Source organism: Spodoptera frugiperda, unplaced genomic scaffold (assembly GCF_023101765.2).
Source record: "Spodoptera frugiperda isolate SF20-4 unplaced genomic scaffold, AGI-APGP_CSIRO_Sfru_2.0 tig00001192_1, whole genome shotgun sequence".
Lineage (NCBI taxonomy): Eukaryota > Metazoa > Arthropoda > Insecta > Lepidoptera > Noctuidae > Spodoptera > Spodoptera frugiperda.
In genome coordinates, this window is record NW_026095725.1 from 1 (window position 1) to 143,005 (window position 143,005).

Genomic DNA, 143,005 nt, shown 5'->3' on the forward strand with positions numbered 1-143,005 from the left:
TGGCTCTTGATCTTTTTGTTGTAGAAAGATTTGACTGCATTGACAAGTAGGCCTAGTAACATACCTAGACAGGCTATCAATGCTACTGCTAGGATGCTGTATAAGATGTGTTTTGGTTTAAGGTTAGACAAACTGAATCCCCTGGTGTTCTTAGGTTCTGAGTTCAAAGTAGGGCAGTAGGGAAGGGTGATGTTTGTTATGTATGCTCCACTGAGCCTCATAGGGGCAGCACAGCTGTAATAAGAAAACATATGTTATAAATAAAATAGTTTGCTATCACAAATTTTAATAGCATAAATTAATCCATATCAAACCACATGTGCATTCAAAATTAACTGTTCCTTAGGTAGATGGTTTTAGTTGTAATTAAAATGTAAGACAAAATTGATTACTATATTTACCATCTTTGATTAGATCATAAAATATGAAATACTGTGATGAACTCATGACTTAATAATTTTATGAGCTGACATTCTGGCATAAACCAGTCTTGGGAATGAAACATTAGTTATAATGTAGCTTTAGATACTTGAGAAGTTTCTGTATACATAGTTTAAAATTTTGGACAATTCCAGATGTATTAAAGATATCCTAATCTACATGTGCATAAAACCTCATTGCAGCAAAAAAGAAAATTATCTATGGGACCATCTCTCCTACATTAAAAAAGCAAGCCACATTATGTATAGACATTATAATCTAAAATATTGATATTTATAATTTGAATATACTTACAAAGGGATCTCTCCAATCTGGAATTTAGCACCAGCTCCCTGATCGGTAACAATGTTGGCCAGTTCACAGTTACAAAGCCAATTGTTGCCAGTCATCCCTAATATCTCCAATTTATTCCATGGCATCAAGTCTGGAGACAACTCACTGAGGTAGTTGTTATCCAGGTACACCTGTATGAATAAAACATTTTTTAAATTAATATTTATAGTTTAACTATAAGTGGAAATGTTGAGACATCTTAGAACATTAAAACACATTTTCTATGCATATGTAGATGTTTATTATTTTTTTATGCAAAAACTAATGAATGGATATAGATGAAATTTGGCATATTGATAGACCATGACCTGCATTAACATATTTTATCTTGGCAGCTCAGGAGAATGTGCTTGTGTTTCATAATAAATTTTAGGATTTTTACTGTCGCATAATATAGCGCTCGCGTCAATGCTTTTTTTATTAAACATTTCGCGATTTCACTCCTAGGTAAATCACATACGTAGGTATGTACGATATTGACTCTAAATAAGGTAGGACAAACGGATTTATCGGCTTACATAATACTACGGGAATTCCTTATACTATGTTTTTAAAAAGCTATGCTTTATCATTCATTTATTTGTATAACGTATCTATTTAGGAAACAATAATGGTTGTTTTTCCCCGAAACTGTAGGCAGTGGTTTACAGTTGACCCACTTTTCGCTAGCGCAAAGCAACACAACAATTATTTCCAAATCGAAGAATCGTAAGAATACTCAACTTGATTGAAGTTAAAAACTAGTGCTTAACAGTGGTTCTTAAGGCCGATAGAACTAAATAAGTCAGGCTATCAGCCAGTCAGTCTTAATTAGCGTAATTATGATTGTAATCATAGTCGACAATGTTCCATTTTTTAGGATAAATGTAGCAGTGATTGATTGTATATCAAAACAACACAAAATGATTAGTAAGCTGACCCCGATCCGCGACTGTCATGTAAGCACTCAAAAACTGGGGCAAATTGGATTGCATGCATTCTACAAAATGATGATTATGATACGTTTACCGAATTTATGTTAGTAATCATCACGTTTATTTAATAATTCTGATAAATCATGTTGCCATGAGCTTATAATAGAATATATCAGTCACAATAATAGACGGGTGTCGTCATCCCGAGTAGGTACTAGGCTAACATTAATCATTATGAGAAAATACATGACGCCCAAACTAGATTTGCTTCGATTAAAATATCAGAATAAATTATTTCCGCTTCGACAATAACTTTATAGCACCGAATTAGCAATGCTCATAAGATATACGGGATTTTCCGTACTGATGCTGCTATCTATATCGTAACATTGGTTGGAACAGCGTTACTCACTTCTTTCAAGGTCCATTTGTCTTTCAATCCGAGGAACGCTTTATGGCTGATATATCGCAGGTTTCGGTTGTGACAGAGGTGAAGAACCCTCAAATTTTTGAGTGGGGAGAACGTGCTGCTTTTCACTTCTTCCAAATAATCGTTTTCACCGACTTCTAATTCAATTAAGTTCGTTAAGCCTGCAAAAAAACTGATTCTATTATTATTATGTACTTCCGTATCAACGAGTAGGCATGTTACATCAACCTGTAATGTACTCTTTAATATAATAGATAAACATCTGAGGCATTTTTTGCTACGGACTGTTTATAAGTACTCAATAGTGCCTGTTGCCTGATACTTGTATTGGTAGTAGATTATTTTTTTCAATAAAGTAAACATTCCAGAAATAAACACATTGATAGTTATAAACTTCATAGTATGCTCCACATTTAATGGTTGCCAAACACCCATTCGTTGTAAATTAATAATTCGATGTTATAAAAACAAGTTGAGTGTGAGATTGAAGAGAAATTCATCGGGATTGATTTGGCACAAAGGCGGAGATAAATGGCGTCGTAAAATCCTTTAATTTTGGTATTTCCCGTAACGTGATAACAACTGGTTCCAGTATAATATTATGTATTGTAGCCACTTATGACTCAGCGTCCAGTAGGTACGTAAATGATGATGAGTCCAGTTTCTACGTACATAAATAAGATAAACATCATTTTGTTAACTTGTTATACTACGATCTAAACCCGTTCTAGAAATTGGTTACGTAGCGTCGTATTGTAACAACAAAACAGTACAACATCCTATCTTAACACCTGATTTTCACAATCAGATAGGGTCTAATTATAGACTTATAGATATACTATAATTCGTATAAAATTAATTAATGTTATATATTAGGGAACAGTACTATACGCGAAATTCAGTGTTGCTCCTGAAAGTACCGAGTTTCGCTGTTACAATCATTCTAATGTTTAGACGTCATGAATAACTATAATAAGAACTCTCATGGCTATGATAAATCTCTGTATTTACCTACGAAGCTGTCGTCATTGAGCTGGTTGATGGGATTGTTGTTGAAGGTGAGGTACTTGAGGGAGCTCCCGACGAGGCTCAGACTCTCCGGCACGGTCACGAACCCGTTGTCCGACAAATCGATTTGCTGCAGCTTCGTTAACCCTTTAAACGCGTCTAGGGGTATGCTGTTGATGTCGGTTTTAGCCAAATCCAATACCTAAAATAAAAAAGCATGTATTTTTAGGTGAACACTGCGGGAGCCTTAAACTAACAATAGAAGGTGATCTTCTCACTTAAAGGTCTTTACGAAGAAACATCTGGGTTTCCGTTCTAATGTTAACTCCATTTGTTAGATATTATAAGTAAATGAATGTTACTGGAATGCAATCTTAGCTAGAAATTGTTCATTGTGCGTAATCTCAGTTATTAATCTTTCATATATTTTAATTAATGATGGCGATATCTTGTATCGTGACTAATACTCATTGTTGTTGACTTTGCAAAGTCCCTTCTCGTAATAGACATTTTAATATTGGCCTGACGTCTGGGATAAATTGACACAATACTTGAATAACGTGTCTCATCGTAAATCAGTATTTTATAGCGCAAGTAAAAACGAAGAGTTTGATAACCTCGTTTTTATCAGGTTATTTATCAAAAGAAATTAATAGTTATCTCAGCTTGCTTGAAATGTTTTCTATCCATTAATTTTTAGTCTCCAGCTAATCTCTATACACAATATTTTTTTAGATCAACACATAAATAGACTGTTGTTGCATTCGTGAACTTTGTTGGTCGATGGTAGTGATATTGATAGTGATCCCTAAATAAATGTAGGTCACCCTATTTTGTAGGTTTCGTAAGTCTCGATTCAAGAATTTGGTTGGTTAGGTAAAAGAGACACAACACACAGAAACTAACATATAATAAAATGAAAGTAAAGGAAAAAGGTTCTTAATACAAAACACTTCCTAAATTCTTGTTTAGGCTCTGCCAAAGTTGAAATAACTAAGTCGATAGTTTCCTTACCTGTAAATTGACAGCACTGGATAATGCAAGAAGTGTAACGTGGTCGAGGATCTCAATAGGGTTATTGTTGAGGTAGAGCCGTGTTAAGTTCGGTGTGTACTGGAACAAGTACCGGTCCAGGGAGTGGATGTCGTTGTGACCTAAGTTCAGCGTCTCCAATGCGATGCTGCCGTATATGCCGTCGATGTATCTCCCTTGAAATATCTCACTCCTTAGCACTTCGCCTGAAATAAAAAAAGTCATAATATAGGTGACGGTATTCCTTCTCAATTTAGTTATAGTCGTAGTCGTAGTTTTTGCGTCAATTGTATGTACTTTCTGCTTTGTATTCATTCTGAAGTTGCAACGGCTTATCCGTCCGCCCACTTTCCTAGTGATTCATAGTTTTCACTGTGCCAGAACTGTAGTAACATTTTATTCAATATTTATTAGTTTAGATAAAGTACTTCATCTGTATGTTTGAATGAATGATGAGAGAACATTTGGTCTAAAAGACTACAGTCTTGCTTCCACGTTGTGGCAAAATCTTTAGTTAGAAATAATGACTGTATTATAAATCATATCATTATAATATCTATTTGTAAGTACTACAATATTCCTACTAATTGATTAATTTCTAGAAAATATACTTTGTTCGCGTTTATGCTAATGAAAGTCAATAGTGATATATCGTAGATACTTGTGATTTGAATAGCTTATCATGCGCCAGTAATTGTTTGTACTTTCTAATGAGCTACCAAATCGACAGAATATTTCAGAGATCACCTTCGTACAATACACACACTTTCTTCATGTTTATGTATTTATGTTGATGACTTAGATGTATTTTGCGTAGAGAAGATTGTTTGCGATATCTTACTGTACACATATGAATGTTTAGATAAGAGATAAATATTTTATCGTAATGTGTAGCCGTAGATATGTTTCCTATTATGCTTATGGTATAGTGGCATTATCAGAAACTTGTTTGTGTAGTTCTCGAGGCGTGTCCTGTATCTTAAATTCATTTGTCGGTTGAACAGAAGGAGATCTTAAATTAGAAAATTGTCTCACAAAACTATAATTACGGATCATTGAACCGGGGCCTTTGATTGAACTGTCGATGTCGCTGGAGGATTACTTCTGTTGTTTATGGTCTTGCTAATGAGTTTTTTGTTGCTCTTGTTTGCACGTTACCTACGGCTACGTGTGTGTTCCGATTACACTTTGTTGTTTAATACTTAGTGCATTTGAATGCGATATCAATACACGTATATAGATTACTATATCCATAACAATACATGAGAATTTGCTTTATTCTCTTAGTAGACTGTATTGCTTCATATTTATGGTAAATCCAATCATAGTTAAATGTCAGAATTATCTTCTCATGCAAGTAATTTATATCTTAATGATTTAAAGGCGCTATAAATGACACGATCTTTGTTAGTAATGAGTTCAATGAGACCATGCGCATTAGCATGTTATTTGCTTTAGTCGGAATTACGTCAGTTCGCCAAAAATTGTTGTTCTCCTATTCTAGTTGTTATCATGCGGAACTGACAACTTAATATGCACTTAGAAACGCGGAGAACGAGTCCCCTATACATGTTGTCTTAGTCAAGGCTATTGTTAGATGGTGTTTACGACATTTTTGTGAATCAAAGTGTTGCAACGTAGCGTTCTTCGGCGAAACCATATAAATAAATGTACCGCTGCCGGTGACTAACATTATGAAAGATGTTGAGTGTGCGCTCGACGCTCATATCTGTGGAGAATGTGAAAGATAATAAAACGTTAACTATATTAGCAATATTATTGCGTTCACTTATTTCGTATACTATAACCACGGCGCTGTATCGTTGCTGGTCGTTTGAAATATGGATGGATCAGAAAACAAAAAAAGTGATTCATGAATGGGTTTCCAATCTAGATGTATTATGTATATCACGCCATGTTTGAGGTACATTTAGCGGAATTCATTCACCTTTATAATGGAAAGTTTGAAATCATAGACGTAATGGAAACGTCTACACTTGCTAAATGTTGTTTATATATCTACTAGAGAACTTACCTATTTGTCGAGGATTTAGATCATCTTTATTCAGTGTTTGTTTTCGTATAACGAGGAGATATGGGACGCTTCTGTTTTATGTTATTAAGGCCGAAAGATAACGAATAGCCAAACAGATTCTAAACAAATATTGGCTGGAAGTGTGGGTTGACAAATTGCAAAAATATTGGCTTTAGAAGTGACTGTTAGTGCACTTGACTTGCTCCTAATGTCAAGTGATTGCAGTAATCGAATGCAACCTCACATGTAACTTAAACAGTACATTTGGTTCATGTCTGTTTTGTATAAGTTTTATAAATACTTTTGTGAACATAAATATCTGACCCAGATAAGTGTTTTCTGATCAATAATCACGTATTACGTATCTCGCCTCCATACGTGAGCGTTGATAGCTTAACGGTCAGTATTGACCAGTTAGTGGACCATCAAGGCCCAGAATAACAGTAAGTTAAAATATTTGATTTATAATGTTAGTGGGATCTATGGCAATTTGTTGATGATATTTGATAGTCTCGTGACTGCCTGCGTTGTCTATTGACCGAAGAATATGTATGTATGTATGAGTTTACTTGAATGATCATCGCCTATCGCATCTATAGTTTATCTGTTATTTAATTGAAATGTAAATAATAAACATACCAGAGATATAATTGTTGCTGAGATCGAGGTATACCAGTCTCTCGATGTTGCTGAATGCATCGTCTTCGATGTCAACGATCTCGTTCGACTTGAAGCTGATCGCGACCCTCTTGCCGGGCACCGCTGGTATTTGCGACACGTTCGAAATTGTATTGTTGAAAAACGTTATCAACACATGCCCATCTGGAATTCATGAAATTTCCATTATAATATCTATTTTCCATACAAAAAACTTCACATATTTTCTATCATGCAAATAACGGTTATAGTCCTGTTAATACTTCATCAATATTCATAAAACCAAATAGGTATTATAATAAAACCTAATCCATTCCACCCACGGTAAACTTCACTGCATCGATAAACGTACGCACGGAACGTATGCATGATTTTCAGAATGTATTATGAATAATTTATTATAACACTAAAACTTGATCAGATATGTTGATCAACCGATAGTTATTTTAGGGAGCGTTGTCTTCAATATGAAACTTGATTGATTTCCAGCTATTTGTTTTGTTTATACCATACTCTGCGATAATGTACGATGATTAATGATCTCATCACTCTCCCTCAAAGTCGCCGTCGTTACCTTTGTCTACGTTGTTCAATGTTTCTGGCCATTTTTCTGGAATCTCATCAATGTTGCGGCGCGAACAGTTTAGTGTGAGATTGGAAGAGTCTTGTATAGTAATATCACATGGAACGTTTTCCGCGTCGGCCTCTAGTGCGCGGCTCGACGAAACTAGGACGCATAATATCATTAACACCTACAACAAAGAAACACCATTACTTATGTAATCTTTAAGGTACACAAACAACGATCGTCTCTGTTTTCTATCTCGGCCACTACGGTCACTCACTTTGCATAGCGCTTGGAAGTACATTTTCACCAAAATTAGAAAGGACACTGGAGAACACCTTCGGATCACAATATATTTTATCTTATCAGTTAGGAGCCGACTGATATCACGAGTGACACGAAGTGAGCGAGCTTCTCATTGGTTGATGTTTGTTTGTGCTATCGTTCTTCTAATATGTATGAGCTTCGTTTGATGTCCAAACATTGTCTTTTATTTTAGGAAGTCCTGAACATAACGGCGGCAAAATTAGAAGAAATAATCAAGCCACTGAGCGACACCGATTACGAGGACGATTTAAAACACAAATATGCAGAGATCGGCTCTCCGGACTCGACTGAGGAGATGAAGAATTTGGAGAGCCGGCAAGCGGCGGTCACATTACTACAAATAAAAAATTACGACCCAAGTAAATATGCGGTCAAACAAGAAGAGGAGCCTCATATAATGTTCAACAGCGTACAGAGTTTACCGCCCTCTGACAGAGCGAGAGAGGTGATGCACTGCAACTCCGTCATAGATATCATAAACAAGGCTGTGGCGGTGGCTCGGGAAACCGACGAGTCTCAGAAGTACCCATCGAAGTACACGGGCGGCGCGGCCGAGTACCAGCACGAGTACCCGGACGAGCAGTACGCGTACAGCGCGTCGCAGCACGTCGCCAGCCCCACCAGCAACGACGACCATGACAACAAAGAGATGGACCTCTCCCTATACAGTTCTGTCAAAAACGAGCCCAACGAACAGACTGACCAGCAGGACAGAGAACACACGAACACTTACTTCCACGGCGCCCTGGCACACAAAACAAACTTCGTTGATGAGTACAAGCAACATATCTTCGGTCGAAACAAAATTAAAACATCTAAAGAAAATTCGTCGGTATATGAAGATTGCAGTCGGAGCAGTAGTGGGTCAGACCCAGACAGGCTTCAGATGGACATTTCTCAGATGTCGCAGGTGAGCTCCTTGCAATTAATATCTGCGGCATGTTTTACAGAGGAAGGTCAACCAGGTATTCTGCCGTCCACAATAGAAAACGAGAGATAACGAACAAGGTTGGGATGACGTCAATGCTTCCAGCGACATTGACTGATATTTTTGCAACCTCTATGGCCTCTGAATGTGACTAAGCTTTGCGAATTGCAACTATTTTGGGGTCCCACTCCCGAAAGTTTGTCAAACGTATTACATATGAATATTGAGAGGCAATATTGTCCTTATTTCTTTCATAAAATCCAACCCCTGTTCTTCACGTAAATGAAAATGTATGTTGTGTGGATTACAGGACGACCCTGAGGAGACGCAATCAGCCCGATCGACCCAGTCTTCGCCGCAACCCGCTATGGAACACGAACAAGATAAGGAATCCCTCTGGCAGGCCCTACATAGACAAAACGGTGAGATCATTGTAACAAATAGATGCTAATAATCTTTAGTAGCGATTTTCGACTTAATTGCCAAACAGTAAAGTTGATAATGTAGGATTTGTATTAATAGATTCACGGCAGACTTAACTAGTTTAGTTGGTTTGCCTATTATTTCGATAGAGAGAGAAATAAGTATGACATACTAGTTCACCACTGGATTGGTCTTTGTTGAAACTTATATGTTCAGTATGACTTGTTTAAAGTACAGGGTGGTTCATGTTATAATAAGATAAAAAGGATGGACTATATTAATGTTACCATCTTACATGTCTCAAAGGCATAGGTAGAGGACTACATATTTAAATATAATATGTACTCCCTTTTCGAGAATCAAGTGTTGATCCCTCATAACAGTTACAAAGAGAGAATATAATACTACAAATATAATGAAAATAGATCGGTCGAAATGTCACAAGTCTGTTTTTTCTGCATTATTTTTTTGTTACCATGATCAATTTGTAAGATCTATTTAATGTAGTAAGTACCCATTTAAATATTCAATGATGTTTTTCACTTTTGCACCCGACATTGATCTTTCGCACTTTTACTTAGCTATTTACATACTAATATTACTTATACTAATATTACAGTGAAGAATATGTAAATGGCTAACGAGCTGTAACACTGCAAACTTGTTCTTGAGACTGTACTCACAAGGCTCAATTTACTTTACAAAATGTTGAAAATCTTGTATAATGATTGCATTATAATAATGTTACACTTGTAATAATAACATAATGTTATTATTTCGTTTGAATTTAGAACATGCGCGCATTTGTTTTTTTTTTTTTTCGGAACGTAACCGTGATACCCAAAAAGGCTAGGTTTCAAAGATGAACCTACTTCATATTAAGTGTTTATCATTTTATTGCAAGACTAAAAAAAAGGTATCGATTCGTGTAAAATACTGGTAATTATTTAAGGTAAAGATGTTAAATTATGATTATACTCTAGTTACCTATAGCCTGGACTTAACTCAAACCACCAAAATCACTCTTATGGCTTACAAAATAAAGCTTAGTTGAAAATGACTATACGCTCAATGGATTTTTGGCTAAATAAGCACACGAAAATACTTCCATCGCGTATTGTTTACACCAGTATTAGACATATATTATATAGATAACTAGGAAACTCGGTGAACTCCGTTTCGCCACCAATGATATTCCCCTTTTTCCTGCTTTTCTCTTGTATTTTTCACAATTTTCTTTGCTATAAATTTCGCGGTGCCCGAGACCTTTCCAACGAATGCAAAACTGTGGAAATCAGTTCGTGCGTTCTGGAGTTATAGCGTCAGGAAGGAAAACCCGACTTATTTTTATATTATAGATAGTACGAGTTCCTTTCAAATACCGTGGGACAGGAGAAAATAGTGACCCCATTTACTTATTTTAAATATAGCTCCAAAATCAAATTGTTATGATGTGGTTTACAGGACGTAGCGGAGAAGCGACACAGTTACTGCGGCGGCTAATCAACAGCAAGCAGCTTGGCATGACAGTATCCCCACTGAGGACGCCGGCCTCACCACTATCCTCCACTCTACAGCAACCCATCAATGGCTCCGTCTCACCGGTCAGTACACCTTTTATTATATAGACGTATTTATTTAAGTGTGGGAGAGCCATGCTTCGGCACGAATGGGCCGGCTTGACTGGAGTGATACCATGGCCTCACAGAAAACCGACGTGAAACAACGCTTGCGTTGTGTTTCGTTGTGTGAGTGAGGTTACCGGAGGCCCAATTCCCCCCTTCCCAATCCCCGATTCCCGAACAACAACCCTTAAATTCCTAACTCCCAAAAAGCCGGCAACGCACTTGTAACGCCTCTGGTGTTTCAAGTGTCCATGGGCGGCGGCGATTGCTTACCATCAGGTAATACGTCTGCTCGATTACCGGCTTGTTTAATAAGAAAGACTACCTTCTGTCACTTTACATGATTCAGTTATCTACCCTATACAATTATCGGTTGCACGATTAGCGCGATGGCTGGGCAACTGCTTACCGTGCAACGTGCAGCGGTTTCTATTCTCGCACGGAGCAACTCTTAGTGTGATCCACAAATTGTTGTTGCGGGTCTGTGTGTAATGTGTGTGTGAAATTGTATGTTAGTAAACGCACGTACAACACAGAAGGAAACCCTAGGGTGGGGAAACGATTAAAAATAATACGAAAAGTGAACAAAATCTAGCTAGCCAGATAGATTTAGTGATAGTTTGTCAGTTAATTATTATGTTATCGTCTTACCCACTTAACTGTTTGACGAAGAACTCGATTTGTTTATCGCGTGTGTCGCGGAATGCTGCTCATGAATATGAGCTTCTAGCATGGCTTGAAACTAGTCAAGTTCCTCGTCAAACAGTTAAGTGAATAGCCTGATAACATAATCATTAATTTAGTATGTCTCACGAAAGTTATAATAAAATTATAGTTTGTCAGATTGTACCGACGATGGTCACATCACGTCGCAACTGCATTGTCTGACTTTTTTGAGAGTGTGATTGACCTGTAATAAATAATATTATGGATTTTCCTATGACCGATATGACCGTACGAACTTGCTTCTTGATAACAAAAGTATTTTTGACATAAAACGTGTAAATTGCAATAAAAATGTAAGATCGAGAAATAATGGACGATAAGATAATTATTTGAAAAGTTTAATCACAAAATTACTCACAATAGCTAAAATTCTAAGTATTCCCATCATCAATTATATTAAGCACTTATTGAAATCGTCAATATAATACTCAAGACCCATTTTTTAGGTAAATAGATAACAAAACATGTGTATCTTGTATCTACAAATGAATTCTACGATACGTTGATACGAAGTTGTACTCCGCGAAGTAATTTATCTTGTCAATAGGTGAATACTTCAGATATAAGCGATGCGGGTAAACAAACTGATAGGAATTAAATCATCTATATTATTGTTACAATACCAAGACATCTGGCCTGTTATTCCCCGAAAACGGTACATTTGTTTTCATGAAAATAATAACAATACCACACCTTTTTTATTGGATAAGCTTGCAATCGAGCAGTGTTGGTAAGCAATCGGCGCCGCTTATGGACACCCGACACATTAGCGAAATTACAAGCTAAGTGTGGTGTTTGCCTTTTGGGGATTGGGGATATTTTATTTTCATAGAGAATGAGTCTGTGACCGTGTATTGCAAGCTAGAAGTCTTTCCATAGCAAGGAAGAGACTAAAAAAAACATACCGGTCGAATTGAGAACCTCCTCCTTTTTGGGAAGTCGGTTAAAAAGAAAATACACAGCCAAACTTTCTCAAATTAATGATAATGCTTTAGAATTAACAGACACATCTTCTGTTATATTTCTAATAAGTTAAGTAATAGGTAATGTGCATTTCTCTGTAATTTCCTTAAGTTACAAGTTTACTACTTTCAGTATTTTATGTGTGAATATTCTACGCTATAAAGTTATGTTATGTTGAACGAATAAGGAAACATGCGCTATATACATGTGTTCCGTATTAAAGTTCAATTTTATTACCACTAGTCATGCACGGGGCTAAATGATATAACATATAAGTATGTATGTAACATATATCTCTTCAAAATTCTTTCGTTATCAAACTGGTCTATTCGCGGTATAAACAAAAATTACTGAACCTTTGTTTATGCGTTTTTCGTCAATTAAATGAGATTTATGAACATTTATTTAACTGACTAGTAAGCAATCGTCGCGATCTATGGACATACAACACTAGAGTAGTTACAAGAGCGTTGTCGGCGTTTTAAGGATTCGAGAGCGGAGGATTAGGCATCCGATAACCTCACTCATACGATATAATCATTTCACCTAGCTTTAATATTCGCTTTGTCTTATCTGTCCTACCTAATTTGGCCTACTGCCAACAATCGGTACGCTTGAAAGAAACTATCCGGTCATGTGCTTATGATCTGTTTCTCAAGCCATACTCTATGACTAATTTCTGGTTTTAAATAAGGACTGAATAACTATGGATTCGAATAAGACGTTAGTCTTTTTTTCATAAATAAGCTATTATTGAGATTTTGATTTTGGTACACTAGTAAACATATTACAAGGGTGGGGGCCACACTCTTTCTCACTCTATTTAGTGATCATTCTGATTGATAGCAAAATGAGAGAAGCTCAATAATGTGCCATTTGTTTACAAATATTTCACATCCATGTTAGTCTCAGAATTGTTAAAATGCACCACAAATAAGTCAAAAAAATATTGTATTAGGTACGTATTGACTTATGTCATCGCGTCACCCAAGATGCGACATGGATTTCTTATCAATGTATCAAGTCTCCATTGCTTGTTAGTTGTTACACTGATAACGTAATATTTAATTACTGCATATTGAGTGTCTATGTATTGGTAGATGATAACAGAATGGTAGCTAAACTAACTTATGACGCTACCTATTGTTAAAGACTGCTCGTCAAAAATGATGGCGCAATTAAATATTTTTCTACTAAAGTAATCGTGCAGGTGCATTAAGAGTACGGTGAACGTCTATTGTAATTAGCGTTCGTTTTATAGTTACTGATACCTACTAGTAGTTTAAAAAAAAATAGCTGACATTGAGCAAGTAATAAATCGACAGTAGTACAGCGGTATGTATAGTACTAACGGAAAGTAATTTGATTATATTATCTCTCTCCTTTTGAAATATACGTGATGAATTGGCGATCACAAACAATAAAATAAGAATCAACTTAATTTATGATCATCCGCACCATGTTGCACTGCGTCTAAAAAATAGTCTACATGTACTGATACTAAAGAGGAATAAGTATAAAGAAGAAAGGCTTAAGCCTGTATACACAAGGAAAAAAAACATATAAATATAATAAAACGCAACTAACCTGCATGGTGCGCTCTCACCAAACAGAAATCCAATCACACAGCGTGCCAAGCAGATGGGAGGTCAAAAGAGTGCATTAATTACACAAGTTATGAACATCGATGGGCGCTCCATATCTCAGTCATTATCGTTAACAAAACTGGTTTTATATTTGACAGTGAAATTTCAATTTTAACGTCTAACTGTGCAATACAAAGTTATTTTAATGAGCCTTTGTAAATATTACTAACTTTTTTCGTAAATATGAAACTTTTTAAACAGCGCATGAAGAAAATACAAGTTATACGTCTGTTGTTTACCACAAACTGAGAATAAAGAATAATATATAATGAAGTAGGGCACGTGACCACACGAATTTACTTCTTTATGTGTCCATCTTTGATGTTATGTTAATGGACATTTATGATTTACATTTTCCTTGTCTACTTTAAGTTATGTTCTTATTGTTATGTGTGTTATCTACGCTAGATGCTCATGGCAAGATATATGTGTGCCCGCTAGAAATGCACTTATCTATCTTTTGTGTACAGGACAATAGTTTCGAGAATTTGGCTGTTACTTAATCATTTTCTGTCTTTACAACTATTGTATGAAAGTAGTGCTTGAGGAAAAATCTAATTTTTTTAAAACATTTATGCAGTTCTTTGGCTGCTTCGTAAGCTATTGGAAACTGCTTAGTTTCGGGGTTGGGTAGTGTTATTGGTTATCATTAGTAGCATAGAGTATCGAATGGTGCACGGTGTCCCTTCACAAAGGGCTTATAACATAATTGGCAAAAAAATTGTGTCATTCTTTCAAATGATATGTCTACCTTTTCCTTCGCGGAAATATTATGACAAAACTCAACATATAGTAATCTATACTAATATTATAAAGCTGAAGAGTTTGTTTGTTTGTTTGAACGCGCTAATCTTTAAAACTACTGGTCCGAATTGAATAATCCTTTTTATAATACTTTTTGTGTTGGATAGTGCATTTATCGAGGAAGGCTATAAAACATCACGCTATGACCAATAGGAGCCGAGCAGAGCGGGTGACACCGCGCGGAAGTAGCTAGTTTATGTATATGTGTGTCTTTGGTTACAGAATGGCGAATGGACAAGTTCAGGTCGCGGGTCGAGTGTGGCAGGCACTGCGCGAAGAAAACAGAGTTTCCCGGCACGAGCACAACCTATTATGGCCGTGGACCCGCCCGCCACGAACGCGCAATGGCCACAAACTGCATCTGAAAACGTAAGCTATACGAGACTGCGATAAATCTTCTTCGAAGAACAAGCGATTTCACTTGCACTAGTTAGATGTATGGAACCAACTGAGCGTACGGAAGCTAAAATGTCTACCGTAATCTCTATCATGTTACTTACTGTTGTCTTTTATACCAGACGGTTTATAGGACTGTCTTTACTTCAGAATTCGATTGTACAGAGTTAGTAATTGTTGTATAGGTGTATAAATATATGTCTGACACCAGTGTTAGCACGTGACACTGTTATATTATGTAATAGATTCGATGGCGTAACTACATCTATGCTACAGTCAGGTCTTATTTAGGGAGGAAAGGTATTTTCTTTTTTAAATTGGGTACCCTCCTCTATCGAAGCGGTGAAGCCTTTTGACATAATTCTTCTTCCTTGCCTTCTCCCTTTACTTGAGGTCGGCTCTTCGTTCTTCCTTTTGACATAATAATGAAGATTATTTTATGCAGCAGGAACCACCAGAAGGGTCATCGACTCCTGGAGGAGCGGGCTCGGGTCGGTCGGGGCCGCGCGTGGAGTTGTCGTGCAGCAACTGCGGCACGCACACGACGACAATATGGCGGCGCGACGCGCGCGGCGAGATGGTGTGCAACGCGTGCGGCCTGTACTTCAAGCTGCACGGCGTGCCGCGCCCCACCGCCATGCGCCGCGACACCATCCACACGCGCCGCCGCCGCCCCCGGCACGACGGCAAGCACACCAAGAGCAGTGAGTATCGCAACATCGTAGTTTACGTGATTGTATCTTTTCGGATTTTTTAGTAACCTTACTATGATCCTCAAGTTGTCTGGACCTATTGATGAGCAGCAGTTTTCGTATTGCAGCTAATTGTGATGATAACTTCTCAACTTTATGTTCTTTTTTATTCTCAATGTTCGTTCTATATTGAGTTTGATTGCGGTTTCCTCTGAAAAAATATTTTATTGTTGAACTGGTGTTAAATGTGGCTATATTGTTCCAGAATCCCGTCGCAGCGGCGGCGGTGCGGGCGGCGCGGCGTGCGAGGCGGGCGAGGGCGCGGGCAGCGGCGGCGAGGGCGCGGAGGAGGCCGTGCTGCAGGCGCTGCGCCGCCAGCTGCAGCCGCATCTACTGGCCGCGCTGCACGCGCGCACCGCCAGGCCCTCGCACCATCACGAACAGGTACTGCTCACTACTTACATACTCCATACAAATCAGTTATCTCTCATCAGTCAGACTAAAATCGTAACTGAATAACCGCAGGTGGGTATAAGCGCCCCCGAGTACGACGAGGCGCCCCTGAACCTGGTGGCCAGCCACGTCGCCGCCGCCGAAGAGACTCACTGACTGCCCTCTGTGATACGCTCGCTACGGACGCCATAGCCCCGGCGACACGTCACACCACACATTGTTCCCTTGCAGCATCGCGTGTATATTCCGTATCGGTAGCTTCTCTACAAACTTACGATGTTCCTATGAATGTTCCACACAAGCACGGCACGCTAATAACACTTGTGTCTAACAATCACAGAAACATTCGCTCGAAAAGCAATAATAAAATTAATAGAGTATAAGTATACATGCAATAATAACATTCTTCATATTATATAGTACTAAATATCTATTTAGTGATAGTTCAGGCCAGTGTTTGATGACAATAGAGGGGAAATATATATTAAAATTTTCATCACTTTCGACTGGTCGTAATAGAATAAAATGTGAATTATTTTTATAGAAGAACATACATTTTTTGATAATAGAATCTCACGTAGCACTCAATGATGGTTTAGCTTCTTCCATATTATATCAAACGACCGGTTGAATTGTGGAATGACGTATTAGGGCGTTTAGGATGGGGCGAAAGATTGTCGACCACGTTATTTGATGTTACACATTGTTGTATGGTTGTTTCGTAGTCGACAATATTTTGTCCAACATCTAATTAATAGGAATACGATTTAAAATATACAAAAACCAGGGCATTACGCATAATTTCGTGATTTGGTCGCGGGAAACAATATACATTGATTGTATTAGTGCCTACTTAATGTATAGGGAAGATAATGGTACCACAGTGTACGGTCACGAAGTACTTTCCGTGTGTACATTATTCTTAACTTGTGATATGTATGATTGTTGGTCATGCATGTGTAAGCATCGTGCAATTTGTGATGGCAGCTCGGAGTGACGATACTTCCAGCAGTCTTATGTAATAAAGTATTCGGGTTTGTTCGGGAAACTTCGCGATCTCGGACTGACGCCGATTTCGATCTGTAATTATAAATCTCAAAAAGATAATGACACTATGATATCGGGTTTTATTATAGTAAGCCTTGCCTTAGAATGCTCTCTTTGATATTATTGAAATTATATTTACGGTTACCTATTGCAGGACGCAAGTATTCTTTTAGTTATAGGTCATATTGTAAATTTTATTGTTTACGTAGTAGTTGTAATGCTTAAATTCAGTAAATTATAAGTGTCTAATTTATTTCCCATTTCGGTCAGTATTTACAATGTAAGTATTTTTTTCTGTCGAGTATTTTTTTTTTTAGATAAGGTAACAAAATGAAAAGAAGCAATAATAACAAGCAAAATGATTCTGGAAATATTTAAAGTCCAGGACACATTAATACCGTAGGGTTGGTAAATAATAAATATATAGAATTATACATAAAATTACTTTTGGATTTATATAAAGTATTTAATAAATATTTTATTTACCACGCTTCAACATTGCCTGCTTGAATTTTAGCAAATTCCTAATGTAAAATCTTTCGATCATAAATCGTTCACTAATCTGTGGTGTACTTACAATAGTATACATTCTCATTAACATAGTGATTACGATGACGTTGCCTTTATATATTACTAATGAACAGTAAACACCTGTAACTTTGGCATTATTAAAATAGATTTATTGTACTTCATAACATAAGTAAAAGATTTATTTTAAGAATTATATTTTCAATCCATTTATGATATTGGGCATTTGTGGTCGTTAAGCGTTAGAACAAACCATTTAACAGAAACGTTGTGGCATTATATTTGAGTTAAAATCTACCGGATTCACCTCATGATGGTCAGTGTTATGTGTTTATTTATAACAGAAAGCATTTACGTTATCTGTACCTTGAACTGGGCTGTTTTGTTATTGCTTCCATTCGACTTATTTAGCTGTGAACTCTGTCACCGTCCTTTACTTGACGTCTCTACTTAATTTAGTGTTAGTTCGTTTAATTATCGAAACCCCACGGGCCAGTAAAATACAGCAGTCTATGAGACATTGTGATATACTTAGCTAGACAACCTCCGCTGTAACGTAGCCGAGGCACCTGATCGTGTGATTCTGTTGCAGCTAACCTTCAACGTTACGTCAAGCTTATCGTATTTAAAAGCTTTAAAAATTGAGATTATTTATTCATTCTTATTGGGATCACTGTATAGTTGTCGGTGTAGTGTACCGTTAGTATTGCCTACGCCTAGTTTGTGTCGGAGTAGCTGTCTACCTTGACAATAATGGTTCATTCATACTCTTGATGATACCGTAATGTACGTAAAACTAAAAGTGTTTCGCTCTCTATATAAACTTTAGCTCTCTCTCTCTACGATGATATTAAAATTGAAATTCAATTTATCCATTTTGATCTTGATGTAGGAACTAGGTCGTGTTTATTTTTCTAAGAGTATATCTATGACCGAATATTTTTTTAAATTGTCGTTAGAAGTGATGTTGTGGACAGGAATAAATATAATAAATAAGTACCTACTTATGTCGATATTTTTGAAACAGTAACCCATCTTGAGTATTGAGAAATAGAATATTATAGATATAATATTCACAGTACCTTGTTTGTGCTGGTTTGCAAAGAATAAGTGGGACATTAGTTTATTCCAAACCGATTGATAAGGAATGCATCTCAGTGTGAAGGATTGTTACTTTGAATACTAGCCTGCTAGTGCAAGTTGGGCACCATAGGACAGTTCTAAATCTCCACTAATATTGCTGATTGCAGTAGTGATACAGTATTATTTTATTGAACTCTACTCTGTACATTTGTGTTAGGTTTATTATTTTTGTATTTTTATTAGGTTTTATCTAGTTTGACTTCCGAATTTAACTCGTTTACGGTAATTGTCGGTGGAAGTGGAATGTTTGGTTAAATATTTTCGCTTGAACATCGTCGTCTACTTACACTTTTCACTCGTTTCGTGTTCTCTGTGTGTCAGTGTACACATACAGCAGAATACTACTACGATAGATCTTCCAATTTGGTTATTTATTACGTTAGGTTAATTTATGGATATATCGGTATTAAGAGTTGATGAACAATGTATATCGTCATTTAGTTACTAACAAACCGGTTGTGTTGTGTGTGCTTACGCTCTAACAAGCATGTGTTTGTGATTTTGTTTTTATTATCACGTCTGACAGAGGCGCAGACAGTACCAATACTGTTGTGTATTATTATAATTTATGCTGGAATATGGGCTTCGTATTCATATCCTAGGAATTCCATTCGACATTGTATGTAACGTCATTTTTCGAAGATTTAAGACTGACAAGAACTCTCATGAATGTCTTCTGTTTTTGTATTCACTCTCACGTTATATTTCGCTCGAGATATGTATTCGAAAAATGATAATGTAAAAGTATTTTTATTCATTGTGATATATTTTGTTGGAGAATGTAGTAGATGTGTGTATCCGAAAAGCAATAACATTGTGATAAGTGGTGATGAACATTGTATGTAAAACTGAACAGTAATATCTGAATAATATAGAATGAATATTGTCAATTATATATCGTGTGCGCTGGACGGGTGAGCTCAGTCTATTATAATAATATGTACTATCGTAGGTGTTATGATAGCAATCAAGTAACGAAAGCAATAGACCTGTTGGTCACAGAGCCTTATAATCCAAATTAAATGTTATTCTAATAGTAATTGTAATTAAGAAATGTATGTTGTATTTACCTAGGTACCGTGAGCGCAGTTGTCCAGCGACAAACTTTGAAACCGATAAGCTCTTTTAATGTCAAATTTCAACTCTAGCAGATGTGAAATTGTTCTGCTGGTAATTCTTCTTAAAGACGTATTTATAATATTATGATATTAACATAAAGCAATAATTTCCAATATAGAAAGCTTTGAAGGACCATTTGTTATTGTTGTTGTCAAATTACATAACTGTACGTATTTATAGTAAGTTTCAGCATAAATTATCCGTTTGAGATTGTTTAGTATGAACACGTGGCCGGAATACTCATTGTGAAACATTAGTTATTGTTGTATAGATGATAAATAATGTGACTTACGCAGGGATGGATACTTAAATTATTAAAGTTTTAACTGATATATTGGCTATGTAGTGAGTAGAATATTTTTTTACAAATAAATTATAGCAGCTAATGTTGTTTTTTCTTTCAACCAACCATTTATGTTATTATCAACTACAATCGAGTGAAGGAGGATTGTTCAGGATGCCAAAACGTGACGCTTGTTTTTGCGTACGACCCCTTAATGTATATAATATGTATACTTGTATCGGAAAATCTTGACTTTGATAATGGGGATGTATTTTAAACAGCAATTCGCTTAAAATTGTTAGACTGGTAAAATGCTTAGACTGGTTTCGAAATAATACAACAAATGAACTTATGTATAGATATATTGATCTTAGAACTAGGTAACAGTAACGATGGGTCTTTTGACTGCCTGTCGCGCCCGTCTCCGCTTGTCTCGCTTGCGGTTCTCAGTGAATGCCTCGCGGAACAGTTGCTCGTTGTCGGCCGCCTCGGCCTCGCGCCGCAACCACTGCAGCGCGTGCACGTTGTAGCCCACCATGTCCTGAGAAACAGAACTACTTATTAAATGCTCATAAATAATTATAACACAAAGACGGGTGATCGTTCTACCGGAAGAAGTAAGATGCAGGACCACCGAACATAGGTTTCAGAGGTATTTCTTATTAAAATGAAAAATCGATGAACTAAGGTTGCCATTTGCACTCACTAGATGGCGCCAATTTAGTGTACGGTCTGTTTCTCCAAGCAATAGTTCTCAAAAAAAAAAACTGTGCAATGGCTCGAGTCACTAATTCTATATTGGACAAATAGACCTCAAACTACATGACCGCCATCTGGAGAGCAATTTCCATACACTATTTAAAATTAGAACATTAACGGTAAAACGGGAACGGTGAATAGGGACAGAAGGGTGACTAGATACTATGAAGAATTCCCTGTACCTATTCACCTCTCGATCCCTATTCACCCCTTTTTACCGTATTGATATAAAAAAACAGGAACTCACTCGTAACTCGTTGAGCCGCATGTTGGCTTTGGCTTGTATTTGTATCATATGCTTGAGTAGCGCCTGGTTGGCCACGATGGGAGCGTGGTGGATCTTCAGCAGGAACACAGCGAGGCGACAGAACAACTCCGTGTGGTCGCCGCGGTCCAGGAGCTTCGGTAACATCTTTATTATATCGCATGATACGCTGAACGGAATTAACAGGAGAGCTTCTTCCAAATCACTGTAATCAAAAACAAAATCATTCAATCAAAATTCTTAAAAAATAAACTTAGCAGGGCCAAAGATAGTTCGGCCGGTAATGACTTAAATAAAATTTAATTATTCTGAAATATTGATCCTCTTATCGAGCCTGCATAAGTAGACTTAGCGAATGAGATATGCCAGAATCAGAATCGTGTCATTTGGCGTTCCATAACTTGTCTACCCCAATGGGAGACAGACGTGTTGATATGCTTGTTTGTTTATAAGAATCTCTTTATGTCGATCCATACCTAGACCGTATCCTCTTGAGTGTTTCGACGAAGAAGTGTTCGGGAGTGGTGCAGTTGTAGGCGGCCATGAGTAGAGGGGGCTGCACGTATTGGCCGCGCGCCTCTGCTAGCTCGCGCTTGTATTCCGCACCCACTGACAGGCACTCCATTATTGAGTCCGCCTGTAAAACAAACATAATATTCGGTCACATCTTATAATATTGCATTACAGTGCAAGAACGTGGCTGTTTTATGCAACTTAATTGGGCTGAATCGGCTGGGGAAGTACCATCTTCTTACAGCATACCAGCGTGAAGGAGGGATGTAGTTACCTACTATATATTTTAGTCCAGAAGGGAAGTCCATAGTAACTTGCCCGACCTACTGTATGATTGCGTCATAATTTTCAGTGAGCCCTTCTTTCCACAAATGATTCTCCAAGGCATTTGTAATACCTCTGGTGTTGCAAATGTACTGAGGCCATAGCTTATTGTAAGTTATCAATAAAATGTTTACTTTACTCTAGTAAAATAATTGTATTGTTTACTTACCGCTTTCTCAGCTCCAATAGTTTTCTTGGTTGGCATGTTGAGACCTGGTAGACCGGGTACTGGCGCCTGTTAATAAATTACGTAACATTATAGAGATCGAAAGAATAGATTGTGTGAGGTATGGTATGAACATTTGTTTGACGACTACAAAGTTTGATGGGGGCGTTGTTTCATCAAATGATTAGGCAAAGAAAAAGAAGATACGATGGGGAACTAATACCAGTTATTATCATTAGCACAAAGACGACATATCACATTTTCTAACATGTCTAGATTGAGTATTATTCTCAGAGTAAGATAAGAGGATATATATAGGAGGATATATATTGTACACTCTAGGTTTAAGTTATTGTTAAAATGTAGTACGTACGTGTTGTTCTCCAGTGGCGAGTCCCTCGTCCTGCTCGTCGGTGTCGCCGAGCACGAGCGGCTCGTCGGTCCTTGCGTACAGGCGCAGCGCGCGGTCGGCGCCGCACGACGCCGCGTGCAGCCCGCCCGACCCCACGCACACGCCCCAACACTCGCCCGCGTGGCCCTGCCCACATAGTAGCGCACGTAAATAGCCGATCAGACAATAAGCTAGTTTCCTACTAGTCAAATTCAATACTTTTTTCGAAACGTCGAAAACGATATTTTCTATGAACTTTGTAATAGTCTGCTATTATGACGTCATAAGTTATTGACGTCAAATAGCAGACTTATTTCTAGAAATTTAGCTAGAAAAAATCGAATATTAAATAGTTCATCAAATTTATAAATGAGAGTGTGATTATTTTTTAATATTTTATTGTATTGAAAAGTTTTAATAATTTATTTTTGACCGAGGATACTACCCAATTCACTCCTAGTCTTCCCACGGGTATCATAAGTGTCGACAATTCTGTGAAATTAATAACCGATCTCAATTCTAAATATCTGGGTCAATCAAGTTTGATAGAGACTCCATACAATTACTGTCAAAAATGAATCTTAATTCAGAGATATTAGATTGAGATTGGTTACCAATTTATTTCGATTGTAAGCGACTACATTTAACAGAGACCAACCAACAGGGTTCTCTGATAAAGGTGAACCATTTAAACTGTGATCTTAATATGACTTTACGCAACGTAAAAATGTTAAATCAAATATGTATCTTTATACTGAACACATAACAATACATATTGTATATTCATTACAAAATGTTAAGTAAATGTTAACTACGACAATGTAAAATCTCCTCTTACAATACTTTTTAAAATAGAAAAATGCCGTTGAAAGGAATCTACTCACATTTAAGGTAATAATGTTATCGTACGTATCAGCGTCCCACTGCTTTACTTTCCCATCTTTCGATGCGGTAAAGAAGTAATGTGTTGAAGGTACGAATTGTAATGAAGTCACGGAGTCGTTATGTGCAAAGATGGACTTGTGGCAGTCTCCAAAGTCCATGCCCCAAATCTTGACGTTTCTGTCGGCGGAGCCAGTTGCTATGATGTTGGAATCGTAGCTGATGTCCAGACACAAAACTGGTAGCTTGTGTCCATATAGAGATAGGTAAAACTGTGAAAGAGAACATTTTTATTAATTTTTCTTTTAAGATTTGTTTACTATACATATGTGTATATTCGTCCGAAGCAGAAGTACCCTTAGTATAAGTTTGCTTTAAGTTAGTAGGAGTAACGATTTTGTATCGAAAACAATTGCTAAGGACTGGGTTAAGTAACCATTAAATGACTGAGTGTGGCAGTAAGCTAAAGAATTTAAACGTTATTAGTTACAAAATAAGGTACACTATTAAGTGACTGACCTTAAAAGTATCTAGGAAGAAGATTTTGACGGTAGAGTCTAACAACGCTACTGCAATGAATTTGTTGTTTGGGCTTATTTTCACTGCGCACACCGACTCCTCTAGCTCCAAGGTCCTTGTGTGTAAGAGGGACAGCACCTAAAACAAATACATACGTAAGTTACAAAATGAGGATTGTCATTGTTTGGGCCTAGTTAAGTTTATGACCAGTGATCGGATATTCGGATGCATATTTGCCTAAAGTCAAAGTGTTGGTTAATATGGAATTATGGAACGCACTTTTGTATCGAAAACATCCCGGAATTTCGGATTCATTAAATTTGTTTTTTTTTTGACTATAGAATCAAATCGGGTGTTGGAATATTTACTTAGTTTAAGGTGTTGGATAATATTATAGAATGCACTTTTGTGTCGAAAAAATCCCGTTATTTCGGATTGAAGAAATTTACTGTATTTATTATAGAATTATTCAGCATATTATAGATTAGTTTCGCATTCTGAAATCCCGGGATTTACATTGCAGAAATATGTTTTAAGAAGCCGGTTCCATAACTTTCTAACAAAAAATGAACTTTAGGCAAATATGCATCCAAATATCCGATCACTGTTTATCCCATTATGATTGATACGTCTTTTTATTCCAAAAGGTTATATTTAAGCGATGCGATGAAGTTAAGGGATGGTACCTTTGCTTTTGATTCTCCCGTTGGATCGGGTATAAGTTCAAACTGCCAGAGTTTGACCGTCTTGTCGCCGCCGCCAGAATAGCAACCTCGCTGCAAAACAAACGATGGACGTTAGTTTAATGTTACAAACTATTTGTTTTTACTCACCTATCTGATAGTAATTGAATCACTCTGTAAAGGTAATTTCTTATTCTTTCATAATAATACAGTTTGTAGAAGTTTATCTAAATTATCATGCATTTACTTGATGGCCATAGGAATCAGTGACACATTGACAAGTGTGGTTTATCAAGGTTTTAGGCTATAAATCTATACTAATATTATAAAGCTGAAGAGTTTGTTTGTTTGTTTGTTTGAACGCGCTAATCTTAGGAACTACTGGTCCGATTTAAATAATTCTTTTTGTGTTAAATAGCGCATTTATCGAGGAAGGTTATAGGCTATAAATCATCACGCTACGATTAATAGGAACCGAGCAGAGCGGGTGAAACCGCGCGGAAGTAGCTAGTCATCTATAATTTTGTCTTACCATATCAGGAGTAAGTCCAACAGTTGAGCACTCAGCAGTATGCGCGGGCACTTGTTCCAGAACCTTCCCGGCGCCCACGTCGATCAGGAGCAAGGAACCATCGGCGCACCCCACCAGCGCGTGTCTGTCGCCGGGCGCGAAACATATACTGCACGGACGACCGCACGGCACTGGGATTGTACGGAGACAGGCTTGTGTTGATCTACAAAACAGAGATATACAATATAGTATTGACGTTTTACAGCATTGATCATTTGACGAGGTAGGTCAACCAGTTTCAAGCCACTTTAGGGGCTCATAAACATGATAGACGTTATAAGTCAAACCGTTATGTGAGCATTACCTCTTCAGACACGTAAGCAGTCAAATAAAATTAATTAAATACGTTACACGAAAATTAAACACTGAAGTACAATATTTAAAGGACTTGCCAAATATAACTTACCTACTCCAAAGTTTTACAGAATCTGCAGAGGCTGAGATTACCGCCAGATTATCTGAACTAATAGCCACGCACCGCGGGTCCTTCTGATGGCCAGGCTGAGTAATCTGTTTCAGACATTGTACTGTAAAAGAGAACAAACACAAAATAAATAATTAAATACTCTAGATAAAACATACAGAATATACAATATTCGAGAGATAAATAAATTAAAAATAAACATATACTGTCCCACATATTTAACAACTGTGTTATTTCCTGAAGATGCCTCCATCTCACCTCACAAGTGCATTGTGCATGGTATAGATTGCTTTATATATAGCCTTTACATACAAATAACTCACCTTGATTTCCTTCAGTAATCTTTAAGCTATGTAATTCCACAGTATTGTTGGCCAGAGTGACTCCAACTCGGAGTTCCCCGGTAGTGCCTAGTAGGAGGGTGGTAGACTTGAGTTTAGCGTCCAACTTGATGCTTGACAAACGTCTCACTTCATCAGACAATGTGAGCAGCTCCGGTACATCTGTAGATTCAGTTTCTAATTCGCCAGCTTCTTTTAATTTCCTATAACAACAATCAATTATTAATAATTAGTAATCAATCTTAATAAAAGGAGGATACTATTTGCGTAGGCGCATTATATGCAATCGACAAAATAAATATGTTGCTAGCACAATATACGTAACATTGTGTTATGTACGTACACACAATATTACTAAAAAAGGTAAAAAATCAAATGTGTTGCTTATTTACTGAGATAGCAGCTGTTTACAAAAATATTAAATATTACCGATTTAACCGGTAGTTACGGGTATTGGTATTGACGTCACTCAAAGGTAGACCGGCAGAAATAGTCTATTAAAAATAAATATACAAGATAAAAACACAATACATACGCTAATTTTTTTCTTTGCTTCTTAACTCGTTTATCCATTCTGAGCTTAGCTTCATCATCAGAGCAGAAGGAGAACAGTTCGAGCAGTGCATCAGTACCATGACACGCTAGTACACTCTGCCCAGGGTCGGTAGAGAGGCCGACCACGCGGCCTCGCCCTCCTCTCACAAGAGTGCCTACTTGGTGACACTGTAATACCTGTAATGTCAGCATATTATTGTATGTGAGTTACATAACTTAATATACTATAATTAGAAATATATATTGCAAGTTTTTAAAAAGAAAACATTCATTATTTACATAGAAATATCAAAAATATAGCACAACTAATAGTGTGTGAGATTTAGTTGATAACATGTACACATGAACATGTAGTATAGATACTGTTGTATCTATAAATGGGCAATGTAAACAAATATACAACTAATTATGTTACAGTCAACCCTCGTCAATTCCAAATTGAAGAGAATCTTAAAATATTTATTACTTTATTTCTATCTTCTCTTTTTCTGCAATTTTGTTAACGCCAATAAGTCAGAATCGTCGAGTAATTTTGTTACATAGCAATGATTTATTCATTCAAACTACCAAATGTATAATATACTAGTGCCGAAACATTATGTAAATAGAATTTTTAGGGACCTTGTGATAACTTCGAAATATCAAATGTTTTTAACTAATGTCAACTGTATTTAATAACAAATCTTACCGATGAATCTTCAATAGTGTCATTTTCTTCTAATTTTACGATTTCAAGTTGTCTTGATAGCTTTTCTTCATCTTTGACATCAGCTGTCCAGTTAAGTTTCCACACCCTCAATTCCTGATCCATACTGCCAGTCACTAAATACCTTTCTTCTTTTAAAAGTACTGCAGACCATATCTAGGGAGAAACAAAAATAAAATTTTATTATTTAGGTCAAACTTTTGTTTATTTATATTTATTATCTATTTATTTATTTTTATTTTCAGCTATGGTCGTCCCACTGCAGGGCAAAGGCCTCAAATATGTATATATTAATATATATAATTTCTGGAACTACTGGTTCAATTTGAAAATATCTTTTTGTGTTAGATATGCCATTTATCAAGAATGATCATGAGTTATAAAACATAAAATTATGATGTAAAGGAGCGGAGCAGAGTAAGTGAAATTGTGCAGGAGTAGCTAGTGTAAATATATACTTAAATTAAATTAGTATGATGTTATTTGGTAGTGTTTTTACTATATTCTTTTACACCTGTAGATCAATAAAGTAGACATGCAAAACTGGATAACTATTTAAAAAATGGTTCTAAACATAAATAATATTTTAATGAAATGAACAATACAAAATCGAAATTATTTATAATATATGTTTAAAACACCATACATACTTCCATTTGATGTCCTCCTAAAGTTTTGAAACAGTGTTTTGTTTCAATGTCCCAAAATTTTGTGAATGTATCCTTAGATGTGCTGATGACACAGTTCTTGCTATTTACAAACAGTACACTGGTAATAGCTCCCTTATGGCCACTAAAGCGAGCCTTACCAGTTTCTGCCACAACATCCCACAAGATCACCTCTGTATCCTGAAATTTGAGAAGTTAGAACTTTAAGACAGTTCACATAACTATTTAAAATTGATATCTCTCTCTGTAGTAAGCCCCTCATGACTGACGAACATGGTCATCATAGTATTTGCATTTGAAGCTAATTATTTGTCTCCATCGGTTTCTGTCCGAGCATCATGAACGAGTTGGTGGAAAAAATTATATATTGCTAGATAAATTAATTAGCTTGACACAAAAATATGATGTGTATGGTGGTGTATACACATTTTTTTTGTGTGCTTTGTGTCTATTCCTTGGTGTATACCAAGGAATGCAATACAATGCAATACCAAGGATTTCTTTGGTGGTTAAGAGTATTTAGAAAGTATTAGAAGAGTAAGTAGAAAGTGTCTACAAGAAAAATTAAAAGCAACAAGACTTTAATGATTCTTAAAATATTACAGAACTCACCTTAGCACCGGACACCAAGCGGTGTCCTTGTTCATCATACTGCAAACATGTGATAGCAGACTTGTGACCAGCAAATACACACACAATTTCATTGTTGATAAGTTCATATATATTTATATTTCCATCTACATAGCCCACTGCTACGTGGTTACCACTAGGACTAGCTGCTATTTGTGACACTACGACGTTGTCTCCGGGAAGAACTTGAGCCTGAGGAAGTAAATACCACGCATAAACAATAATGCAAAGATAGACGATGCAACAACAATTACAGATATACTTTAATAATTAAACCCACTGGAATAGAAATTACAAAGTATTAGAACAATGAATAACAAAAATATCTAATCTTACCTTCTCGCCCAGCCTCATATCCCAAATCACAACATGTTCACATGCTCCAACAGCAATGTATCGTCCACTTACACCATTTAATGACACATGCGAGCTATTACAATCAGCGCTAGCTATCACATTAAAGGTTCCACTTGGTGCGTAACGTAAATACTGCTTTGTAAGACCCATTTCTATCAATATTTCTCAATTTTGTTTAGTGATCATAACCTCAAATGACTCAAAATAAAAAAACTAAACAACAACTCGTGCCTGCGACAGTGACACACTTTGATACTAGACACTGACACTGACAAATGATACCATAGAGAAGAAGTATTCATAGACAAAAAAAGCCCATAAACATAATAGTGAGACTTGGTCTATGGTCTAACATTTTTTTTGTCCATAGACAATATAACTTTTACTTTTATCAAATCACTGTCTATAGTGTTTCCCTATACGTATTATACTCTTTGGTATTCATATTCATGTCTTGCCTGTGCCTGTGCAGTGTTGCCAATTTAGCATATTTTATGCTAAATTTAGCATAATTTTATATCGTTTAGCTTTTTCTTTTGTTATTTAGCATATAGCATATTTTTTAGCATATCAATTAATTATTTAATAAAAGTTAAACCATGAAACAAACCACTGTCTTGATACCTTGCGATGTAAATATCGTCGACATTTCATGCTCTATAGGCACCAAAGAAATATATAGTCTTGGCAATGAGGCTCCCACGTCTACATGCACAACGGCTGAGGATGAAGACCAGGATATAAATATTTTATTTGATAATTTACATCTTTTTATTATTATATATAATTTACGATTAAAACCTAACATATATTTGACTACCTACTTCCGCACGGTTTCACCGGCTCTGCTTGGCTTCTATTAATCATAGCGAGATGTTTTATAGCCTTAGATAGCCTTCTTCGATAAATCCACTATTCAACACAAAAAGAATTATTTGGACCAGTAGTTTCGAAGAATGGCGCGTTCAAACAAACAAACTCTTTAGATTTATATTATTAGTATAGAACAATGTTGATTAAATAATATTTGAAGTTAAATGACGTTTTATTCGACATCGAAAATTATTAGCATAATTTTTAGCTTAAATTATAAAGCCTTGGCATAATTTTGGCAAGTTTTCAACAGCCTATTAGCAAATTTCATGTTAGTCTTGTTGGCAACACTGTGCCTGTGCCTGTCTGACTTTTGTGCAGACAACAAATTACAAAAAAAGAAATCTTGCTTGTGCTTTAGTAGTTTACTACTTCCTTCTGTTCCTGATGTTCTTGGTGCGGTGTCGTTGTGTTTATTTTCTTAGTTATTCTGGCCTAAGAGTTCAATAAGTTTACTGGCTTCTGTCTAGTCAAGAAAGAATACGATCATAAAGGAGTTAGCGCATTCAACATTTTTGTGTAAGCGTGTGTTGAGATCCTACTCTACTCGCTCCTATCTTGGCTTTCCTTGTTTTTGGCAAGGATCCACCTCTAAAGACACACACGGATCGGAATTTTCTTTTGCAATTATGGTTCTTAATTTTTTTTGCGATGAAACTATCGAAATCGCCAACATGTGGCCTCCATTTTGGATACTGTTCAACTACAACTGGCACAAGTTACAAATTGAGATTTAGATGGCGATGATGGATAATCCATACAATATAATGACCTGATTCATATCATGGGATACCAATGTGGTCGTGCACATATGAAAGAAAGAAAGAAAAACCGTTATTGCACAATGATGCTCAAGTGAATAAATAATAAGTGTCCAATAACAAAAATAGGTTTAAAGTGCGGCGCAGCGCTAGACCAAGTGCTTAGCCCCGGTCACGAAGGCTCGAGTCCACGGCGCTGATTTTCAACATCAACCAGGATGTTATATATGATTAGGAGTACGTATGCGTATCGAGAATGTTCTAATGTTCAATCACAGCCGCAGAAACAGACAGTTTTCCTGTGCAAAGTGCTTATAAAAATATAATCAAGGATGCTGGAATTAAGATTTAGTATGCTGGGAGCGCAGATCTACACGAGACACAATGTGTTTTGTATTGTGTGTCATATAACAATAGACTAGAGGTTAAAATGACAATGTCACACCTGTAGGAGTCAGTGCTGATCAAAGTGGTGACTATATGCATATACTGGCAATACATTGAAAATCCTGATAACCTTTGATGATACCTACTGTTCAAAGATGGTTTTTATTGAAAATAAGGACAGGTGACTAGCTACAGAGAGGTTTGCATTTGGTGTGTTCGCATTTGCTCAGTATTGTGCATCACAATACTCAGATGATAGTTGACTGAAGATTACCTATTGTGTGCCAGAATATAGTTTCAAGAGAGAAAAAGCTAACCTTTTGCTTGTTAAACAGTATAAGGCAGTGAGGGAAACAGTTTCTTCAACAAAAGAAGAATCTTGTGTAGTCAGCACACATTCTGTATTGTACAATTGGCTAAAGGTCCTCAATTGAATTCCATTGTGACTTGATGTCCGTCCAAGTTGCACCAGATTTGATTTGGTTTTGATATATTCTATATTTGGTATTATATATTATGTTATGTATTTATATAGTATAATATCTGTTATATATTCATTTAAAAATGTTTTTTTAACTCGGTTGTTGTGGTCTGTCTGTTAACACAAGTAAAAAAATTGAGTTAGACTGAAAAGGCTTAAAAGTTAGAAACTTGTGTCAAAAAATATATTTGTCTGTTGGTTAGGCTGTATTTGCTTGTTTTCAAAGATTCTTAACCCTCTACTGCATGAATTAGGTATGAAGGAAACGATAAAAAAAATATTTTATGGTTATTGTGCCTTTATTTACTGACAAGATTTACTATAGAAAGGAAATTAAAAAAAAATGGTTACAGGAACTGAAAAAAAAATTTAAGACCATATGAGCTGATTAGTATCAAAATCAGTCAACTCTGTTTCAGAAAAAATTGCAATATGCTCAAGCTTCTGATTTAACTATATGGCAACATCATACCGTGTTAAAAATTCGTCAGTCTATTTGTATAAGCTTTTTAAAAATTCTAAATCAATAACATAATAGCATCTCATACAAAAAAAGTACAAAATCATGATTTAAAAATTGGATTTGACTTAGTTTGATAGTGTAGTATGGATTTAGCTTGGTTTGATTGTTAGTTGTATGGATTTGACTGTGTATGAATGTTTCATGTATGGATTTGACTTATTTTGCAGATTGTGTAAGTGAATTAGAGATGAAACGGATATCCGGTAACTATCCGGTATCCGGCCTATCCGGCCTTGTTTTAACTATCCGGCCAGATACCGGATAGTAATACAGTATCCGGCCGGATACCGGATAGTTAAATTTTTACACAAGGCAAATCATACTCCACACACATCAAAAATGTTTGTTTTATTAATTAATATGTATTAGTTTAATACTCAAAATTAACAAGTGGCAAATTGTGATGAATAAATACCAAATTTTCCGCGTTTGTTGGTAAGAGGCGACTTCGCTTGGCTTCGTATACCAGACCAGCTTCTGAAAATAGCCTTTCGCTGTAAACGCTACTGCCAGGTGCTGAAAGATAAATTCTAGCAAATCTTGACAACTGCGGGTACTGATTTTGATTAACTGACCACCAAATGTATGGGTCGTGATTGCGATCGATTCGAGATGTCTTTAAAAAAAAGTCAATCTCGTTAGCAATTGGATTTTGTTTTTCTTGATCGTGGCCTTCACTACTATTATCCTTTGCCACTTCATCGAAACAGTTCCAAAAAGTGTCATGAGCTTCACGTGTGACCTTGGATCCAGTTTCATCTTCTTTCATTCGTTTAGCAGGTGTTGAAGATGGCGATGATCTTTCACCGTCAGAAGAAGATTCCTCGCAAGAGTTTTTTATATACTCTATCATGATTTTCTGTCGGGCTTTTTCAGTTTCAAGAACTCCTAAATAATCTGACTTGAACCTTGGGTCTAAAAAGGTAGCAATTAGGTAGTTTGGATTATCTCCTAAGGATTTAAAACGACTTTCCAATTCAGCTTTCAAAGAAGCTCTCATACGAGCTAAGTCTGGTGTTCTTTGTGCAGTCTCATTTTTGTCTAAATACTTTTTTAATGCAGAAATATGCGGAATCGCCTCGGATATACAGGAAAGGCCAGAACTTGTAATTTTCGTTATTTCTTCAAATGGTTTTAAAAGATTTATGCACTGCTCCATTAGGCCCCATTGTTGTATCGTCAAATTAGTGAGTGTGTCATGTTCAGCGACATAAAGAGAGATAGCCCTTTTTTGTTCCAACAAGCGTTCTGCCATGTAGTAGGTAGAGTTCCACCTCGTGTTGATGTCCTGCACTAACTGATGCTGCGGTAAATGTAACTCCTTTTGAATTGCAAGCAATTTTTCTTGTGCTAAACTTGAATGATTGAAATGAGTTACTAGACGTCTTCCAGTAGCAATCACGTCTAATACTTCAGCTTGGACCTTCATTGCCTCAATAACAACTCGCTGAAGTGAATGTATGAAACATCTAGCAGAATCATACTCTGCAACTCGAACTCCTTTTACCATATTAGCGCCACTATCATGGATTAGTAAATGAATTTTATTTCTATCAATATCCCAGCGAGCAGCAATAGCGTTCAGTTCCTTTGCTATATTTTCTCCAGTGTGTGATCCTGAAAACGGTTTCATAGCAAGAACGCCGTGTTGCAGTTGAAATTCCGGAGACAACCAATGGGCTGTGAAACTCAAGAAGCTGGAACTATTGTGCAGGCAGGTCCAAATGTCAGAAGTAACAGAAACTGCAATAGCTTTTGAAATGTTTGTTTTAATTTTGTCGTGAATTCTATTGTAGATATCGGGCACAATTTTTTGAGAAATATAAGTGCGACTTGGTAATTCATAACGAGGTAGCGCTTGTTCTAGAAGCCTTTTAAACCCAACCTTTTCTACGATACTGAACGGCTCGTTATCTAGAGCAATCATTTCTGAAATTAAATAATGATATTTCTGGGCTTTGGCATCATTTACATTCCAAAGTAATTTTCTTTCAAACGATTCCGACAGTGTTAGTTGTTTTTCTGCTGATGATGACGATGCACTTGTGCTGGGAACGACATGTACCGGAGCCGTAACAGGCTTTGAACTTTCACCAGTTTTTTTTTATTTATCAATTTAAACTCCTCTGGATGTTTGGACTTCAAATGATTACTCATCGCTGAAGTACCTAATAAATGACAAAAAAAAACATACTTTAAAATATTGAAGGTTTCCGATTCACAATGTACATCAATAAAAAAAAAGCTAAAGTCATAAACTTGCATTCATAAAATTGGTGAATGTCGTTTTATTTAAATAATTTAAACTAATTTCAAGTAAGGCCGTAGTAGTAGGTACGTAATGAAAATAAAAATGAAACGACACATTGACCAAAATTTTGTTATACTGGTACCTACTAAGTTTGTTTATTAACAAAATCAGTTTAAGAATATAAGAATATACATATTTTTTTGTTTTCATATCTTTTCGTTCAATTGAAGCAAAAACATAACCTCTAAAACTTACGTACCTGCCTTTTTTCCTTCACCACCTCGAGAAATTTTAACGTGACACAACAAACATACCGCGTACTTGTTATCGTCACTGTTTAAATCAAAATATTGCCATATTGGCGATCGTGTTTTTGAGGATGACATTTCTTGTTAATCTATCAGAATTCAAACATAAAATCACGACGACAAGTGATAAACAACGAAATAAACAACAAACGAACTGAGAAACAAACACAAATTGACACGCGCGATAACACTCGAACGCCCCCGAGTCGACCCGATTCCGCTTACGTCCGCCGAATGCGCGTGAATATTTCCGATCTCGTTCACCGCGCGAATATTCAAATCAAACTGATCGCGTCAATGCAATAAAGGGCCGAATATCCGGCAGCCGGATATCCGGCGCTCCGGCCTAGTAGCTTGCCGAATATCCGGTATCCGGTATCCGGCCAAACTACTATCCGTTTCATCTCTAGCTTGCCCAGGGGTTGCAAATTTCTGTAAAAAATCAATATCAATATAAAAAATACTGTAAAAAAGATTTGTTTTAAAGAAATTATTTATTTGAGTTAGGATAACCAGTTAGGTAAGGTGAACGTAATTTTGGTAATCAACAATGTTTAAAAACTTATAATGCCATTATACAATCAACTTAGGCAACTCTTCCTCTGATTCACATCTTTCATTTGAATAACAATTAATAAAGCTATCACTTGACCGTTCAATTACATTTTTATAGTACTCAAGGTCCGGTAAAATATCCCACTGGTCTCCGTAGTGAGCTGTTAACAGCTTTTTGACATCGTCTAGTTTTTCTTTTTTAACCACTACATTAGTTTGTATGTTTCTTCGATTTATTAGACTAGCAGTTTTGTTTTTCTTGCAAATATTCTTGTATGAACCCAATGCATTTTGATACGATTGTTCAGCACGTACTAATATATTATGTTTCTGTTTGTTCCTCTTAATGAAAAACCTCTTACATTGCTTAATAGAAAAATGCATTGCATTTGTTCCTTTTAGTATTTCAGTACTCGCCTCTTTCCAATTCTGAACGATGACCTCTGAACCTAATTTCAGAACGGTCCCATGCTCTTCGAAGATATTGTAATAACCTTGCGGGTTAGGTATAACTTCTTCCTTTTTTATTTTTTTCTCAATTTGGGCGAATACGCGATCTGGTGACAGTAACGAGTGACCCACTACTGGAAAAAGTAATTCCAGAGTCTTTATTCTTTCTGGAGCATAATCCATAAGATACAAAGCATTCCTAAAACGGATGTATTTTTATTTTGGCCACGAAAAAGTAACTAGATATGTCACGAATATTCGGCAACTATTCGTTATTCGGCCGAATACCGAATACCAAACCATGTAAAAAAGACAAGCATATTACTCAAAATTATGTATTTATTTCCAAAATTACAACACTTTAGTAATTAAAATTAACCAATGGTAAGTTATGATGAATAAAAACAAGCTTTTCAGCATTTCTTGGTAGCAAACGATTACGCTTTTCATCGTAAATGATACCAGCCTCAGAAAATAACCTTTCACTATACACGCTACTTCCAGGAGAAGAAAGATACACTTTAGCAAATTTCGAAAGGTTTGGGTATTGTTTTTCGTTTGCAAACCACCACTTGTAAGGGTCGGCCTTCCGATCTAAGCGAACTGTTTTCATATAAAAATCCAACTCGTTTGCCACAGCATTCTTCTCCATGTCCTCTTCATCATTAACATTTCGCATATTATCTGTTGCGACTTCCTCAAAGCAGTTCCAAAAACTGTCATGTATTTCAATAGTCCTATCATTTTCATTCAAGTTTCTTTTTTTACGAAGTGGAGAAGAATCGTCATCGGTAGGGAGACCGAGGAGGGTTGTGACACTTTTTGCTTTCACTCATATATTTTGGTTAAAAATTAACCTATATCTGTGAACTTTACATCAGTCGAAAGCTTGTTCTATTCTCTATTAGAATCAAAAATAAAAATACACAAAACTAATAAGTTTCCCGAGATAATGGATTAAAACCAAAGCGACAACCCGTGTCACAACTCTCCTAATACCAAGGTAAGTTGTGACAGTGCTCGAGGTGAGTTGTGACACTTCAGTGTTTGGAATTTATCGGCACTTTTTGTAGATTAAAAATGAACAAGTAATTACGAAACAGTTTTAATCATAATCTTTGGCTAATTAAGTAACATAATTATTAAAACTTAACAAAATAAATCATCTTTCTAAATGGCACAGAGAGAATAAAAATACTTAATATTAGTTTAATCCGAAAAACAATTATGACACTCGTATTGCAGTTCTCCCCCAGTACAATCTTCATGTGACCATCCTTTGCAATTAATGCATTGCACCCATTTTTCGTTAGGCCTGCTATTGGCAAAGGGCTCGAGGCAACATAAGCAAAAACATTCATTTTCTGTGCCATCACTGCCCTCATTATCGTCCTCCTCTTCGTCACGAATATTCTTTGTCTTTGATTTATTTTTTGGTTTTTTCCCCTTTGGTTTCTTAGCATTTTTATCAGTAAAAATGCGCTTCTTCACGTTCTTCACTTTCCTATTTTCCTCTATGGCAGCAATTTCATCTTTAACTGGTGTATCTGTTAGCACGGCAGACTTGATCTTACGTCTATTCTGTTGCGTGGCTTTTCTTGGCGGAGCTTTAGGCAACGGCCTTATTGTTTCTGGCGAGAATACATTAGATTGGGTGGCAAGTGGATTACGAACTGTAGATGTAGATGCAACAGGTTCAATATTTGCAGGCTCTTTAGAGTTGTCGCCGGTCATAACAAGAGGAGTCACATTACGTTCTTCACATCCAACGTGCTCGTTGTGATCTCTTTTTTCTAGACCTTCCCCAACAACAACGTCGTTCTCAACTATATCAACTGACAAATTTTGGGTGGGGGTTCCTTCTTCCGGATTTTCTATCAATTCTTCTTCTGCAGTAATGGAAGCTTGTTCTGGCACAGGATTGGTCAAAATGCGATCTGTAACTTGGCTTGGCAAAAAATCTGCTTCTCCAAAAATATCTGTATTAACAGGCCATGTTCCTGTTGCAGCAAAACCAGCGCTGATATTTTTTGCAGTGATCGCCACATCAAAGGCAGTTTTTGTTATGGAAGGGATATCATAGATAGACATAACTTTGCCAGCATTTGACCGCATCCAATTATCACAAGCTGTGTTAATGGCCTTTTTAAGAGGACCAAAAATTGCACGATCCATTGGTTGCAGCTTGTGTGTGCAGTGTGGAGGGAACGTGAGCAAAATTATGCCGTTTTCCCTGCAAAACTCTATATTTTTCAAAGCCATGTGGGATGAATGGTTATCCAGAAGTAACAAAGCTTTTTGCTCTTTTGTTGGCCTCACGTGGTTTGTAAAATGTTCAAGAAAAAAGTGAAAGTCGTCTTCCTGCATCCACCCGGATCCATTTGCTGTTCCTACTGAACCTGTTGGGCCATCCCGAATAAAATGTTCTTGAAATCGCTTCCGAGGGAATATAAACATAGGTGGTATATAATTACCCAAGGCGTTCCCAGCCTACCCCGGAGCTGCGGACTACCTAGCGGGTTTACCGGGGCTCCGGCTCGAAAAGCAGGAGAAGGAACGGGGTGGTTTTTAGTCAGTACGAGTCTGACACTCCCTCTCGCCTCGCCCAAGGCGAGAAAAGTCATTGGATGTTTTTCCCCCATCAAAAAAAAAAAAAAAAAATTGGCCAAGACTCCTGTATAGTTTTCAAAAAAGGCAGCGACATTTGTCCTATTAAAGCTCGTGGCGCGAGCGATGCTTGTAGCTTGAGGTAGCCTAAGAGATAAATTTGAATGTCTCTTCATGAATAGCTTTAACCACACTTCTCCAGCCATTTCGTTTTTTTCCCATGATTCAGGAACTTTTTTATTGTGTTTTTTTGCTAATAAATAGGCTAAACTCCTTGTCTCTTTTGTAGTCAGTCCATAATTAGACGCGGCACAAGTCAACAAATAATCGCTCAATATCTTTTCTTCGTCCTTCGTAAAAACTGTTGGGCTGATATAGCCTACAGATGGAGCCTCGTCTGATAATTGTTGTTGATGTGCCTTTTTCTTTTTAATGTATCTTTGTAAAGACATATAATTTAGATTATATCGCACCTTCGGTGCAACAAAGTCACAACAACCCATTTTGTAATTTTACAGGAGAAGACTTTTAATATATTTTTCGCATGTAATGCCTCATTTCTGGATTACTATTTGTAGTAGGTTCAAAATATTTATAAAATAAAATGTTTATTTAGTTGGCTATAGTTTTACATAAAAATCTTATATTTCATTACCAAAAAATCCTAATAAAACACATAACAATAAAAAGTGTCCTGAATTGTGACTTTGTTGCACCAGAAGTTATTTAGTTTTATGACTTAAGCAAGGTTTTTTACATAGGGTTTTAAATGAAATAAAGTGTCATAATCAAACATAATTCTATATTTTCCTCTCTAAAAATCAACTACTAACAAAAAGGTAACGAAAAACAATTAAATTCTTATAACTACAACATTAATTGGCATCATTTTCATACTTTGAGTTACAATCAAATTGTATAAAATGCAGACTTACATAATAAACAGTCTTTTACACTAAGGAATTCACGAGCAGTCTCATAATAAGTCTTAATGGTTTCATAATACTCTTCAAAATTATAAACAATAAAATTCTTAGAAAAATAAAAACAATAGAAAGCTTTTTATCAAAAAAGGTAGGTTAAAATCAGCATTACTTTTTGTTGTCATTACAGTAGACAGCAAACGATACTTATTAAGAAATAATTAACAATAAATGAATACTATTAAGAACATTGTTCGTTCCTATTATTAAAAGTTATTTATATTTTTTATTATAATATAAATATCAAAAAGATGTTATTATTCAAATAAACTATTAAATGTGTTTTCATAATATTTTGGAACTATATTAGCAGTTATTAGTTGTTGAATATCTTGCTTTTTATTGTTCGCAATTGGTAACTTAGAGCTGTATGCCGCACACAATTGAATATCTGAGATATTTTTTTTGCCTGCACGACTAATTTTAATTTTAGCTTCTTTCCAACGTTCACTTTTATACGTGGTTTTGTACAAATAGGTATCAGTGTGCTAAGCACGAAAACTATCGAGAAAGTGTTCGTATCGCAATCGAAAGAATTTTCTATGAGATTTGAACAGCGCCCCTACCGTGCGTAAAAGGAACTAAATGTCGCAAGCACGAATGTTTTTGACAACTATCGTATAGTAATCGTATCGTATTGCTATCGAAACCTAGAACATTTTGATACAAATTGGAAGCACGAACGAGCTTTTGACGTCCGGTAACGTAAATTTCGAAGGCTGGCTATCGAAACGACTCGAAACATTTGTCACTCAGAATTTGACGGTGAGAAAGGTACAACTAACATAAAAATATTATAGTTATTGTGAGATTTAGTTATTGTGAGCTTTTATAAAATGCCAAGACCGCCGTTGTATCAGCAAAGTACAACAAGTACTTTGCTTGCTGCTATTTTACTTGGAGAAGATGATTTAAGAGAAACTACGTAAGTACCTAACTATCCAAGTTATATTTTTTTCACTCACACAGAAAATAATACGAATTAACTAATTGTTACAGCGAAATCCGACGCCGAGCTATACTCAGAAAGTCGGTAAATCCAATGGATATTACCGACACTGAGTTTAAAAACAGGTACAGGCTGACTAAAGATGCTTTCAAGTTCCTTTGTGATTCACAACGGGACAACGGCTCAAACATGACAGCAGGCAGCCTGCTGTCATGTTTGAGCCGTTGTCCGTAAGAGCTCGTTCCCACCTGTCGGCTATCGGATCCGTATATTAATCGGATGTCGGCGCCTTTGTTCACACACACGATTAATAATCGGTTGTCGGCCACGGTCGAAGCTAGTGCCAATTTCAAGCACTCTACGCGAGGCGATTGTGCACGATGGACGTCGACGAAGCTCTTGTTGTGATGTATTATTATTTGAGAAGAAAACGAAGAAAGACAGCCAAGGAAAGAAAATATTGGGTGCACCCAATCCTGAGAGAAAGATTTAGTTTGGGAACATTTCAGAATTTAATAACAGAATTGAGGAGTGACGAAATTAAGTTTTTCAATTATTTTAGAATGTCGATAACTACATTCAACCATCTATTGGCTCAAATATCAGTGAGCATAAACTACCAAAATACGAGATTTAGAGACTGCATTTGTACTGAAGAAAGGTTGGCGATATTTTTAAGGTAATATAATTATACATATTAATTTGTATAAAGGAAGAGATAAAACAGTCACTTTTAGTTCACATATATTTATTGAAAGAAATAACTTTAATTTTTTTTAATTACGAAAACAAATTAGTGGAGTTAAATATTACTAAAATCTAAGTCCGAATCTTGAGTATTACTTGAATGTAGTGACAAAGTAGGTGATGCTGGTTCAACGAGTTGGCGTGTCGAATATCCATATCCACTTGGAGGGAAGATATTATTCTGGTTTAATGGTGGGTGCACATTCTGGTTTTGTGACGAATATACAGATTGTTGCACGTGATCTCTTGATTGTGAATGCCAACCATAGTTTGATGAGTATAAACGACTTTCACGCTGCTTTTTAATATTTTGAATCAGTGACAGCACGCCTGATTGAAACTCTAAAGTTTCATTATCGTCAAAAGACGTAACGCTCGGTAGAACACCTTTAAAAAAGAGAGCATTGGATGTTCGTTACTTCTGTCTGACTGTAGCCTGCTATCTAAAAACTGGCTCATTTTGTCATCGAGACAGGAGGTTTTGGGCTTTTTGGAAGTGCTTGGTAATAGCAGCTCTGAATTTATATCTGTTGTATTGGCCGCTGATGCCTCGGGACATGTATCTGTTGGACGCTTCTTGACAGAATCATGAGTTCGATTAGGCTCAGCCACTTTTTGCAGAAAACTCATCTGTTCTTTATACAAAGGTCACTAGATAAGTTTTGCAAAACAACGTTTATTTTTACAGCCTTTCAAAATAATTTCCATCACAGTTTATACACTTAGTCATACGTAAAAACCAATCATCAAAAATGTCTTTCCATTTTTCTTCCGGGAGTTCTGAACATGCTTGGTCCCAAGCAGCCAAAAGCTCAATATCTGTAGGAAATCGTCTTCCTTTCAACTGATCCTTGATGATAGGAAAAAGAGCAAAGTCACAGGGCGCTAGGTCAGGGCTGTCCGCAGGATGTTCAAGTACTTTAACACCACTGGTGTTCAAAAATTCGACGGTATCACGTGCTCGATGCCCGGGTGCGTTATCGTGATGAAAATGCCAAGTGTCCATTCTTGAATTCAGTCGAATTTCCTAAAGCTTCTGAAAAACTTTTGGCAAACAATCGTCGATGTACCCAGAGGCGGTTACAGTACGCTGACTTTCTAGAACTACTCGTTCCAAAATACCCCGCCGAGTAAAAAATACAGCGATCATTTTCTTTTTGACTGAACGTGATTTCCTCACCTGAACTGGAGTTTGTTCATTTTCAAACAGCCAAACTTTATTTTTGTTTTTCGATGGTACGTCGAAGTAATATAGCCATGTTTCGTCACCAGTTACGATATTATTAATGTTATTAGAAGTACCATTTTCATATAACTTTAACATTTTTTTACACCAGTTCACTCTTGCCTCCTTTTGTTCAACTTTGAGGTCGTGCGGCACCCATAGTGTACAAACTTTTTTTACGCCAAGAATATCGTGAAGAATTTTGTGTACGCTTGGTGCACTTATCTGCAGGATCTCTTCTATCTGTTGATATGTTATACGTCGATCTTCTTTTAATAATTTTGACACTTTCGCAACGTTTTCTGAGCCAGTAACCTCAATGGGACGTCCTGATCTTTGAGCGTCATTAACATTAAAGTTACCACGTCCAAACTCACGATACCATCGGTAAACTGTAGTGCGGTGAGGACACTTTTCTCCCAAAACAGTATTCATTTCTTCCACACACTCATCTACCGACAGTTGACGCAGAAAGTTGTAACGCATAACAACTCGCAACTCGGTATTAGACCATTCAGACATTTTATTTGTTAAAAAAATTTTTACTACTTAACTACACGATTAATGTCGGGTTATTATGTATGAACTGTCAAGATATTAGCTGCAGTTTCAAATAAAAATATTTTTGTCTACCCTCCATTAATAGAACGAATGTATTGCAAGACTTAACTAGTGACCTTTGTATATATATGGCTTTGAAAACTTAGCCCCTGCTCCGGATTTTTTGACGTCATTTTTATTTGCTCGCATCCAGGCATCTCGTAGATTCGACCACTTTGTAGATACTAATTTACCTGCAATTACAATAGGTACATATAGAAATGTTAATTATTTTACCTACTTAATTATTTTACAGATATTGCGCATCGGGTTGTTCCTTCAAAGAATTGCACTATAGTTACAGAGTTGGTGTGTCAACTATTAGTAAAATCTGCAAAGAAATTAGTTCCACTATCTGGGATGTATTAAGAGACGAGTTCATGCAAATTCCTGATAATGAGCGTAAATGGTTGGAAATTGCAAAAAGTTTTGATATGAAAGCCAACTTTCCGCACTGTCTTGGAGCAGTTGATGGTAAGCACATAAGAGTGGTGAAACCAAACAATACTGGCTCGATGTATTTTAATTACAAAGATTATTTTTCATTTGTTTTACTAGCCGTTGTTGATTCAGAATATCGTTTTATTTTTATGAGTGTTGGCTCGTATGGAAAAGAATGCGATTCTTCAATATTCAAGGAGTCAACTATATGGAAGAAACTGAATGATGGTAGTTTAAATATACCAAAACCAAGGCCTCTACATGCAACACTTCAAAATGATATGCCTTATGTTCTCGTGGGCGATGAGGCTTTCCCTCTGTCAACAAATTTGTTAAGACCTTTTGGAGGCACTCATTTAGACCACATGAAAAAAATATTTAACTATCGTTTAAGTCGGGCAAGAAGGTACGTTGAATGCGCATTCGGTATTTTAGCCAATAAATGGAGAATATTTCATCGGCCACTGGATGTCCACCCAGACACGGCTATCGAAATTGTAAAAGCGTGTACAGTATTACACAATTTTGTAAGAGAAAAGGACGGTCTGAACTTTGAAGATATTCATTATGCGGCAGAAAATCCGATGCAAGAACAAGTACAACTGCAAAACTGTAATCCACGTGGTGGTCCTATTGCAAATGATATACGGTCTGAATTTGCAAACTACTTCGTTTCAACAATAGGCTCGGTGCCTTGGCAACCAGAAGCGCATGGTTAATATTTATGTTTTGAATTTTACGTATATTATTAAATAAATAACTTCAAACACTTACCACATGATTGTCTTTCTTTTTCGTCCAAATTGTCAAAATTAGGTATGAGTAGGCAGCAAACTTCCCGCCAAGCAGCTATTTTCAGGTTCTTATCTTTATAATCATTTAGAGTTTTGTCCCAAAGGACACCTCTTTCCTGAACTAGTGTGATCAATTGTTCGGGGTTGATATTTTTTTCCATTACTACGAATCACCAAACGTGCGTACAATAAAAACACAACAACTCTGCTTGCGCGCCGCGATGTGTGTGTGCGCGATCGCAGGTACGACGTACGCACGAACGGAATGAGGGGTAGCGGGGAGAGGGTTATCGGCTCCGACATCAGACAAATGTGAACAGCGCCGTTCTTAATCATAGGCGAGCGAGATCCGACACGATTTTTTTCCGGGCGTAGAGGGCTGGCAAAACACCCGACATTTCTTGTCGGAGCCGACACAAAATCGGTTTCCGATAAGTGTGAATAGCGTCATATATAATGCTCTGCCACTAGAACTTCCGTTTAATATACGGATCCGACACCCGACAGGTGGGAACGAGCTGTAACTACAGCAGTTATTTTTTCCAGGCTGATGTGCATACCTGCACAAATTTCTTTTAATTTGTCAGCTATGTATTCACCAGTATGCCGTTGATCCAGTGCAACAGTAGCAATGCAACGCGATACAAGTCTGTCATCATGTAAATAATGAGCAGTAACCCCTAAATAACTGGTAACAGTCATCATCTCACTCCAAATATCACAGGTTAATGCCAAGTGCGAAATATTGTCAAATATGTTTTCAATTTTCAAATGCATGGTACTGTATAAAGCATCAAATTGGGCTTTAAGAGTATCCACGCTTGGAATTTTAAACGACGGGCAAGCTTGATGCATCATTTTTTTAAATCCACGCCCTTTCACAATGTCAAACGGTCTTTTATCAACGCAAATAAAATAAAGCAAGCATTTGCATAGCTTCAAATGATCCTTTCCTCCATTGGAATAAGAATATTTACGTTCTATTGTTTGTACAATAGAAAGTTGTCTTTTTTTTGGAAGCGGTGCATATGTTTCTGTAAGCTCACTGTCATCGATAACATCGATTGGAATTTTCTTGACATCAGATGATGAAGGAATAGCTAGAAATGTATTCGATTCAGGTGCTTTTGATGTACTTGTCGATGGTTGTGGTTCATGACTCGGTGGCGGTGAATTCAGCGGGTCTAGCTTTTTATTAATCGTTGTTTGTATCTTTTCATCTCCTTTTCCACTAAAAAAAAATACCGGAATTAGTTTCGTGCTCCTAAAAAGTTCTTCAATGTAAAACGGGTATATATATATATATATATATTTTTTAGTATACAACTTCAAATTTATTTATTACTAGCTAATTCTAGCCACTTCGTTCGCGTGGACGTTAAATAAATAAATGGTTAAAAATGTATCTTTTAGATATGGTAACAACAATATAAGCCCAAGTTAGGCCCTTATTTCGAAGTCACAAACAGACAGGGTAATTTTATTTTATTTGAATATAGTAAATAACAATAAAATTTAAGAATCATTTTAGGTTAAGTATATTAAAAAAAGCAGAAAATTATATTTAAATATACCTCAACGCATTAGAGTGTTTCTTAAGATGTTTATTCATGTTTGACGTATTCCCTGACGTTTTTATGGTTTTGAAACAAATCTTGCATTTCACTTCGTTGCTGTTAAGCTTGATAAAATACTGCCAAAGTTCACTCTTAGTAGGCGGCATTCTTCTAATGACTCAAATGTCGATGTTGTTTTATATTATACACTTTAATAATAGTCAAGCACAATAATTATTGATGACAAGCATTAATGCAGCAGAAAAACAAATCGCGAAACGAGCTCGAAGAATTAACAAATAACACCAGGTGTATACTAATAAAGCGACGATAAACAATATAAAAACGGTGAACGTGTGAATGATTGATTAGTGTAGGAAATGAATGAAAGGTTAGGATTGGAACTGAACTATAAACGGAAGGAACGAATTTTAATGTTTTAGGTAAGAAGGTTCAGTCTTCAGAACGATTGGACTAGATGGCGTTGCCATAAACATGCATGGCCGTAACCGTAAAGTCGCAAGTTTTAAGTGGGTAATTTCTGATATTTATTCGATACGATACTTGTTGAAAAGTACTCATTGAGTAAAAGTATCGAATGCAAAGTATCGAGTACAAAAGTATCTGTATCGAAAGGTAAAATACTCGATACCACAAAGTATCGATACTTTTTTCGTGTCCCTATTTGTGAACAATTAAAAGCAAAATCGAATTTGAAAGCAAGTTCAAGAGTCAGTTTTGAGCTTAAGGTAAGAATCTTGCCAATAAAGTAAATAGGTAATAGTGTACTAAATGGATGGAATAAAAGTTAAAACATAACATTTGTTCAATATCACATTTCCTTTCACTGTTATGAGTAAGTAGGTATGTAAGGGGAAGTAAGTCTATTACCATATACTGAGCATGGTTTTTGATTCTGTGCTGTTACTGATTTACATCAAATTATGTAAATAATTTATTAAATTATATATAATTTATAATAATGTTACAGGTTCTTAGTGCGCTATCCTTTTATGCCACTGGATCTTACCAGCGTTTGGTTGGCAATGATAAGTATTTGGGCCAAACCACTGTAAGCAAATGTGTCAAAGAAGTGACTGAAGCACTTATATCCCCTAGGATATTAAACACTTTTATAAAATTCCCAAAGTCAAGACTTGAAAGAGATGCAGTAAAAAACAAGTTAGTATCACATGAACATTACCTATGTTAACACTGTAAATTGTTATTAATAAGAAAATAACTTGGTTTAAATAAACATTATTATATTTTAATTATAAGTTCCCATTACTGGTAGAATACTGCTTTTCATATTTTTATAGAAATATTTAAAAATGTACATAACAAGTGTAAAGGTAAATAAAGAGAATCAATTATGTATGTGTAATTGTTTTGTTGCAGATTTTTTTCCAAGTATGGCTTTCCTGGTGTGGTAGGATGTATTGATGGCTGCCACTTCCATATTTTTACACCAAACAAGGAGAGGGAACATTTGTTTTACTGCCGAAAACATTTCCATTCTCTGAATGTGCAAATGGTAAGTATGACTTAACCCTCACAACTAAGCAATAAGTAGGTACTTGTGGCAAGGTTATGAAAATGAATTGAAAGATTTGTAATGATTTTGATTTCATTTTAGATTTGTGACAGTGACTGCCGGATATTAAATGTAAATGCCAAATATGGAGGAGCCACGCATGATGCCTTTATTTGGGATAACAGTGGAGCCAATAGCTACATGCAGGAGTTACACCGGAACCATGAACAAGTATGGTTGTTAGGTAAGTAGATAGACTTTCTACATAATTTTATGATAAGATGAAATCAATGAGCCGAGCCGGGGGTGAAACCGTAAGCAGTATATATTATGTTTTTTTAATAATATATGTATTTTTTTACAGGTGATTCTGGCTATCCTCAGCGACCATGGCTAATGACGCCCATTTTGGATGCGGTAGAGGGAACTCCTGCGTCCAAATATAATGTGGTGCACGGAAAAACCAGGGTTGTGGTCGAAAACACGTTTGGACGCCTGAAAAACCGGAGGCGATGCTTATCCAAAGACCGCACACTGCATTATACCCCTGAAAAATGTGCGAAAATCATAATGGCTTGTTGTGTCTTACACAATTTGGCTATTAATTTTAATGTACCTGAGCCACAATCAGAAACAACCACAACAGTCCACCCACAAGGTTCACCTGATACCTCTACTGAGGCAAATCATGAAAATGAAAGAGGAGATGATTTGGTTAGGGGAAGGGCACTTCGCAACATTTTGGTTGCCAGAATAAATAGACTTCATACTTAATTCAAGTGTTTTATTGTTTTTCTACAAAAACCTCTTAATTAATAAAATGTATATATGTATAACTAACTTAACTACCTTAAAAACTAATTTAACCTAATCTTAACCCTTAAAATAAAATTATAAATACCTAATCTTCCTTTTTTTCTAAAAATTTTTTTAAAACATTCAGTGCCTCTTTCGTAATCTCCTGCCACTGAGCCTGTAAAGAGAGCTCTGCATCTCTCTGTCTTACCCTCTCTCGTATATCCATCTCTCTTATTCTTAACTCCTCTCGTTGCAAATCCAAACGCTCTTGTTCTATCATATCATATCTTTTCTCACGCTCTCTAGCATACTCTCTAGCATTCCTGTCATTCTCTACACACATTTTAATTAAACTAGCCTTGGACTTTTTCGCTGGTGGAGGCTTCCAGCTCTCTTCCTCGATTGGAGGATTGGTGGTTGGTGGTGTTGGTGGTGTTGGTGGAGGCACTGGCGAAGGGCAGGCTTCGTGGGGAACGGTGAAAGGTGGGAATACAGTTGGCTCGCTGCTGGTCCCAGGAATATTCCAATCTGTAAAAAGATAAACATAATACATCAAATATTAAAGGCTTAGGCAATGCTTACATGAACATATTGTCCGCTGTTGACTGTGAGTATGTTCACTGTCTGCCATATTATGGACACGGACTCTGTCTGCAGTATGCATTTTCACCAAGCTGACAATATGTTATGGTGTACAATGCGCTACATGTGCGAACAAAACAGAATATTTATTTATTTTACCCTTATCTTGTTCTTCAATTACTATGGTTGCAGTTAGAGCCTCTGTTCCATCACCATCTTCCACCTGTAATCAGATTTATATAATCATCAACTAATCAATATTAACTTAATAATTAGATAAAACTTAAATAATGTAATAAGCAAACCAAATTAAAGCCAGCTTCTTGCACTGCCATGCCAGTAGCCGCTTGCACTCCAACTATTTGCATGACCCTGTTTTCAAGGTCAGTCAAACATAATTGGAGTGCAGGCCCACCACCAGTGCCACTAGCTGCCCTGCTAATTTTCGCACACTTCTTTTTGCAGTTATTTTTGTAATCGCTCCAAACCTTAGCAAAATGGAAAAAAAAGAAAAATGAAGCAGAAGTTTCCAAGCAAAAACAGGAAATGTAACACAAACATATAGGTGCAAAGCGTGTAATAATAAAAATGTACGAGTAAACATACTTTTCTCCACTTTTCCTCAGACCTAGGTTCTCCCGAGCCTTCACAGTTTAATTTTGAGGTCAGCTCCTTCCATTTGGCCTGGATGTAACTGCGACCCCGGGGGCCGCCCGAGGGTTTAGACAAATCCCCATTCCTGACATTAGAAATTGAAACACATTAAATTATTTTCCAGCACAAACAAGGATCTAGTCAAACGAACATTTTGAATTTTTTTATTATAAATTTACTTACCTTTCCATGAATTCCACCATTATTTCATATTGGAGTTGACTTGTCCTCATTTTATACTTAAAGTTTTAAATGTAACAATCAAACAATATTTGTAAACAATGAACCGGCAAATGTCGGCGGTAATGTCAAATACAACGTTCGGAAATCATAAACAATTTTATGAAACTAAGTACTTAATTTTTTCATAGATAATGTCATGTTATATTTCTTTTAACTCGCTTTAAGAACTTTTTACACATAATTAATATTTATTTCCTAAATATTATGTCATAAAACGTGTAGACAAAGGTGGAAATATATTTAAAATTTAATTTAGTTTTCAGACGAAATTTTTATGTTCAACAAGTCATTCAAATCGTTCACTTGGCTGCTTCTCTAGTTTACATTAGCATGACGTCACTATCGAATTGGATTCGAGCTCTCGATAGTTGAAAGAATAGGCTTCGTGCTGCCACACTCCGTTAACGTCTCATGACGTATCGTCATCTCGATACGTTTACATTACGAATGCGATAGTTATTCGTGCTTGGCACTCAGAATCTTTAATGAATTTCACGACTTTGACATCAGAAATCCTGATTGTTTCGCCGTCAATATTCTTGCCCGTGTTCAAGTTAATATCGTTAGAAAGTAACTTTAAATCGTAGAAACTATCAAAACTCATTTCATTAACAGTAAAATTGTTACCGGTTTTTTTAGCATTACGAATTAGAGCCACATATTGATCTGGGGTGTAAATTGGCCCTGATTTTTTTGCTCGACGAATATTTTTCTCTATTACAGAGTGGACGCTATCAGCTTCGTTCTGCGTGTGTCCACGAATTAGAAACTTGTGTGTAATGGATTTAATTGGCAAGGTTGAAACGGCATAATAATACAAACTAAGAATAAATTTGTTTTTTTGTTGGCCACAACAGTTATCCGAGAAAAAAGTTATGTCTGAATTTGGTTTAGTCGAAGAACATTCTTTTAAAAAATTGTACAAACAAGAACCTATTTCATTGGCTCCTCGTTTACCCAGACCCTCATGCCAAAAGAAGCAGAATGTTTTATTAATCTTAATATCTGATACTGTGAAATTATAGCAATTAAGTTTACTTTTATAAAAAAATGCCGACGATTGACCTATAGGACAAGGCAATACGGCTTGAAGATCAAATATAGCCACAATGCTATTGCTATCAGGCTTTTTACACTCGTCTATATCTTGTTTTTTTTTCTATTCTACTAAGAATCTTTTCCTCTTGATGTAGTTTATAGCTGGACATCAACGGTTCTTTATCTACAGCATTCTTAAAGGCCTCACACACGTCACATTGGTCTTTACGCGGAATAAAAAAGCTGATATTAAATTCGGTATTGAAAATCCGATGGTATGCGTCGTAATTTGCTGGTGCCTTGTTGTCAGCTATACGTTTTTGACTATAGTTACGGTGAAGTTCGGCTACAGTCAAACCTCCATCTATATACTCTCTTGATGAATTAGCTCTGATGTAATGGCTTTCCATTCTAGGAATTGAATTAATGTGGTCACGTACAGATTGTATTGTTTCAGCATCCAACTTTGACTGTTTTCCGTGCTTACCGCGTTTATCCGTTGGAATTACACTTGTGCTTGCAAATTTATTTTCAGTTACAGTGCGTAGTGGTTTATTACTTATAGCCAATGTATTCAATAGGAACGTTTTACAAACCCTTATTTCACTACCTCTATTTACTAGAAAGTACGATGTGTTTGGTTTTCTACATTTTCTATTCACGTCGCCACCTTTTCGAATCTTGATGGTACGGAATTCAGGTTCAACTTGCTTTACACAAGAAGCAAGGAAGTCACGCTGTCTTTGAAAAGAATTAAGGCCCCAGTATGTCTTAAATATTACATCCCTATCTTCTGTGGTGAACTTATTTGAACAAGACAATCGGCAGGTACTCGTACAAGGTGGTCGAATACTTTTTTGCGGCATGGATTTACCTGAAAAAAGAAAGAAAGAAAATACGTTTATTCAAACTAGGCTGAAGATCAGCACTTTTTGAAAGTCAATAATTACATTAGACAGCCACCAAAGCGCCCCCTTTCGCCAGTTCCTAGGTGTTATAGCTGATGAAAAGAATAGGCGAAGAACAAACTCACCAGCAACACATCTGTCTGTGTTGTCGGAAGGACTAAGATTCTATATAATAGAATAAAAATTAAAAAGATATTTCATTATTAGTAATACCACTTATTACTAGTTACCGCTAGATGATGTGTATGCTTGACCAGTGTTTTTTAATTGCTTTCTCTGGTTCTTTTGCCACTGACTTGGGTTTCTGGTTCTTTTTTTAGCCTTTGTTACAATACTTGCTTGTTCAATGCTTGGTTGAATATTCTCAGAAGCTGCATTATGATGTACAATTGACACATTAGAAGGATGTTTGGAGCGAGATGTAGATTTAGAGTGCTTGGAACGACTGCCAGAGCTAGATGAACTTGAGCTAGATGATCCGGTACTTGAGCTGGAAGAACCACTGCTAGAGGTAGAGGAATCACTGCTAGAACTGGATGTTCTACGAATTGGCTGAAAAACTTTTTTGTGCCTTTTTTTGCGGTGGTTCATATTCAGATCCATCACTTGCGGAAAAATCTTCATTGTTATCTGAGTTCATTTCATTCGAGACAGTATCTGGCCTTAGCATACTTTTTGCTAATGTGGTTTCTGGCACTACATCTGCGATAACAACATTGGATGAAACTATTTCTTCATCATCAGAAAGGTTAAATGTTTTGCTATCTGTAGTAATGACTGCGTTTTCAATATCTTTCGATGTGACATTCTCTGTTACGGTATTTAGTAAAATTAAATCAGCATTTACTTCTTGAATTACTGTATCCACGGCATTATCACATACTGTGCTCCTGTCAGTAGCTGACAGTTCATTTTTTGCTTTGCAGGAAGTACTGGTGATATTATTTACGGAAAAACGAGAGGATTCTAACTTGGAATCATGATCATTGTCCTGATCTTCCGGATGACAGTTCGCTAACCAGTTTTCAACGAATGTATTGTTTTTCTTTAAATTATTGTCGGGAATGGGAACCATAGAAAGAATTTTTTTACTTCGGGAACCCATTGCTCTCTGAAATAAAAATATTAATAAATCAGATTTACAATTATTGTTATTTTATACTATTATTATTATATTTTTTTATTTATATTTCTATTTATTTATTTTTTATTATGCAAAGGCCTGAACTGAGAAACAACAGAAGAGCAATAACGAAAGGTTCATGAATTTGATTAACTAAAATTTAAGAAGAAAATGATTAGGTCCCCGACGTCGAGCGTCAATGGATTTTCAACCTTATGTTCTAGAGCATTAAGTTGAAAATTTATTGACGCTATACTAGTTTCGCCGACGAGATCGTCATACAGTCTTTTAGAAAATAACATTGTTGACTATCGCTGTCATCATCGAAGCAGCATTTAAATAAAAACAATATTGATTATCATACATTTAGGTGCAACTTTGACAAAAAAAATGAATAAGTAAATGATTATGGGGTAACAAAGTCACAATTTTGTTTATGAACTAAACAGCGGGTACCTATGATACAAAAACTGGAATTAAAAAGTCATAAGTCTTTTTGTTATCACATTCTTAATACTAATTTTGAACCTATATAGCACTTTCATAGTTTAAGACTTTGTAAATCCAGCAGATTAAGCCCCGGATACACTAGGGAACATTTTGTCCCGCAACATGACGCGCAACACAAAATATACGTGACGCTGCAACGTTGCATAGTGTCCCGCAACATGACCCACAACATTGTACGTGACGCGGGGCATGTTGCTTGCTCCCGCCTCGAGAGCGAGCGCACGTGTCTCGCGTCAGTGTTGCACCATTTGTAAACGCCATTTTTAACTCTTCTTTCTCGTTGTAATAAGAAATTCCGCATCCACCACCTTCTCTTTCTCTTAGGTTTCAACACACTCGATATAATTACTATGTATGCAGCACTAATAGCCACAACCTCCTCGGGCGACATTTCTATAAACACTGAGAAGTGTGGTCGACAAAATGTTCCGCGACATGTATGTCGGCACATTCCACGTAGTTGTTGAGGAACATGTTCAGCAACTTGTTGCTCCAATTGTCCCCTAGTGTATCCGTGGCTTTAGTTGAAAAAATTCCATTAATGGACCTATAAAAACACTTTTTAGTTAGTGACTTTGTAGTTCCAATTATGTAGTAAATATATCAAAACTTTGGATCTACAAAAACGCTTTATGAGAAAATGCCTTTGTAGCTCCAAAAGTTTTGTAATATATTTAACAAAAATGAGGTCTCAAAAACAAATACGTTTTTGTCGCTCCAATAAGTGAGAATAAAAAAGGTCATAAATACCTTTGTGTGGCTGTAGCTCCAACGTACGTCAAACACTCGCGGGCGCGGGGCACTACTGTCCAATGAAGCGTTGTCGGCCCAAAGCGCATGGAAAAACCGCCAATAACCACAAAGGCACTCGCGCCATCTAGTAGAATTTTGAGATACCTCCGCGGATGTTTTTGTTGCCCCAAGTAAAGGCATGATTCAGAAACAGTTTGGCATACTTAGTTCGATTTTGCAGATTTGGCTATTTGTGACTTTGTTGCACCGAAGGTGCGATATGAAGATGCTGCACTTCGAAGGCTTTGGCCTCTAACCGTCACCTCTTCAAAGGCCAGATCGTAAATTTCGATACTAGCCATTCCTCTCTCTGTTTTACGAACATATGTATTAGGCATTCTGAAACAATAAAAAAGCAATGCAGCAATCGAATGCATACAAAATAGCCATATCACTTGTTAGTAAATAAAATAGGAGAGTTGTGACAGCCTGTCACAACTCTCCTAGGTGCGCAAAATCGTGAGTGTGCCAGAATAATAATGTATAACCTCCAAACAGTAAGAGATCTCAATAAAATTATGAATGGATTTGAATCTTGAAGGCCCGATGCAAATTAGAAAAAATATTACACTAATGCTCCCGTAATACATAGCAAAAGACAGAATAAGAAAGTTATGATCAAAAACTTACTTTTGGTCGTTTTTTAGATGACAGCGTCACAGTAACTCAGCCGCTCCTCGTGGGCCGTTGGCGCGTACTAAATCCAATAAGCAGTCTAGAAAACAATAAATGTGCGACGTTGACAGCTCGCTAACGGTCACAGATACAGCGAAATCGCGCGTGTCACAACTCTCCTCTGTCACAACCCTCCTCGGTCTCCCTACTACTAGATTCAGTAGATTCATCACAACTTTTTTTCAGAGCTTCTAGAAGAATTGTTTGTCTTGCTCTTTCTGCTTGAACCAATCCCAGGAAACTCGTTTTGAAGCGAGGATCCAGAAAAGTAGCTACAAGATATTTGTTTTTGTCATCGAAGCTGAATCGCCTTTCAAGCTCGGCTTGCAGTGAAGATCTCATTGTTACTAAATTTGGTACTTTCTCAGCTGTCTCTGCTTTTCCCAGATATTTTAATAAAGTTACTGCATGTGGAATCACCTCAGAGATGCAAGAGATACCTGAGCTGGTTATTTTTGTAATCTCTTCGAATGGTTTGAGAAGTTTGATACATTGTTCCAATAGTTCCCATTGTGCATGCATTAGATTTAATAAAGTTTCATGATCTGTTATGTACAAGGAAACAGCTCGCTTTTGTTCTAATAACCGCTCCATTAAATAATACGTAGAATTCCAGCGTGTGCTCACATCTTGTACTAGTTGGTGGTTTGGCAAGTTAAGTTCTTGTTGAATGGATTTAAGTTTCTGCTCTGCTAAGCCAGAATGATTAAAATGGGTAACAATTCGTCTTGCAGTCGCTATCATCTGTAGTATCTCTGGTTGAGATTTTAGGGACTCCTCTATAGCTCGTTGCAGTGAATGAATAAAGCACCTGCCTGAATCATATCCTGCATCTCGCACACCTTTTATCATATTAGAGCCACTATCGTGGACAAGTAAATGGATCTTGGATTGAGGAAAATTCCATCTTTCTGTAATAGTATTGAGTTCTTTTGCAATATTGATACCAGAATGTGAGCCGGGAAATGATTTCATAGCTAAAACGCTATGTTCTAGAATGAACTCTGGAGATATCCAGTGCGCAGTGAAGCTCAGAAAGCTCTCATTATTGTGCTGGCATGTCCATATATCAGATGTCACTGATAATGCTGCTGCCTGTGAAATACTGGCTTCTATTTTAGCACAAATTCTGTTGTATATATCAGGAACAATTTTCTCGGTCATGTAAGTGCGACCAGGTACTTTATAATGGGGCAAAGCGTTTGCCATAAGCCTTCAATTATTCGCTTTTCTTTTTTAGAAAATCGTTTCACAGGAGCCATGGGTTCTTTTCCAACATATAAAGAACATAAATTAACGACTTTATTGTCAACCCATGTAGTCACGCTTATTTGAACTCCATTTATTTCCGTGGATTTTTCAATGCAGTGACCTCTTTCATATTTCAGCAATTCCTTTTTGCTTGGCAGATCAATGTCTTTCGCTCTGTTTAATTGAATTGTACCTAATGGTAGAATTCCAATGCCATGCAGATGTGCCATAAGCGGAAGGCTGGTATAAAAATTATCAATAAACAATTTGTGGTTCAAATATTGTTCCACCGTGGCTAGTAATCTTGTAACCACATTGCCAGTGGCTCCAAAATTTGGGCAATTATGTGGTACATCGGTTTTGTGTTGTCCTGTGAAGATATCGAAGTCGTAACTGAATCCCGAAGTGCCACTCAGAACATAGTTAATATATCCCCATTTGTGTGGTTTCTTTGCATTGTATTGTCGAAAACCAGACGTTTTGGCTTTTGTGGGAATCATTTGCTCATCGATTGCTAGGTACTCTTCTTTAAGGACTGTTAATAATTGTGCTCTTAGAATGTCCAGAAGCGGTCTTAATTTCTGCAGTAGATCGCAATTTGGGTCAGCTATAGGCCTCTTTTCCATTACACGGTTGTTCAAACGTACGGTGTGTAAGCCGTACGGTTGAAAAAACGTGCTAGCTTGTACATGATACGGCAAAATCACCGCGCGAGACATTGGTAAGTACTGGCTAGTAGCGCTTTTTACTCGGGCTGTGTAGGACGTGCTGCGTCATGAATTTTCTTACGAAAAAAAAGATTATAGTTGCTTATTACATATATAGGAAAAAGAAAATAGAAAAAAAAGGGAAGTAAGGTTTTGGATACATCCGATTTTAGAAAAAAGGGAGGAATATGGCGCGTTTCATACACTTGTCAAGAATCAATTGAGAGAAGATGAAGACAAGTTTTACAATTATTTTAGAATGCAGAAAACTACATTCGACAACTTGCTCCAAAAATTATCCCAGGAACTAAAACATCAAGATACTTTTATGCGAGAGAGTATATCGCCCGCAGAAAGATTGGCTGTAACTCTGAGGTAAGTAGGTACAAAATTAAATGACATATTTTAGTTTAAAATTGTTTATTGCACACAAACAAAATTATTACATGTAATTGAATTTTAATAATTATTAATTTAAGAACAAGTAAATCAAAAAATACACTACGCTGAAAATGCTACTCAAGTGCGGTACTAAAATCGAATTCGTCTTCAATAGAAACTTGAGAATCTGCCGAGATACTTTCCGCATTTACACTATGTACAGATAATTGTGATTCGGGTCGGTAGTGGATTGGCTCTAAACCAGAACCGTGTCCAAAATCATGAGCAGACGTCTGTGGACGACTTATTCCATAGCCCGATCTAGCAGCTGTAGAATATCCATATGTTGACGATTGCGCATTTGAGGATGCTGTACCACTTAAATATCCTTGATGGCCTTGATCCCATTGGTTTCTTGATGTAGGTATATACTGAGTACACTGTCTTTGTTGAATATTTTTAATTATTGAAATTACTTGAAACTGAAAGTCTATCATATTTTCATCACTGAACTTGTCAACTGTATCAGCGATTCCCATAAAAAAGTTCATACTACGGCTTTTCTTTTTCTCATCTCGTTCTGCTGAATCCATAAACTTCATAAACCTAATGTCAACTTCACTTAGTTCATTTTTTCTTTTTTTTTTAGCCCTTTGCGTCTCACTCCGTTCAGTGTATCCCGAGCTTGATTGATTCGGGACTGCACTATCAAAATTTTCATTACTGAGGCTAGAATCATGAACATGTTCAGTCATGTTAGAATCGGTCTTGCGATGCTCAACATTTTTTTTAGGAACATCATTTCATCATAGAACATATATTTTCTTATTTTTTTTGCTGAAGAACCAGACTTACATTCATTAATTTTTTTGTCATATTTTATCCAGCTTTATATCTAATATCTTTCATATTGGTCCACTTCTTCATCACCATTTGCCCTGAAAATAAATAAATAATAATTATTAAATTCAAAATTTATAAAAACCCCCGACCTAAACTGAATCGACCCCGACCTAAAATGGGGTTTTAGTATTTGAACCTGAACCGTTTTGTTTTATATTTCAGGTATCTAGCAACAGGAGATACCTTTACTGACCTATACTACAGCTATAGAATTGGAATAAAAACCATAAGTTGCATCGTACGTGAAGTATGCCACTACATTTGGTTAGAACTGTATAAAGAATATATGAAAATGCCATCTAAAGAAGACTGGCTACACATTGCAAGCAAATTTCAAGAATCTTCCAACTTCCCGCTGTGCTTAGGAGCGGTCGATGGAAAACACATCAGACTTATTAAGCCAATTGATAGTGGCTCGATGTTTTTAAATTACAAAAATTTTTTTCTATAGTTTTTATGGCAGTAGTAGATAGCGATTACAACTTTATATTTGTTGACGTTGGCGCCTACGGAAAGGAGTGTGATTCCAGTGTGTTTAAAGAGACCCCATTTTGGAAAAAATTAACAAACAACGGATTAAATCTACCCGATGCAACACGTTTGCCTGGAATTGACTACGATTTGCCATATGTGTTCGTTGCGGACGAAGCCTTTGCTTTGCATTATCACTTGCTTCGTCCATTTGGTGGTCATCAGCTTGATCAATTAAAACGTACATTTAACTACAGACTCACCAGAGCGCGAAGATTTGTTGAATGTGCGTTTGGCATTTTATCCAATAAATGGCGAATTTTTCACCGGCCAATGAATGTGTCCATCGATTTGGCAGTTGATATTGTGAAAACATGTTGTGTTTTGCAAAATTTTATACATAAGCAGGAAAACTTTCAGTTTCACAATGCGAGTGAAAATGAGTCCACCCTTGATTCAGAATCGGAACTAATCCAGTTACCTATCACGAATGCAGTTCGCGGAAGTTTGGCGGCTAATGAAGTTCGCAACAGATTTGCACAATATTTTGTATCTAACGAAGGTCGCCTCTCCTATCAAAACAACTATGCATAAGTAAAAAGTTAAAATATCTGTAACTTACCAAACTTGTTTTTCTCATCACCACTTAAATCTTCAAATGTGGGCTGGAAATGAATAAATATTTCTTTCCAGGAATCATATTTAAGCCGCTTATTTTTATAATCGTCGATGGTCTTATCCCATATTACAGGCCTTTCTTGAATCAACGTAATTAATAATTCTTGATTTATGTTCATTTTATAATAAAATCGCGAAACAGCGTATATAAGCGGTCACGAATCCGTGCGTACGTCCGGCACCGTCGACACACCCCGATAGACTGCCATACAACACTGGTGAAAATCACGCCGTGCGTAGACGGGGCGCGCCGAGGGGCAGTCACGGCGCACGCGGCCGCGGCGCCGTGCCTTGGCGCCACCGTGCATGTCGACAAGCTCATATAGTGATCCATACCACACTGACGACCGTGCCTACACGCGGCAAATTAACCGTAGATTTTCACGGCGAGAAACCGTGTAATGGAAAAGAGGCCTTAGGAAGTTCTTTTGTTTTGTCAAAAAAATGCAAAAACCGTTTGATTTCTTCAAACTTATTACAAGTAAGGAGAGAAGCTACTTTTTCGATGTAAGTACCTTCACTCCAATAGTGTAGCGTAGATGGCAAATGTACAACCGACATATACATGATAACTCCTATAAAGGACATGGACCATCTATGTATGGACGTTGGACCAAGTGTCGCCCAACATTGAAACATAGTGCACAATGTACCTTAGATTAATACAAGTCCGTAACTCAGAGCGCTTCAAAATCTATCCGAGGAGTTTTGAGAAAAAAAATATTGAATGTAGAGGTCTTACATTAACAAAAAAATAATAACCAACAGCTTATTTTTAAAATAAAAGACGATATGTTATTATAAACAAGGGGTTTATTTGAAAAAAATAGGTTTACAGAGATGATGAACATAACAAAAATGATACCCTATATGTTATAATACCTCATGTAGGCACTAACATAATCAATCGTCATCATCATTGTCGTCTAAGATTATTCTATCTAAAAATAAACGTCTTGGTGCCTAGCCCACCCCAAAAACCAAACTAGGCACATAACGTGGGCACAACTGCCGATTGTTCTTCGTCCAGTAAAACATGAGCAGCAATAATGTTCAATGGAACCAAGCCCATGATTGTTCTCATTGATTAAAATGTAACAATGGTACACTTTCGAGGATGTATGTCTGCTCTTTATGTGCGCTCGAATAAGTTGCACATTATTGGAGGGCATCGAAAAATCGGATAATTCATTAATATGACCGTTATAGTTTTGAATAACGAATGAATCTGTGATGCGAATATGCTCGCTATAATAGCTAGGCGCTAGTTTGATTTGGTAGGTTCCTACTGCGAAAAGAGTCAATTCCTCCAGTGTTAACACAGGAAATGCAGTAATATTGTCCCTGCCTACCGAAATATTTGCGAAGTGGGCTCTGTTTCGGTTTAGCCTTCTTTCGTCAACATAATCAGCTAAGTGATTAGCAACATTCACCCGTTCTCTAGCTATATTGATGAATTCACGTGCATTGGCATTGTCTATAATATCAACGTGGAAGGCATTAGTTATCGCTGCAGCAATCTTAAGATCGGTAAAGAAGTGACGCATGGCCACATTGAGTCAAATCACGTTTGAGTCGTCCGTTTACCACCTCAACAGGCCACCGACAAATGGTACACAACCGCGATTTATTGGCATCGATTGTGGCTAGTTGAGAACCTCTTCTAGCCTGCGATTGTGGCATGATGCCAATATATCCGTGGGTTTCTAATGACGCTATAGAATCGCGAAAACCTCTGTCTAAAATGAAAATATCACCCGAACATAACAGCCAATGAATGGCTCTTTCCGGACCATCTAGAAGGTTATTTAAAATCGTTGCGTCGTTTGTAGTCGCAGCATAGGGCCCACAAACCTCAATGATATGTCTATCGCATGTGACTAATAAAAATGGTTTAAGTAGGTTCCTGTACTTGTGCATGCTGTACGTATCTTTTTGAAACGAGAAATTGCTACTCTTTTGAATATACATATACGTTCCATCACAGATAACAATAGCTTCCTGATTATTTGCAAACAAAGACGTAGGTACCGCTAGATTTCTTTCAATGATTTGTTGTCTAGAAATATGGTCGAATCCCAAGTGGCAAGGTACAAAATCATTATCCAAACACTCCCTGGCTATTTTCATTCTTCGTTCGAGACTTGTACGAGACATGTTGAAAAACGTAGCGAGTCTTTCATTGGATTCTCCACTTCTTAGTTTGGCAAGTAATATACCTAATGCGGTTCTTGGATTATGACATCGCTGTGCTAAAAGTGGAGTTTGGTTAAATAATCTTTCGAATTCGTCTCGTGTGCGGCCAGTCCAATAATGCAATTCTTCATCATGTTGTTCATTAAGATTCTCAAAATCTATTATACGACTTCTGGGTTGTTTTAATAATTCCAACATTTGAAATACTTGTTGGGGGTTAAAATCAAAACAACGATTTGGTGCTGTAAAAAGAACATCTCAGGTATTGTCCTCTAAATGTTCCTGACACACACGTGCGTATGGTGGAATATAATAATTATTATTAAGTAGTAACTGCACTTTTGAACTGTTTGGTACTCGCAGACGAGTATTATTTGTGCAGTTGTACAACATACAAGCATTTGATGTATTCGGAGCTCGGCAGTAACCAGGAAGAGGAAACGTTACGTCATCCAAAGCGGGCTGATTTTCCAAAGCGGGCTGATCTTCCATAGCGGGCTGATCTTCCACAGCGGGTTGCTCTTCCGCAGCAGGTGCATCCTGCACAGCAGTCATTGCCGGCAGCGTACCGCGCCGTGCTCTTGTCCAACAATTATGGCAGAGGTGTTCCTCATTATTGAATGTTATCTGAAACCAATAATAAAATCTTTAGATACATACAAGAAATGGAAACAATAAAATCGTAAACTCGAACCGGTCACCTATCCAATAACTGACAAACAAGCGTTCAGGGACGCAACTAGTGGTAACAAGAAAATGTAGTTTTTGTTTAAAGCATCTACATTTGTAGCAACACAAACATTTCAGCCTATTGTAACCTGATAATTGTGTTATCAGGTAACAAAGGTCACAGTGACTCGATCGATCTCGCGAGCGCACATAGCGGATTACCGATAAATGAATCGCTTTGTTCGATATGCCTATGACTGTTGGCATTTAGGGTCCCACGACTCAGCGATAAGGCGTAGACTATTACCTATATATTATTTATAATATAATATAAATAGGTAGGTATTTACTTTCGTATCGAAACGCATTTTATTAAAGTAATGTAATGAGTTATTTTAATGAACTAGTTGAAGTTTATTTTGTATAATAACAGAACTAAATAAAATATAAGTACTTACCTCGCGTGTCAGAGTTTGAATGATGTTTTGAACTGTATGTTGATGTTGGTTTTGGAGATCTCGAGTTAACGTAAGCCTTCTGATTCGTTCCACAGATCGATTACAAAACAAACACAATCTGTGACTTGGTTGATACATTGTGTTTTCCAATCCAAATGAATAGCCAAGCCAACAGGTAATGCAGATACGATAGTCCAAAAAATGAATAGCTGGATCAACAGGTATTGCGAAATAGACACGATAGTCCGAAAAATGCCAGGTTGTTAAAAAATATGAAGATAGAAAAGCGCGTAGTACACAACGGTTCACGTCAACAAGAGTGATGTTAGACTGAGACACAAACACGGACGCGTGCGCTAGCTAGCAAGTACAGTTAAACCCAAGATGCGCGAGAAAGAGACGCCTAACATATCTGAATATGAGCAAGCGAGATCGGGACCAGACCAGACCTCGGGAGCTAGAATAAGTAGGATAATATATTTTTTTTACGTAAACCTCGTAAACGTTCAAAAACTAACAAAATACCAAAAGCCATAAAATAAGACTTGTTGCTACTTGTTCACATTCTTATTTATGTGTTATATCCGTTATTTAGATCCCTGTAATACGAGCTATGCTCTGTTTAGGACTAAATAATTGGTGTGAGATGTCCAGGATTTATTTATTTATTTATTTTGAAATCCGTGGCAGATTTTTTTATTATATGGGCATTTCTCTGTAAGCTCAAACAGGTTCCATACATATGATGTCCGGGCAATTATTCCTAAGATTAGCCAAAATAGCGTGTTCTATTTCGAAGAGAATTAACTATTATTTTAGTTAGATAAGGGGGCCTACTGAATTTTTACATATTTTCCGAGTTATTAGCGATTTTCCAAAAAATCATGACAGGGGACTGTTTGAGGTATCAGGGGACTGTTTTAAACGTGACAGGGGGCTGTTAAGTAAGACAGAGGACTGTTGTACTTAAAAAAAAGTCATTTTACATTAATCAATCACTTATTATTTTTATGACATATTTTCGCATTAGTAATCAACAAAGTTTCATTATAAAAAAATAACAGAAAACATAACTTTCTTTAAACATTTATATCAAGAATTAACCTTAAGTGCTAGAAACATTTTGTACTCACTGAGATCAATATAATCTTAGTATTATAATATTAATCAATAAATGCTTTCTGCAGTATTCATTGAAATACTATTATTAATATAATTATTCTCTAAAAAAGCTGAGATCTTAAACGAAAGCCCAAAGATTTTTCTAAATTAAATAAGGCACATAATAAAGTTTAATCACAAATATCAGAATTTACTTAACATTTTAAAAAAGTTAGCGCTCGAAAACATCTACTTCGCTAGAAAACTGATAAAATATTCTCTTTCCTTTTAAAATCAAGTTAGGATTATCCAACTTTTGAACAACTTGATCAAATGACACGTCTGCAATGTCATTATCATCTATTCTAAAGATCTGCACTTTTTGGTCACAAATCTTGAGGAAAGTAACACGTAAGTCATTTTCATCGTTATCAATGTTATTAATTACGGCAGCATAACGATATTGTACATTTTTAGCTGCATATTTCACCAGAACGTAATCTCCAGTGTTGTAACATGAATTCCTAATGCCACTTGGTCCTGCTACAACATCATCCAATCTTTGAGGGGACTTGTTTGGCGTAGGTGTCAATTCAGGCTTAGCAGATTCATGATCTTCCGGTTCGGACTCTGTAAACACTTCTTCTACTGTCCATCTAGGTTTAAGAGCAAAGTTGACAGTTCCAATCTTATAATGCTCACAAGATCCGCTGTTGCAAAAGCAGCTGAGATTTTTCATTGTTAGTGTTTTACATTTAGTTGGAAGACCGAGGATGGAGCTGGAATAAACACCTGCGACCTGATGCACATTTAGTGTGCCTTTAAAACCCTTCTGATCGGCTGCTTCCTCTTCAACTTTATCGACCATTGCTTGGATGTCTTTACCGTCGATTGCGATACATATGATGCCAAGACATCGCTCTCGGATTACTTTAACAAACTGATCTATATTATTGATGTCGCCTCCAGAATTAACCACAAAATCAGCTGTTCTTTTGCACGTTGCTCCGATGCCATCCGGAGCACCTTTTCCATGGCCACTTTCAGTGTAGTTCCATGTAAAATTTTCAATATCTGGAATTTCTTCAGAGAGTTTAGTAGCCATTATATAAAACATAGTTTTATTACGGTATTGCGTTACAGGGCCATCGCTCAAGAAATGCACTCGTTTGATTCCAGGTGGAAGAGTCTTGAAAATTGGTCGTAGATGTGTCCAAATGGCAGCAGGTGAATGGTTTATGTTCTCGGAGACTGTGCAAAAAGAAAGGATGGAATTTCGTAGGTAAACTACTACGGTATGCAGGCTCAGTTGTGCTCGAGATCCACCGAAGTGAAAGGCCTGAATTTCTTCTGCGTACGAATAATTTTCGCTAAAATCTATGTGGATCAGGACTTCATCATCTTGTAGGTTAGACTTCATATCATTCATGGCTTTATATTGGTGAACAATATTACGCTGGTGATCTAAAAATTTGTGTAAATCTTTCTGCAAATGTATTATGAGCTGTCTTGGATGTATTTCAAATGTTTTTTTCAAACATTTAGTCACCAGTCGGGGTTTTTTAGTCTTAAAATCTTGGATTTGTTGCCTTTCGGAAATCCACATTTTATATTTTATGGCATTTTTGTTATCAAATTCTTTATATTTTGGATTTTTATCAAGGCAAATATGACATAATCTCGCCAAACAATTGACATTATACCGGTCGCAACATATATCTTCCAGCAACTTCTGGTGATTGTTGTAAGTCAATATGTTAGCAGTATGAAGTGCACTGAGCTTCATGTCTATGTTACTGTGAACTATGCAAAGACACGTATCTCGGTTTTGAGCACTTGGTTTCACAACCCAAAATGGACGGAGTCGACAAAATGTACAACTTCCCAGTCAAAAACTTTTTGTAAAGATTAAAAATTGTGTCAAGAAGATATCTCTTCTGTTTCTTCACACCTTTTCTAGTTATAAATTCTTTTTTGCCGGCTCCCATACGGCTATTACTATCTTCTTCGAAGAAATTCTGAACTTCTCTTTTATAACTATCAGGTATTTTACATCGTTTAGCTACAGGTACATCTAAGCCATTGAGATTCGATTTTTTTCCGGGTCTAGACAACGACTTCATTTCTTTAGGTATCGAGTACCTGTACTTTTGAACAATACTGCCAGTGACAACTTTTTTAAAGATTTGTTTCTCTTTGGTACGTTTTAATGTGGAATAATTTTCTTTCAACTGCTTACTAATGACGTCACCAAACAATGCTTTCTTGACTACTTCTTTTCTTTGGTCAGGCTCCTCTAACATTTTCAACATCTTTGTCTTAGGCGTATCTTCAACGTTCTTTTTGTTTTTACTTTTAAATCTCGCTAATCTTTTTTTGTATTTCTCAAGTTTTTTCTCTAAACGTGCAATTTTTTCGTTTCTTTCCCTGTTAAACTTCTTTCGTCGCTTTGTGGCTTCTTTTTTTCTTTGCTGTAGACTAGCACTGGAAACTGCTGGGCTTGGAGCTGGAGATATTTGAACTCGAACTGGATTGGCGGGTCTTGTAGGCGAAGTATCTGATAACGGCGTATTTTCTCGTACAAAAGTATTAGTGACGCTTTTCAGTCTTTGTCTTTTGGCTCGGTATACGGTACAATGTTCTTTCCACGTCTTTAAGGCAGATCTGTGCTCACGAGGTGTCATGTCCTTTACTAACTTTCGCAAACCTTTTTCTTTCTTCTTTTGGTACTTTAACTTCTCCTTTTCTCTCATTTCTTCTCTCTTTTGAGGGACATTTTTTCTTCTTTGGTATCGTAGTCGCTCTGCTTCTCTCTTTTTCTGTAGTACTTCCTCTCGGGATAACTTTTTCTTTTTAGGAGCCATATCGTGTGTTCGAGCACCCTGTATAAAATAATATAAGTTTATAAAGAAAAATAATGCGAAGCAATGATACTTTGATGATTCTTAGATTAATAAAACAGACTGGCAGATAAATTTATACAAACAGTACATAAAAACAACAACCAATTTGCAAAAGATACAGTCCCCTGTTGTGTAAAACAGTCCCCTGCTGCCTTTTCAGGCAGGGGACTGTTGCCAGGGACTGTATATTTCGGTTAGATTTCACAATATTTACAAAACTGTATAAATAGTTTTTTAAGAACTTACCGATCAATTTAGACATAAATAATAAAACAATAAACTATATATAGAGATAATTAAAGTACTTAACATAAACATTATTACATACCAGAGGACTGTGTGTGGTAGCAGACCAAACGCGTGTTCACCTCACAAATGACGCTCTGACACTAAACAAAATGGCGTCTCGTCGCCGCATTCGGCAAGCTTGCCAACCTCACAACAGTTTGCGTTTCGTTTCAGTAAAAAAACGTTTGTAGATATAACAGTTTTTTTTTATTATGGATTTAAATTTTTGGCAGGGGACTGTATAGAAATTCCGGGGACAAACTTTACAGGCGTTTAATAAGTATAATAAAATTTGTAATGAGTCATTGTTTTACGAAAATAATATAATTAAATTATTTTTATTTATGATATTGACTGCCAAATGTATGTAGTATCAATAACTTCTTCGTAAATCTCATTCCTATGTGGGAATACAGTGAATGGGACAGCCAGGGGACTGTATTTTTGAAGCTTCTATCACGTCTAGAAAAAAAATTAAAATAGTTATGGTTCTAAAAACAATGGGCCCATAAAGTTTCAGGGTTAAAGTTTCATTAGAAATCATTTTCATTTAAATTATTTAATTATTTTTTGAAATAATCAGTCGGGACAGCCAATTACGAGGTTACAGAGAATCGCCCATATATTTTTTTATATCTATTCATGTAAGGAAACAAATTAAAGTGTTCCCATGTTTGGGCAGCATTTGGTCCAGAACGGTCAATCTCCTTTTAAGGGTAATTTGTTTACCTGCTGTAAATCCCATTGTTACACTGACAGTTTTACTGAAGACTTGTGTGGCGTATTTCACTTTCATTTTGGGTATTAAATTTGGAATTACATGACGTGCGGTCAATTTTGGTACTAACCGCAGTCCTTTGAATCCAGGACCATTTTTATATAGAACTTCCAGATGAGCCCATTTTGTGCTTCTTTTCTTTCCGTCCAGATAATATTCCAAGTTTTTCGTGATAAGATTATTTCTTATGCCTTTTATGAGATGTTGTGGGTCAAAAATTGGATATATGACATTATCATTGATTTCAAAAAATCCTTCTTTATATTCTCTTTCACTCCTCAAATATTTTTCTTTAGTCTCCTTGATTAATAAATTTATGGCTGCTATATTAGAAGTGCCTTGGTTACACGTTACCGAGACTACTTTAAGTCCAGTTTCTAATATTTTGTCAATATTATTTTTATTACATTTTTTAAACTGGTCGTGTTTGTAGATCCAGCACAAAATGTGTATGCGACTGGCTGTTTGTATTTTTTAAATATTCCTCTGACCATGAAGACCAGTGCATGGTCAGCAAAACACTTTGTCCGTGTACTTCCGTCGTCGCAAAATCCTTTGATTTGGTCATTATGTTGGTCATAGGTTGAACTAGCAGCAATGGCCATCTCATCAAATATGACCGTGCAATATTTGTGGATTTCGGGCATTTTATTCACCCTTTTTTTCAAATGTTCAAAGATCATCTCATTGGGTCCAGGCAACAAGAATATATTTCTCATCAATTTATTTAACGTGCTTTTTCTTGGTAATACACATATCTGGCTTAGTAAGCGATATGCTTTTGGGCTTGGTTTATAAAGAGATAAGGCCAGAATTTTCTCATCCAAAGTGAAACGATGTCCCTTGGGATGTTTTTTAGACTGCCTTAAGCCGGATTTACATTTGTCTGACGTGTTGTGTCGTGACGGGCTCTGACGTGATGGCTAGTGTTCACATCTATAAGTTGTGTTCTGACGGCCTCTGACGATATTTTGAATCAATACAGTCATAGCTCTCGGAGAGTTCATACGTTTACAATGTTTTTTCATGAATCATCCGACTCTGATTCAGAGTATGAAGAAGATATTGAATTTTTGCTGCTGGCAACTCTTATAAAAGAGAAAGAAATAAAGAGAAGAAGATATAGGGTTCATCCAGTGAATAATAAAAGAGAGTCTAAAGGCGAGTTTCACTGTCTCGTTAAAGAGATTGAGAACGATGCTCAAAAATTTCATCAGTATTTTAGAATGTCCAAGGCACAGTTCGAGGAAGTTCATTCATTGATTGAAGGGGACATAAAAAAATACATACGAAGTTTCGTAAACCTATAGGGACAAAAGAAAGACTTGCTGTGTGTTTAAGGTAAGGATTTATTTGTTTGCTTTTTTTTTTTAACATTATTAGTAAAGTCAGGTAGTTAGTTAGTTATCATCAGAAAAGTCTGCATTGCTATAATATGATGAGATGTTATCTTCTTCAAAATTATAAAGTGTTGAGGCCGATTTTTGACAGTTGTTGTTGTCGAGAGTTGATGTAGCTGGAGTAGCTGAGACTTCTGGGAATGTCGTCATGGATGTGGATGGTTATTTGGTGTTCTAAGAATTTGTGCTTGTGTCTGAAGTTTCCGTATTTCAGCTTGTGATACAGCAGTGTGCAAATCCAATTTTATTTTGGTCTGATCTAGTTTCGGAAGTTTTTTAACTGCTTTGCTCATGCTCAGAAAAAACAAGTCTGTTTCATCCGTCATATCATCCTGCTGCTGTTTTGAATTATGCTTATGGATTCTCAAATCGTGCGAAGACTTCATCATATCATATAGATCCTGTAAGTTTGGTTTTCTAACAGGCTGTCGGGAGTGCGAGGAACTACCAGTATGTGGTGTTGCTGGACGAGAATTGTCTGATTGAGTACTGTCTGAGTGAAATTCTGGAGATTCAGGAGGCGATGAAAGATTTGTTGTTGTCGACCTTGATTCCATATATGGTTGTAAAAAACTCATTTGTTCTTCATATTTCCACGGCGGGACAAATTGAGCGGCTTGCCCACTTTTTTATTTTTACGGCGTTTCAATGCGTTGACGTAACAATTTCGTAATTTATTCCAGTCATCTTTACATTTTTCCGCTGAAACAAAAATAAATTATCTGTTTTTATTTTACAGATTTTTGGCAACTGGAAATTCTTTTCGATCATTGGGGTTCAATTACCGTATGGGGTTTGCTACAGTAAAGATCATAGTAGAACAAGTATGTAACGCAATTTGGAAGAATTTGGCCCCTATTGTAATGCCCCAACCTACAGAACAAATGTGGAGAGAGATTGCGAAAAGATTCGAAAATGTATGGCATTTTCCGAATTGTATTGGAGCATTGGATGGGAAACATATTTCTATAATATGTCCAATAAATGCAGGGTCCACTTTTTATAATTATAAAAATGAGCATTCTATTGTACTGCTTGCACTTGTTGATGCGCATTACAGATTTATTATGGTTGATGTAGGAGCGTATGGCCGAAATAGTGATGGTGGCATTTACCAAGACACACCTTTTCCTTTCGATTAGATACATTGACAGTTTTTTATCTTTAAGATCAACACCTCCCATTGTGTTGTTGTAGTCACGAACAACAACAGGTTTGATGAGAGGCCTACCAGCCTTCCGACCTACGAAGGTTTCTGGAGTGTGGTAATTGGAGATCATAGTCACCACTTTGGTGTCTTTCCATGCAATGCACGAAACGTCACCGCAGTGACGAGCTATGATGCTACCCCTGGCCACACTCTTTGGAACGTTTTTGATCTCCACGGGTACATGCTTGCGATTTGGACGCAACGTTCCCAAGCAATCAAAGCCTAGAGATTTGAGGTACCGCGCTAACGCTGGAGAATTATAAAAATTGTCCATCGTTATGCAGTGACCCCGATTCTCTAGGCCTTTCAGCAGGTCAATCACCACACTAGCGCTCTTTCCAGCCAAAGCCACACTGGGGGCAGAAGAATGACTTTGACTGTCGTCTTTTCCTGTATAAATTTCAAATTTATACAGGTAGCCCGTCCTCGACTCGAAAAGCTCGAAAGATTTCAAGCCGAAGCGGGCAGACTTTGAGCGGATCGCTTGTATCCAAGACAAGCGACCTTTGAATAGTGTAAGTGATTCGTCTATGGCTATATCGGGATGCAAATTATACAAGTTTGAAAACTTGTTATTCAAATGCCGAATAATTGGTGCAAATTTCCGCAACTTTGCTGGAAGCACATTTCTTTCAGTTTGAGACAAATCCTGGCCCAGTCAGTCTAAGTGATAAAATAAGTTTTTACTAGCAAAAATAATGTAACTGACATCGCGAACCGAACGAAGTTGCCGACTGTACTTTTTACTCTACATGTGTGAGTGTGCCGCTAGAAAGAGACAGAGCATTTGTTGACTTTGAACAAAATTCTTCAATTTACGTGTTATGAACTAGAATTACGATAATTTACATTGCTTAAATGGTTTCCTAGATACATTTCCTACCTATTTATATAAATTTTGTACAATATTAAGTAAATTAAACACATTATTATCATAGAAAACATCGGGTTTCAATAACGGTAACTGGCGCCTCATAAACTTTTCACACTTTATTTACCAAAATAAACGATAAAATATCTAAAACCAACATTTGAATCACAATCTACACAATATTTCCAGTAATCTGATATATAATTTCAATATAATTACTTACCGTTTCCTTTTAAAATTCATTTTTAAAACGCACTACACACTTCACAAGTTCACCGGATTTCGAAAATGGCCGACAATATTTTCCGAGAAAGAGAATAAAGAAGAATGGGCAAAAATATATGGAGCTTGGTCCAAATTTCCACCATCAATAAGAACTATGACATATGATGGAACACTGCGTTCTGAATCATTATAAGAAGACCGCAACCAAAAATATTTACTCAGTAAAAAGTTATGACCCCATGAAAACTTGCAATTTAAAAACCTTTTTACGCTTCATGATTTCACTATATCTTTTAAACTACTCGATTGATTTAGGTGTATGACATTTCGTTGTAAATTCATACGTTATTCTGGTTGATATAAGCTATATGAGCCAAAATATAAACAATACCTCGCTACGTCAAAAAAATCAAACCCTATCATGTGGGGTATCAAATCAAATGAAAGAACTTATAGCTATCTTTACAATGCTTATATTTATTTTAAAATATTTGTAATACTGAGAAGAATGTAAACACAAAAATAATTCACACAAGTTTTATTTATTCCTGTCTCACAGTGTGGAGTCTGTCCTTAAAAGAATACATCTCATATGTCTTCATCCACGATAACATTGTCCAGATTCGCAGCTGGAAGTAGAATTGTGGGTTGGTGTCTCGCCCATCCAAAATACCAAATAATTACCATGACGTGGGCACAGCAACCCACAGTTCGCATTCCAGAAAGACAAGAACAGTAGTAGTTCGAAATGGTTTCTCGATTATGGATCATTACATACGTGTAGTATTGTCTTGCACGTGCGTGTCGGGATTGTATTCTTGCGCGTAGCAACATAGCGTTTTCAGGTTCAATGCCAAAATCAACTATTTCACTAAATGCTCCATCTCTTGCTACTTCAATCTGATACACGCCATTGCGTACGTGTTCGCTATAGTAGCTACGTGCAAGTTTTATGTGATATGAACCAAGTGCAAACAATGTCAAGTCTTCTTGAGTCAGAACAGGAAATTCATCTGCTCCTATGGCGTCGGCTTCAATATTTCGAAAACTTGCCCGCCTTCTATTTATATTTCTATTTGTAACATATGCTCCCAATTGATTTGGTACATGCAATCTCTCTCTAATGATTCTTAAATATTCTTTCGCATGCGCGTTATCTTCGATTAAAAGATGAAAAGCGTTAATAAGCGCAGCAGCCACCCGGAAATCATCATGTGGCTCATAGCACGATTAAAAAATTCTTGCCTGAATAGGCGAAAATCGCGCTTAAAACGTCCGTTTACGACCTCGACGACCCAGCGGCATATCGTCACTTCCCTATTTTTATTGGCTTCTAACGTGGTTAACTGGTCTTCGCCACGCCGTTTGCTAATTGGCATACGTGCCACATAACCACACGATTCCATGTCACCAATAACGTCTCTAAAGCCGCGGTCGCAGATAAAAACATCGTTTGTTTCAAAAAAGTAATGGAATGGATTGTCTTCTCTTTCGTTAATAAGACCTTTCATTATAACGGCATCCGATGTTGTTGCTGCGTGAGGCCCAGTAACATCTAATATGTAGCCATCACAACATACAATGAGAAATGGTTTTAACAGGTTCGTGTATTTGTGCAAACTGTATGTTTTCCGCTGGAAAAGGAAGTTAGAAGACTTCTGAGTATAGACGTAGGTTCCATCTATCACCAGAATAGCTTTCCTTTCTTGTAAGGGTGCATCTGGGTTTCCAAAAAGACCATTTGGCACAGTCAGATTTTTCGCAACTACTTCATTTCTTGAAATATGATCCAGGCCCGATTTGCGCACAGTATTCATTTTCCTTTCGAGCGTACGGCGACTCATTCTGAAAAGTACGCTGAGTCTTTCGTTCGACTCACCCGTCCGAAGCTTCATCAAAAAAATAGCAATTGCAGTATTGGGGTCGGTTACTTCTTGCTGCAATGAAGGGGTTTCTCGTATCACTTGCTCAAATGCGTTATGAGTGATGCCCACACGATGATGCAATATTTTTGGATCCATAGTTTGTATATTTTCAAAGTCCATTGTGTTGGAACTATTAAGAACGGCTGTTTGTAAGATTTTCGTAATGTCTACGAACATTTCTCCGGTAAAATCGTGGGATAAGTTTGGAGCATCAATTAAGTGACCCCATTGATTTTCATCCAAATGTTGTTGACATACTCTTGGGCGTTTCTCAAGAAACAGGTCCACTTTCATGCAAAATCTGTCTCATACAGTTGCTTGCTTATATCTTAAAATAACCTTAGTATCGTAATAGGCATCTACCTGGTCAATAAGAAGAAGTAATTTAACCGAACGTATTTCCTTTATTTTAGGATTTATTGAGCTTTTTCTGAAAAAATGACACAGGGGACTGTTGCCTATAACAGGGGATTGACTTTTGAAATAAAAATACCATTTTAATACAAAATGTAAGTCTTTTTATTATTAGAATATTAAAACAAACCTTAGGTATTAGGCTATTAAACATTAAATCAACAATATTAACTATAGTCTTTGTTTTTATCAGTCTTATTAATAATTTTACTCTTACAACAAATCAACTTGAGTATCACTTGATATCACAAAATTAAAATTATTAAGTGACTAAAACATAAAAGTCTTTCTCTGAATACTAATCAGTCTTATCATATCAATCATCTGTAATGAACATATTTAGATTTTTTTATATTAGATTCAACTGTTATTTTTGTTCAAAGACATTTACACATGAATCAAATTTGTAAAAAATTCGGTTACCTTTCATAAGCAAATTAGGATTAGGCAGTTTTTCTATGACTTGGTTCATTGCAACATCCGCCACATCCATTTGATCAATCCTAAATGTTTGACCTTTTTTATCACACAGTTTTAGAAAGGTGACACGCAGTTCATCCTCTTCTTCATCAATGATGTCAATAACGCTCACATATCTATATTCCATATTTTTGGCAGGTAATTTGACAAGGATGTAATCACCAGTGTTGAAAGCATTTCCTGTAGTAATACAACTAGGTCCAGCGTCATTCTCTGTTTCTGAGTCAGTGAACACATCTTCCACACGTAGTTTTTGCATATCTTCATACAATATTTTTCCTATCTTGAAATGTAGACAAGAATCATTTTCACAAAAGCAGCTGAGATGTCTCATCACAATTTCAATGGAATTTAGTTTTATACCCGAAGAATTATAGAATTTTCTAGTGACTTGATGCACTTTGAGGGTGCCGACAAAATTCTTTATCTTGGATCCTTCCTGTTCGATTTTAGCACTCATTTCTTGAATCGTGTCATCTTGTATAATACTTAAATTAATGGCAGGACATCTCGGTTTAATGGCATCCACAAACTTCTCTAGATTTTCGACATCACCTCCAGCAGCAACCACGGCATCTGCAGTCCTCTTGCAGGCAGCTCCTACACCATCCGGTGCGCCTTTGCCGTGACCGCTCTCCGTATAATTCCAGGTGAACTTTTGCACATGTGGAAATCGCTCGGGGATTTTATTAGCCATAATGTAAAACATCGTTTTATTCCTGTATTGGGTTACAGGACCATCACTCAAAAAATGCAGGGTTTTGATTTCGGGTGGCAAATCATCAAAAATTGGCATCAGATGAGCCCAAATCGCAGCGGGAGAGTGAGATACATTTGTAGAGATTGTGCAGTAACTTTTTATTTTATCTTTCAGGTATACTACAACCGTGTGTAGACTAATCTGTGTACGTGACCCGCCGAAATGGAAAGCCTGAATTTCTTGGGCGTATTTTGTTACATAATTTTCTGAGAAATCTACATGAATTAGTACATCTTCTTCTGTCAGTGAGTTTTTAAGTTGCTTTATTGAATTGAACTGGTGTAAAATATTTCTTTCGTGGCGAAATAATTTCTCTAGATCTTCATGTAATTCTGTGATCAGGTAGCGAGGATTTACATCAAGAGACTTCTTAATGTGTTTGGTTACTCGGCGAGTGTTTTTGGATTTCGGGTCAATGAATTCTGCTTTTTCAGCTATCCATTTTTTATAAATGATTGACTTCTTGTCGTTGAATTCCTTGTAAGAAGGAGTCTTATTAAGACATTTCTGACATTCTCTGGAAATACACTGCTCATTGTATCGGTCACAACACAGTTCCTGAAGCAGTTTTTGATAGCTATTATAATTCAGTATTTTGCCATTATGTAGAGCTGTTAATTTTAGGTCTATATTTGCATGTGTAATGCACAAACAAGTATCACGCTGATCTACTTTGGGCTTCACAATCCAAAATGGTCTGAGTCTGCAAAAGGTTTGATAACTTAGTTTGAATTGGCTCTTCTGTTTCTGATATTTGCTGTATAGGCCGACTAATGAATCAAGCATGTATCTCTTTTGTTTCCGGGTCCCCTTTCTAGTGATAAACTCTTTCTTTCCTGCTCCTAGTCTACTGTTAGAATCATCTTCGAAGAAATTTGCAACTGCTTTTAAAACTTCATCGGATACTTTCGTTTTTCCTGCCAGTCTTCCAGTAACTTTTGACTTTTTTATTCGTCTGAGGGTTATCACAGCATTGTTATCCATTCGCCATAGTTTATATTTATCAACCATCGATCCTGAAACTACTTTTGCTAGCATTCTCTTTTCACTTAGAGCTCGTTCCCACCTGTCGGCTATCGGATCCGTATATTAATCGGATGTCGGCGCCTTTGTTCACACACACGATTAATAATCGGTTGTCGGCCACGGTCGAAGCTAGTGCCAATTTCAAGCACTCTACGCGAGGCGATTGTGCACGATGGACGTCGACGAAGCTCTTGTTGTGATGTATTATTATTTGAGAAGAAAACGAAGAAAGACAGCCAAGGAAAGAAAATATTGGGTGCACCCAATCCTGAGAGAAAGATTTAGTTTGGGAACATTTCAGAATTTAATAACAGAATTGAGGAGTGACGAAATTAAGTTTTTCAATTATTTTAGAATGTCGATAACTACATTCAACCATCTATTGGCTCAAATATCAGTGAGCATAAACTACCAAAATACGAGATTTAGAGACTGCATTTGTACTGAAGAAAGGTTGGCGATATTTTTAAGGTAATATAATTATACATATTAATTTGTATAAAGGAAGAGATAAAACAGTCACTTTTAGTTCACATATATTTATTGAAAGAAATAACTTTAATTTTTTTAATTACGAAAACAAATTAGTGGAGTTAAATATTACTAAAATCTAAGTCCGAATCTTGAGTATTACTTGAATGTAGTGACAAAGTAGGTGATGCTGGTTCAACGAGTTGGCGTGTCGAATATCCATATCCACTTGAAGGGAAGATATTATTCTGGTTTAATGGTGGGTGCACATTCTGGTTTTGTGACGAATATACAGATTGTTGCACGTGATCTCTTGATTGTGAATGCCAACCATAGTTTGATGAGTATAAACGACTTTCACGCTGCTTTTTAATATTTTGAATCAGTGACAGCACGCCTGATTGAAACTCTAAAGTTTCATTATCGTCAAAAGACGTAACGCTCGGTAGAACACCTTTAAAAAAAGAGAGCATTGGATGTTCGTTACTTCTGTCTGACTGTAGCCTGCTATCTAAAAACTGGCTCATTTTGTCATCGAGACAGGAGGTTTTGGGCTTTTTGGAAGTGCTTGGTAATAGCAGCTCTGAATTTATATCTGTTGTATTGGCCGCTGATGCCTCGGGACATGTATCTGTTGGACGCTTCTTGACAGAATCATGAGTTCGATTAGGCTCAGCCACTTTTTGCAGAAAACTCATCTGTTCTTTATATATATATGGCTTTGAAAACTTAGCCCCTGCTCCGGATTTTTTGACGTCATTTTTATTTGCTCGCATCCAGGCATCTCGTAGATTCGACCACTTTGTAGATACTAATTTACCTGCAATTACAATAGGTACATATAGAAATGTTAATTATTTTACCTACTTAATTATTTTACAGATATTGCGCATCGGGTTGTTCCTTCAAAGAATTGCACTATAGTTACAGAGTTGGTGTGTCAACTATTAGTAAAATCTGCAAAGAAATTAGTTCCACTATCTGGGATGTATTAAGAGACGAGTTCATGCAAATTCCTGATAATGAGCGTAAATGGTTGGAAATTGCAAAAAGTTTTGATATGAAAGCCAACTTTCCGCACTGTCTTGGAGCAGTTGATGGTAAGCACATAAGAGTGGTGAAACCAAACAATACTGGCTCGATGTATTTTAATTACAAAGATTATTTTTCATTTGTTTTACTAGCCGTTGTTGATTCAGAATATCGTTTTATTTTTATGAGTGTTGGCTCGTATGGAAAAGAATGCGATTCTTCAATATTCAAGGAGTCAACTATATGGAAGAAACTGAATGATGGTAGTTTAAATATACCAAAACCAAGGCCTCTACATGCAACACTTCAAAATGATATGCCTTATGTTCTCGTGGGCGATGAGGCTTTCCCTCTGTCAACAAATTTGTTAAGACCTTTTGGAGGCACTCATTTAGACCACATGAAAAAAATATTTAACTATCGTTTAAGTCGGGCAAGAAGGTACGTTGAATGCGCATTCGGTATTTTAGCCAATAAATGGAGAATATTTCATCGGCCACTGGATGTCCACCCAGACACGGCTATCGAAATTGTAAAAGCGTGTACAGTATTACACAATTTTGTAAGAGAAAAGGACGGTCTGAACTTTGAAGATATTCATTATGCGGCAGAAAATCCGATGCAAGAACAAGTACAACTGCAAAACTGTAATCCACGTGGTGGTCCTATTGCAAATGATATACGGTCTGAATTTGCAAACTACTTCGTTTCAACAATAGGCTCGGTGCCTTGGCAACCAGAAGCGCATGGTTAATATTTATGTTTTGAATTTTACGTATATTATTAAATAAATAACTTCAAACACTTACCACATGATTGTCTTTCTTTTTCGTCCAAATTGTCAAAATTAGGTATGAGTAGGCAGCAAACTTCCCGCCAAGCAGCTATTTTCAGGTTCTTATCTTTATAATCATTTAGAGTTTTGTCCCAAAGGACACCTCTTTCCTGAACTAGTGTGATCAATTGTTCGGGGTTGATATTTTTTTCCATTACTACGAATCACCAAACGTGCGTACAATAAAAACACAACAACTCTGCTTGCGCGCCGCGATGTGTGTGTGCGCGATCGCAGGTACGACGTACGCACGAACGGAATGAGGGGTAGCGGGGAGAGGGTTATCGGCTCCGACATCAGACAAATGTGAACAGCGCCGTTCTTAATCATAGGCGAGCGAGATCCGACACGATTTTTTTCCGGGCGTAGAGGGCTGGCAAAACACCCGACATTTCTTGTCGGAGCCGACACAAAATCGGTTTCCGATAAGTGTGAATAGCGTCATATATAATGCTCTGCCACTAGAACTTCCGTTTAATATACGGATCCGACACCCGACAGGTGGGAACGAGCTGTTACAGTATTCAAATTAGACAAATTTTCTCGTAATTGCTCTTTTAATACTTCACCAAAAAGCGCCTTTTTTACCACTTCTCTTCTGGTTTCTGGATTATCTATCATTTTCTGTAACTTAGTGTTAGGAGTATCTTTAGGTTTTGGTTTTGTTCTCTCCGTCAATCTTGTTAAACGTTTCTTATATTTAAATAGTTTTTTCTTTAGTTTATTAATTTCATCATCTTTTTTCTTATTTATCCGGTATCTCAGTGCTTTGTTTCTGTTCTTCCTTTTTTGAATCTTGTCAGCAACATCGCGTCCAGGTGTTGGCATTCGCAATGAATCTGATACATCAGTCTCTGGAGTATTTTCCCTCATGAATGCTGTAGCAATGTTTTTCAATTGTTTTTTCTTATTACGGTAGTTGCTGCAATGCTCTCTCCACTTCTTTTTTGCTTCGCGGTGTTCACGAGGTGTCATATTGTCAACAAGCTTCCTAGTTCCCTTTTCTTTTTTCTTAAGGTATTTAAGACGTTCCTTCTCTTTAAGTGCTTCCCGTTTTTGCGGATCGTTTTTCATACACTCATATCTTTTTCGCTCAGCTTCTCTTTTTCTTTGCAAAATCTCTTCCCTAGAAAGCTTTTTCTTCCTCGGCGCCATACCGTACACCCAAAACACACGAAAAATACCTACAACAAAGAAAAACATAATGAATGACAGTCCCTTGGAAGAATAAACAGTCCCCTGTCGTGTGGTAGGGCAGGGGACTGTCGCCAGGAGACTGTTTTTTATTGTTTTATTCAGAGGTAGTGTAAAAAGTAATTCAGTCACGTTATTTCACTTTACTTGGAAATCATATATATTTTAAAACAATATTAACTACATAAGGTATCATTAAATCGAATAAAAATAAGTGATAAAATATCCTTACCAGAGGACTGTTGGATTTGAGGTTATGGCGCGTGCTTCGCAGATGGACGCGTGTACGGCACTAAATAAAATGGCGCCCGAAAGCTAATGGCGGCATCTGAGCAAACTTCAGATCGGTTGCGTTTCGTTACGCTCAAGTAGAACATATTTTAACCTTTTGGAAAAAGAGGCGCGTAATTTAAAATATGCACAGGGGAATGTTCACGAAATACGGAGACACATTTTAATGTTATTTTTTAATGATTCCAAATAATGTTTGTAAAAAAATAAGCATCTCTCCTGAACGATTGCTTAATGTTGTTTGAATAATTTAACAAGTTATTTGTTTTTTACAGATATTGTCATAACTACTTTTCCTTTAAGTGACTTTTCTGTTTTGGAGACACCCCAGGGGACTGGTTTTTGAGTGCTTTAAAATTTTTAAATATACATTAAAAATTGTTTTAATAATGATTTACTGCCAGCAGAGATAAATCAGGGCATTATCTTTTAGATTTACTACGACTTATTACATAATCTATACCTATTATGAAAATATTGCTCTGAGACAGCGAGTGGACCAGTTTCTGGAGAAACACCCTCTTGCATTTGGAGGTATGTATAAATTCGAGTGTACCAACAGTTCTAGTTTGATAGACGCCGGAATACGGCATCTACTTGCATTGCCACATTCATGATAAATGCATGTGTTAGATGTATTTGGTGCTCTTTTGAATTCATTGGTTTCGAAGATTCCTCCAGATGGTCTTCCGACACGAGGAGGCGGCTGGTCAGCTTGGTTTTGACTCCGGTCAACTGCATACCTTACCCGCAACCAACAATTGCGGCAGATATATTGCTCGCCATCCAGTATTAACTGCAACAAATACAACACCTTTATTCATGACGTTCTGTCTATAGTCGTATTTTTAATTAGACGAAGTCGATTGACGTTTACTGTGTTGTCAGTTTTTGATGAAATAGAAATAGTGTTGCGAAATAGTGAATGATTGAAAAAACAATTAAATGAATGAAATTGCCTCAATTGTCCAGTGTATAGTTAGTGATTCGAACTGCCCATATCGGGTACGGGGTACGAATTTTAATCAGAATACATACCAATAGGTTTTCGTTGACCATGTTTCTATACATAGTATCTACCTAAACATTAAGGAATTTATTTTGCGTTGCAACTTTTGAAACTGCCCTATATGTAGTTGCATTAGAGATAATAATATAAAAATAAAAACATTGCTTATAAAATCATTTATTTTTATTCATCTTCATCCTCCGATACAAAATCGTCACTATCACTTTCGGTCACATTAATAATAAATCTATCTGAAATGTTGTCAATTATGTGGTCGAGACCGTACATTTTTTCTTCTTCTTTTATGACGTGGGACACGCAGCTTTTCCATTTTTCTGCTGTGACAAGGTTAAGTCCTTCTTCAAAAAGTTTTTTCACTTCCTGCATTTTAAATGTTTTGTTTTTCCTTGCCACATACCCTTTAGCCTGCGCCCATACCAACTCAATGGGGTTGAGCTCACAGTGGTATGGGGGCAGGCGTAATACGGTTATACCATGCTGCGCCGCCATCTCGTCCACAACAAACTTTTCACCGTGTTGGTGTTTATGTTGCCGTACAATTTCTATCAGTGTAGCTTTAATCATCGTGGTTTCAAATGATATATTTTTGCTCGTTAGCCACTCTTGAATTCTAGACTTAGTCCAGGACATTGTAGGAAACGATTCGAGTTTCCTGGAGTGATAGGGGGCATTATCTACAGTGTGTTTGGTCATGTACTAGCGATATTCTAAGGATTGATAGAACAACTATTCTAATACACAAATACACTACATATTTAAGTCCAAACTACTTATCAGCTATGTGGCGGCCATTTTGTTTTTTTCTTGAAATATTCTCTACGTGGACACAAAAAAAATCATATCTCTCAAAGTGTAGGCTTTACTGGTATTAAAAATAGGCTTATTCGAAGCGCAAAACTCTAATCTATCGTATAAAATTTTGATCAGGGAGTTGTTACGTTCATAATTTGAAAAAATAATTAAAATTCATTGAAAATATTTTTTAAAAATATGAAAATAAACAAATTATTGTAAATTACTGCAAAACTAACCCAGATAACTCATTTATTTTTTCCACTAGATTGACAGGGTTTGATCTAAGCTACAATACAACATTTAATTTACAGCTGTATGTCTACTACTTTAAGAGTTATTGTTGTTTGAACTTAGCCTATGCGCAAGCACAAAAGGCGTTGGTCAGAACCCTAACCGGAAATCATTAAAACACAACATTCTTATTAAGTTTTATTTATTTAATGCTTTTACATCATACTAACAGTTTAATTTAAATCAATAAAAGTATTACATTAATTGTTCAAAGTGGCCACCTCCAGTTTGTAGGCAAGCTAAAGCTCTCTGTGCCACCTGGCGTGATGAGCGCCTAATCATGTCAAAATTGGCTCTTATTTCTTCGCCGACTGACATTATTTTTGCGACGAGTTCTTCTCTGTTGTTGGGAACATTAGCGTACACCTTTTGCTTCATGTGACCCCATAAAAAATAATCTAAGGGCCAACGCAGACCGGGACGTCATGGCAAGGGATTTTGCCGTGAGTCAGCGCACACCGGCTGCTTAGATACCGCGGCATACCAGCATTTTACCACGGCATGCCACGGCGTGCCGCGGCATTCCAGCACTTTGCCACGGCATGCCCCGGGGTGCCGCGGCATGACAAAGCACGCCTCAGCGACTCCTGCTGCCTGCAGTCTTCAGTTGCGTTTGATTGAGTGTTGGTGTGCCTCAGTTTTACAATGGTAGATTGGGATTTAGTGTTGATATCGATTATTGCAGATGAAGAAGAAAGTGCACAGGCTAATAATAGGAATAGAAGAAGATTTTGGGTTGATAATTTATGGAAAGAAAGGGAATCAAAGGGTGAATTCAATAATTTATTTAATGACTTAAAATACGACGTGCAAATATTTTATGACTATCATAGAATGGATTATGAGAAATTTCAAGCACTGTTGAATATATGTCGACCATATATCGAAAAACAGAGGACCAATTTTCGCAACCCCATTGAAGCCGATCAAAGATTATCCTTGTGTTTGAGGTGGGCAGTTAAATGATTGTATAAGTTTAATATTTTCTTCTTTTATTTAATTAAAAAAACAATTTTTTTTGCCAAATACAATCATGAATTGTAGACACATAATAACGATTTTTATGTTTTTGCACTGATAAATCTTCTCACTGATAATTCCTGGATCTTTATTTCTTTTTACTTAATTTAGAGTACCTACTAGTTTAGATTAGTTTCGTATTCAGAAACTGCAGTTTTGTAGCCAGACCCTGAAGCAGCTTCATAGCCAGGGCCCGAGGCGGTTTCATAACCAGACCGTGAAGCAGGTTCATAGCCAGAACCTGAGGCGGTTCCAAAGCCAGACCCCGAAGCTGCTTCATAACCAGAGCCTGAGGCAGTTCCAAAGCCAGACCCCGAAGCTGCTTCATAACCGGAGCCTGAGGCGGTTCCAAAGTCAGACCCCGAAGCTGCTTCATAGCCAGATCTTGAGGTGGTTTCATAGCCAGATCTTGAGGTGGTTTCATAGCCAGATCTTGAGGTGGTTTCATAGCCAGATCCTGATACAGCTTCATAGCCCAAGCCTGCCGCGGTTCCACAGCCAGATCTTGAAGTAAAAGCGGTACGGCATGGTCGTTGATGTTGCAAATTGGTAGAGACATCTTCAGATGTTGGAGCTGGAGTTCCCTCTATGTAGTTTAATTCGGCGTCAGTTACCATATTAAATATTTGTCTCTTTATTCGGACCTGCTCTCTTTTGGTAGCTTTTTTACTGTGGCAGCCATTGTTTGAAAGAACGAATCAATGGCGTCCACCTCCTTTTTCGATTCAATATATTTATTTAGTATTTCAGCAGTTGTTGTAGGTTCTGGTATTATTGAGGAATGGTGTGAATCATTGGTCATTCGCGAAACTGAACGTTCATCGCTATCAACGACAGCGGATTCTGCAAAAGAAGTCTGCGTATCCTCTGAAGAGGAGTCCAAATTCGAGGTTTGTTTTCTGTGCTGAATGAATTTTTTCAAAAACTCCAGCTCTTTTTCAAACTTGATAGGGCGTCGCTTTGTGTACGGGTCACCACTCTTTGTTTTTCTGTTATTCAGAGCTTTCCTAAAATTATTACGTATATTACTCCATATTTTCTGACATTCTTCACCTAAAACAAAACATAAGCAGGTAAAATGGTATAGAATCAGAATAAGTAGGTAATGGGAAAAGGCCTTAGATAGTGACTAGGTGACTAGGTTAGCACCAGCTATGTTTATGGGATTATATTGAGCTAATTTTTTTTCTAAGTAAAAATTACCACTGGCTTTACGGTGAAGGAAAATATCGTGAGGAATTCATAATTATATATAAATAAATATATCGTATTATTTAATTGACTTTGTTTAACTGTACCCTGTCTTTCACTCTGCCTCACTTACCCCTCTTTATATTATCTTTCAGATTTTTGATCACGGGAAGTAGCTTCAAGTCTCTAGGTTACAGCTATCGTATGGGGTTTAGTACAGTGCGCTCTATAGTACATGAAACTTGCCAAGTCATTTGGAATGTCCTAAGGCCTAGTGTTATGCCAAAACCAACAAGGGAAAAATGGACGCGAATCGCGATGGAATTTGATGAAAAATGGAATTTCCCGAACTGCATCGGTGCAATAGATGGTAAACATTTTAGGATAAGGGCACCTCGCAATAGTGGAAGTCTCTACATGAACTATAAAAAGTTTTTTAGTATCGTGCTACTAGCGGTTGTGGATGCAAATTATAAATTTGTGATTGCAGATGTAGGATCATATGGACGAAATAGTGATGGAGGTATAATGCAAAACTCAATATTTGGAAAAAAATTGACTTCTAATGCCCTCGATATTCCCCCAAAAAAACTTTTACCGAGGACAGATCTTGAGTTGCCCTATGTTTTTATAGCAGACGAGGCTTTTCCGTTAACCACAAACATTATGAGACCATTTAGTAGCGACCGATTGACAGATGAAGCAATGAAAATATACAATTATCGTTTGAGTAGAGCCAGGCGTATCGTCGAAAATGCATTTGGTATACTTCAAGAACGTTTCGAATTATGTCAAAAAGGAATTCAGGTTCAACCAAAATATATTGATAATATCATTTTAGCATGTACTTGCTTACACAATTTCATCATAGGTGGTACAAGCACAGAAAGTCAAAGTATAGCAAGTGTAAGCATTAATTTAGAAAACGATAATAATATGAACAATGCATTAGATGGTACGACAGTACGGGAGATGTTTAAAGATTACTTTAACTCTGATGAGGGCTCGATTCCATGGCAAAACGATATTGTAAATAGACATTAATACCGTGTGAAGTATTAAAATATAATTATATTGCAAAAATATTTACCTGTTTTATTCATTTCTGTCCCAATTATTCTCCACGCATTGTTCTTCATTTGAGTGTTCATATAATGTTTTGATGACATATTATATAAATAATCATAGGCTTGAACTAATATTATTAATTTTTCCTCCATGTTGGAATAAAAAACGTAAAAAACTGGTCTCCGAAAAAAACACGTAGGTACACAGTCGTCAAAGACGCGGGCGCAAATGGATGGTCAATGGTGTGCATTCCCCGCTTCTCTACCCCCACCGCCGCACCCCGCAGTATATTACTACGAGCGCTGGAGTCCGTGTCATGCCGTTGCCTACCGCAGTATGCCGCGGCATCCCGCCACGGGAGCCTGTGACGAGCGCCGGAGTCCGTGTCATGCCGTTGCCTACCGCAGTATGCCGCGGCATCCCGCCACGGGAGCCTGTGGCGTGTCTTTTCGATTAAATCCCTTTCAATGCCACGGCATCATTTTAAAGCATAGCAATTTATGTCGTATTTCTGTAACAGTACGGTTGAATGTCCATTAGTAAAAATTAAAATCCCTTGCCATTCCGTCCCGGTCTGCGTAGGCCTTAAAGGGGTCAAATCGGGTGAGCGAGGCGGCCAAGCTACTACACCGCTGCGACCGATCCATGGCGAATGATGGGTATTCAAATACTCTCTCACTGCTCGAGAATAGTGGGCAGGTGCACCATCGAGCTGGACCCACATATGTTCCCGGTATGACAAAGGTAGCTCCATGAGACTATCTGCAAATTGTGTTTGCAGGAACTCCAGGAATCTAGCTCCATTTAATGTTGGAGGCAATTCCAAGGGCCCTATCAAACGATCGTTGATTATGCCTGCCCACACATTCACTGAAAATTCATGTTGAAACGAACTTTGGCGCACCGCCTTTGGGTTTTCGGAGCACCAGAGATGATCATTTCGGTGATTTGTAATGCCCGCTCTCGTGAATTTAGCCTCATCAGTCCACAGTATCTTCTGCAGAAAACGATGGTTGTGTCTTGCTCTTCTATTGAGCCACGAACAGAATACAGATCTAGCTGCATAATCTACTTCGATTATGTCTTGGACCCGTCGAAAATGATAGGGATGTAATCCTTCTCTTTTCAAAATTTTCCATACACTCCAACAAGATAGCTGCAGTTGCACAGCAATGCGCCTGACACTTAGTCTAGGATCATTGGCTATTAGCCTAAGTACTTCTTCTTCATCTTCTTGTGTTATCAAACGAGCGCGTTCATTAACAGGTCTCTGTATGCCTCTTTCCGCTAACCTTGAATGCACGTCGATAAAAGTTTGGCGACTAGGTGTAGGCCTGTTAGGGTATCTTCGTCGATATTCTTGTACAGCAAGATTGGCACTTCCATTGCAATAACCGTATACGAAATGTATGTCGGCAATATGTTGCGATGAATATTGTCGATTTGCCATATTTGTGTCAGTGTTAATACTTAACAGTAATACACAGCACGTAAATTGAACGGACAGTAAGTGAAAGTAGCGATCACAACGCAGGGCGAGGGACAACTAATCTAACTAATCATATTCAGGTAAAGGATCAGTATCTTCCATCTCGCTTACTCACAGCGAGCAGTATTTCTGGCCTGCTCTCGCATAGAATGCAGTGAGCGCCAATTGTTACTTTACAAGGGCCTTTTGTGCTTGCGCATAGGCTAAGTTCAAACAACAATAACTCTTAAAGTAGTGGACATACAGCTGTAAATTAAATGTTGTATTGTAGCTTAGATCAAACCCTGTCAATCTAATGGAAAAAATAAATGAGTTATCTGGGTTCGTTTTGCAGTAATTTACAATAATTTGTTTATTTTCATATTTTTAAAAAATATTTTCAATGAATTTTAATTATTTTTTCAAATTATGAACGTAACAACTCCCTGATCAAATGAGTTTTGCGCTTCGAATAAGCCTATTTTTAATACCAGTAAAGCCTACACTTTGGGAGATATGATTTTTTTTGTGTCCACGTAGAGAATATTTCAAGAAAAAAAACAAAATGGCCGCCACATAGCTGATAAGTAGTTTGGACTTAAATATGTAGTGTATTTGTGTATTAGAATAGTTGTTCTATCAATCCTTAGAATATCGCTAGTACATGACCAAACACACTGTATAACCACTACTGAATTTGGTTTTAATTTTGGCAAGACTTCACTAAACCACTTCTCAAAGGCATCAGCATTCATTTCCTGGTGGTAATCGTCTGTGTTTTTTACAGATTCAAAAATCAATAGGCTGTCTTCTACGAATCCTTCTTCTCCGCCTATATGGCCTATGATTAAACGTTTGCCCTTTCCTGAAGGCTGTTTCAATCCAGTGGTCAAGCCATCTAAGAAGGCCTGGCGGGACGATAGCACTGTCTGGTCAATCCATGCCTTCTTTGGTGCATGACCTTAAATTGAGAAAAAAATATTATTGAAAGTGTATACATGTACACGTTTATGTGCGTGGTTCGTCACATAATACTATTCCTACTTCACTATATTATTTTCACACATCAGAATTTATAGTCTTATAAGAAACACGTGTAATCCGTTAAATACAGTGTCGGTAACTAATTATAGGAATTTCGAAAACATTAACCTGATACAATTATTAAGTGTCGGAAGAGTTTTTATTTCTAATCCACAAAACCTACAGAAAGTACAATTTAAAGTAGTAAAAACAGAAAATTATAATTACCTTCGTTGATCCAGGTCTCATCTTGGTAATAAATATACCTTCCTTCTCTTCGATACTCTTTAATTTGTCGAAGGTATCGTTGGCGCCATAAAATAATGTCTTGTCGGTCAATTAAAATACTTTGCCTTGATTTGGTGGCATATTTAAAATTTAAATGTTTCATTATTTTTCTTAACGTACTCCAAGAAAAATTGGGCAAGTCGGTGTCTTCATTGACAACCTTCAGAACCTGTAAAGTAATAATTTTTTTTTTGAGTTAGAAAGTTTATGCAATCTAATACTTTGATTTTACAAAGAACGTTATGGTAGACATAAATATAATGCAGTAGAAGAAATAAAGTTCAAGTTACCTTTGCAATGGTGGGTGGCTCATTAGCATAAAAAAACTGATGCACTTTTCGCCTTATAGCTGTAAAAGTGAAGTCGTCTAATTTGTCTTTGAAATTATGTTTCGGACCACGTTTTTCTGGAGACTTAAATTGTTCATTTTCTTTGTATTCTTTTAATACGCTGTACACCGAGGTCACACCAATTCCCAAAATATCTGCTGTTTTTGAAACACATTCCTGTTTTTCAGGAGTCTTGAAAGGTAATAATGTAGCAGCTTTCTCCTCAAATACGTGTTTGTACACGTTCTGTATCATCACTTTTTCAGTAAGGGTCGGTTCATATCTGACGGATGATGCGTCGAGCGTATCATCGGTCGCGTCTATTCGGTCGAATGGGTCGGTTCATATCAAACGGAAAATGCGTCGAGCGTCTAGTCAGTTTCTACGTTAAGCATCTACAGAGTGGTTGTGTTGTGTGATATTGAATTTTAAAATGAAGCCTATCGAAATAATTGCTATTTGGGAGGCTTTAGAACAAGACCGAAAAAGGAAACGTCGATATTGGGTGCATCCATTAAATACTAAAAGAATATCAAGTGGCCAATTTAATTGTCTATATGCAACGTTAAGAAACTATCCTACAAAATTTATTCAGTATTACCGCATGTCCATAGAATCTTTTGATGAACTCCTTACGATTGTGAAATGTTTTATAACTAAATATGATACGAAATTTCGATGTGCCATTACTCCTGAAGAAAGACTGACTATTACATTGATGTAAGATATTATAGGTAGATACAGGTAAGTTGTATAATAATAACTGCTTTTGTTCTTGACATTAGTATTTTAATATTATTGACATGTATATTAAAATGATACAAAAATCCAAAATCAACCAATTTTTAAATAAACGTAACGGATTAACTCTGCATTAATGCTTCAATATCTTCTTCAATTGAAACCTGCGAGGTCGCTGATTGTGGTGAGTCCGTATAGTAGTCAGTTGTATAGTAACCGGTGTGTTCAAACTGAGAAGACTGCGGCAATGACAGACGACCTTGTTCGTAATTACCTTGATCGGACTGGATGTTACATTGTTGCACTGTACTTGTTGTAGCAAATCTATATTTTTTTACCAAATTCATAATATCTAAACGGAAGTCAAAATTTTGTGCTTCAGACATTTTTTTCATCTGTGAAAGTAACGACAGCAAAAACTGTTTATCTGAATCACTATCATCTTGTGAAGATTTCTCCATACTGTTAATTAATGACCTCTGAAACATTGTCATACTCTGGTCTTTGCGACTGGCACGCTTGGAACTGAAATTTGACGATTCGCTTCCAGTCTCTTGTAGTTGGTTCTCTTCACCACTTGTTTCATAAAATTCAGCTTCTATATTACTAGTTGTAGGGCGCATTTCTCTTAACACATCTAAGAAACGAAGCATTTCTACGTATGGCGTTTTCCTCTTCTTTGCAGCAGCAGAACTTCCACTGCGAACATTGTTCTCTTTTTTTTTCTCTCTAACATAGTAGTCACGGAGATGTTTCCATTTTTTCTGGAGGTCAATAACTGAAATAGAAATGGTACATGATTATTAAAAAACGGAATAATTATTTAATTTAGTAGGTTATAGATTAGTTAATGATTAATTAAGTTTAATTTATTTTCAGATATTTATCAACTGGAATGAGTTTTAAAACATTATCCCTGGACTTCCTGACGGGAGTATCTACAATATCCGGAATAATTAAAGAATGTTGCAAAGTGATATGGATGATGCTGCGAGAAACAGAAATGCCTTGCCCGAATGAAGAAATGTGGTTAAATATAGCTGATCAATTTTATGAAAAAACAAATTTCCCAAACTGTGTTGGAGCAGTAGATGGGAAACATATTCGCATAAGAGCTCCGAATCTTAGTGGTTCCCAGTATTTTAACTATAAAAAATTCTTTTCTATTGTCCTTATGGCTATTTCAGATGCAAATTACTATTTTGTAGCCATTGACGTTGGTGCTTATGGCAAAGAAGCTGATAGCAACGTTTTTAAACAATCAATTATGGGTAAAAAACTTTTAGAAAATGACTTCAATATTCCGGGAAACAAAACTTTACCAAATTCTAATGGACCCCCAAAACCATTTGTATTAGTTGGAGATGAAGCGTTTCCTTTACAGAAAAATATAATGCGGCCGTATCCTAGTGGCAATATTGATAGAGAAAAACGAATTTTTAATTATAGACTCAGTCGAGCGCGTAGATGTGTTGAGTGTTCATTTGGATTATTGTGCAATAAGTGGAGAGTACTTCACACTGCCATTCTTACCGAACCCGATTTCGCTATGGAGATAGTGAAGGCTGCTTGTATACTTCATAATTTTGTTCTTCGACGAAGAGACAGCTATCTTAATGAAATTCAAATATGCCACTTACAGACTTTACCCACAGCAACATCAACTAGAATAACGACTGCCACCGATAATAGGGATTTTTTTAAACAATATTTTTGTAACGAAGGAATATTGCAGTACCAAGACCAATATATATAAGAATACTAATAATAAAATAAACATTAACTTACGTGATTCATTTTTCTTTTTTGTATCATATGTCTCCCACTCAACTATTAATATTTCTCCAATTTCCTCCCAAGCCCGTCTCTTAGCTTGTCGGTCGCTATAAGATTTTTCTTTTATGTTCCATAGACATATTCTATTTTGCACTTCCGTGATAAATCGTTCTGTATCAAACATTTTCAAAAAACTTGGAACGGCCTGTACACAAACGATCTCTGCTGATGTTACGCCTAGTCTGAATGCATCAATCAAAATACACGTAGCGCGTGGCGCGCGCGACGTTGCCGCTCTTACGTCGACCGATAATGCGTTGACGGAAACGGAATAGACGCTGTACGCTCGACGCACTAACGTATCATCGGTTGAGTGTGAACGGTCAAGTGTTTTTCTATACATTTGTCTGTTCTGGCGTTACGCGACCGATAATACGCGACGCATGTTCCGTCAGATATGAACCGACCCTAACGCTTAAAGCAACCCGTGGTCTTTTTTTCTCGGAGACAAGCTCTGGCTTGACGTGCTTGGCTGAGGATCCATATTGTCTGTACGAAACAATATAGTAACCACTATCACACAAATAACAAACACAACGTAACGAAAAACTTAACAAAAACAATAACAAAACAACGTGAGCGCAGAAAAAATATACGTGCTATCAGACCGGAGGTTAGAAGCCGAATAACAAACAAAATGGCGACCGACGCGCTCGGTGTCGATCAGTGTTGTCAGTATTCGCCGCACCGCGCTTTGTAATAAGCCGTCAAAAAACTGATACAATTTTATTGTTAAATAGAAATAATATTCTTTTATATTTTGAAATGAATTTCACACTCATAGTTCATTCATTTGATTGAATGAGATCTGAAAGCATCACTATTACTTTTATTGTGGCAACATTATTTTACAATTTGACATTAGCTATTGTCAATTGACTTCGTCTAATTAAAAATACGACTATAACTGCGTGTGTTAGCTAACATGTCTACTCGCTAAGAGAGGTCCTAGGTTCGATTCCTTCCGCATACAGGCTCTCCGGCAATTAGCTAGTGTTGATTCTGTGCGTCTGGATATATTATCTATGTTATGTACTTATGTATTCAAAACAAAAAGCGGTAATGATGATTAAAACATGACGTTACTCCCGATACTAAAATATTGATTAATTGACAAACAATATAACAAAAATGGATCAAGACTGAAAACGTCCAAAATATTTCGCTTCAAAAAGGTTTTTCTAGGGATCTTTCGTTACCCGTGCGTACGGCGCGTCGCGTTCCGCGCGCGCCTCAAAGAGCCAGACCACCACAGATGGGGCCCAGTTGGGCTGATGCCTGATCCGGAGCTGCGGACAACGTAAAAGGTTACCGGGGCTCCGGCTCAAAGCAGGAGAAGGAACGGGGTGGTTTTTAGTCAGTAAGAGTCTGACACTCCCTCCCGCCTCACCCAAGGCGGGAGAAGTCATTGGATGATTTTCCCCCCTCAAAAAAAAAAAAAAAAAAAGATCTTTCGTTACAAGTAATCTTATTGTTCACTCCTTCCGACAATCTCAAATGGAGTCGGGGCACAGCATTTGAAATAAAATACACATATGCATGTACTAACCTGTCGAGGTGCTAAAAGTCCTTGAATATGCTCTGCAGTTCCTGGGTGATTATCCAGAAACCGTTGAAGCAACTGATAGTTTCTTCTTTGAAACAATGAATAATTGCAACATATGCAGTTTCTTCTTTCCGCTTCCATTGTCACAGATACACAAAGCAATAACAAAAAGTCCGATGAGATATAGCCGTGGTCGAAAGTAGAGAATCAGAAGAAATCAAGTACACAAAACTCGCAGGGAAAATATAACCAGAAAATGCACAGTACGCACCGAAAGCAAGCAAACGAACGACTGCGTGGCACACATGTGTTGATTGGGTCAGGTAGTTAGGTAAAAACCAGTTTTCTTTCAACGTCGTCGGCGCAGCGTATACCGTATTACTTCCTAAGTGCGAAAGGGACAAAACTAATGCTATCTCCATCTACGAGTCGACGCTAGCAATCCCCGGGTTCCGAAATGCAAAAATATTAAAAAATACTTTTAGCACGATTGCGAACCGTTCCGATTACATTTTTATATGGGTAGGTGCGCTAAGGTTATCATTGTATACTTTGCAGACGATTTGAGCGCATTACAGAACAGGGGGAATGCGTCATCATTGCTACCATGTTTTTACTGCTTGAAATGTGGTTATGTGCGAAAAAAATAAACGGTTAAATAACTAAAAATACGTATTTTTAAAACAGTCATAACTTTTTCTGAGTGAATTTTTTTTTCATCTAGTAATCAAAATTGTATGGTATTTAGTCGACTTTAAGCTTACATAGCCCTCAATAGTGGTGGAAATTTGGACCACTTCTGCTCATTGTCTTTTAATTTTTAAATGTTGTTGCTTGAAATATTTAAAAAAATTAAGTTATTATGTTGGCTAAACTGTCACTTGTCTATAGAAATATTTTTTACGTCAACCAATCACAGTAGTAATAGATTTGAACGACTTGAAGTCGGCCATACCGCTTATGTTCCAACGTTGGTGCATAAGGCACGTCGGGTCCAAATCTCTTACGCACCACCGTGTGTGCATATGACACTCCATGGGTTAATGGGAAAAATGTTTGAAAGCAGTCAATTGAATGTGCCACCGAATAAACCTATAAACCAAAATACAGAACCTTTACCCTACACTATTGTGGCAGACGCGGCATTCCCACTAAAAACGTATTTATTAAAACCGTATTTATTAAAGCTAAATTAGTTAACAATAATCCAAATAAAATATTTAATTATCGCTTATCACGTGCTCGCCGTACTGTAGAGAATGCATTTGGAATATTACGAGCTAGATTTAGAGTGTTTCAGGGACCTTTACAAGTACAACCAAACATGGCGGACAAGATCGTACTTGCTGCCTGCTGCCTTCATAACTTTTTGACCCAAGACACACAGGAAACACAAGAAACTTTGATGGATGAAAGCGAGGTGAGCGACGGTAATGGCTTAATAGACATCGAACCGTTAAATAGAAATCCATCTCAAGAAGCTATTCAAGTTCGTGAAGTATATAAAACATATTTTGTAAGTCCCCAGGGGCAAGTTCCTTGGCAAATGCAAGCTATTACACAAGGTAGAACACAGTTTAATTAAATAAAGCAGTCTAGTACTTACGGGGTTGTTTAATTTTTTCTCCTATCTCCTCCCAAACAGATGCTCTAATGGATTGGTCCCTGTATTCTTTACATTTGGTGTCATAAATCACTATTGTCGTACTATTTCTATCAAGTCAACTCTTCTAAAACTTTAAATCGAGTGGATAATCAAACGTAAATAAAAACGCACGTGTCTAGCTCTGACGCGTCATAACGCAATACTGTCGCGTGCACACTTGTCTGATGCGACGTCAGGCGGTCGCTCCCCCGCCCACCCACCCCCACCCCTCTGATGCGATCGGAATCTCGTCTGATGCGTCGCATCAGAAGCCGTCACAACAGATTGCGACACACAAATATAAATCTCACCATACTAAATGTATGAAACCGATACTATTCTGATGCGTCACAACACAATACGTCAGACAAATGTAAATCCGGCTTTATTTGCATGTCAAAGAATGTTTAGTTTTTTTGCATCTGCTGAGTTCCCCTTGCATTTTTGCAACCAACCGTTTTGTACAGTTCTATTTCAGACTGATCTTGATTACCTGAAAACAAATAATAGGTATTAAATTTGACTAATATTTTTTTCACCCCTATAGTTACATGTATGGCACATAATTGTGTTTAATAAGAATTATGTACTGCTCTTAAGGCTCTGTCTAACAACCTTAGTACAGCAGGTAAATTACCTGAAATTCAGGATCTATGCCTGCTTATTCATGATGAGATAACAGATAGTTATACGATTGTTAGGGCTCCAACACACAGTGCCGGTGGCCCTGCCACCGGGCAATACATAGTCGTAACCGTATTGCCGGCGGCATTGCCGCTGACACTGTGTGTAGTAGGGTAAACAGTACAATGATTGGTACTCTAAGCTGACCTTAACAAATTAAAGCTTAATTATCGTGAATAAACGATAGTTTCTTTATTTTTTATTGTTTTAACGGGAAGTAAGAAATATAGGGATCAATAAAATACCACATTGAATCTAAAATAATATGTTTTATTAACTTAAAAATCTAATTAAACTTATTTTTACGTAATGTTGTAGTCATTGGCACTTGAGCATAGAGATTGGCACTATAAATTATATATAATCATTGGATTTATTCCATTCTAATACCAAAAACTAATACCACTGGTATTTGTTTTAACTCATATTTTTTTTTCTATTGCGAACCGATACCATTGTTTAAACTAATACCAAAACAAGTTCAAAGATATAAGGTACAGTCAGTAAAAATGTTTTGTGTGTAAATATAAGACCTTTAATTGAAAAAAAAAACAGATAACACCAAAAAAACAAATTATGTTAGCAAACGTCTTGTTCAATGATAAAATATCACTTAAATAATCAACTTCAATATAATTTTAGTTCCTCTCTATACCTGTATAATATTTTTTTTTGCAAAAACATCAAACGGGAAGAATTTACTTACAATCTAAAAATTACAAAATATCTCAAAAAATTAACTCTTAATTGGACGTAAATAAACGGAAAGGATCCATACCAGTACCACACAGAGATAGAGAGAGAGAGAGAGAGAGAGAGACACCATTTCGAGATATTCAATTTTTAAGTTCAAATCGTGTTTCTTCTTTAATTCTTTACTTTAACTTTCTGAAGTTGGTTTTAACTAATGGATAAACACATATATTTTTATTTTATTGGTATCTAGTTCTATCATGACATATTTTTTGAGATATTAGCTAAAATATGACAATGGATCCTTTTCGTTAAAATACTATTTCTTTTTAAATAAAACTTCGTTATATAGTAATATATCTTTTATTTTCAATCACAACTAGGTACCGTCATTTACTATTTTACTTAGAAAGTAGGTAAAATAAATCTTGGAAGAAAAAAATAAAATCAGTATTTTTATCAAAAGGCATGAATGACTAGTAAAAACAATAGACATTACAAAAATCAAATAAAATATTCTTAAAATTAAGTAAACCCTGTATTGCTTAAACTTAATCATCAATCTCATCTTCAATAGGAAAATCAATCCCATCCCCATATCCATCAACATCATCCCTAATATTTTTATTTCCTTTGAGTGATTTATAAAAAGCTATACAGTCTTTTGGTATTAAATCAAACATTGATTTGAGGTCATCTAATTTAACCTGCGGAATCTCTTTACCATTGGGCCATAACAATGTTAAATCTTTATCCGAAATTTCTAAAGATATTTTCTTAGCTCTTTTTTCGATATTCAGCTCCTGAAACTCTACAAGTCTACACTTTCTGTTGTTTTCATAAATATAGAGTACGGTTTTTCTTTTTCGATCAATATTTCTTTAGTTTTTAGCCAATTAATTTTTTTCTTATTAACACAAACTTTTCTGTTAACTAATTTTATTTTTTATTTTATTGGTGCTTAGAAAATCTTCGGTCTTCATTCTATAAACTTCTAATGGTTTCTTTTTCTTGCAGCTTTTCATAACATTGATGTACTTCAGCGGTATAAATTCTATCATGGTATTTCAGTTGACTTTCGATTTTGGAAAAGTCGGTATCGTTAGGAAGAAACGTGTGGCCTGATTCCAAATACTTTAATCTTATAGTTCTGAGAGTTGCGTGGGAACTTAGCACGGATTTCATCATTAGAACTATTTTTATGTTTCGGTTTTGTTCCCCACAGCAATCGCTCCACAATACCAGATCGACCGCTCCTAAGTATATTGAGTCAACTAACATTGGACTAATTTTACAGGAGAGCGATTTTAAGGCAAATCGTTAATATTATTGTGAAATCAAACTTATTGAAAACGTTGTATATGTTTTTTTAATAAAGAATGGAAGCACTTTTTATGGTATAAAATGGTTTTCCTATATTTTGTGTCTAAATGCCATTTTTTGTAGTTAGCTGGGTATACGCTGTCCGGACTCAGTTGGTAAATGGTTTAACTACCAGTTACCTTCATATACATTGTACATCGATATCCATGGTTTCCAGCAAAATATTACGTAACATGATTGTATTTTTATTAAATTTATATTAGTATTGAGCGCTCAAGGTATTTTTGCTGTGCTTAAATATACAATGATGAAATTACATCAGTTGACCCGGTATACTAGGAAAGGACTCTTATGTTGTTAGCATTTAGAAATTCAACGTATACTGGACTGACATTATCTGTATAACGAGATACTCACTTTATATCGAATATTAGATTAACAGTACATAGTAAACATAGAATGACTAAAATCAGCTATGATAATAATTTGAATTATACTAATAAAAACCAGTGAAAATTACTTAGAACGTTAGAAAATGTCAGTTTGAAGATAATTGACAGCTCATAGCCTGTCCTAGATAAAATAAGATTAAGGAGTGCAGTCATAAATAAAAAGACAACTATTTAAATGAATCACAATATTATATTTCTCGCTATAATTAAGTAGGAACATGCTTTCATCAGCTAGCCTCAATTAAGGGCTTATATTATTATGAACAAAATAAAAAAACAAATTATTAACATTAATAGGGTTCTTATCATGAAAAAAACAAAACAATCAAATAGGATTAAAACTGAAAACAAGTACTTCTCTTGTAGGTTCATCAAAGTAATTAGAAATAAAAATCAATTATGTTTAATTATTATGTACGTTAAACAATATTCATAAAAGTAATAGAAATTTTAAAGAATAACATGATACAACATTATTTGTGTTTTATCATAATCTAGCCAATATTAAAGGCTGATCTTACAAAAATTAACAACAAGAAATATAAAAACAAAACAAATAACAAGAATAATAACTGAAAACAAGTACTTCTTTAGTGGGTTTATCAAAGTAATTACAAATAAAAATCACAATGTTCAATACTTTAAACAATATTCATAAAAATAATAGACATTTGAAAGAATATGACTATGTACTTATCGCTATAACTAAATAGGAACATGTTTTAATTATTAGGACGTAGCCTCATTTTGGTTAGTCAAAATAATTAAAACGGAAATCACAATTAAATCACAGGGTAAAAATTAAACAATATAAAAATAAAAAAAACATCTAAAAGGTTAACATTAAAAAAAACAAAATAGAAATCAGTCAGTATCGCTGTCATCTACTACTACATTCGAGTTAGTTGCAGTCAGATTATTAAAAAATAAATGATATTCCCTTGGAATAACCAGCGTCATACAAAGATCCATCAAGTCTTTATGCTTATTTTTATCAATAGGAATAGGTGCATCATAGGCTAAAGGAATGTTATCAATATTAATATGTGTCTCTTTTCGGTTACGCGTAACTTTGGCTTTTTTTAAACAATCTATCCACTGGTAATCATCATCTCGGTAACTCGTTTTATAAAATATCTTAAATGGATGGCTTGCCTTAACTACTATTTCTGTTACCTTATTCCAAGGCATTCTAGATCCGTCATTAGTAGTTATCCAGTTGCTCATGCTTTTAATCTGAGATTTAAAGTCTTTAATTAATTCCTGAGACACTTCAACAACATTGTAAGGATTTTCATCACTTTTGGCAAATCTAAAAGCTGTATACCATTGATCGGGAGTATAAAGTAGTTTGTCTTTTGTCTGTATTTCAATTAAGGCGTGCATACTGTCACCTTCGTTTGGTGTGTGACTCACGACGAGAAATCGATGGCTTATATCTATATTAAACTTCGAACTAGCCAACATATACATTAAGAAAACAATTCTGTTACGGTTTTGGCCTCCGCAGTTGTCTGACCAGAACCGGTAATCTTTGATACCTTCAACGACCGTTTCTTCTATGAACTTATATACACAGCTGGCTATTTCATTAGCACCTCTCCTTGCAGTCTGTTGGTGCCATGAAAAACAATAACCTTTTCGAGATCCCAGATTAAATACCGTGAAATTATATAAAGAAAGTTTACGTTTATAATAAAATGTACTCACATTACCATGAGGCACATTTAGGCACTTTTGAAGATCAAAAGCTGCTGTGAGGATCTCATTATTTTGTAAAGCAGAGTCTTTATCTTCCATTTTCATTTTTCTAGCCTTTTCTTTTTCCTTTAAATGCTCTTCATGCTTCTCCTTATCTGTCTGTGTAATTTGGTTGTTATTTTCATAAATGTGACATTGTTCACAAACATCTTTTTTAGGTTTATGAAAGCCTATATTTAAATATTTATTAATTATATCGCGGTACTGTCTCACACTAGTCACTTTTGAAGCATATTCATTCGCATCAAACCATTCTCTGTATAACTTATACATTTTTGGAAAAGATAAAGAGCCTTCAAGATATTTCTTACTCGAATTTTGGCGCGTGTAGTGAGATGGTACAGGAGCAAATGCTTCGACGTGATCGATAACACTGCGAACCATATCATCATCAACAGTCTTTGGATGGTTGGTATGTCTACCGCGTTGATCTAATTCAATAAATCCATTACCATTCTCAGACTTTTGTATTGCTGTATAAACAAAATTAAAACTTATAGACAGAGTTCTTGAGTTTTGGGCCACACGGAAGGTAATAAGAAATAGAATAAATACGTTTTGACTCCGACAATTTGTTGGACAAGGTGGTTTCATAATCCTTTTATCATGGTTTCTTCCGTTTCTACTGACGTATTCCAAACCTCTATTAACATTATACTTTCTCTCCTGATCCTTCCATTTCTTTTCAAAACGTTCTCTTAGGCGACCTTTATCTCTTTTACGAGCGGAACTCCTCTTACGGCAATTGACGATGTTAGACGGTGAGTATGTAATATCATTAATGTCAGATGCAGGTGTGGCGACCGCAGGACTTTCAATGAACTCGAAGTTAGTAGGTGATGGGGCAAAAGAATTATACTCTGATGGTACTGGCGTAATATCACAATCATTTTCAATGCTGTTAATATGGATGGGCGAATTTCCTGGAGTGTTCTCTATGATTGATGGCGATTGGTCTCTTAATTGATGTCTATTGTTAATATCCGATACCAAAGGTGATGAGCAAGGAATATCGTCCGGAAAAAGCATTGAAGCGTTAGAAGGGATATTTTGCAACAAATCCCTAGTATCATTCAAATCAACATCATCAAGTATTGATAGTTCATTTTCTGTAAAATTTGCACCAGGTGGCAATGGAGACTCTAAAACAAATAGTTAAAATTATAGAACAAAACCAAGATTTTTTTATGAAACGACCCAGCAACAGAAATCCAACTCCGCCTTCTCAAAATACAAAAGCAAATATTCCTATAATTAATTTTGCAAAATAATTTTGAAAAAATATTATCATACTAGCTGTTCCCATCGGTTTTACCCGCGCTGTACCCGTTCCCGTGGGAAATTCGGGATAAAAACTATCCTTTGTGTTAATCCAAGTAACCCTCTACGTGTTTGTCAAATTTCCTGAAAATCGGTTCAGTAGTTTTTGCGTGAAGAGGTAACAAACAAACATACAAACTTTCGTATTTATAATATTAGTAGAACAAGGACTATTATTAACAATAAAATAAAAAATAAAGTAGTACATTGTTACATCCAGATGAGTCAAGTGTTATTATTATAAAATTTGTTCGACGTATACTGATCTAACTGTAGTTGTATCAGTTTACGTAGTACTAAGAAGTTTAATAAAAAAATATCAATCTTAAAGAGATAAAATTACACCTTACAAACATAAATAAATATAACTTACCATCGTTATCCCTGTTTTGCATTATATCATTGATTTCTGTGTTATTGTCTATCGATTCTTTGGTGTTGTTCACATTGTCATTAATCAAATTAATAATTCTTCGTGCTCTATTTGAATGCATTATGAATTAACATTAATTAAATAGATAACATTAAAAGAAACGGCAAACATAAATTGTCTTTTTTCACTTTTAACGAAACATAAAAACAAAACCAAAATTACGTGCGCGCACGCCCTCGTTCGTCGTACACTGAGCCGGAATGAACTTGTCTCAACGCGTACCCCGCGCGTCCCGCGTACAGTGGTACGATGTTAGTTGGATTTGTATACAGTGTACGATATTAATTGTAGGGATGTTCCGATACCATCAAAGTATCGATACCTACTCATATAAATAGTACTCAATTCATTTTCCGATTCTACTTAAATGAATACTCCAAAAGTATCGATACTTACTTATATCGATACTTTTAGATTTTTTAAAATCATGTCTCAAATGTGAAAGGCGTAGAAAATAAAAAAGCAATTTATAAAAGTTATTAACGGTTATTTATTATGTTTTTTATTAACATTACGTTTTAAACAAAAAATTCTTTGGCGTCCAGATTACCCAAAAACAATAATTGCTCTAAATATTTAGGAGACAACCTGTTCCTTGTGTGGGACATCGTTGCACCGGCTTTGGAAAATAGGCACTCACTAGGAACGGATGTTGCAACTACTATTAAATATTGTTGTGCGTACTTGTACAAACAAGGAAATACAAATTTCATATCATCCCATTCTGCAAAGGGGTTGCTTTTTAGGGAAACGACTGGATTTGATAGATAAAGGGAGACTTCATCGCCCTGATGCGATTTTTTTCTCTTTTTATGTCCATGTGCTAACTCTTTGTGATGTTTCCAGAAGTCGTATTCAGGTGGTGCAGTTGATGAGGCATCATCTTCTGACTCACTGGGGCTGCTTTGCTGCCCGACCACCATAGATCTAAGTTTATGGATAGCTCTTCCGCATGCTGCTGGATCTTGAAAATGCAGATTCTTAAATCTAGGGTCTAAAAGCGTAGCAATAGCTGCATGGTCATTTAGTTCTATCATGCCGTACCTCCTTTTTAGCTCTCTCAATAAGACATCCTTACATTCTTTAACAATTGTGGAGTTAGGAGTAATATTATTCAGTTCCGTAGTTAAGCAATTAAGCATTGGTATAACTTTAGAAATTGTTATATATTTTTGGCCAGATGCTTCCCTTGTTACGTATTCAAAAGGTTTTAGTACAGCTGTAAGCTCATTTAGCGTTTCTATTTCCAGAGCACTTGGAAAATCTGGAGCTACTATACTATCGATTACAATTTCTGAAATTATTTTTCGCAACTTTAGGAATCGCTCTAACATAAAGAATGTAGAGTTCCATCTAGTTCTTACATCTGCGATCAGTTTTAAAACTGATTCCTCTGAAACATTATTGCGCATTTGAATTTTTCGTAGTTTATCCGACTGCACGACACTGTTTTTTATCCAATGAACAATTTCTCGTACTTTTATAACAGCCGATTTAACACTTTGCAACTTTAGTGCCTCTTCAACCACGAGATTTATAGTATGCGCAAAACATGGCAAATGTTTTTTTTCACCTAAAGACATTCTTATGGCAGCAAACATTGAACTGGCATTATCTGTTACAGCTACACGAATTTTAGAAAGCGGAATATCCCATTTCTCGAGAACATCAAGAAGGTTTTCAGATATGTATTCAGCTGTATGTCGTTCATTTAATGCACGTGTTGCAAGAAAATACATACACATTTCACCATTTTCAACAAAATGTACTGTGACGCCCATGAAGCCCACTTCATTCATTGTCTCTGTCCATATGTCTAGCGTTAGGCAAAAATTATCGACTTTGGATAATCTAGACTTACAAATAGCAACACAAGCTTCGTACTTTTCCGTAGTCATTTTCTTTAAATATTTGGAACTAGGAACTTTAAAATTAGGTTCCAGTTCTTTCATAAGTTTTAAGAATCCTTCACCCTCAACTATATGAAATGGTCTCATATCTTTGCAGATAAAAATATTAAGGCTTGAATAATTCGGTTATACTTTGTGCCACCAGCTGAAAAAAAAACACATTGTAAACTAAGTAACATAAAATAATACTTATTTATATATTTCATAAAAAAAATAATCAAATATGTTTCGTTTACCTTTAATGGATGAAATTCTATCGAAAGCCTCTTTTATAGAACTACTCAGAAAAAGCCCACTTCCATCATCTGTATTCGTTCTAGTCAATGAAGTTTTACTGTTGCCATCATCGTGATCTGGATTATTTTCTGGTACTTTTGATGTTGATGGTTGGGATAGATCATCTTCCATTGAATGCTTTGAGCTATCCAACGAGACTGTACTTTTTAAACTGAAACATTGCATTTTTCAATAAATATCACATTACCAAAAAAATATAGCTGGATTCGATTTCAATCTAAGTATCGATATGCTGCAAAACATCGATAGTCGCAACACTACACATAAGTTTAACATAAAGTTTTGCAAATTGTATGCATATAAAACTATTTATTATATTATAGGTATATAGTACAAAGACTAGTTAGTATCCTGCCCACTACTTTAAAAGCAATCGCAAAGTTTCATCAAATTAACTAAGTATGACCTCTAGGAACCTTTATAACGAAAGGATTTAGTAAAACGTTAAATATCTTACCTTTGATTTGTCCCTTTATCTGATATTTTCTGTAATTTGCCTTTATCAACAGAGAGTCCATGAGTTTTGGAATGCTTGAACAAATTAGACGTATTGCCACAATACTTCACCGACTTAAAACATTGTTTACATTTTGCCACTGTTTCGTTTGTTTTAGTAAAATATGTCCATATTATTGATTTTGGTGGTGCCATGACAACATTAGAACATTAAACTACTATATATTAAATTACTCGTAATCGCAAACAATCACGCGTGTGTTTAAATAACGAAACGAAAAACAAACAACAATGGCTGCCTGCCTTCTGCTTCTCGATCGGAGAGTCTCGGCGTTGGTCGGCTCCACTCGGCTCGCTTGGCGCGAGTCACGTGACACGTCACGTCACGCGCACACGACCAATGGTGTCCTGAGTTACCGATAACCGAGCGAGAGGGCTTTCGCTCACTCATTCTATACGATGCGTTCGGCAGCACGAATATTTTTTTATAATGACCCTTGTGATTCGATTCGATACCAAGTATTTTTGTTTCGATACCGAGTAAGTATCGAAAGATTGTTTCAATGCCATTTGTAATTGGTATCGAATGAAAAGTATCGAGTACTTACTCGTATTTACTAGTATCGGATTGTCCCTAATTAATTGATGTAGTAGTTGATTTAGTATACGTGATATTATCTCAGTAATTATTATAATTTTGCTAGTTTTTTTTTCACGAGCATAAAGATCTTGCTTTTCTATGTGCAAAAATGCAATAAAACTAAAATACCTAAATTTGTTAGTTGACTCAATATACTTAGGAGCAGTCGAGATGTTCTTTGGGACCCATTTTGTTTGGTCTTTCAGAAACGTTATTCACTATATATAATAACTGAGCTTCATAAGACCCCAAATTCTGCTGCCAAGTCGTGCAAAAAGGCATTGCGGATGGCTCGGTTCAACCACATTGGCCGAATAGGGAACAAACTGGCTTCCTACCCAGCGGGCAGTAAAGCGTTCTGGTCCCTGGCCAAGGCGGTTGAATCGAACTTCTGCCGCCCCTCACTACCGCCTCTCCTGGGGTCTGACGGGACGCTGGCTCACACCGCAGTAGAGAAAGCGAACTTGTTTGCTTCTCTATTTGCGGAGTCTTCACGTCTTGATACTGGTGGCGCTATACCTCCTTCTCTACATAACGTATGCGAGACGAAAATGTCCAAAATTCGCATCCGACAGAAGGAGGTGTATAAGACGTTGCGTAATCTCGACGTGAACAAGGCCAGTGGACCCGACGGAATCCCAGCCGTAGTTTTAAAAACCTGTGCGCCTGAGTTGTCTCCAGTCCTGACACGTCTGTTTCGCCTTTCCTTGGAGACGGGTCAAGTGCCGGTTGCATGGAAGCTGGCCAACGTGCAGCCTGTGCCCAAAAAGGTAGTCGTGCCGACCCTAATAATTACCGACCTATCTCGGTCACGTCCATACTCTGCAAGAGTATGGAACGTGTACTTAACAACAGGCTCCTGGCATACCTTGAAGGTAACGACCTCCTCAGCGATCGGCAATATGGGTTTCGCCGCAACCGATCTACTGGGGACCTTCTTGCGTATGCCACTCACATCTGGAGCGAGGCCATCGAGAAGCACGGGGAGGCATTAGCGGTCTCGCTCGATATATCAAAGGCCTTTGATAGGGTGTGGCACGACAGCCTTATCGGCAAGCTTCCTGCATATGGACTTCCCGCTGATCTGTGCAAATGGATTGCAGACTTCCTGAGGGATCGGTCAATTCGAGTAGTCATCGATGGCTGCTCGTCTGACCAATTTGGCATCAACGCCGGAGTTCCTCAGGGGTCAGTACTTTCAGCAACGCTCTTTTTGCTGCACATCAACGACCTGCTTAAGCCCGGTATCTTTGGGTATGCAGATGACAGCACTTGTTGAAAGGTATGTGTCCGATGCGCGGACTAGCGGAACACAGATCCAGTCTCTAAGAGAATCCATGGTCGAACGGTTGAACTCGTCCTTGAAGGCGGTCTCCGATTGGGGAGACGCCAACTTGGTCAAGTTCAACGCTACCAAAACCCAGGCGTGTCTATTCTCCGCCAAACGGAGTCAATTTCCGCTGGCTCCTACTTTCCGAAATGTATCTGTTCCAGTATCGGATCATCTAGAGCTTCTTGGCGTAACTCTATCGCCAACGCTAAACTTCGGCTCATATATAGAGTCGAAGGCGCATCTGGCTGGTAGGAAATTGGGTATCCTCTCGAAGGTGAGACGGTACTTCACACCAGAACAACTGCTGAGCCTGTACCAAGCGCAGGTTCGGTCATGTATGGAGTACTGTTCTCACCTTTGGGACGGCTCGGCTAAATGCCAGCTGGATGCGCTCGAACACATTGAAAGGCGTGCCAAGAAGCTCATCAACGATGATGCGCTTGTGGAGGCCCGGCTTCAAAGCCTTGAACACAGGCGCAAGGTCGCAAGCCTTTCCGTTTTTTACCGGATACATTTCGGAGAGTGTGCGGGGAATTGCACAACTTGATTCCTCCTAGTCCTTTCCATCATCGAACCACAAGACAATCGGCGAGGCGTCACCGATTCATGGTGGATATCCCACCCACACGCACGAAGCGCTTCGCTTCAAGCTTCCTTGTGCGAACTGCTAGGGAGTGGAACTCCTTGCCGGAGTCTGTGTTTCCTGATGGGTATAACCTGGGTGTCTTCAAAGCCCGAGTGAATAGGTTGCTAATGGGCAGACGTGCTCCATCGTAGGCCACATCATCACTTACCATCAGGTGAGATAGCGGCCAAACGTCGTCCCATTTAACAATAAAAAAAAAAAAAAAAAAAAAATTAATATATCTTTCGAATTCTTCTTGTCGTTTTTCCTTCCCAATAAAGTTGAAACACTTTTTGTTACAATGACAGGCATAATCTTTGAATATTTTTGGCTCAATAAGCTTTTTGTTGTTGTGGTAAGGCAAGTTCGCATATTTTCTTTGTTTTCTTTCTGCAATAGTGTGATCTTTGTAAAGACGTTTTCGTCCCCTTCTGGGACGACCACGTAGAATTTCTGGGTTATTTTGATAAGACTATGTTTCTATCTCTTCTACGATGTTATATTCCGCTGCTTCATTAGTATTTATATTGGTAATATCACATAGAATTTCAGGATTATTTTCAATATTATGCATTTCTATCTCAATATTCTCAATGTCACTTTCCGCTACCTCAATAACATCAATATTGGTAATTGAGTTCTGGAATGAATTATTATTAATAGTGTCACAGTTAGTGCCTTGATTTATTCGACAAACTTGCTTGTCTTGATTGTTCTTATGCACCATAGCTACAACTTTATTTTTTTTAGATTTTCGTGTTAATTTTTCGGTATCACTATTTTCTTTGCTATCTGGTATGTAATCCGAATCAGTATCTGCACTGAAATCACTGTCTTGTTCATTTTCTATCATATTTCGAACTGCATATCTTTCTTCTTCTTTTTCTACGTCTTTTGAATAATCTACTTTTGGCGATAAAATTGTGTCATCACTCAATATTTGCAATAGATCTAGAGTATCTGGAGACATACTCCGTAGAGGAGACGATGTTTCTTTTCTACCTAGCAATATAAAAATAATCAAATATTTTAATCTCTGACACGATTCACTGTGTATATCACATTAGGATGGCGATAAAAAGAAGAGACTTACTTTCTGAAAAAATTTCAACATGTTGAACATTTTTGACTAATGGGGTTAAAGGCGAAAATAACGGAGCCGCTGGTGATTCTACAACAAATTATGAAAAGTTATGAAGTTGTCATGCTATTGGATGTGGATAACAAACATTTACGTATGTATTAAATAACTTACCACTGCATAAATCATCATATTCATTATTTTTACGAACACTAGCTGTTATTGGTAGCACCGTATCGAAACCAACCTCTGCAAAGCCATACACACCATAATAATTTAAAGCTTTTGAAAAAAATAAGCAGCCAGTCATATAAAAATGCAATATTATTAAGTCCGCAAGTAAAACAAAAGAAATAAATATTTTGATAAAACTTACTATCGCATAAAGCGTTATCACGGTCCACAATATTATTATAGGTACTATTCAGATTTTCCATTACCGGGGAGACCACTGTGTTATTCATATCTAAAACAAGGCAATAAGCATTATTAAAGCAATAATTTTATGCATAATAGCAGAATGTTTATAGGTTAGGCTAATGTGTTATTTTTACTTACACTGCGAATTAGTTTGTTCTGTGTTGGAACACTCCAACGCGTTCATTATAATTTTGTCAATCCTTTTCATGTTTATAATTTGCTACACGATGAATTTATATCTAAACAAACCGAGACCTCAATCTAAACACGCACAGGCAAAACAACGAACGTGTACGAACTTGAATGAAAATCAATGTTGCAAGGTTTTAAACATCCGATTCCTACTAAAATACCCTCAAAATTAGTAAACTTACTAACTAAAGAATATAATATTACTTTAGTAGTAATATTACATATATCCTTCTGTACTCTTAAATGTATAAATAAATAAAAATAGAAATTAAAGTGCGTTGTTTCCGTTTTAAAGTTTTAATTGGACCTATTTTTGCAAACAAGAACCAAACCACAACAGGTTGGTTTCGAGAAAACGAGATTTTTGTAAACGGAGTGTGCAATATGCATATATAGTGTATTAATTAATTAATACTTGGTAATCTTATGTGAAATACTTAAGCCTATATAGATATATCAGATTCATAAATTTCATAAAGTTATAAAGTAAAGTAAATCGTCAAAAACCCGGTTGGTTCTTTATTGCAAATGTAGCGGCATAGCGTATAAGTACCTACTTAAGGCGTGTCAAGTTGCAACGTAAACAAAGTTACAGTTTATATTTCGGATGTAATAAATTATAGGTATTGTTCATTCATTTCATTGTTCATTATGTGAACACGCGCACTGTGTATCCGTCTTAGTAAGGAACAATATACTTTCAGTCGTCATCGGTCTTTCATTTGGTCTACACCTCAGATCACACACTACCACCCTCTAAATTGGTGTACCCGACGTGATTATTTTTCTGTAGTTGTGATAGTGTAAACAGTGCGCAAAATGGCTAAAAGTACAGTAGAGTCATCAGTGGATCTCGCAGCAATTACACTTACATCGAAGATCCCCGAATTTTGGGTCGATTCGCCCCGCGTTTGGTTTTACCGAATAGAGGCCATGCTGGCACCGCAAAAGTTATCGGACGACTCGCGTTTCGACATTGTCGTGTCGAAATTAACCAAGGAGGCCATCCAGCAAGTCACAGACCTTCTAATGGATCCACCCGAAGGTAAAAAGTTTGAATCGCTAAAGACACGACTTCTCGCTATTTACGAGGAATCTAAAAACCGACAACTACAAAAGTTGATAAGCGAGATGGACCTGGGAGACCAAAAACCTTCGCAACTTTTGCGTCGCATGCGAGAGTTGGCGAAAGAAAAGATTCCCGACGACACCTTAAGAATGCTGTGGCAAGGTCATCTACCTTCTCCGTTACGTGCAGTCTTAGCGGCCACGGAATTAAAAGATCTAGATAGCTTGGCCGTCCTTGCAGACAATGTATTTGAGACCACGCGCGCAACACACGTAAGCGAAGTAAGCCAACAGCCGCCAAGCACGTCCAAGGAAACAGACCTCATCATGGCTGAAATAGCCAAACTCACTTTGAAGGTGGAGCAACTAGAAAGAATAAACGCTAGATCGAGACCGCAGCAACGGAATTGGAATCGTTCGAGATCAGCATCCAGAACCGGTAGCCGAGCACGATCTGCGTCACGAAGAACTCCTGAGAGCCCTGACTGGTTGTGTTATTATCATTATCGGTTCAGAACAAAGGCAAAGAAATGCACTGAGCCTTGTTCCTGGAAATCGTCCCCGGAAAACTAGCTCAGGTACCAACTGCGGCGGAGGTTTGTACCATCATACCCAGTCACCGCCTCCGAGTCACGGATCGCAACAGTGGCTTATGTTTTTTAGTGGACACCGGTGCTGACATTTCAGTGCTACCTAGTAAGTTAGTGTTAAAAAACATTAAAAATAGTGAGTGTCAAGACTATTACCTATTTGCCGCCAACGGAACTAAAATAAAGACTTATGGTGTCAAAAGTTTAGTGTTAGATCTAGGTTTACGTCGCGCATTACGGTGGACATTTGTGATAGCCGAAGTGAATGCGCCTATATTAGGTGCCGATTTTTTAGCGAACTTTAAGCTTTTAGTGGATATAAGTGCCCGTAGATTAATTGACGAAGTCACAAACTTAAAGGTTTTAGCTTCCGTTGTAAGCAGTAATGAGTCGTCGATAAAAACTGTTGATGTAAGTCACCCGTATCATGATCTGCTCGCTGAATTTCCCGATATAACTAAACCTGTTTCGTTTAAAGAGCCACCGAAACATTCTGTATTACATTACATCGAAACCAGCGGCCCGCCGGTATACGCACGATGCAGACCGCTGCCGCCTCATCGCTACGCTAAGGTAAGAGAAGAATTTAGAATAATGCAGAAATTGGGAATTTGCAGACCGTCGAAAAGTGCATGGGCAAGTCCCTTACATATTGTTAATAAGAAAAATGGTCAATTACGTCCTTGTGGTAACTATAGAGCGCTTAACGCAATTACAAAGGCCGATCGCTATCCTATCCCGCGAATACATGATTTTACATACTCGCTAGCTAACGCAAAAATATTTTCACGTGTTGATATTTGTCGTGCATATCATTTTATTTCGGTTAATCCTGCCGATGTGGAAAAGACGGCAATTATCACACCTTTCGGCTTATTCGAGTTTCCCCGAATGACATTTGGACTTAAGAACGCAGCGCAAACCTTCCAGCGGTTTATGAACCACACCGTCCTATCTGGTTTAGATTACGTTTACTGCTACATCGATGACGTCGCAATATTTAGTAAAAATAAAATCGAACATGAGCAGCATTTACGAGAAGTTTTTAGTCGTTTAAGTAAATTTGGCTTAACAATTAATCTCGAAAAATGTGAATTTGGTAAATCAAAAATCGAATTTTTAGGTTACGAAGTTTCCACGGAAGGCATTCGACCTCTACAAGAGAAAATGGACGCTATAAATAATTTTCCTAAACCAGCAACTGTCGAACAACTCAGACGATTTTTAGGAATGGTTAATTTCTATCGTTTACATTTACCTCACGCGGTAGAATATCAAAGTCATTTAAACCAATATCTAGTAAAATCAAAGAAGAAAGATAAAACAAAAATAGAATGGACAGAAAGTGCAAACGAGGCATTCTTACGGTGTAAAGCTGCGCTACAAAGCGCGGTGACGTTATCGTATCCGCAACCTGATATTCCTTTGGCGCTCATGACTGACGCATCGAACACCTACGTGGGAACCGTTCTCCAACAATTTATAAACAATAAATGGATACCTTTAGGCTATTTTTAAAAGAAAATGTCAACTCCGCAAATTAAATACAGTACTTTCGATAGAGAACTTCTAGCAATTTATTTAGCCATCAAATATTTTCAGAACATGGTAGAAGGACGACATTTGATTATTTATACGGACCATAAACCATTAACGTTTATGTTCAAAAAATCCAATTCTGATAATGAATTACCGCGTCGCGTTAGACAAATTCTCTACATAAGCGAATTCTCTACTGACATAAGGCATATAGATGGCGACAAGAACGTCGTAGCCGACACATTATCACGGGTTGAAACAATAACATGCGCTACAGTATTAGATTACGCCGCGATTGCCCAAGCTCAAGTGGATGATACGAACTTAAAGTTATTGCGTAATCAATGTAACGATAACAAATGTAAGTTAATCTTCAAAGACATAGCGATACCGGCAAACCACCTTCCAGTAACGTGTGAAACATCAACAAATAGGATTCGTCCGTATATACCGCTAAGCTTTAGGAAACAAGCGTTCGAATCAGTGCATAACTTAAGTCACCCAGGAATCCGTACTTCGCGAAAATTAGTCAAGGAAAGATTTTTCTGGGAAGGAATGAATAGTGACATAAACAAATGGACAAAAAGTTGCATTAAATGTCAGCGTGCAAAAGTATCCAGACATGTAAAAACTGAATTAGGACATTTTTCACTAGCAGAGCGATTTTCCCATATCCATGTCGATATAGTAGGCCCTTTACCTACCTCCATACAGGATTATAGATATTTAGTCACAATAATAGATCGCCAAACAGGTTGGCCCGAAGCTTATCCTACAAAGGATATCACAGCAGAGACTGTAGCCAAAGTAATATTCGAAGGATGGATTGCACGTTTTGGATGCCCTGTTAAGCTGACAAGCGACCAGGGTAGACAATTCGAAAGCAGTGTTTTTAAAGAACTTATGCGATATTTAGGCATCGATAAAAAAAGAACAACGCCTTACCATCCTCAGTCGAATGGGATGATCGAGCGTTGGCACCGTTCTTTAAAAGCAGCTCTAATGGCTAGGTTAAATTCAACGACTTGGGTTGACGAGCTACCAATGGTTTTACTCGGCTTACGTGCTGCCAATCGTGATGATACAGGTGTTAGTGCTGCAGAGTTAACTTACGCAACACCTTTACGTTTACCTGGCGATTTCTATAACGATACAGACACTAAAATTTTAGATAATTGCCAATATGTACAGAAATTACAAAATATCATTAAAAACTTAAAACCGAAGCCGATGCGACATAGGGACGCTCGTACATTATTTGTATACCCGGATTTAGACAAGTGCACGCATGTGTTTGTACGATCCGACAGGGTAAGGAGACCTCTAGAACCTCCTTACGATGGTCCCTTTAGAGTCCTAGGTAGAAAAGGTAAGACTTATTTAATAGATTTCTCTGGCCGTACGGCATACATATCCATTGATCGACTCAAACCTGCTTACATGTGTAAAGAATCGACAAGTAACATAGTTAGTAATAAAAATAAGTTAGATAATAAGAATATAGATATAAGTACAGGTCCGGCAACAGCGATTAGCGATAATCGTTCCGCGCTCGCTAATGAATCTGCGCCTTTGCTTACAACGCGCAGCGGCCGAGTCAGTAAAAAACCTGTACGTTTTAATTTTTAAGTAAACATATTATGGTAATAAGTTAATGTTATTTGTATTTCCTGTCTAATTTAGAGTTAAGATTTATTAGTGATTTAAGTGTATTTGTATAAACCTATCAAATTTTGAACCATTGTTAATTGTTGAACTAGAGTGTACTTGATAATAAATATACTTATTGTTAGTTTGTTAGTTTTAGCTATAATATTGTTTTAAGTGATTGTTAAATCAATACCCCGCTTTGTTTTGTTAAAGTGTTTCTTTTAAAAAGGGGGGGAGTAGTGTAGCGGCATAGCGTATAAGTACCTACTTAAGGCGTGTCAAGTTGCAACGTAAACAAAGTTACAGTTTATATTTCGGATGTAATAAATTATAGGTATTGTTCATTCATTTCATTGTTCATTATGTGAACACGCGCACTGTGTATCCGTCTTAGTAAGGAACAATATACTTTCAGTCGTCATCGGTCTTTCATTTGGTCTACACCTCAGATCACACACTACCACCCTCTAAACAAAAATATATTTTGTTGCTTAGTTCCTTCTGTAAAATAGATGAAACATTCACTGTTGCAATATTTCTAAAAATAAAAGTAATTCTTAGTACAATACACTTTTAATATTAAAACAATAATAAGTATAACAGAAACACGACCTTAATCACTATTATCGCCCTCTACTTCAAAATCGAGAGGGCCGGTAAAGCCATCAATATCGTCTTCTATTGTTTCACCTTTCAGGGTTTTGTAGAAAGTCTTTGCGTCGTGTGGTATGAGGTGCAGAATACTCCTTATATCTGTAAGCTTAGCGTATAGCGGCATAGCGTATAAGTACTACTTAAGGCGTGTCAAGTTGCAACGTAAACAAAGTTACAGTTTATATTTCGGATGTAATAAATTATAGGTATTGTTTATTCATTTCATTGTTGCTATCCAAATCACGAAGTTGGTAGTCATTCAACCACATCAAATCAAGGCTGCTTGATGCTTAGATACTGTGATCTCCCTCTGAATGTCTTTACTATGACACACACTATGATCAACACCAGTATCATGGTCAGAAAGCTCATCCCCAGCTTTAGCCTAAAATTGAAGTCTCCCCACAAGTCCTTCAAGAGATCCCAGTGAGTCAGCACTCTTCCTTCATCCACAGCTCCTTCATCAAACTTGCTGTTTGACAAGGGACCAATTTCCATCTTTGTTTCCAGTTTGCTTATCAGCAACATCTTTTGAGATTGAGTTCCACAAGTGAAGTTGCAATACTCGTTGATGGTGTCAGAATTGGTGTAGATCATTGTGCTAAAAGTCTCTCCTTTGGAGCTTATAGGGATTAAAGCATTGATCCCGGAACTGGAGCAGAAGAAGTGGCTCATCAATGTGGAGTCTGGAGATAGCTTGTGATCATTGGATATGGTTATCGTCAAGTTGGCTCCCTCACTGCAGGAATGACAACCTTTCACATTCACATTGGTTGAGTAGCAAGAGTCCTTCGTTTTCACCAACTCAAGCTGATAGTTCTTCATTTGAAGGTTTATTGACAAGATACTATTCGGAGGTGCCAACATGAAAATTTGATCCGATTCAGATTGAACTAAGTATCCACCATATTATGCTTGTGGTAATAAACCATTCATGAATTGTTTCGATATGTTTACACTATTTAACTTGGCCAGCCAGCTCCAGCCTGCTCTTTCTGTAATAACGCTTGAGCTGGCTATTTTACTATTTGGTCCAGGATATAAGGCATCATTCACAGTTTGGCATCTGACTTCCCCCACTTTCCCAGAATTCATCTCTGATGTGCCCTGACAGTCTACCATTGCTATCAAGCCAGCTTTCCTCATGAAGCACTTACTTATGATACCTGATGGGGATGTGGTGGCTGATTTTAAAGTGAATGTGAGATCATCAACTTCCTTACTGGTAGCATCCTCCAAAGATAGAGTATGGATGAAGCTCAATCCTGATCTTTTGAGATTTATGTCAGCAATGACCTTGTATCTCCAAGAAGAGCATGACATGACCTGGTATGATTCTTGATTTGGGTTTTCGACTGAAATTGAACTGAAAGCACATCCATCGGAGCAATAAAAACAGCCATTGCCAGCACATCCAGCATTTGATCCACATTTCTTAATTCTTAATTTCCCTAAGTGTGCAGGAAACATCTCATTGGCCATGTTTTCTTGATCCAAGAATTTTTTGCAAGATTGTTCTGCTCCTTCACTACAGTAATCTCTCCCATAACAATTTGAATGATTAATGACATTTAGTTTTGGTTGGAATGTGTAATACAGAGAAGTCTGAACACACTCTAATCTCAGGGATTGAATTCTAATGACTACATACATGCTCACTGCTCCAGTCTCTACATCTTTGGCTATAAAACACAAAGATTGCTTCATTCCTGATATCAGCAGTTCAACATTAGCTGTGATCCTACACACCATTTTATCTGCTTCTCTGCTGCAATCCTTACTCTAGTCTATTGATACTACATTTGAGCTAGAACAAGATTCGACATTAGGGACACAAAGCTTACAACGCGCAGCGGCCGAGTCAGCAAAAAACCTGTACGTTTTAATTTTTAAGTAAACATATTATAGTAATAAGTTAATGTTATTTGTATTTCCTGTCTAATTTAGAGTTAAGGTCTATTAGTGATTTAAGTGTATTTGTATAAACCTATTAAATTTCGAACCATTGTTAATTGTTAAACTAGAGTGTACTTGATAATAAATATACCTATTGTTGGTTTGTTAGTTTTAGCTATAATATTGTTTTAAGTGATTGTTAAATCAATACCCCGCTTTGTTTTGTTAAAGTGTTTCTTTTAAAAAGGGGGAGTAGTGTAACGGCATAGCGTATAAGTACTACTTAACGCGTGCAACGTAAACAAAGTTACAGTTTATATTTCGGATGTAATAAATTATAGGTATTGTTTATTCATTTCATTGTTCATTATGTGAACACGCGCACTGTGTATCCGTCTTATTAAGGAACAATATACTTTCAGTCGTCATCGGTCTTTCATTTGGTCTACACCTTAGATCACACACTACCACCCTCTAAAGTATGTTTATATAATGCAAAATTTTAACACTCTAAAGAACTATGCTATATGGTTCCTTCAAGATTATTCAAATTAGGTTAATCTTAACCAGATATAAAAGTATTGTAACTTTTTGTGTTAGATGGAACCAACCGACATTGGTTCTGGTTTGCATAATTAAAATGCTTAGGTTCAAAAGTTACCAAGTGTCATGGGTCTGTATAACAATTGGTTTTAATAAGTGTTTAGGGTACTATGCCATATAGTTCTTTCCAGTTTTTTTAAAGATGGGCCAAAATGGGTTGGTTCCGCTATTGACAGTCTGTACCTCTGTTGTTAGTCGGTAAAAAGGAACCATATCTTTTGGGAAGATAGAGTGGGTGATTGTAGCGCTATCTGTATATTTAACTCAATTTCACTCAAATTGAGGGTTGGTTCCTGTTTGCAAAAATATGTACACAATAAACTTCAATATAAGGATCCAAGTTAACATGGATCGTTATCGATATTTACCAAGTCATTTTAAGTAATGATTTCGAATAAAAGGAAAACGATCCATGCCACATGAATCGTTTTCATTAAATAATATCTTTGGAATTACAATTATCAAAGTACTTTGGATCGTTTTACTAATATGTGATTTAGTAAATATGATTTTATTAATAACGATCTAAGTAGCTTGGAGCGATATCTATAAAAAAAGTGATGAACTGCAATAACATGTATTGGGGTTGGTAACGTATAGTCATTATGACATGATGCGTTGAAATTTTACATGGATCGTTTTTTTAATATTAAAGTATTGACTACAAAGAGTGTTTTGGTATATATAACTCATTTTCGACCTTAGTGTGGGTTGGATCCTTTCCGCTTATTTACGTCCAATTTATATTGAAAGGATGATGCAAATCTTTGTATGGAATCTGGTACCCGGTCAGTGATGTGTGATATGTCGTTGGTAAGGTACTATCTTCTAGAACAATGATTGATATGGCGCTTGTCTTTATTTGTAGTCCGTTCTGAACACCAGACTAATATGTTATCAAGGCAATGTGGATTTTCCGTTAAAAAAATAAAAGGAAATCTTAAAAAATAATGAATGAAATGAAATACTATCATGTTTCCTTTGTTTATTTAATACCTCTAATCACAGGTTACAAAATGATACATTACAGGTTACACAAGTAGGTAAGTTTTACAAAAAAAATGTAACAATTAATAAAGAAAATAACATGTGGGGTTTAGAAAATCTGATGATGACAATATTATAATGAAACTCATTTACCTTATATAATCATTCATCGTCTACCAACAAATCGTTAAGGAACAAGGCAGGAGCTACGAATCCCTCATGCCTGGCATATCCTAAGTACCACACGATAGATATCGACGCCTCCCAAGCATAAGGTCGTAAGACCAAAAACTCATTTTTTCAGGTGCGTAACTTTTGTATACTATAATGAATAAAATGATTTGTAAAACATTTCGAATAGGTGTTTTTGCTCTATGTTATAAATTATTACTTATATAACGTATTTCCAGGCCTTGGATATTATAAAGAATCATATTTACGCAAAAAATCTCATTTTAGCAACTTACGACTTTATACTTCGAAGAGAAAAGTCGTATCTTATTGTTACGACTCTATGCTTTTCATAAGATTGATATAGACAACACGAATAAAGTCGTATGTTTGAATTACGACTGTATGCGACGTGATTATTATCATTTCTCTTAAAAAAGGGGTCATAAGAAGGTACTTGATGAATAAAAATAACGACAAATTTAAGCTCAAATCAACTTTATTACACTAATTATCATAATAGGAACATAATTCAGTCTTCTTAAATCAATGGACGTTACGATATAGGTACTTTTATTTAAAAAAAAAACAAAAACAATAAATCTCTAAAAATAATGTTAAATCTGCCAGATAGTCTTCAAGGCTGAGATAGATTAATGAAATTATGTTAGACATATACAAGTTTATGTCTAATGATATAATAATCAATTAAATGACATAGAAATATAATAAATATAATCACTTTAAAATTAGTTATTCAACCCTCTTTTATATAACACAATATAATTTTTAGGTAAGTAGGTTATAAGTATAATTATGTATTTATGAGGGAATAACAATTTATTATAGATAATAGATTAGTCAAAGGAATCACTATTGTTTTGTTCAGCAAAAGTGCCACTGTGTGACAATTGTTGATAAAAAGTATGGTACTCTTGGGGTATTATACGGCCTTGACATAGGCTTAGTAAATCATTAAATTTTGCCAATGTAATAGGTAAATGATCTGTGTAACATTGTTCCAAAACTTCTGTATCTAATAAACTATGATTTTTCCTTCTAGATGAATAACCCTTTTTAGTTAATAAATTCATAACGTTGTCTTCTTCAAAGCTATAACGGTAGTTTAAAATATAAGGTTCATTTGACACTACTTGAACTTCTCTAATTTTGGTCCAAGATATTTTTTGATTTTTAGTATTTTTAGCCCAATTTCTACAGTCAAGTAATACTTTGTAATTGTAAAAATCTGTAAAACTCATTTCAATTACTGTGTAATTTGGTGGTTTGACTTTTGACCATCTTACTAAGGCAAACCATTGTGCTGGGGTGTAAATAAGCTTATTTTTTGCATTCCTCTCGATAAGAGCATGCACTGAGTCGGCTTCATTCTGTGTGTGCCCACGCTCTAAAAACCTATGAACTATTGTTATTTTATACTTTTTTGCTGCATATGTATAAAAAGCGAAAACAATACGGTTTCGATTTTGACCGGCACAGTTGTCGGACCAAAATCGGAATTCTTTGGCACCCTGGCTAACCTTAGTTTCAATAAATTTGGATAGGCAACTTGCGACTTCACATGCCCCGTGTTTCCCGTTACTTTCAGGCCACATGTAACAAAATCCTTCTTGACTAGCTAAATCAAATATTGTGAAATTATAAATCGATAATTTTCTTTTATAGTAAAATAAACCAACATTGCCATGAGGACAGTTCAAGATTTTTTGAAAATCAAAGCATGCTGTAACTATTTTTCCTCCGCTTTCTAAAGCTTCTTTTTTATCACTTGCTTTCATTTCTCTAGCTTTAATCTTGTTACTTATGTGAAGTTCTTGTTTTTGTTTTTCTTCTTCTGTCATTGTATCTTTGTTTGTGTTGTAAATATGGCATTCGTTACAGATATCTTTTTTCGGTTTGTGAAATGATATATTCAAATTTTGATTAATGATATCTCGATATTGTCTCACTGTCGTTGCTTTTTTAGTTATATTTTCTGTAATACACCACTCATTGTACAAAGAAAACATTTTTGTAAATGTAAGGTCACTATCTAAGTATATTTTAGTAGTATCTTTACGTACATAATGAGATTCAACGGGCTGGAACGTTTTGACATGCCTTAAAACATCCTGTTTTATTTCGTCGTCTATGACAACAGTTCTGGTACCACCGCGTCGATCAGGGGAAACAGAGCCACCCCTGAGCTCCATTTCGCCAATGCCGTTTGAACAGTTCTTTCCCCTACAGAGAGTGTGTTTAGAAACATCGTTTTGCAAACGAACACCTTATTAGGTATGTCAGAATTAGACTCAATTAGAGGCAAGCAATACTTAATCGATTTCTTGCGCCTAGACACAAGTTTTGTAGTAGAAGGATACTTAGTATCGCCTACTTCTGTGTGGTTGACGATGTAATCCCATTGTCGACAGTGATCTCCAATTCGCCAAAAAGAATCAAATATACGTTCCCGTTGTTGTGCATCAAACTTTTGAAAACATTTAAGTCGGCAAGTAACCGGATATGGTTGTTTTAAAATCTTTCCATCTCTTTGAACTCCGTTCTTACTTAAATACGCTTTTCCCATATTTTTTAAACATTTTCTTTTTATGTCTTTCCACTCAACAATTATTATCAGCTTCGCAATTAGATACGTTACTAAATAATGGAGTCGAAGTGCAAGCTACATATTTCAAAAAGTCATTATTCGGAGAGGGCATTGGTGTCATATCGAATGAAGATTCTATTACATCAGCTGATTCGTTTAAAAAATCTTCATCACATGGCTTGGAATCCTTAGGAGTTGGGGAAGCAATTACTGGTAAAATTGCGGCTAAGTTAGTTAGTTCAAAGTTGTCGTCAATACTTCCTGTACTAAAAGAGTTCCCGAACATCGTCTTGTATTGCTCCCACTGGTGTTCAGCCTCAAGTGGTACCGGTGATACTAAAAATAAAAACAGACCATTCGTTAAAAAGTTAGCACAAATAACAAATATATTGTTTTTTTTAACCCTATAACTATAGGGTTAAAAAAAATATTATTTTAATGATATTTTAGCTATAATGGAAAAAGCAAAGTATCGTATCACAAATTTACAACAAAGCATAAAGTCGTATGACTATGATCAGTCTTTATACGTTTAATTATTTTTATATTTCAACCACGCATAAGGTCGTAAGTATAATTTACGACTCCTAGAACGAAATAGTTACGTAGTAAAAAGTCTTAACTGATGACTGTTAATGATTAATTACAACGCATATAGTCGTAACACAGACGTTCCGACGTTATGCGTCGGAACCAATTTTTTTTTGTTTCGTCCTATAGTACACTGTAACATATTATTATGATATTCTTATTACACATATAAACAAGTAAATTTAACAATAATAAAAAGATAATACAGTAAAACTTCCATTTTCAAAATTTTGACCGGCCGTTAATACTTCGCTATTTGAATTGGGCTTATCTAACACCAATTTCAAAATCTTAGAAGAACGTTCGTTACTCATTTCACCAATTTATAATTGCACAAGTAAAGTTAAGTTAGTTAGTTATCAAAAGTAAACAAAAACAACACATAATCATAAATATCACTACTCTACAAAAAAATGGGTATGGAGCGCAACATAAAGCTGAGTACTAAATTCTGGTTAAACCGATATCGCTAAAGCCAAATCTGATGCCCAAATTTTTCCATCACGTCAGGATTTTCTGTTAATGTACTTACATTCTTTTTTTTACTATTTTCAGGGCTATTTTGTGGTTTGGTAATGTAAAAATTAAAAAAAAAATCATTACAAATATTTTTTAATTAATTACAATAAACCTGACCAAATCTATAGTAAAAAGCCAAAACCAAAGAATCAGGTGGATTTTATGGCGATTTTCTTTTATAATCAAGGTCAGTTTCTCTCATGAGGAACCAACAATGATCTCCCAACATCCCTGGATCCCATCGACCTTGGTATCGTTGTTTCATAGTAATGATGTCCTGATGGAACCTTTCCCCCTGTTCATCACTCACAGCTCCTAAGTTTTGCGGGAAAAAATCCAAATGAGAATGCAGGAAATGGATTTTTAACGATTTTTTTCTTGAAAAGCCCACAACATTTGTTAAGCAGAAGTAACAGTCCACATCATGGCTAGTAGGCTCACGGCAGATCATTGGGACAGCAAATGGCATTGAAGAACGCTTTCCATTCATCCAGTTACTTAAATTTGCAATACACGTAACACAACATCGGTGAGGCGCCCATTCTTTGTCTTGGTGACCGAAAGTAAAACCAAAATAACTCTCGTATAACATCTTAACATTTTCACTGATTACTCTTCTTTGTGTAGAAGTTGTAAACGAGCCACATATAAAACAAAATGAAGCTGCAGAATTAACACAAGTACGTTTAGCGATTTTAGCCATTTTGAACTAAAAAAAAGTAAAAAGCTACTCGAATTCACCGAGAACAGCTCACGGAAAAGAGTTAAATGACAAGTGACAATCGTAATAAACGATTATGGACATTTATTTTAGTATCTACCCTCAATAAGAAACTAAAATGGTTCGAATCGTATTTAATTTGGGCGTATACCATACGTTTACATTAATAAAAAAAAATAAAAAAACCTGACGTGTAGGAGACTTTTGGTGATTATATTCGTTATCAGTAATGTTTAACTAGACAGAAAGTAAATGCAGTTACTCTGTTGCGAAATTTTGTAAAGTAGTGTATTTGAACATTTAAAACTAAGAGACTTCGTTCGTGTCGTTCGTGTCGTACGACGTCGGTACTGTGCGCTGATTGGCCGGCCGCGGTCCAATAGATCGGAGCACATCGTCGGAACTGTCAGCGCGACTTTATGCGCGGGAGCGTTTAAATGTTACGACTATTATCGATTCAAAAACTCATTATTTATAAATTATTTATCAATTTGGATTTCGGGAATATGAAATACTGTTTGTCAGGGTTCTAATGGCATAAAAAAAATATTTTCATAAAAAATAATGTTCCGACTATTTGCGTGGGAGGCGTCGATATGATGTGAGCACAGGTACCTACAGTGCGCCGTCCGGTTAGACATGTACAATAAGATTGTGAAATATTATTATCATTATTATTTATCAAAATATAACAATAGTATCTTTTTGCTCGAATGTGTCGTGATTGGATACGGCCTCGCATGAGCCATGAGTCTTCGTTTAAACCAAAATCAGGCAAGTCTTCTAAAGCATTTTGCCTGTATACTTCAATGGTGTACACTCCATTTTGAAGGTGCTCACTGCAGTACGATCGTGCAAGCTTTACTTGGTAGGTACCTAAAGCCAACAAAATAACCTGCTCTTCGGTGTATTGTGGGAACTGTACATCATTTGCTTCTAGACGCACAAAGTCTGCTCTTCTATTGTTCAGTCGTTTCGTTTCTATGTAATTATATAGAATATTGGGTGTATCAATCTTCCTCCTTATTTCTTCTACAAACATCAGCGTATTGGTTGTTATCGATGGGTGCATGGAAGTGGTTCATAATGGCGGCAGCGATTTTAAAATCGTTAAAGAAATGCAGCAACGCATTATTAAAATATTTTTGGCGGAACAGTTTGAAATCTCGCTTGAATCTACCGTTAACCACTTCCACCACCCACCGGCACATGGTCACCTTTCGGGATTCGTTTGCTTGTGCGGTAGTTAATTGAGATTCTTCTCTGTCCTTTGAAGATGAAACGTGGTATTCATATCCACAAGCTTCAATATCGCCAAGGTTGTCTCGAAATCCACGATCCAGGATAAAAACATCGTTGGGTTCCAACAGAACGTGTATGGGATTTTCATAGTCGTTCATAATGCTGCTCATTATGTTGGCATCTGTCTTCGTGGCTGCGTACGGCCCTTTTACATCAATGATGTATCCGTCTGTGCTAACTATCAAAAAGGGCTTTAGCAGATTTTGGAACTTGTGCAAGCTGTATGATTGTCGCTGAAATAAAAAGTTTGCACTTTTATGTATATAAATATATGTTCCGTCGCATATTAATATTGCTTTGGAGTTTTGGTTGTCTCCATATATTGCTCTTGGTATAATGAGGTTTCTTTCTTTAATATTATTTCTTGTTATGTGATCAACTCCTAGATGAAGGACCACATAGTCTTCGGTAAGGCAATCACGCGCTTTATTCATAAGGCGTTCTAAGTTTTGCCTTGTCATATTAAATAGCGTTGCAAGCCTTTCGTTGGGGTCGCCGGTACGTAGTTTTATTAAAAATATACTCAATGCAGTTCTGGGATTTCTGCATCTTTGGACCAGAGAGGGTGTTTGCTCTAATATAGTGTCGAACTGTTCATTATTACGACCAGTCCAAAAATGCATCTCTTCGTCGGATAGCGCACCTCTGGTATTAAAATCCAACCTGGAACCACGTTGTACAGCATTTCTTAACATGTCACAAATGTCACCAAACTGCGCTGCATTAAAATCATGAGTGACGTGACAATTCTGTGGAAGTTCAGCCCAGTTATTATTTTCGAGGTGTTCTTGACATACTCTTGCACCGTCAGGGATGTAAAGCTTATACTCACAAAACATGTGTATCTTAATAACATTCGGTATCCTATGACGTGTTCGGTTTTGACAATTATTGAATATACAATGTCTCGGTGTGTTTGGTGCTCTTGAATACTCGGGAACCTGAATCATTTGTGCATCCTGTTGTATTGGGGGTGCCACAGGTACTTCTTGAATAGGTGGCGGTCTTATAGCATTTTCAGCCCTTTGCCAACATCGGTGGCATACGTTTCGCGTATTGTCGAAAACAACCTGAAAAAAAAACTTGTTAGCAACTTCAAAAAACTAATAGACAAAACGGAAAAATAACAGTAGTCTGAATAATAAATAAAAAATGACCATGCACGTGTTACCTCTAAGACTGCATTTTCTTGAATATAAGCTGCTAGTTCTGGCCATAGTATTGGTAGATTATCAACCAAAGATGACGCTGATATCTACCACGGTAGAACCCTTTACGACACATTACACAGTTATTGCCAGGTTCCATTTTCACAACAGTTCACTTTAAACAATCAGTACACAGCAGAAGTCCAAAAGAAAGCCGGGGTCAACGTGAAGAAACTGTAGGCCTCCTACGCACTGGCGACCATAGACGCGGCCAGGCCGCCGCGGCCATGGTCGCCGTTGCGTAGGCAAGCGCGACATATTGTGGACGGCCGAAAAATTTGCAGTCGACTTCCAAGGGTGTGTCAAGATGGACGTGCAGAAGATAATCACGCTAACTGTGCTTGTGTATTTACTACGAAAACGAAAACGGAAGATTTCACGTAAAAGACAGTTTTGGGTGCATCCATTACTTTGCGAGAGAAAGACTAAAGGATTATATTATACTTATTTTTTGGATTTAAAAATGTATGAGAAGAGATTCTTTAATTACATGAGAATGTCAACGAATACTTTTAACCTGTTACTGGATACAATAAAACCAAAAATTACTGGAACTGGTAACAACTATCGGAAATGCATTCCAGCAGAAGAAAAATTAGTAATAACAATAAGGTAAGCTTTTTCTTTTTTAAATACAGAATGTTTAAAAAATACGTGATATATTTTAAAGGGTGTTTCGGAATGGAGTATTGTGTACAGGAAAAATAAAAATAATGTGATAGGGCCTTTTTTTTACTTAAACTGCTAAATGGATTTTTTTGTAAATTTGAATTATACAAGACTCGTTTCTGAATCGCCCTAAACCACCACTGTTGTGTTTTTCACAACAACCTGTAAAATTCATTGACCAAGGTTTTGCCACTTTAAAAAATTTATGAACTATTGTTCAGTAGTATTCTATTTTACGACTTTGAAAAGGAGAGGAAAAGGGCTTGCTATAACATGTTTTTAAATATTAAAAAACTGAAGTAGATAATCAAATTATTTGTATTTTCATAACTTAAAAAATGGCAATTGTGAACAATAAATCATTGAAATTGGGAAATAGGTCTATCATTTCTGAATTTTGAGAAATATCAGAATAATGAGTATGATTATCGCTGTAATTTGAATCATCTGATATCCTGTTGGTAGTAGAATAACCTGAATAACTCGGTCGATTAGGGTCATATTCTTGGTCGTTAAGAGTATTGAAATTACTTGAATAGTTTATGCGCGCTGTTGTAGGTGTACAGTTCGGTTGGTTTTTTCTATAATTTCCATGATTTCCATTTTCGCTTTGGTCTTCATTGCAGCAGGCATTGTTTGAAATCTTTCGAGGAGGGATAAAAGAAACAGTCTGTCACAATTTGAATCATTCTGTGTAGTCGCTATGGTCTTTTGCAGAACTGAAATTAGAGGGTCTGTATCGGATTCTTCGTTTGGCATTTTTTTCTTCCTTTTTGTTCTAAGCGACTTTGATGCAGACTGTTGAGTCTCAAGATCAGAAGATCTTGCACTTTTATTTTCTTGACTTGCCTCTTCGAGACTATTTTCTGTTGCGTTTGTGTCCAGCACTGATTTCAAAAACAGTAATTGGTTGAAATAGGTGTATTGTGATTTACGTTTTGCAGCAGAACCACTTTTGACATCTTTAAGACGGCGCAGCTCTCTTGTGAAACAGTCTCTAAGGTTTTTCCATCTTTTTTGGAGAGTAATGCCTGTAAATCAATAAATAAATGTATTACATATTACAAAACTAATATTATGTTTATTAATGTGAATTTTATTTTCAGGTATTTGGCTACTGGGTGTTCTTTACCTCATATAAGTCATGAATACCGTATAGGGCTTCCTACAGTATCGGAAATAGTATTTGATGTTTGTGAAGCAATATGGGAGACATTAAAACCAATTGTGATGCCACAATTGACCAGAGATAAGTGGATTCAAACGGCTGAAGGTTTTCAAAAATACGCCCAATTTCCTAATTGCATTGGAGCCATCGACGGCAAGCACATTAGAGTTATCAAACCACAACATTCGGGATCTCTTTATTACAATTACAAGAATTATTTTTCAATCGTGTTACTTGCAATATGTGATGTAAATTATAAATTTCTTTACGTAGATATTGGAGCATACGGCAAATGCAGTGATTCGTCAATTTACAAAGACTCTGTATTTTATCATAGGCTTTTAAATAATGATCTCGATATTCCGAGCAATAACCCCATCAAAGAAAATGGCCAATCAATGCCGTTCGTTTTAGTGGGTGATGAGGCGTTTTCACTATCGGAACATATGATGCGACCGTATGCTGGGAGAAACTTGAATAATGTAAAGACTAATTTTAATTATCGACTATTCCGTGCCCGCCGCTATATTGAATGTACATTTGGAATATTAGCCAATAAATGGCAGATTCTTCACCGACCCCTAAACGTCAAGAAAGAATTTGCAGTTGTGATTATAAAAGCTCTATGTGTGCTTCATAATTTTGTGCGAGAAAGAGACGGATATGATTTCAAGGACACGTTAACTGTACCAGAGACTTTATTTGAAATACCTGCATTGTCTATTAGGTAATAGAGCAAATAGAACATCAACCGAATATCGAGATATATTCGCAAACTACTTCAGTACCGACGGTCGCTTGCCCTGGCACAATTTGTAAATATATGGGAGCGTACCTACGACGGCTGGTCAGTTTGTGCGTTGAGGCACTTGCTCGCCGCGAGCCGCCATTGCGCGCCGTAAACAAAATGGCGTCAAACGCACATGCGGTATGAGTAATCTTTTCAAAAAGTTATTCCAATCATTACGAAAACCTGGGAAATTTTAGCAAATAATTGTCAAAACTCATGTGCAAAGCGAAAAATAGTAGAAATAAAATAGTTATACTTTTGACAATTACCTATTTGCTAAAATTTCTTAGATTTTGAATGAACGGAACAACTTTAAAAAAAAACACTCATGTCACATATGCACTCTCCTCCTCTACTCCTACGCACTGGCGACCATGGTCGCCAGTGCGTAGGAGGCCGTAATCGGAGTCCAAAAACAATGCCAGGGTCGTATATAGTCGCAGAATACAATGGGGAGACGAGGAAGCGTAGTCACACACACAAAACAAACAAACGACTGATGTTAGCCGTCGACGCTTGCCCGCGCGCATTCACTGCCCCTTCCCCGCCACCCGTTGCCGCCGCCGGCAATCTCCCCGCGTCTACCTGTCGCTTATTGTGTGTCCAAACCAAAATGAAAACAAAATATCATAAAAACAAGAAAAATAAGTGATATTTTTATTCTGATAGGTGTTACCATATAACTCTAAACGGACTAACGATAGGAACTTGACTCCATAGGAACTTTTACTCGGGCTACTAAGAGCTATTCAAGGACGTATCACATATTGCTATTTGAAGTGGGTACCAAAATGTTGCATCATCCTTTATCTGACATAGTTATTATTAGATAGGTACGTAATTATTCACGTCTACCTATCTCATTACAACTATGTCAGGTAAATTTTTAACAAAAGTAAATCACTTTTTATCTAACAATTGTAAAATATAATAGAAAATCAACTTTTTGTATAATCTAATCAGTCATTCATCACCTACATAGCAATGAATCAGCATTTTTTTTTTGCAATAATATCTAATATGAAAAGTTCACTTTAAATCTAACAATTATAAAATATCACAGAAAATCAACTTTTTGTATAATCAAATCAGTCATCATCACTTACATAGCAATGAATCAGCAATTTTTTTTGCAATGAATTCTAACCTTACCTAAACAATTGTAAAATTTCACAGAAAATCAACTTATTGTTTAATCAAATCAGTCATTCTTCACCTATATAGCAATGAATCAGCAATTTTTTTTTGCAAAAATGTCATATATGAATAATTCACTTATAATCTAAGAATTATAAAATATCACAGAAAATCAACTATTAGTATAATCAGCTAAATAACGTGTAAATAATTTCTTATATTTCAACAATTAGTAGCTAAATCCTTAATTTTTCTAAGCAGTGACCTACGGAGATTTTGTTTTTGAGGAGTTGGTCAGTTACGTATGTGATCCACGAATTTTTCATAATAGTTGTCTGTGCACATCGTTTTGCGGGGGTGCGTTTGATTTATATTGAGTAACAACCACTGTTTGTAAATCTGCGTCCTCTTTCAGCACGTTCAGAAGCTGATATAAATTAGCATTCTTTGGCACAGCCGAGTTTAATTTCTTATGCCAAGATACGGCATTTGTGGTTCTATGGCGTTCACCATGAACGCACCAAATGTCTACAAAACTCTCGTTCTCTAGCCCAATGGCTATGGCAATGGCCATGTCACAATTGACACCATGTAGTCATTAAATGTTTGAATGGCGTCAGTATCAGGACAGTCTTCCATTATGTAGCACCATCCATATGAATTTACGAGGAAGTAAAGGCAGTAAAGCTGAAAGTCTTACATGTCTTTGGGTGATAGCATCTTTTGTCAGATCCAACTGTTTTGCTTTTTTCCATACATTTTTGGAATAATGAAAGTAGCATCCTTTAATCACAACTGACGGAAAAACAATTGTAATAGCGTTCATTGCGGCTAGTTCAAAATCTGTTAAAAATTTTACGGGTTCCCACCCAGGAATGTTTTGTTTCAAAATTTCAAATAATTTCTAAAAAATCTCTGAATTGTAATGGAACTTCTACTTCATCAATTGATTTACATTTTTTTTTTTTACACCAGCTGCGTTGTTTCTTGCATAATACAATTTTGATTTGATGTTTGCAAACGATGTGATATTTCTCACCAAATCTGATTCAGTAGCGCAGAATTGTGATTTGAATTTGTTATATATGTTTGGTATTGGGGCGAAATCAGGCTTCATCACTTTATCTCTTAAATCATCCAGCTTTATTGTCATTACATTTTTGAATTCATCGGGCTCGCAGCTATGATTTTTCTCATTGGTAATATTGCCATCCTGTGAGGACAACAAAATAGCTTTAGCAAAATAGTTTTCGGATAAAAATACATATTGAAAGATGGAACACTAACTGTCTTATTCATAACTAGCTACTTCCGCGCGGTTTCACCCGCTCTGCTTGGCTGCTATTGGTCATAGCGTGATGTTTTATAGCCTATAGCCTTCCTCGATAAATGCACTATTCAACACAAAAAGAATAATTCAAATCGGACCAGTAGTTCCGGAGATTAGCGCGTTCAAACAAACAAACAAACAAACAAACTCTTCAGCTTTATAATATTAGTATAGATATAACGCTTACCGAAGGTATAAACCTTCATTAGTTAAAACATGTTTTAACCTCGTAACGCCCAAGCATAAAAAATATCGTGAGAGCTAAATGCCCAGTGTTCATTTTAATGTACATAATATGAGGTTATTGTAAGTGCCCAAGCAAGAATGCACTTATTTTTTCGTAAATATGTGCATAGGATTTTTTTTTATATTTTTGGGTATAACCTGGCGTTACGTAGAAGATCAAGAATTAAATTTTAAGGCGATTTATTTTGTTCATTTAAATGGACATTAGGCGTTACTTACTACATTGAGGTTATTTATTTTGTTCATTTAACTGTATATTGGGTGTTACTCATGTGAAAAGGATATAAAGAAAAAAGTATTTATAAATCAATTTCTTTATTTTTGGTTATGTAATAATCACACATTGAGATCCTTAATTGAATTCAGTCTTTAAGACAAGTCTCTTAAATTTAACCACCTTCCTATTGCTGTGATAGTTATTGAAATATGCCTCTAAAATAAAATTACAAATAATGTTTTATCTTATCCAGATAAATAAGAAACTTCAAAAAACCTAAAAAGTACTAAAACATTAAGCACTAGCTGTTCTAAAAAAGAAATAGTCTTAACACAAGTCTGTCAAAAGTAATCACCTTTTTTTCAAACGAACGGAAACGAAATAATGAAAGCCTCTAAAATATTTAAAAATTAACAAAACATATAATTATCTTTTTCAAATCTCCTCTTAAATAATCAACTTCCAAATATACCTAATAAAAATCAAAAAATAAACATTGTTCTCTAATAACAAAAAATAAAAACTACGCATAAACAATATCTAACGTAAGTATTGTTTACAAAAAACATGAAAATGATAAATGTACTAATTATCTGAATCATTCTGATGGAAATCAAAAAAACAATTACGGTATCTCGTGAGGCATAAACTTACTTTGCAATGCATACATTTGAATAGAGTCCTATTGTAATGACAGTGACGGCATCTACTAGAATTACCATCACTTATCATAGGGAGGTGTTTAGCTGCATGGGTACGAAATTTCACGCTCGGCACTACAACCGTTGAAGGTCGGCCCTTTCTTCTAGCTGAAACTACTTCTGTTTCAGATGCTTCTTCGTGATCAGAATTTGTAAAAACATGTGACTCAATGAGCATTTCTCCTAGTTCCATTTTAAAGGCACGCAGTTGCAGTATTTTTGTTGAAGGAACTCCTAATTTTACCTGATCGTTTTTGTACTGCAACCAGGAGTTTGTAACAGCTAAATCAATCATGTGTGAGAAAAATCGTTGTGTCCATTTTCTGGTACGATATCTGTTAGGGCAAACAGCCAACATGCGATCGGCTAAATCGACACCTCCCATTTTTTTATTATACTCCTTAACAACTCTTGGTCTTGGCACAATTACATAACGTTTGTCTTTTTTGCACCATCTTTTGCATTCATCAACCTCAACATCAGCCTCCACAGAAGACAATAACAGTACTGGTTTGTTATCATACCATTTCGTAAGTGCAAGACGTTTATCATTTCTGACCAAAACTTGAAAGCTTCCCCTTCCCTGAGACTTTAGTTCATTATCACATATTTTTGATTCTCTCACATCATATGGTATTCTATTTTTCATAATAGTTCCCGTCCCCTTGATACCCCTCTTTTCAAGTTCATCAAATAACTTTTCTGAGGTAAAAAAATCTATCAAAATAGAGTATATGTCCTGGTACTAGTTGGTCAGCCAATGTTAATACTGCTTTTTCACCCAATCCAAAAGGTGTATCAGCATAGTCTGAAAAGGTCGTTTGCCCTTGATAAACTTGGAAATCACACACAGTTCCATCTGGATTTGCTAAGACAAATGCTTTTATGCCTACAGGATTAGGTTTTCCCGGACAGTACTGTTTTATGGAACATGACCCGGTAAATGGGATGATCATTTCGTCTAAGGAGAGGCTTTGGTCTTTTTGTTGAGCGCGGCAACCAACTTGCATATATTGGATTAGAGGGCGAACTTTCCAAAGTATATCCTGAGATCTCATTTGCGGCGTGATATCATTGTCAAATACAACTTTCAAACTGTTTCTCAGCTGAAGAAATCTGTTTCGAGACATATTATCAGCTATGACAGGCACCTTCCATTTCTTCTCCCAAGCCATTCGCAGATTAGGATAATTGATGGAAGACATTACTAATGTTATACCCAGGTACACATGTGTTTCGACTGCGGTCAAGTTTAAGCTCCGCCCATGTCTCTCAACTGCGGTTTGGTTGCTTTTCTGGACTATTAAATCAATTAAATCGTCGGTTATATATTGCTTCCAATAATCTTGCTTCTGATAACCTTGACTATTTAGTGGCAAATAGGCCGGCTCTAATAAAACTGGAGTTTGAGGATGAAACTCTTGTATGGTCCAGTTGCTTGAAGGTACCGAGGACCCATTTGATGATGTCTCAACCGTTGAATTAGGACCCCTCACCCTTCCCCTTCTTACCCCTCTCCGACCTCGCTCAGCACCACGTCCTCTCGCAGCACCACGTCCACTAGCAGCACCACGTCCTCTCCCAGCACCACGTCCTCTCCCAGCACCATGTCCTCGACCTTGAGCACGTCTAACTGGCCTTTCTTCCGCTTCCGATTCCGTTTCATTTTCAGTTTCCGTTCTATTTTCTGGCGATCCGAAAACTGGCATGTATTCCGGATCCCCTACATCTTCGTCTGAAGGAACAAAGTCCTCAATTTCTGAATCGACCAATAATTGTTCAATATCAACATCCCCCAGACCTAAAGAAAGAAATAAAACCAATTATTATATAATAACCCATTGTACAATAGAATGAACATATTTTTTTGTACATTACGCCCAATGTGTAATCTAATGTACATAATATTTTAAGAGCGATTTAAAAAAGATTTTTGGATCTAAGTGTTAAAATAATAATATCACACAATAGTTTAGTAACAATTCTTTCACTAAGATCAAAATTTCACACAAAAATCTGTAAAATTAAAAAGATAAAAGCGGATCAAACTTACGTGGTATCTGCCGGCTCGCCATCTTGCCACGTGTGTGCAATTTTGACGTTTAACCAATGGTTTCTATCAAGTTGACAGACGTCAAAACGTTGACAGCATTAAACACAAATCAAATAAAAGTCACCATTAATATGTATCCTGGCGGGAAATTTAAACTTTCCACAAAATTTATTTTGTTCATCGTAATGTACGCTGGGCGTTTACGTGTACTTTTTTTAAATATGTTTGGGCTTTAATGATTTCTAATATTATGTACCTACATTATAATGTACAAGGGGCGGTACGAGGTTAAGGTGGATGCTCCAGGGTGGCCCGCAAAATTCAAATTATCGTAAGTTTTTTGCAATTTGCAGCTCAGTATGGGATAGTATAGTAATAGAAACTAAATTCGCGGTACTGGCATGTATGTATGTAACTTTTACATTTGATTGGATTATGATAAAAAAATCAAATAATAGGTATTTTAAATAACACTAATTTTAATAAAGAGAAGTAAATTATACAAAAGAACAAATTAATATACTCACTTAATAAATAAAAATCACTGTCACTCTGATACCAATACGCCACCGCCACCGCACGGAAATCACAGAACACATATACTAAGAAGAATATCAACTCCATACAAAAAAATGGTAGACGATTTTTCATAGCGACATCTATTGGTATCCCCAACGAAACTAATTTAGCGGGAAATTTAAAACTTTTATGCGGGAAAATTCAAAACCAAGGTGCTCGCTTATTCGTTAGTTTCAAGCGTTTCTTCCATGTATTATTCTTCTGTTTGAAATAATGTATATTTTAATCGTTAACCAATTCAAACAGAAGAATAATACATGGAAAAAACGCTTGAACTCTAGAAAAAGTTAGTTAAGGATAAGGTGAAAAGTAAACAATTTCATATAGATTTTATCTATGTTTTATTATATTCATTTTATTCTTTAATAGTGTAGTCGACGACTCTTCCTTGTACTGACCATTTTTAAGAGTACAAAAACGCTTAACACATATAAAAATACAGAATTTAATATAAAGTTCACATTTTCTTTGTGGTGGCAAGTTATAAACTTAAAATCTACTTTAACCTTAACTATATTTATTATAGTTTGACGGATATTTACTGTGTGGAATTTTGTGCGCAAAAGTTCATTAATAACAGTCGCACAAGATTCCACACAGTTTACAAGTGATTTTGACGCATACATTAGCGATTTTTTTAAATCGTCGTACTCTTTAAATTCCATAAATACCATACAATTATAATCTATTTCCTTTTCTAAAAGAAAATTGTTGCATGTTTTACACTCGTTTTTTTTCCTTTTTAATAAATACCCACACACGTACGCACACGCCTGCAATTCTGCACTATCAGTAGACGAAAGTTCGATAAAACTTTCATTTACCGAATCGGATGAAAGTGTTGCGGAGCAAAGCGTTTCGTCCAGTTCTTTTTTATCTTCATCGGCAGTGTGCACGAGTGTGGGTGTAAATAATTTCTTAAAATTCTTTAATATACTTTCATTATCGTCTAGTTCACAGTTTCCACCACTCGACAAATGTGCAAGGTTGGACATGATTGTGGTTTTCAAGGCCGCTACAAATTGACCAACAGTCGGATTTGTGTTGGCTCCACAATTTGCTCTTATAGAGCCAAATAAATTTTCGATTGGATCCTGTTGCAGGCGTCGAGTGCATAATGTTTTTATATTATTATGTTTCCATGTAAGATTTTTCCATAACCGCTCTACTGCATTAATAGTCCAGATCCAACCTTGTTGCGATGGAGGAATTTGCGAACTGCCCACAAATTGCATGTTCGTAATTTTAATTTTCATTTTATTGAAAAAATCCAGATGTGGTGATTTTTTTGATAAATTTGTGGAAAATGGCTTTCCTCTTTTTAATTCTGCACTTTCACTGTTCAAACTATCGAACAAAATTTATCCATATTTGACACTAGGTCAGCTGTGGCTATAGCTTCTGAGGGCATTTCTCCTGAAATAAAACAAAAAAGGGTCATAATTGTACAAATGCACACATTACATTGGCACATACAGTGTAGGCTAGTTACTGAAAATTAATCTATCCGAAGAAACACAAATCCACAGCCTTTGATGCCTGACTTGACGATACTGTCTCTTATTTTATTGACATGTCTATTTGTCTTGGTTTGGGCATTTATTAAAAGTTTTCATGTATCTAGTTGCCATTATTACTATTAGAACTCGTACGAGCTAGATAATTGCCGTGATTATAAATAACTAGCCTTCCGCCCGCGGCTTCGCCCGCGTGGTCTGTATGATAGCAAATTTCCATACAAATATTCACCCCCTATTTCAACCCTTTCTACCCCTTTTTTCGCAACAAAAAGTAACGACCTTTCTCATGGTCAACTCTATCTACGTACCAAATTTCGTCCAAATCGGTTCAGTGGTTTAGGCGTGAAAGAGTAACAGACAGAATTACTTTCGCATTTATAATATTAAGTATGGATTTTAATTTATATCCACTGTCTGTGGCAATGTTTTAGTTGATATTTTACAATACTAATTCATTAAGGGCTGATTTATCCTGTTGTACTCCCTGCCATGAACATGGATTTTTTTCTAGTATCTTTACAGTATATTGAGTAAAAAATACTCAAGCTTTTTTTGTACTATTATGAAAATTTCTACCAACTAGATGTAGGAGATACAAAGGTCATGCTGAGAAGAGCACTACTTCCTAACACGTCGTAGTTTTTTAATATCTAAGGTAAGGGTAAGTAGGGTAGTAATCTAACTTTATAACTCTAAAGGAGTCATTTTTTTCTTTGGGATTTAGGCTCTATCGCAATTGAGAAAAGGAAGTAAAATAATATGTAGTAAGTATTAAAATATTTTAAACTGTTTAAAAATTGCCAGAGCATCACTGAGTTTGGTTGTGGTAGTGCTCGAAAGTAGTTCTTTCTAGCATGTCAGTCATATTTCTGAAAACCACATAGTAGGGAAAAATAGTACATTTTCTAAGTTATTTATTACCATTTAAAAAAAAACATGGTGTAAGTATTCTTCTTAGCACAACCTTTGTATCTAGTTGGTAGACATTTTCATAATAGTGGTAAAGAATATTACAAAATATTGGTTATTTTTTACCTTAAAAAAGTATTTGTAGCTTATCTATGCCTGTGGATGTGTGTGGTGTGTGTTATAAATCTTCAGATAAACACTATATCAGTAGTTAATCAGAAAAGAATAAGACATGGAATGCAGATCATTGTCAATTTGAATTGGAAGAAACTTTGTCTAGGTATTGCAAAATCAGTCCTAAATAAAAATTGCATTGTGAATAGAAAAAAGTAAAAACAATCTATTATTTTACTAGCCTTCCGCCCGCGGCTTTGCCCACGATAAACATTTTTAATTTTCCCAAGGGAATGAGATGTTTTCCCGCGGTTAAAAGTTGCCTATGTCTCTCTCCAGCCTCCCAGCTAACTTCACACAAAAAATCATGTCAATATCTCGCTCCGTTTCGACGTGAAGAAAGGACAAACAAACAAACTCACAAACACACTTTCCCATTTATAATATTAGTATGGATTTACCTGTGGCTATTTTTGTGCAGCAACAGATTGGCTAAAAACGGATTCAAATGTTGTTTACGAAGAACCGGTGCAAATACGAAATTCATATTTTTACTATCCAATTCATAAAATTGTTTGATGTGACTCCATTTTGCCAAACCTGTAAAGAATGAAGTATTAAAATGACCCATAGTTCATACATCTTTAATATGAAATTTATTGGATGGTAAAATGTTAATAATTACTTTGTCCTGTCTGAACATTGGACTGTATATCTGTATCGTATTTGATATTGTACTTTAGGAAAAGATTTTTATGGACATCCACAGAGTGCCACTCACTGGCATCAGCATCAGGAAAACAAAACACGGCCCATGACACACAACTGTAACAAAATAATAATTGATCATTGAGAGGAAGCAATTTCTAAGTCGCAAACTTATTAAACTAAAGATAATGTTATAATACGGTGGCAACAACTGCAGTTATCAAATTTTTTGTGTTTGATGGATTGTTTCTGTTACTTTCCTGGATGAAATCGGATGTTTTAGCAACCATTCTAGTATGTGGGAGCTTCATTTCACTACTAAGATATAAACTTATATGGAAATAAATGGGTACTCCTTACCGTAACATGTTAGTTGGTCCAGGTTTAGGAAATCTATAAAGGCAAATGTCGGATTCTTCCTTCGGTGATCGGCCACATTTTAGACATCTTCGTCGAATATTATCAGCCATAATTAAACTAATAATGACGAAAACTAAACGGTACTAAAAGTCACTGTCTCAAATAGCAAACGGCAGCACAACGACTTTAACCACAACTCTACACTATAGCGGAGGAGCAAGGGCTCGACTCAACGCAATTAATGTAATTATTATGGAACAAATCGGAAACTGCTACAGCAAAATTGTGTTGATTGATTTACGAACGATACAAACCGAACAGCAAACAAACAACAACAACCGCCATTTTGAATGTTTGTAGGGTAGAAAATATCCAGTGCTGCCATAGTGCTAAAATAATATACCACAAAAGAGACATTTATGTAAAAAAATGTTTAAGATCCACGTTTTGTGACGTGTTACTGCAAAAGTCCGATATTTTATTTATTTTCTCGCTGTAATAATATAAAACTAATCAAAAATGGTAACAAAAGAAGGAGTCATTGAAACTACCAATAAATTGGATTAAAAAAGTTACATTTTGCTTGCAACCCTATTGGATCCCCAATAGGTATTCACCAAATGCCCATACATAGTTGACCCCCCCTGACGGAAATGTACTGAAGAATTTATGTAGATAAAATTTCTCTCCGAGTCAAAGCACAACATTCCAGTCACACTTGACTTTGATTGGTTGTTTCGATTTTTTGTTTTTTATATACTCTATCATGATTTTCTGTCGGGCTTTTTCAGTTTCAAGAACTCCTAAATAATCTGACTTGAACCTTGGGTCTAAAAAGGTAGCAATTAGGTAGTTTGGATTATCTCCTAAGGATTTAAAACGACTTTCCAATTCAGCTTTCAAAGAAGCTCTCATACGAGCTAAGTCTGGTGTTCTTTGTGCAGTCTCATTTTTGTCTAAATACTTTTTTAATGCAGAAATATGCGGAATCGCCTCGGATATACAGGAAAGGCCAGAACTTGTAATTTTCGTTATTTCTTCAAATGGTTTTAAAAGATTTATGCACTGCTCCATTAGGCCCCATTGTTGTATCGTCAAATTAGTGAGTGTGTCATGTTCAGCGACATAAAGAGAGATAGCCCTTTTTTGTTCCAACAAGCGTTCTGCCATGTAGTAGGTAGAGTTCCACCTCGTGTTGATGTCCTGCACTAACTGATGCTGCGGTAAATGTAACTCCTTTTGAATTGCAAGCAATTTTTCTTGTGCTAAACTTGAATGATTGAAATGAGTTACTAGACGTCTTCCAGTAGCAATCACGTCTAATACTTCAGCTTGGACCTTCATTGCCTCAATAACAACTCGCTGAAGTGAATGTATGAAACATCTAGCAGAATCATACTCTGCAACTCGAACTCCTTTTACCATATTAGCGCCACTATCATGGATTAGTAAATGAATTTTATTTCTATCAATATCCCAGCGAGCAGCAATAGCGTTCAGTTCCTTTGCTATATTTTCTCCAGTGTGTGATCCTGAAAACGGTTTCATAGCAAGAACGCCGTGTTGCAGTTGAAATTCCGGAGACAACCAATGGGCTGTGAAACTCAAGAAGCTGGAACTATTGTGCAGGCAGGTCCAAATGTCAGAAGTAACAGAAACTGCAATAGCTTTTGAAATGTTTGTTTTAATTTTGTCGTGAATTCTATTGTAGATATCGGGCACAATTTTTTGAGAAATATAAGTGCGACTTGGTAATTCATAACGAGGTAGCGCTTGTTCTAGAAGCCTTTTAAACCCAACCTTTTCTACGATACTGAACGGCTCGTTATCTAGAGCAATCATTTCTGAAATTAAATAATGATATTTCTGGGCTTTGGCATCATTTACATTCCAAAGTAATTTTCTTTCAAACGATTCCGACAGTGTTAGTTGTTTTTCTGCTGATGATGACGATGCACTTGTGCTGGGAACGACATGTACCGGAGCCGTAACAGGCTTTGAACTTTCACCAGTTTTTTTTTATTTATCAATTTAAACTCCTCTGGATGTTTGGACTTCAAATGATTACTCATCGCTGAAGTACCTAATAAATGACAAAAAAAAACATACTTTAAAATATTGAAGGTTTCCGATTCACAATGTACATCAATAAAAAAAGCTAAAGTCATAAACTTGCATTCATAAAATTGGTGAATGTCGTTTTATTTAAATAATTTAAACTAATTTCAAGTTTCTTGAAATTAGTTTAAATTATTAGTTTAAATTATTTGCCTACTACTACGGCCCTGTAAGGCCGTAGTAGTAGGTACGTAATGAAAATAAAAATGAAACGACACATTGACCAAAATTTTGTTATACTGGTACCTACTAAGTTTGTTTATTAATAAAATCAGTTTAAGAATATAAGAATATACATATTTTTTTGTTTTCATATCTTTTCGTTCAATTGAAGCAAAAACATAACCTCTAAAACTTACGTACCTGCCTTTTTTCCTTCACCACCTCGAGAAATTTTAACGTGACACAACAAACATACCGCGTACTTGTTATCGTCACTGTTTAAATCAAAATATTGCCATATTGGCGATCGTGTTTTTGAGGATGACATTTCTTGTTAATCTATCAGAATTCAAACATAAAATCACGACGACAAGTGATAAACAACGAAATAAACAACAAACGAACTGAGAAACAAACACAAATTGACACGCGCGATAACACTCGAACGCCCCCGAGTCGACCCGATTCCGCTTACGTCCGCCGAATGCGCGTGAATATTTCCGATCTCGTTCACCGCGCGAATATTCAAATCAAACTGATCGCGTCAATGCAATAAAGGGCCGAATATCCGGCAGCCGGATATCCGGCGCTCCGGCCTAGTAGCTTGCCTTTATCCGGTATCCGGCCAAACTACTATCCGTTTCATCTCTAGTTTTACTTTCTGATTCTGTTTTAATAAGTTTGCGGCACTTATTGTACCTGGTAGTCAGGTTGGCCGGCAGGTAGGTAGGTAGGGGTCCAAATAAAGTACACAATTCGGTAAGAATGTATACTTTATTTATCCAAACTTCTGTTGTCGTAATCACCTCTAGGCGCAGGCCAGACAGAAGAGACGTAAGACGAGGACGCGTCGCGGACAGGGCGGAGACGAGACACGGACGCGACTTTTGAAGTTATATAGAAGAGACGGGGCGCGGACGCGACGCAGTCGCGCAGTCAGGACTATTTTCGGCATTCAACAGTCTGATTTTGTCACCTCGACATGTCTTCTTCTGAAGATGAAGATGTACTAGCACTGGTAAATCTCGCTAATATACAGAGGGTTAGACGTTACTGGGTACATCCGGTATGGCTAAGCAATGAAGACAATCGATTTTTTAAAATAATGGAGGACCTACACAATTACCCAGATCGTTTTGTCACAGTGTATAAAATGACTCCACAGTGTTTTAATATTATCATGTCCAAAGTGAGAAATGCTTTACAGAGAAAGCACACAAATTGGAGAGTATCTATTAGTGCTGTAGAAAGATTACTTATAACGTTAAGGTAAGTGAAATACATTATCTTTTTTAATTACTTTAATACTAACAGAAAATTGTGTTACATAATAAGGTTTAATTAACTTTTGAAATATGTGCACGCTCAAACCGATGTTGATGTGTATAATTTTTCTACACTAAAGTAATCCGATGGATTACTTTGGTGTAGAAAAATTGTACGTGTAGTTCAGAGGTAATTCTTCATTCAAAAAAGATGTATTGGTGACGTGTGCAGCCGAAACTGAACTAATTGTTGAATAGGGTGATAGAGTGAAAAACGTTGGGGTATTCTCATCCTGCACAGATATTGATGGAGATGCAACATTCTGATTTTGCTCTATTGTTGATGGAGGTGCAACATTATGAAACGGCTGTTGTATAGAAGACACCGTGGCTATGTTGTTTTGAGAAATGCGGGTAGAATATGCTGGTTCTGATGTCGATGCTGCCTCGTTTCCATCTAAGATTTGCGCCGCCAACTGCATTACTCCCATCTTGAACCTTCGTTTTTGAACAAGATTCATGGCCTTCATATCAGACAACATGCTTTGAAGGAAGGCAAGATCTGTATCAAGAGGTTGCATTTGTTTCTCGCTATTTTGTCGTTTTCTGTTAAAGTAATCAAAAGCAGATTGATTGACGTCTTTCAAAGTAGGCATTTTACTTTTTTTACTCGAGTCCGATGATAACGGCGAAGGATGATTTTGAGCCTGTGGAGAGGGTGAATGGGACGGAGGCCGAAACGGCGACATTGACTCCTCCTCATCAAGTTCACTTTCGTCCGTATGAGTATCTGACCTGCATTGTGGTTCTAGATTAGATTTGGAAGGTCTTGATTTCAAATATTTATCCAAAAAATGCAAGTGCTGGGCAAGGTAATATTCTTTTACCTTCTTGGCTGCAGAGTCAGATGGAAGTGATAGAAGTTTTTTGTATTTTGCATATCTGTTCCTTATGTTTTTCCAACGATCTTTGCAAGCTTGTACTGAAACAATCAAATCATCGAATAAATATAATGAAGTGAAGTACTTATTGTGAGTTTTTATTCGCAGAGAATATAGAGCCTATATCAGTAATACGAGTACCTACTTATGTAAAGAATTAAGAATGTTACTTTCTGGCTCAATAGCCTCCGCGAATAAAAAATCACGGTGCACAGTATAGTAATATGTATACCTAATTTATATTTGTATATATATTTACAGGTATTTCGCAGATGGGTGTTCATTTAAATCGCTGTCAGTTTACTTTCTACGAGGAAAATCTACAATTCGAGAAATAGTACATAATACCTGTCAAGTTCTATGGCAAACATTACAACCCGAATATATGCCTACACCCAATGTAGAAAAATGGCTAGAGATAGCTGCGCGTTTCCATACTCTTTGGAATTTACCGAATTGTGTGGGAAGTCTGGATGGCAAACATATTAGAATAAAAGCTCCATCTAACACGGGATCAGCGTACATAAATTACAAAGGATACTTTTCGATTGTGTTATTAGCATTGGTAGACGCTGACGGGTTATTCGTAACGATAGATGTTGGGGAATACGGGAGAAATAGTGACGGGCGTGCATTTCAAGCCAGTGCTCTCGGACAAGCAATGCAGCGTGAAGACCTTAATTTACCGGACCATAGTCCATTGCCCGGAGAAGTACAACCTATGCCATATTATTTTGCGGCAGATGAAGCTTTCTCTCTGAAAAAAAAAAAACGTAATGAAACCTTATTCGCGGAATCAATTGACAAATGATAGAAGAATATTCAATAACAGACTAAGCAGAGGACGGAAATCAGTAGAATGTGCCTTTGGAATGGCAAGGACTAAATTTCAAGGACTGAGCATGTCCATGTGCTGTGAACCTGCTAAAGCTGATGTAATTATACAAGCAATGTGTATATTGCACAATGTTATTCGAAGATGCGATGGAAAATTTACAGCGCCATACATCCAAAATACGTTGGTTGGAACAAGAATTGATTCACTATACAGAGAAACTGCAGATGGTGTCAGGGAATACCTCACCAACTATTTTGTAAATCGGGCACCTATTCCGTACCAAAATAGGCACAATGTATAAACACACACACACACCATCACACACACACACACACACACACACACACACACGCGCGCGCACGCACGCACGCCGCACCCTCGCACACACACACACTCACACAACGCATACACACAACACGCAGAGGAATTAAGAAAATATTACATTAATATTACTGTTGTAAATTTAAATAAAATACTTCTATAGATGAACGTATATATTATATTCTTTATTTAATACAGTTACAGACAAATCAGTTTTTCTCAATATACGCCATATTTGATACAATTTCAAAATCAGAACAGTGTTGCCAATATAAATGTACACAGATACTAACACGCCTCCTTACATTTATATTGGATAATGAAAACAATTACAAAAACAATTACTCATTTTAATTTACAACCTTTTCTTTTATAGATCCACTTCACATCTAGTACCTTCTTGTCTGTCGGGGGCTTGTCCACTAATATCCACGTTTTATTTTTCACTAAACTATTCATCTCTCGGTCCATGGCTGCCTTCCATTTCTCTGCGTCAGAGCTAGTAGTTGCCTCCTCAAACGATACCGGGGTCATTGCATCACAATAGTTCACTGTTATACAATAATAGCCAAACTCGTCATCAAATCGGACTGGTCGTCTCACATTTCTTTTTGGTCTTGTATCTTGATTTTCTTCTATTTCCTTGTCACGATTTCCTTCCCAATTGTTTTCTTCATGTTCTGTTTCTGTATTTTCTCTTTGTTTATCTTCCCTTTGATTTTCTTTGTCAATATCTGTCTCATCAATATTAGGTATATCAACAGAGTTGTCTATTTCATTTAAAGGAACAATGTCTTCTGAAATTTTTAATTCACGTGGTTTCTCAAAATTATTTACTTCATTATCTATGAACACCACATCTCTTTTTATTTCTACTGTATTTTTCTGGGGAAAATATACCCTATACCCCTTGACATCCTCGCTGTACCCCACCATCAATCCTTTTTCACCTTTTTTATCCCACTTTACTCGTTTTTCTTTAGGAATATGCGTAACCACTGGAATACCAAACACTTTCAATGTGTTAATGTCAAATGTCTTATTTGTCCAAACTTCAAAGGGTGATTTTCCTTCTGTTTTACTCTTCCCAGTTCTATTAAGAACAAAAACAGCTGTATGTACTGCCTCAGCCCATAGTTGCTTGGACAAATTCTTCGCATGTAACATGGTTCGAGCAGCTTCCACCAACGTTCTGTTGTCCCTTTCCGCTTTGCCATTTTGCTCCGGGGTGTAAGGTACAGACCGTTGATGTGTTATCCCACGATCTGAGAATAGCTCCTTCACATCCTTATTTATGAACTCCAAACCATTGTCAGTTCT

General features: G+C 36.5%; 18 protein-coding genes, 1 long non-coding RNA gene, 1 other non-coding gene and 2 pseudogenes across 22 annotated transcripts; 7 read left to right on the top strand and 15 right to left on the bottom strand.

Moving 5' to 3' along the window:
• Window positions 1–5: 5 nt before the first annotated feature.
• Window positions 6–7,849, bottom strand: LOC118264239 (chondroadherin-like; the record flags this gene model as incomplete). Its single annotated transcript, XM_050707648.1, has 8 exons — window positions 7,696–7,849; window positions 7,425–7,602; window positions 6,833–7,015; window positions 4,141–4,364; window positions 3,130–3,328; window positions 2,101–2,279; window positions 736–905; window positions 6–234 (listed from the first exon to the last, which is right to left on the bottom strand). Coding segments are annotated over exons 1-8 (1,386 nt in total), but the record flags the coding sequence as incomplete, so codon positions are not given.
• LOC126912996 (uncharacterized) lies at window positions 7,841–20,621 on the top strand. Its single transcript, XM_050707637.1, has 8 exons — window positions 7,841–7,846; window positions 7,915–8,652; window positions 8,981–9,092; window positions 10,558–10,697; window positions 15,080–15,226; window positions 15,699–15,957; window positions 16,211–16,389; window positions 16,471–20,621. The coding sequence occupies exons 1-8, from the start codon at window positions 7,841–7,843 to the stop codon at window positions 16,552–16,554; spliced, it is 1,665 nt and encodes a 554-aa protein (XP_050563594.1). The 3' UTR covers window positions 16,555–20,621.
• Window positions 20,622–20,862: 241 nt separating this feature from the next.
• On the bottom strand, window positions 20,863–29,541 carry LOC118264676 (WD repeat-containing protein 3). Its single transcript, XM_050707649.1, has 16 exons — window positions 29,252–29,541; window positions 28,898–29,107; window positions 28,268–28,465; window positions 27,600–27,773; window positions 26,892–27,088; window positions 26,339–26,559; window positions 25,998–26,118; window positions 25,553–25,754; window positions 25,024–25,113; window positions 24,338–24,475; window positions 23,821–24,090; window positions 22,919–23,083; window positions 22,549–22,614; window positions 22,019–22,179; window positions 21,525–21,747; window positions 20,863–21,059 (listed from the first exon to the last, which is right to left on the bottom strand). The coding sequence occupies exons 1-16, from the start codon at window positions 29,420–29,422 to the stop codon at window positions 20,895–20,897; spliced, it is 2,772 nt and encodes a 923-aa protein (XP_050563606.1). The 5' UTR covers window positions 29,423–29,541; the 3' UTR covers window positions 20,863–20,894.
• Window positions 29,542–32,037: 2,496 nt separating this feature from the next.
• On the bottom strand, window positions 32,038–36,809 carry LOC118277961 (zinc finger BED domain-containing protein 4-like). Its single transcript, XM_050707650.1, has one exon. The coding sequence runs from the start codon at window positions 34,222–34,224 to the stop codon at window positions 32,668–32,670; it is 1,557 nt and encodes a 518-aa protein (XP_050563607.1). The 5' UTR covers window positions 34,225–36,809; the 3' UTR covers window positions 32,038–32,667.
• Window positions 36,810–39,721: 2,912 nt separating this feature from the next.
• Window positions 39,722–44,191, top strand: LOC118264249 (uncharacterized). 2 transcript variants are annotated; one of them, XM_035576695.2, is made up of 3 exons: window positions 39,722–41,079; window positions 43,229–43,446; window positions 43,531–44,191. In XM_035576695.2, exons 1-3 carry the CDS (start codon window positions 40,781–40,783, stop codon window positions 44,130–44,132), a joined length of 1,119 nt encoding a protein of 372 aa, XP_035432588.1. In that variant the 5' UTR covers window positions 39,722–40,780; the 3' UTR covers window positions 44,133–44,191. The 2 variants fall into 2 exon arrangements, with proteins under 2 accessions (XP_035432588.1, XP_035432587.1); XM_035576694.2 differs by having other exon boundaries at window positions 39,723–40,376; window positions 40,451–41,079; window positions 43,229–44,191.
• Window positions 44,192–44,327: 136 nt separating this feature from the next.
• On the bottom strand, window positions 44,328–46,316 carry LOC126913002 (uncharacterized). Its single transcript, XM_050707654.1, has 2 exons — window positions 45,782–46,316; window positions 44,328–45,438 (listed from the first exon to the last, which is right to left on the bottom strand). The coding sequence occupies exons 1-2, from the start codon at window positions 45,928–45,930 to the stop codon at window positions 44,688–44,690; spliced, it is 900 nt and encodes a 299-aa protein (XP_050563611.1). The 5' UTR covers window positions 45,931–46,316; the 3' UTR covers window positions 44,328–44,687.
• On the top strand, window positions 46,315–48,074 carry LOC118264279 (putative nuclease HARBI1; the record flags this gene model as incomplete). The annotated part of the gene is made up of 5 exons (XM_050707638.1): window positions 46,315–46,512; window positions 46,755–46,945; window positions 47,165–47,300; window positions 47,403–47,544; window positions 47,665–48,074. Coding segments are annotated over 5 exons (1,077 nt in total), but the record flags the coding sequence as incomplete, so codon positions are not given.
• A 127-nt stretch (window positions 48,075–48,201) lies between these two features.
• Window positions 48,202–50,173, bottom strand: LOC118264271 (nuclear apoptosis-inducing factor 1-like). Its single transcript, XM_035576730.2, has 5 exons — window positions 49,518–50,173; window positions 49,287–49,419; window positions 48,986–49,168; window positions 48,840–48,903; window positions 48,202–48,626 (listed from the first exon to the last, which is right to left on the bottom strand). Exons 1-5 carry the CDS (start codon window positions 49,565–49,567, stop codon window positions 48,202–48,204), a joined length of 855 nt encoding a protein of 284 aa, XP_035432623.1. The 5' UTR covers window positions 49,568–50,173.
• Window positions 50,174–52,064: 1,891 nt separating this feature from the next.
• On the bottom strand, window positions 52,065–54,155 carry LOC118264256 (uncharacterized). Its single transcript, XM_035576709.2, has 2 exons — window positions 53,907–54,155; window positions 52,065–52,634 (listed from the first exon to the last, which is right to left on the bottom strand). Exons 1-2 carry the CDS (start codon window positions 54,087–54,089, stop codon window positions 52,065–52,067), a joined length of 753 nt encoding a protein of 250 aa, XP_035432602.2. The 5' UTR covers window positions 54,090–54,155.
• An 11-nt stretch (window positions 54,156–54,166) lies between these two features.
• LOC126913001 (zinc finger BED domain-containing protein 4-like) lies at window positions 54,167–55,832 on the bottom strand. Its single transcript, XM_050707652.1, has 2 exons — window positions 54,579–55,832; window positions 54,167–54,287 (listed from the first exon to the last, which is right to left on the bottom strand). Exon 1 carries the CDS (start codon window positions 55,830–55,832, stop codon window positions 54,732–54,734), a length of 1,101 nt encoding a protein of 366 aa, XP_050563609.1. The 3' UTR covers window positions 54,167–54,287; window positions 54,579–54,731.
• A 1,264-nt stretch (window positions 55,833–57,096) lies between these two features.
• On the bottom strand, window positions 57,097–62,023 carry LOC126913004 (uncharacterized; annotated as a pseudogene).
• Window positions 62,024–75,739: 13,716 nt separating this feature from the next.
• Window positions 75,740–78,034, top strand: LOC118278185 (uncharacterized). Its single transcript, XM_035586755.2, has 2 exons — window positions 75,740–76,189; window positions 77,072–78,034. The coding sequence occupies exons 1-2, from the start codon at window positions 75,891–75,893 to the stop codon at window positions 77,973–77,975; spliced, it is 1,203 nt and encodes a 400-aa protein (XP_035442648.1). The 5' UTR covers window positions 75,740–75,890; the 3' UTR covers window positions 77,976–78,034.
• A 2,699-nt stretch (window positions 78,035–80,733) lies between these two features.
• On the bottom strand, window positions 80,734–81,135 carry LOC126912997 (uncharacterized). Its single transcript, XM_050707639.1, has one exon. It carries the CDS (start codon window positions 81,133–81,135, stop codon window positions 80,734–80,736), a length of 402 nt encoding a protein of 133 aa, XP_050563596.1.
• A 925-nt stretch (window positions 81,136–82,060) lies between these two features.
• On the bottom strand, window positions 82,061–85,519 carry LOC126913005 (uncharacterized; annotated as a pseudogene).
• LOC118264257 (uncharacterized) lies at window positions 83,426–84,953 on the top strand. The gene is made up of 2 exons (XR_007707614.1): window positions 83,426–83,567; window positions 84,024–84,953. It is a non-coding gene; the product is annotated as an uncharacterized LOC118264257 (transcript).
• Window positions 85,520–86,866: 1,347 nt separating the features above from the next.
• Window positions 86,867–88,541, bottom strand: LOC118264399 (uncharacterized). The gene is made up of 3 exons (XM_050707653.1): window positions 88,006–88,541; window positions 87,656–87,884; window positions 86,867–87,365 (listed from the first exon to the last, which is right to left on the bottom strand). The coding sequence occupies exons 1-3, from the start codon at window positions 88,297–88,299 to the stop codon at window positions 86,953–86,955; spliced, it is 936 nt and encodes a 311-aa protein (XP_050563610.1). The 5' UTR covers window positions 88,300–88,541; the 3' UTR covers window positions 86,867–86,952.
• Window positions 88,542–88,727: 186 nt separating this feature from the next.
• Window positions 88,728–89,582, bottom strand: LOC126913003 (uncharacterized; the record flags this gene model as incomplete). Its single annotated transcript, XM_050707655.1, has 1 exon — window positions 88,728–89,582. A coding segment is annotated over one exon (675 nt), but the record flags the coding sequence as incomplete, so codon positions are not given.
• Window positions 89,583–102,324: 12,742 nt separating this feature from the next.
• LOC118270911 (uncharacterized) lies at window positions 102,325–103,772 on the bottom strand. The gene is made up of 3 exons (XM_035586717.2): window positions 103,143–103,772; window positions 102,625–102,836; window positions 102,325–102,533 (listed from the first exon to the last, which is right to left on the bottom strand). The coding sequence occupies exons 1-3, from the start codon at window positions 103,334–103,336 to the stop codon at window positions 102,472–102,474; spliced, it is 468 nt and encodes a 155-aa protein (XP_035442610.2). The 5' UTR covers window positions 103,337–103,772; the 3' UTR covers window positions 102,325–102,471.
• Window positions 103,773–108,251: 4,479 nt separating this feature from the next.
• Window positions 108,252–109,073, top strand: LOC118281308 (uncharacterized). The gene has a single exon (XM_035601885.2). The coding sequence runs from the start codon at window positions 108,252–108,254 to the stop codon at window positions 109,071–109,073; it is 822 nt and encodes a 273-aa protein (XP_035457778.2).
• Window positions 109,074–112,284: 3,211 nt separating this feature from the next.
• On the top strand, window positions 112,285–115,257 carry LOC126913000 (uncharacterized). Its single transcript, XR_007707613.1, has 2 exons — window positions 112,285–113,139; window positions 115,171–115,257. It is a non-coding gene; the product is annotated as an uncharacterized LOC126913000 (long non-coding RNA).
• Window positions 115,258–127,279: 12,022 nt separating this feature from the next.
• Window positions 127,280–136,782, bottom strand: LOC118270938 (uncharacterized). Of its 2 annotated transcripts, XM_050707659.1 has the most exons (3): window positions 136,041–136,782; window positions 131,851–135,797; window positions 127,280–131,598 (listed from the first exon to the last, which is right to left on the bottom strand). In XM_050707659.1, the coding sequence occupies exons 2-3, from the start codon at window positions 131,870–131,872 to the stop codon at window positions 130,487–130,489; spliced, it is 1,134 nt and encodes a 377-aa protein (XP_050563616.1). In that variant the 5' UTR covers window positions 131,873–135,797; window positions 136,041–136,782; the 3' UTR covers window positions 127,280–130,486. The 2 variants fall into 2 exon arrangements, with proteins under 2 accessions (XP_050563616.1, XP_035442652.2); XM_035586759.2 differs by having other exon boundaries at window positions 131,851–136,782.
• On the bottom strand, window positions 136,734–138,191 carry LOC126912998 (zinc finger BED domain-containing protein 4-like). The gene has a single exon (XM_050707641.1). The coding sequence runs from the start codon at window positions 137,880–137,882 to the stop codon at window positions 136,734–136,736; it is 1,149 nt and encodes a 382-aa protein (XP_050563598.1). The 5' UTR covers window positions 137,883–138,191.
• Window positions 138,192–143,005: the final 4,814 nt, after the last annotated feature.

What these genes read in the sequence shown, in the direction of transcription:
- LOC126912996 (XM_050707637.1), top strand. An exon ending in GGCCCTACATAGACAAAACG is followed by an intron (nt 9,093 to 10,557) that starts GTGAGATCATTG and finishes TGTGGTTTACAG; the next exon opens with GACGTAGCGGAGAAGCGACA. An exon ending in CCTCGCACCATCACGAACAG is followed by an intron (nt 16,390 to 16,470) that starts GTACTGCTCACT and finishes GAATAACCGCAG; the next exon opens with GTGGGTATAAGCGCCCCCGA.
- LOC118264676 (XM_050707649.1), bottom strand. Translation starts at nt 29,422, where the DNA reads ATGGGTCTTACAAAGCAGTATTTACGTTACGCACCAAGTGGAACCTTT. An exon ending in TAGGAGGACATCAAATGGAA is followed by an intron (nt 27,774 to 28,267) that starts GTATGTATGGTG and finishes GTTTCTCCCTAG; the next exon opens with ATATGGTCTGCAGTACTTTT. An exon ending in GATTACTGAAGGAAATCAAG is followed by an intron (nt 26,119 to 26,338) that starts GTGAGTTATTTG and finishes TCTCTTTTACAG; the next exon opens with TACAATGTCTGAAACAGATT.
- LOC118277961 (XM_050707650.1), bottom strand. Translation starts at nt 34,224, where the DNA reads ATGATTGCTCTAGATAACGAGCCGTTCAGTATCGTAGAAAAGGTTGGG.
- LOC118264249 (XM_035576694.2), top strand. Translation starts at nt 40,781, where the DNA reads ATGGACGTCGACGAAGCTCTTGTTGTGATGTATTATTATTTGAGAAGA. An exon ending in AGGTTGGCGATATTTTTAAG is followed by an intron (nt 41,080 to 43,228) that starts GTAATATAATTA and finishes ATTATTTTACAG; the next exon opens with ATATTGCGCATCGGGTTGTT.
- LOC126913002 (XM_050707654.1), bottom strand. Translation starts at nt 45,930, where the DNA reads ATGCCGCCTACTAAGAGTGAACTTTGGCAGTATTTTATCAAGCTTAAC. An exon ending in AAACACTCTAATGCGTTGAG is followed by an intron (nt 45,439 to 45,781) that starts GTATATTTAAAT and finishes ATTTTTTTTTAG; the next exon opens with TGGAAAAGGAGATGAAAAGA.
- LOC118264271 (XM_035576730.2), bottom strand. Translation starts at nt 49,567, where the DNA reads ATGAGGACAAGTCAACTCCAATATGAAATAATGGTGGAATTCATGGAA. An exon ending in AAGAAGCTGGCTTTAATTTG is followed by an intron (nt 48,904 to 48,985) that starts GTTTGCTTATTA and finishes ATCTGATTACAG; the next exon opens with GTGGAAGATGGTGATGGAAC. An exon ending in AATTGAAGAACAAGATAAGG is followed by an intron (nt 48,627 to 48,839) that starts GTAAAATAAATA and finishes ATCTTTTTACAG; the next exon opens with ATTGGAATATTCCTGGGACC.
- LOC118264256 (XM_035576709.2), bottom strand. Translation starts at nt 54,089, where the DNA reads ATGCCTTTACTTGGGGCAACAAAAACATCCGCGGAGGTATCTCAAAAT. An exon ending in GGAGCTACAGCCACACAAAG is followed by an intron (nt 52,635 to 53,906) that starts GTATTTATGACC and finishes TTTTTATTTCAG; the next exon opens with AGAGCAATGGGTTCCCGAAG.
- LOC126913001 (XM_050707652.1), bottom strand. Translation starts at nt 55,832, where the DNA reads ATGGCAAACGCTTTGCCCCATTATAAAGTACCTGGTCGCACTTACATG.
- LOC118278185 (XM_035586755.2), top strand. Translation starts at nt 75,891, where the DNA reads ATGGACGTCGACGAAGCTCTTGTTGTGATGTATTATTATTTGAGAAGA. An exon ending in AGGTTGGCGATATTTTTAAG is followed by an intron (nt 76,190 to 77,071) that starts GTAATATAATTA and finishes ATTATTTTACAG; the next exon opens with ATATTGCGCATCGGGTTGTT.
- LOC126912997 (XM_050707639.1), bottom strand. Translation starts at nt 81,135, where the DNA reads ATGATTAAAGCTACACTGATAGAAATTGTACGGCAACATAAACACCAA.
- LOC118264399 (XM_050707653.1), bottom strand. Translation starts at nt 88,299, where the DNA reads ATGATACAGAACGTGTACAAACACGTATTTGAGGAGAAAGCTGCTACA. An exon ending in AGCCACCCACCATTGCAAAG is followed by an intron (nt 87,885 to 88,005) that starts GTAACTTGAACT and finishes ATTACTTTACAG; the next exon opens with GTTCTGAAGGTTGTCAATGA. An exon ending in TGAGACCTGGATCAACGAAG is followed by an intron (nt 87,366 to 87,655) that starts GTAATTATAATT and finishes TCTCAATTTAAG; the next exon opens with GTCATGCACCAAAGAAGGCA.
- LOC118270911 (XM_035586717.2), bottom strand. Translation starts at nt 103,336, where the DNA reads ATGGCACCACCAAAATCAATAATATGGACATATTTTACTAAAACAAAC. An exon ending in GATAAAGGGACAAATCAAAG is followed by an intron (nt 102,837 to 103,142) that starts GTAAGATATTTA and finishes GCAATGTTTCAG; the next exon opens with TTTAAAAAGTACAGTCTCGT. An exon ending in TAGAATTTCATCCATTAAAG is followed by an intron (nt 102,534 to 102,624) that starts GTAAACGAAACA and finishes TTTTTTTTTCAG; the next exon opens with CTGGTGGCACAAAGTATAAC.
- LOC118281308 (XM_035601885.2), top strand. Translation starts at nt 108,252, where the DNA reads ATGGCTAAAAGTACAGTAGAGTCATCAGTGGATCTCGCAGCAATTACA.
- LOC118270938 (XM_050707659.1), bottom strand. Translation starts at nt 131,872, where the DNA reads ATGGCGAGCCGGCAGATACCAC. An exon ending in GGCGAGCCGGCAGATACCAC is followed by an intron (nt 131,599 to 131,850) that starts GTAAGTTTGATC and finishes TTCTTTCTTTAG; the next exon opens with GTCTGGGGGATGTTGATATT.
- LOC126912998 (XM_050707641.1), bottom strand. Translation starts at nt 137,882, where the DNA reads ATGATTGCTCTAGATAACGAGCCGTTCAGTATCGTAGAAAAGGTTGGG.